The sequence below is a fragment of the Podarcis bocagei genome (assembly GCF_964188305.1).
Source record: "Podarcis bocagei genome assembly, chromosome: 3".
Taxonomy (NCBI): domain Eukaryota; kingdom Metazoa; phylum Chordata; class Lepidosauria; order Squamata; family Lacertidae; genus Podarcis; species Podarcis bocagei.
Genome location: NC_138127.1, coordinates 43,102,156 through 43,217,417, shown reverse-complemented (window position 1 = coordinate 43,217,417; position 115,262 = coordinate 43,102,156). Strand labels below are relative to the sequence as shown.

Here is a 115,262-nt window from a genome sequence, read left to right as displayed (position 1 = left end):
CAGCGAACGGAATATTTCAGTAGTCTAAGCAAGAGGTAGTCAGGGTGTGGTGGACCAAAGTTTTTGCCTAGTAGTGCACAGAGAGGAAGGGCCATAATCCTGCAGTACTGTAAAGGGGAAAGTAACATGTCTAGGGACTGGGCGCGAGAGGCAAAAGAGAAAGGGGCGAAACCCTGTGCCTGCCTGCCCAACAGAATGAGCAGGTAACATTGCCATGGATTGGGCAAATGAGCAAAAAGAGAAAGAACAAAAGACAAGCTCTCTTTGTTTACTGTTGCATTTCTACCCCGTTCTCTTTCTTCGTCACCAAAATTGCTATGAGTGGAAAAGGAGATTAAGACCCCAGTTCCCCTGCCTACTTGGAAATAAATCCCATTAAACTCAGTTGAATTCGTTTCTTAATAAATGGGTCATAGGACTGCACTTCACAATGTGGAAGGGCTGCTTACCGGACCTTGCAAGATGTTGAATACGAATCCTATGTGTGGAGGGTACACAGGATTCCTTCGTTTCCAATGGCTTTGGATTCATTAAGCATCTTCACTAGTGAGTAGGGCAGACACACAGGGGACAAGGTGAAAATAATCATATATGCAGATAGGTTGGATGTGATATGGAGCACTGCCACTTGGACACACAGCATCCAAGCGACAATGTTTTTCCAAATAGTTTCAAAGTGGTTCAGAGTTCAGCGCGAGGAATGTGCAATCCCTTTGTCATTTGTACCAGCTACTCTCTTGCCTACTATTACACATTGCCAAATTCCAGAACTAGTGCCTTCTTGCTCCAAATGTAGCAAATGCCTACTGTGTCACTAGCAGTTTGATAAAGGCAATTTCTGGGGAAATCCAACATTTAGAAGTTTGAGTGGAAACATCAATAATTATCCCTCTGAAGTATTATAGATCAAATATGGCAAGCTAGCTTTTAGTGCTCTTAGCTCTGTCACCTTTGACTATTAAGTCTGGAGGGGGAGAGAAATTTCACGTCAAACATATGAATGCATAAATTCCTTTATTGAAAATGTTGCGATAGCACTGCATTACATATATTAAATATCCATAGTTTTCTGAAGGGTCACAGAATCTTGAGAGGACAACACTGTTTCGAATATAGAACACAAACTTTAGATATGCTCTGACAAGTACAATATAATGAAATGAACTGTGTATAACAGTAGTGAAATACGTCCATTATTTTTAAAAAACCCTTTTGCTTACAACCTGCAAGTGTCTCGTCCTTGTTAAAACCGTCTTTCAAGGTTCCCTGGAATGTCTCCAAAGTATTATGCTAATATGTAATGGTGAAAATCTGTCAGAGTAGAACTGATGGTAAGAAGAGTGAAAAGTGTAGGCTGCAGGTGTTAACAAAATGCCCTAAAGCGGTTTTGTACATGAAGGCTATTACTTCTGTGTAGAGAATTATGTGCCTACCACATGTGATGTTTTCTATCTGCAGCAAGCCCAAATTGTTAGTGTGCAGCACTACGCACTCCAAAGCAGACATGTGTGTGTCTGCCCCATGTCACTTGTGTACGGAGTTTCCTACACAGAAGCAATATACAGTATATGTGAAGGAAATTACTCTTTGTAATCTGGATCGGGTTGACCAGGCCATATAGCACAAGATGGATGGTCCCAGTTATTTCCAAGTCATTTGGAAGCAATGCCATCATGAGCAGGGGAAGACCTGGTTAATATGTAAGGATGCAACCTAGGTTGACACAGGTGGCCTTGTGAAGGCATCCTAAAGGGTGACAAGCATAGTGTATTGACTGATACTTTTTCAGGAGCATAGGAAGTACCGTTTGGTTTTTTTTTTAAATACCCCTTCTCTCATGTTGACTTTATTTGCTTTTTTAAAAGGCTTATCAAGGGCTCCCAAAAGTTAGGAGAATGCCAGCATTTCAGGAAGGAATAGCACTGTCTTTTCATATCTTCCTTTTCCTAACAAAATATTTTTTAGAAGTGGCAAATAACCAAAAATGGTTTCCAGTTTCAATTAACTGGCAGCACTTAGTCTTTCTTACTGAATTTGGGCCCAGTGCTCTCAAGTACTGCTTCATTACGCCATTAAAAATAATAATAAGCGGGGGGGGGGGGGGAAGTGACTGCTTAAAATGCCACTGTTTCAAAAGGTATTTCTTTATTGTTAAGCCTCTTAAAAAGAAGATCTGTCTCCAGCACGCGACCAGACAGCTGTGTTTGATAATGGAAACTGACAATGCACTGCTTTCCAACAATCCAAAGTAATGTATTCTGCCCAAAAACAAGATTCCTAAAATAATAAGAACAAAGCAACAACGAAGTCTTTTACAAAAATTTAAAAAACCAGCAAAGTATAAAAAATACCTAAGAAATGAAATGATTCATCACCACCACTTAAGACATTTACTTCAGTCAATAAATCTTCCTAGCAAATTGTGAAATTAAAATATTAAAAGAAAAAACATGCCTACATTTCATAAAAATGTACTATACAAACAATAAATACTTTCCTTTAAAAATGCTCCCTTTAAGTGCTGTATACTGATTTGAAAGACTAACCCCCTTTCTCATGGAAACCATCACTATACGCAGTAGAATTTGCTAACCCAACTTTTACTTCTTTTTGGTTTTCATGTAAGCAGAATAAAAATACACATGGAATGTACTATACAGGTCTATGTTTTTCCACCAGTATTCTTTCACAGTTACAAAAAATAATGAGACTGCTTTAAACAAACTTGTATATCGCAAATGCCTTCCATAAACATCTTGCATCCATGCTGTAAGATCACCGGCAGGGCAGAAATACGACATAAACGAGGTCATTTTTTAAAATGCAATTAAGTCTTTCCACTTTTTGACCTAAAATCTTCTTGTGCAGCCAGGCTGTGACCAGATTTCACGGGCAGGAGAAGCATGTTCTATTGTGAGGCAGTCTACATTCCAATATTCAACATCCACTGAGTGCTCAGTAAACTTTTTAAGGCAGCATGTACATCACTCAAATGTCCATACTTCCACATCTTGTATGACAAAGTCTTCTTTTTTGGATAAGATATCATTATTGAATGTGCTGCAACAATTGCTCCGACCATGATATAAATCAGCATCTAGCCATAAACCAAACCTGCCACTGCAAGGAGAAGAAAATTAGCTGAAAACTTTGTTTTATTCAGTTTTGATTTATTAAAAATGATGACACAAGTTGCCCAATTTAACTTTCTGTTTCTTTCAGCTAGAGGGTTAAACATTTGCTTAGCCTTCTTCCCATGAAGTCAACACGACTTAAAAACCTTTGGTTGAATCTTGTCTGCTGGTTTTTGCCCCGAAGCAGACAGGAGAGGATTGTTGCTTTTTAAAAAAGGAACATGGCAATATAGCCTTTTTCCAGATACAGTCATACCTTGGGTTGCGAACGTGATCAGTGCAGGAGGCACGTCCACAACCCACAGCGCCGCGTCTGCGCACGCGCGTGAGGCAATTCGCTGCTTCTGCGCATGCGTAAAGCCGATTTAGTGCTTCTGCACATGCGCCGAAACCTGGACGTAACCCGTTCCGGTACTTCCAGGTTTGGTGCGGTCCGTAACCCAAAAACGCGCAACCAGCAGCATTCGCAACCCGAGGTATGACTATATATGGAACCTGGATATAGGCTTCTGCACATGTTGTGTGCATGGTTCTTCTGACCTCAATGGACTGGGGCAAAAACTCATGTGGTTCTTTTATTTACTGTCCTGGATTATTTAACTGAAATAAATACCGCATTTTTCGCTCCATAGGACGCACAGGACCATAGGACGCACTGGACCATAGCAGGGGGAGAACAGGAAAAAAACATTCTCCCCCTTTCTGCTCAGCGCCCCTTCAGCGAAGCGGCAGGAGAAACGGAGTCCCTTCCATTTTTCCTCCCGCTTCGCTGAAGGGGCGCTGTGCAGAGAGGGAAAACTGTGCAGCGCCTCTCCAGCGAAGCAAAGCCTGGAGAGCAAGAGGGATCAGTGTGCATCGACCCCTCTCACTCTCCAGGCTTCAGGCAGCTATCCGCAAGCCTTCGGAGCGCAGGGGGAAGCCTTCGTAGCGCAAGGGGGAAAAGTGCGTCTTATAGAGCAAAAGATACGGTAATTAAAGGCTGCAATTCAGTGACAGAGCACCTGCTTTGAATGCAGAAAGTTCTGGGTTCAACCCCTGGCATCTCTAGGTGAAGCTGGGAGAGACCCACCTGAAACCCTGGAGAGCTGCTGCCAATCTGTGCAGACAATACTGAACCAGATGAACAAAGTGTCTTAACTTTGCATAAGGCAGCTTCCTATATTCCTTTGCCCACAAGTCAGTGCAGCTATGTGCGCAAGAGCCATGCACGCGTTCAGAGATTTTGTTCACGTCAAGTTCTGATGGTTGAAGAGATTAACCCATTCTTAAACCAAATAGCAGTTTTTGCCCTGTCAGTAAAGGAAGAGGTTGCCCATAGAGGATTTTCAACAATATGATTAATAAAGAAACTTATTCAACTTACTCTCCACCACCAAGTTCTAGGGAAGTTACATCTCCGTTGATAAAGTAGGTGTTTTCTCCACTCCACTTAAAGACCTAAGGGAGAAGAGTAGAATATCATAGTTATTCATCACAGTTGCTTGTAGCTGTGGCAGAATGACAGTAAGCACTTGTTAGGGGGGAGAAGTGCAAGAGACACATGGTTTGTGTCAAAAATTCACCATCTTTGCCTTTGATGGAATAAGGGCCTGCTCCTGCTCAGAATAAGAGAACAAGGGAGGCGTTCATGGTGAGTTCTGGCATCTCTTTTTCTAGAAAAACAGCACTGCTCAAGACTTTTTAGGTAGAAACATTTTCAATCCTTGAGAAGCATGTTAAAAAAATGCCATGTTAAAAAAATGTGGCCTCTGTCAGAAAATGCAACCTTTCCTATTTATTTTATGTGGTTCTTCCTCCAAGAAGCCCAGACTTACATAGGATCCGCTCACATCCAGACACCAACAAAGCTGAAGCTTGTTCAGCTGTGCCAATACAACAGCATCAGTATATTTAAGCCCTTTCATTGGTGTGTTTAATAATGCATTCAGAAATGCACCTTTGAGCTTTGGTACAAGTCTCAGCATCATTTCGCATAAACAAGCATATGGTGTAAGAAAAGTGTTAGGACTATCCTCAGTGCACCTTACCTTGAAAAGAGGATCAAATGTGTATAGGAAAGTTTCTCCAGTGCCATAATAGTGATCACTGAAGTGGAACGGATGCGTTGCATAAGCCCCAAAAACCTGCCGAAACAAAATTACTATTATATTGGAAGATACTTCCACATTTAAAGGCATTCAAAAACATTTCAAACAAGGTTACTGTTGTTTTTACTTACTTAACCAACCTATGAAAAGTAAACATCAATGAAAATTTTCATATCCCTTAAGCGTTGGTCATTTATTCTGTATTTATATACAGAAAAAATTTATAAAAAATTTATAATATGTTTCAATGATTTCATTGCATGCACAATGGTTTGTAATGAGTTGGCAGTTTATAAATATTTGTAAATAAATATGACTGCAGTTCAGAAATGGATAAGGAGACATAGATGCCTGCATTCTGCTGAATTATCAGGAGGTGAAAGCTCAAACATCTGAAGCATGCACACATAGAAATAGCCCCAATAAAAGGTACAGAGAGGTTCTATCAGTCCTCTCACACCTATCTTAGTGTCAGTTTTGAATACACAGATTGGCTTTTAATACCATCCTTCCGGACATTCTTATCAAAAAGCTGATGGAACTAGACCTTTCTTCTACCATCTGTGACTGGATTAAAGACTTTCTGAGGGATCGGACACAAACAGTGAGGACTGGGCCTGATACATCTACCTCCCTGAAGCTCAGCACTGGCACCCCCCAGGGATGTGTGCTGAGTCCCTACCTGTACTCGCTCTATACATATGACTGTATTTCATCTGATCCATCTACTGCAGTTACTAAGTTTGCAGATGATACTACCATAATGGGTCTAATTGCAGGTGGAGATGAATCAGCGTACAGAGGGGAGGTTCAAAAAGTATCTACATGGTGCCTAGAGAATAACTTGCACCTAAATATTAGCAAGACAAAGGAGATGGTATTGGACAAAGGAGATGGTATTGGAGAGTCTCTTCCTTTACCGTATTTTTCGCCCCATAAGACGCACTTTTTCCCCTCCAAAAATGAAGGGGAAATCGGGGTGCGTCTTATGGGGCGAATGCCTGCAAGCCTCGCGCGCCCGGCAGGAGGTCCCACCGGGTGCGCGAGGCTTGGGGCGGCAGCCTGTCGCCCGAAGCACGGGGAGCCCTCCGGAGGGCTCCCCCTGCTTCGGGCGAGTGTCTGCAAGCCTCGCGCACCCGGCAGGAGGTCCCACCGGGTGCGCGAGGCTTGGGGCGGCAGCCTGTCGCCCGAAGCACGGGGAGCCCTCCGGAGGGCTTCCCCTGCTTCGGGCGAGTGTCAGCAAGCCTCGCGCTCCCAGCAGGAGGTCCCACCGGGTGCGCGAGGCTTGGGGCGGCAGCCTGTCGCCCGAAGCACGGGGAGCCCTCCGGAGGGCTCCCCCTGCTTCGGGCGAGAGTCTGCAAGCCTCGCGCACCCGGCAGGAGGTCCCACCGGGTGCGCGAGGCTTGGGGCGGCAGCCTGTGCTTCGGGCTCCCCGTGCCTCGGGCTCCCCGTGCTTCGGACTGCTTGCGCGCACGCAGAAGCTTGGGGCGCGCTGAGCTCAGCACGCCCCAAGCTCCTGGTGTAGCACAGCGATCCGCTAGCCCTGGGAGAGCCCCGCGGCTCTCCCAAGGCTAGCGGACTGCTTGCGCACACCTAGAAGCTTGGGGCGCGCTGAGCTCAGCACGCCCCAAGCTCCTGGTGTAGCACAGCGATCCGCTAGCCCTGGGAGAGCCCCGCGGCTCTCCCAAGGCTAGCGGACTGCTTGCGCGCACCTAGAAGCTTGGGGCGCGCTGAGCTCAGCACGCCCCAAGCTCCTGGTGTAGCGCAGCGATCCGCTAGCCCTGGGAGAGCCCCGCGGCTCTCCCAAGGCTAGCGGACTGCTTGCGCGCACGCAGAAGCTTGGGGCGCGCTGAGCTCAGCACGCCCCAAGCTTCTGGTGTAGCGCAGGGGTCCGCTAGCCCTGGGAGAGCCCCGCGGCTCTCCCAGGGCTAGCGGACTGCTTGCGCGCACGCAGAAGCTTGGGGCGCGCTGAGCTCGGCACGCCCCAAGCTTCTGGTGTAGCGCAGGGGTCCGCTAGCCCTGGGAGAGCCCCGCGGCTCTCCCAAGGCTAGCGGACTGCTTGCGCGCACGCACAAGCTTGGGGCGCGCTGAGCTCAGCACGCCCCAAGCTCCTGGTGTAGCGCAGCGATCCGCTAGCCCTAGGAGAGCCCCACGGCTCTCCCAGGGCTAGCGGACTGCTTGCCGGCACGCAGAAGCTTGGGGCGCGCTGACCTCAGCTCGCCCCAAGCTTCTGGATTAGCGCAGGGGTCCGCTAGCCCTGGGAGAGGCGCCCGGCTCTCCCACGCTAGCAGAGACCTTGCCGGCACGCAGAAGCTTGGGGCGCGCTGAGCTCCGCACGCCCCAAGCTCCTGGTGTAGCGCAGCGCACCTGGGGGGGAAATAAAATTTTTTTCCTTTATTTCCCCCCCAAAAAACTAGGTGCATCTTATGGGCCGGTGCGTCTTATGGGGCGAAAAATACGGTAAATTCCTGGGAGTTTACCTTAGTGAAGACCTTACTTGGAAAAATAATATAACTCAAGTGGTTAGGAAGGCCCAACAGAGACTCTATTTCTTCAGGGTCTTGTGAAAGAACAATGTTAAACAACAATTGATGACCTCCTTCTACCGAGCCACAATAGAAAGTGTCCTCTCATATTGTATCACAGGGTGGTACGTTGGCTTGACAGCCACGGACAGAAAGTCTTTACAGAGGGGGGTGAACACAGCACATGATATCAAGGGTTGTCCCCTGAGCCCGCTAGATGACATCGCAAGGGATCGATGCCTTAGGAGAGCGAGAAAAATTCTCAGGGATGATTCACACCCCGGCCAGCACCTCTTTAATCTTCTACGCTCAGGCAGGAAATATAGAAGTATAATCAGTCATACCAACAGGCTAAAAACCAGTTTCTATCTGTGGGCTGTTAGGCTGCTGAACGGAAAATAATATAGTGCAACTGACTTTCGGGGTTGATGTGTTGTGCGATAAGCACACAGAGTGTAATAAGATTGAGTGTTTGTATGGGGGGGGCTTGGTTAATTTCATTGTACACAGTTTGTACATTGACAGTAAAGATGGTATTATTATTATTATTATTATTATTATTATTATTATTATTATTATTATTATCTCTTTTCTTGTGCAAAAGTTACAAGTATTCTAAGTTGCTCCTCCATCTAAACCCCTAGCAAAATCCAATCCAATGTAGCATGAGCAGATGTCCACTAGGGCAACAGGGTTTCCATTCCAGCCCCTGTATGCCCCAAAATTGCTCTTGAGAGCTAGAGAACCTTTCAGAGCAGTTTCTGGGGTGCAGGCTGGAGGATAAGAAACCAGAAATCCCATTGAAAAGTGGGGCACAAGTAGGCAGACATAATTAGATCTCAACCATTTTAAGACAGAAGAACAATGGCATCAATAAACTTGTGCTTTTTATGCCAATGTAATCTAAAAACGAACACGAAGCAAAAGTACTTTTCACACTATGAAGGACTCGAATAACTTGAAGCCAGAAGACAGAGATCAATTGTGCTTTTTGTTAACACAAGACTTATTTTAAGCTACACTCCTACTGAAATACTTGGAAACAAGAGGGAAAACAAAACACAATTAAACAGGATTTGTTGTGGTGCCTAACCTGATTGTCCATGTCTTTGATGACAAGCAGGACAGGGCTATCAAGAGATGCCGATTTACGATACAGTGTTTTCAAGCTGGTTCCATGTTCTTGTGTGCTGTAGACTAGCCTCCAGGGATATCCCTGAACCCTTGCTGGCAGGCACTGGGCAAGCTAGAAGATAAAAGAAAGCATTGTAGTTAGTGTAAAATGCAACTGATGTGGCACTAGAAATTTCATTCTGTCCTGTATGAGAACTGAACAGTTCAACCTATAATCAGAGCTGTACCTCTGTACAATGAGGTGCATGAACAAGCTCCATAGGACGGGGCTCCCTGATTCCCATTTATAAAGCATCAAAAATTAATATGCATTGCACACAATTAAGAAGAGTTTGGATTTGAAGAAGAGTTTGGATTTGATATCCTGCTTTATCACTACCCGAAGGAGTCTCAAAGCGGCTAACATTCTTCTTTCTTTCCCTTCCTCCCCCACAACAAACACCCTGTGAGGTGCGTGGGGCTGAGAGACTTCAGAGAAGTGTGACTAGCCGAAGGTCACCCAGCAGCTGCATGTGGAGGAGCGGAGACGCGAACCCGGTTCTCCAGATTATGAGTCTACCCCTCTTAACCACTACACCACACAAAACATGTTCTGATTTTATATATATATATAAACACACACACATATATACACACACATACATTCTCCCCTTTATAAATTTTACCTGTTCTATATGCATATTTTCTAAGAGCACACTCTGGTTTTTTAAGACAGGCAAAGCATCTTCATCTTCTTCACTGCATCGATCATCTTCTTCACAATAGCTGCAAATGCTCTTTCGCCGTTTTGCCTCTTCTACAGTAATAATCTAAAAAGGGTTTTAAAAAGAGATATATATTTTTTAAAAAAGTCTGATAATAGTTTTATTCCATAATGCTAGATCAGTGGTACTCAGATGTTTTTATAAGAGAGAAAGTGAAACAGCACAGGGAAGGCTAGGGAAGCAGAAGAACCATCTAGTCATACCTTTTGGGGGGTATACTATGTGCATCTTGAAACTTACTTATTTGATTGATGCAGTACACAGTGTGTGAAAAGAAATGTTCTATAAAAGAGCAAACTAATGCCCAGGTAACAATGGCACAGCTCTATCTCATTCAGAACAGGTTTACCTAGTCACGGGCGAAAATTAGTCAAACAAAATTGTGAGGGAAACACAGTAAAGGGCTGCTTTTAGCACCAGCTATTCCCCCCACCCCACCCTTTCTTTGGAGCAACTAAGTTTGTAAACAGTACCACAAACTAAATATCTTTCACTAAAATGTGCAAGAATTAAAATACTTAACTTTGGCTGGGATTGTGCTCTTACTTTTTAAAATGGGAGGATAAAAGGGGAGGCCCAAAATAAGAATGTGTGGCTGGTATTCCATTAATAGTGCTAGGGGAATGTGATTTCTCATATCTGTTCCACAGCATTCAGGGAACCTGGAGAGGGGGAGGAGAGGGGGAGAACATTCTGCTGTGCAAGGAGAAATCCTTGTGCTGATGGAACAAGTGATTAATCCCTATATTGAATACAACCCTATGCCCCCAATCCAGGCACCCTGAAGGGCTCACAAACCAAGGAACAATTCTCTTGTGTTTGCTGTGATCTGTACAAGGGGACTCTTCCGGATTATCTAGCCAACAATAGTCAAATACTGTTAACTGCATGGCAACTGACTGGCCTTATAACTAAGCCTAGAGGACTCTTTTGACCCTAACCTGTAAGATCCATTCAGCAATGGAAGAAGTTGCCTTATTTAACATGTATGGTAAGGAATTGTTCTGTAACGGGCAGAGAGTTCTTAGATAGTATGATATTATAATGCGGAGGAGTTTGCTCTCTGGCTTTTATCCATGCCACCACATTATTCCAACCACATGGCCTCTCATAGAATCACATCAGATATGACTAATCTAATAGCTAAAGGGGTTGTTTTATGGTAATGGACATCCATATATATTGATCTAATTTGTTCGCTACATTATATTTGACTGTCAAAGAAAGAGGACAGTGTAAAATAAACATGGACATTTATTGGCTTATGGTCAAATTAGGTCATCGTATTTGAAATGTTTTCCATTACAGCTCCTATGCTGTGACCCTCCAACTTCTACTACCATTGTAAAAACGAGGGAAATGTTTTTAAAGGATTTACTATTTAGATAGCTTTTTGTTTGATGGAAACCTGTAATATACTTTTATTTATTTTATTTTATTTCATTAATTTTTTGTCATGTTTCAGAATAAAAGCCTGCTCGAGGTAGTTCAGTCATAAAAGCATTAAACATTAGAACAACTGCAAAACACATACCCCAATCTAAATTAAACCTAATCCACAACTTAATGTGATTTAACACCTCATATATGCTATTTGTCCTTCAGAGGAGTGTGTCTGCCTTTTTCAAGTCCAGGAAGGAAGAGCTCAGGGACAGCTTATGGAAATACTCGAACTGATTAATTAAAATCTCAAGGTACAATACTGAAAACAAGATAAAAACAATGAACAGAAAAACAGAAGATAGAAGAGCCAGTATGTTTCCCAAATTGGGAACAAAATGTTGACTATGTGCACCTGCAATTGAGATGCAAAATATGCATTTTATTTGCATGTGAAGAGGCAGTTGCATACACATTGACGGACAGGATTAAAAACAAACAGCAACAGCAGAAACTCCTTTTACAGCTCTTTTAGTGCCGTAATCCTATACACAGAGAATAAGTGCAACTCAATAGTACGTACTTCAGAGTAGGCATATGTACCAAGATGAGAAATCACAATTTCAACAGAAATGCATTCTACAACAAGGGCAACAACATGATCTCACACCATGTGCAGCACTGCATTTGTCATGCATATAAAAAATGATATGCAACGTATCTTAACTGCAACTACATTTCAATATGGTCTATGATGAGAACAGTTTTATTAACCAGGAAACAGCACTCCCATTCTGAACGTTCTGTGTTGAGAATTGGCAAACAAAAGAACTAAAAGACAACAACTTTCCTTTTAACCTACCTTCACGAAGGGCTCCTGGTCAGGCTTGGCACAGAATATTATTTGAAAATTCACAGCCGTTTCCTTTTGTCTGTCTCTTATGATTTTCATTTTTTTATTACCTTCTGATTTCTCACCGCAAGTGAAGCTCCTGTCTCTACTGCTAACTCTGAAACAAGCTGCTTTCTAAACTGCCTTATATACCAGACTTACTTTCGTTTTCTCTAGAACGAGCCCAAGGGCAGCCTGGCAACAGATTCAACGCAAAAAGACTTTATTGTAAATAGGGTATGAGTCAGATAGCAGCAGCAGTCCATTTTCAGATTAGGTTTTGCAACAACTTTTACTTTTATTGCCATTTCCATGCACTACCTCAACATAAATTTACAGTGGCTCCAAGATTTCACAAGAGAAGGCTCTCTTACCTATTCCCAAAAAATTGCAGCAATCCCAGGATTCTCTTGTACACTCTTTATCACCTGTCAATGCACTTTTCCTCTAAACCCAACTGATCAAACATCCACTGATCAGCATTAGATAAGGGACATCACTTCCTAATAGCTGCAGTGTCCTTTCTTGATTTCACTTATCTCCAGCCATCTCAAGGAACGCTTCTCTCTTAAGTAAGGCTGTCATAATAACATTTTTAAAAGGTAAAGGGACCCCTGACATTTAAGTCCAGTCGCAGACGACTCTGGTGTTGCGGCGCTCATCTCGCTTTACAGGCCAAGGGAGCCATTTGTCCGCAGACAGTTTTTCTGGGTCATGTGGCCAGCATGACTAAGCCGCTTCTGGCGCAATGCAACACCGAAACCAGAGCAGCACATGGAAACGCTGTTTACCTTCCTGCCGGAGCGGTACCTATTTAGCTACAGTGGTACCTCAGGTTACATATGCTTCAGGTTACATACGTTTCAGGTTACAGACTCCGCTAACCCAGAAATAGTACCTCAGGTTAAGAACTTGACTTCAGGATGAGAACAGAAATCGTGCTCCAGCGGCGCAGCAGCAGTGGGAGGCCACATTAGCTAAAGTGGTACCTCAGGTTAAGAATAGTTTCAGGTTAAGAACGGACCTCAGGAACGAATTCCTGGGTTCAGGAAACTATATGTCTATCAAGGGACCATGCTAATAATGGCCAGAATATGTAGAAAAGAATATGGGAGTCTTCCCAAAATAAGCTTCAGGCCACTCCAGATCATACACCCACATATCTAGGATCCCGTCTTCTGTGTGATGGCAAATACCGTAATTGCTTCAACTGATTTCTCTGTTTGGTCTCAATATGCAGTCAAGCCTCCCTCTACTATGCCACCACAGGTCATATGTACCCACAACCTGAGAAAAGTGGGTGGCATTCAACTAAATACAGGTAGGTAGCCGTGTTGGTCTGCCGTAGTCAAAACAAAATTAAAAAATTCCTTCCAGTAGCACCTTAGAGACCAACTACCGTACGTTTGTTATTGGTATGAGCTTTTGCTTGTTTTTTCCTGTAAGACCAATTGCAGTTGTTAACAGTCGTCAACCATTCCCACCACCCTTCTGAGTAAATACCCCTCCCCAACCTCTCACACTATATATATATATATATATATATATATATATATATATATATATATATGGGTCTGGTGACTTCTGTTTCAGTGTATCCGAAGAAGTGTGCAGGCACACGAAAGCTCATACCAATAACAAATTTAGTTGGTCTCTAAGGTGCTACTGGAAGGAATTCAACTAAATAGTTCCACTAGTGCACTGATTACTGCTAGCTGATGGAATTTCTTCCCTCTTTTCCTCCCACATGTTTTCTGCACTATCCCCAATCTGCTCTGAAGGGATGGGGGAATTCTCAGAATAGATTTCATTGGGGGAGGGAAGGGGGCAAATGTTCTATTGTGCAAGGAAGAATCCTTGCCCTGACTGTTCCACTTAGTGCTACGCTGAACACATCCCTATGTCACTTGCAGTTTCTTTAACTAGTTTGTTCTCTTTTTTATCGGAGATTGTTTTTAAAAAATGCAAGTGAAGATTTTTTTAAAAAAAACCTGTTTTTAAAGTTCAAAACTGATTTAAGATGAATGAAATCAAATCCAATTAAAACAGTTTAAACCCATCTTTCTTTAAACTTATCACTGTGCAATTGATATTAAATCAGCATATATAATATAATCATTTAGGCTCCCTGTCCTGGGTCACAATTTGGAGTAGCCCAAATTTTCCATTACCTCATTTATGAGTATTGAGGTGATTTAGAAAATTACTGTGCATCTCAAAAGAGATAGTCTCCTAGTCATAGAGGTGTGATACTTATAAGAATATAAACTGCCAACTCATAAAAATATCAAGGTAGTATACAGTAAAATCATTAAAACATATTGTATGTAGTAGACCAAGCTTATTTTGGAGTTCAGGGGTATATAAACTCTTGTTTCTTTTTATGCTTTCTGACTGAGTTGTGAACTTTCAACACAAGGAAGAACTTGAAATTGGTAACCAATGTCAGCACTGAGCTCAGAAAGTGGAAGGGCACATGGTAAACATCTGTGTGCTCTCACTGCTAGTCTCTATCTCTTTTGCATGCGGCAACTTGAATGGCCCAGCCAATACATCATGCATTGCTGCCACTCACAGTTTCCAGTGCTTGATTAAATCCCTGTAACAATTAACACTTTTCCAGGTATGCCCAGACAAAGCTAGCCCCTCCCATTTTTTGGAAACAGGTAAACTGCTTTCTGGAGTTTAGGGTAAAACAGCACCTCAGAGGAGCACACACACTGGATAAACGGATAGCCTACTGTAGATTTTACTTATTTTAAACTAATGTTTATGGCAGTGAATTAATTTTATAATGAATGATTTTAGAGTGTTGTTTGTGTTGTACTTTTGTACTGTTTTATTGTTGTTAGCTGCCCTGAGCCCGGCTTCGGCTGGGGAGGGCGGGATATAAATAAAATTTATTATTATTATTATTAGTTTATTATTAGTTATCTTATAGTTTTATATCATCCAAATCAGTTTAATTTTCTGCTCTAAGTCAGAGGAAAGGAAGGACACACATCTTAGTGGCCCGCTGACAGGAAATCAGCAGCGGGATGGATACCTGCCTACCTGTAGCAACTTGAATGGCCTTTATCCTGCCTTTTGCTTTCCAGCCTTGATTCATATCCTGTAACAATTAACAGTTTCCCAGGTATTCCTAGACAAAGCTTGTCCCTCCCATTATTTGGCAACAGCTAAGCTGCTTCTGGCAGTTTATGCTAAAAGAGCAAGTCTGAACCTATTGACTTTTTTAAAAAATGTAAAAGTTTACGATTATCACACACCTTTATATCAATAGCCACCCTCAGCTTCCAGTCAGAGGAATATAAAAACATTTATATTAATGAAATTAAAGGAAATAATAAGGTTCTTTGAAATTTTTTAAGCAGCCCTGTAAAGATTGTGTGTGTGTGTGTGTGTGTGTGTGTGTGTGTGTGTGTGTGTCTATATTTTTTATAGACAAATCTTTAACTCACCCTACAAATCCTTTGATTTGTGTGAATTTAAAGTATCTGTCTACAAAAATTAATGGCAGTAATAAAGTGTGTATCTGATCTAGACAATTTTGTTAAACACAAGAAACTTTGCTTCAAGATTAAATAATAAATATTTAATCATATAATTGTGTAACTGTTGCTCTGGGCTCCTTTGGGGGAAAGGGCAAGATATAAATTTAATACACAAACAAAATGAAGAGTTTTGCAGGGATGCCAACAAGAACAAGAAGAAATTATACTAACAACTCATAGAAAGATTGTTTCTGTAGTGGACAAATTATTTGACCATGAATGAGCCTCACAAGGTTGCTATGAAGATAAAACTGCATGCCCTGAGCTCCTAGGAATAGGGATAAGATAAGACATGGGACTGATTAAATGTTTGGGATTTATTTTGCACAAGTGAACCTGAATATATTTGACTGAAATATATTTTGCTAGAATTCATAGTCTTTGTGTTGTATCCAGTTGTATCTCTTTCCCTTGTAGCATATTTTATATAAGTATAAAGTTTTAAATCTATCAATGTTTAATTGTATTTTCCAGTTTTTAGCCATTCTGGTTTTTGTCTGTAAACTGCCTTCAGTCCCATTAGGGGAAAAGGCGAGGTACAAATTATTAATAATAGTAATAACAGGGAATTTATGTCTGGTTTCAGGAGCACTCACTTGCCAGGAAATATGAGAGGAAACAGGCCTCGAAATGGCTACTGAAAAATCAGAGTGGAGTGTATATGTATATAATGAACTTATTAGTACTACAAAAGAAAAATATTCTATAGAAAAATGGAGTATTTTCATATTATACTGGAACCCAAATGTATAAAATACAGTAATTCATTTTATTATATTTGGAGTAATTTTTAAAAATTGTAATAATATGTTTACGTATTTGTTGATGTATTTATTTGTTGATTTTGGAATTATTAAGTTGAATAAATAATAAATACATTTTTCTTGTCACAAATGCATGTAGTTCTTTATTTGAACTCTACAGTTAACCTGCGATATTCAGTATAAAACTAACATAGGAGTGTATTATCCATTTATTCATTGTAGCCGAGTCCATGAAAAGCAGAATTTGTACTTTGTAACACATGGTCCAACCATGCATGCAACCATGAGGACTATGAACTTACTTTAGAAGAGGCCAACGACAGGTTACAATCAGTAGGAATAAATCTCCTTGGCAGCCAGATGTGTTGTTATAGATCAATCCTGCCATGGAGTTTCAAATACTTCTGATTTGAAAACAGATACCACTCACCTCCCAGCTTTTTGTTGAGGGTTCACTGAAGAAGTTGTCTATCATGTCAAGCTCCTCCTTTTCCACCACAACAAAGCCCTGTTCTTTAGCATCTTTGCCATACACATCTGGTGACCACTGTACAAAGAAGGTATACAGGTGATCGACCCTGTGAAGTGAAAGCAAAAAGATAGGGGCTGAGCATTCCAAAACCCTTCGTGGGAGGCAGATTCACTAACAGTAAAACTCTGTGCACATCTTCTCAAAGGTAAGCCCAAATCAGTTAAGTAGAACTTACTCCTAGGCAAGTGTAAAATACTAACACCACTTGCCAACTACCTAAATGAAGCTTTTTTGAACATGTTCAGTGAATGTGGCAGCAGCTCTTGATTTTGACCAAATATTTGGTGAGAACTGGACTGAACCTCAGGCTTACACTTTCTCCCTACTCCTACCTCACAGAACACCCAAACTGCAAAATACTGCAGTTATTCAACGTTGAATCTCTCTTATCCCTCGATTTTGAAGCAGCTTTGCATTCAGTATACGGATTCAAGGGTATTCCTGCATTCAGAGAGCAAAGGAAACAAACCATCCTTTGAAGCTGCAATTATCAAGTGATAAACATATATGAAAATAAAAACTCATCAAGAGATAATGGGCCACTCTGGCTGAGACCAAAGGCCCAGCTCATCCAGTATTTTGTTCTTCCAACGGCCAGCCAGCTTGTGATCCGCAGCCTGAGTTTTGGTTTTCCATGAGAAACAGAGGGAAGGCAGGTGCAATTTTATCTAATCTTTCTGCAACCACTTCCTACCAATCCACAGTGCACTACCCATGATGGAGTTATTCCACTGGGGCGGGGGGAATCCCTCTAGAAATGCAAGTGACTCACTTAATGTCTTTCCACATGATGTTTCACTGTTTCATTTTGTGTCACTGTAGCCTTTCCCAGCCTTGTGAGCGCCAAACAGTTTGGACTACAGTTTCCATCAGTCCCAGCCAACATTGCCAATGGTCAGTAATTCTTGGAACCTGGAGCCCCAAACAACTGGAGGGCAGCAGAATGGGGAAGACTGTTCGCAAAATGTATATACCACTTGATTTTTTTTGGGGGGATACCCCAAAAAAAATCTCAAAGTGGTTTACAAAAAGGATAAAACAAGAAAATCAAGCAAAAACTACATACGAAAGTTAAAATACTAAAACAGATTAAAATTACCTCAACTTCCTAAGTACCTGTTTCCATAACAGATCAACTTGCCTGTTTCCAAAGTGATATATTAAGTAACTAATTTCTAGAGAACCAGACAGAAACATAAACCTGCTGAGGGAAAGGCAATCACTTAGTTAAAGACTATCAAATCGTAAACATTTTACTGCATGTAAATTCTGGTAGCTAACTATTAATCTTGTCACGGTTCTTAGATAAAAAGATAAACCATACAAATCACTTCCATATACACATTGAAGGCAAGAGTTTCAAGCCCTTGTAAGCAAATCCTTCCGGCATATTTTCAAGCAATTGTTTTGGTAATCAAGCATAAGACAATTTCAAGAAACACATATACAGCACTGATATATTTCTGTAAGATACCAATTTGGAGCAAACAGTATATTACCATTATTCTATCCCACCCTTCTTCCCAAAGGATCCCAGGATAGCAAACTACAAAAACAAGAAAAATGATACAGTTATTGTTGTTTCCTCAAATATCCTCACAAATAAGTAATTTCAAGGTTCCAGGAACCAACATACTTCTGCCACCACGTGCCTGAGTAAACAACGATTTTTAAATTCCTCCTGAATGATAAGAATGAAGGAGGGAGACACAAACACTGTGTACCAGGGAAGGCATTCCATAAACAGGGAATTACTGCACAGAAGGCCCTATCATGGGTATGAGGAAGCTCGGTAGCACTCAGTTGCAGCACCACCAACAGGACCTTCCCTGCTGATAGCCCACGTAAAAACATCACTGCTGTCTTAATTTCAGGGATTCTCAGCTCACTTTCTTTGAGTCTAGCTTGTCAACTGGTTAAAGGATTAAAGCAGGGATGTCCAACAGGTCGATCATGATCTACTGGTAGATCACCGTGAGGTTTTGGTAGATCGTGGTCGATCTCTGGCTCCCTTTCCTTAACATCACTAAAACTGACTCCTGCCCTGTCCCCTCGCCCCGCCCTCCACTGTTGTTTGATCTATGGAAGGTAAGACAGAGCTTTCTCTGTACTGCTGTTTTCATCCAGAGAGATCTTTTTGTGAGTGACTTCACCCCTTTATCCCTTGCCTTTAAACCTGCCTCAAAAAGCTTTTCTATTTCCTAAAAAAAGCTCAACTGAACCCCCCAAAACGGGGGTTTTTAATTCTGAAAGTAGATCACAGTCACTTTGAGAGTTGGCTACCCCTGGATTAAAGCAACCATGAATAAGTTGCAGCCTAATAAGTGGGTCTAATTAGTCATTTGGTGCCAGGTGATTGACAGGTGGGTGGACCCAGGCACCTGTCAATGTAGCCTGCAGAAGATTGGCTGATTTTGAATTTGGCCCTGCCCCCGCAAGTAGTTCCCCACCCCCAGCTTAAAGTATTTTGATTTGTAGACAAAGGCTAGTTGCCAAATTTGCAAACAGGGAATACACAAAGAAACTAGGGGAGAACCTGACAGTGCTGAGTTTCTGGAAGAGGGCGGGAAGAAGGTAGAGAACTGGTCAAGAATATATTTTGTACAAATTTTGCACTGGGTGCAGAAAATTCTCTACCTGTGGTGCTTCCATCTACAGCTGTGAGTGCTGTAGATGTGTTAAGTGCAAACTTAAATGCCCAGTTCTCCTCATTCCAAACAATCTTACTGAATGGCATCATTCTACAAGTCACACCAGCGGGCAGGCATGAGATGTGGCTCTCACTCTTTATTACCAAAGCTTAACTTACCATCACCATGTTATCTTGATCAAAGGCTTTAAGGTCTGAAATGCTAAACACGTAAAGCCCACGCCAGTCAAAACAAGTGAGTGACCTTGTTTGCCAGCCTTTCACAGTCACTCCAACTCTTCTAAAACAAAGCTTTATTTGTACACAAATAAGTTTGACCAGGTGGTCTTATGGGTAACTTACAAAGGACGCAGTCCCTGCTCAGAGAAACAAAAACTCTGTTTTGGCCACCACTGCACCTAGAAGGTGGTTGTTAGAAATGCAGCATAACAGTTGCACAGAGCAATGTCAGGACTGGGGGACTGACGAATAATATTTATATAGTTACTGGCTGCATATAGATTTATATAGTTACTGGCTGCAGAAGGGTAGGTGCAGGGCCAGATTTAGGTCTGATGAAGCCCTAAGCTACTGAAGGTAATGGGGCCCTTTATATGTCCAGCTGTCCTTTGTCAACAACAAACTGTCGCTGTTTTTTGTGTTGAATATATGCTATATGGTAATTTATGGACCTAATAGGCATCTAAAACCATTTGCACATAACAAATAGGAGCCTACACAACACAAAACATGGTTGCTGTATGTAGGTTTTATTTTATTTGTTTTTTATCTTATACCTATTTTGGAAATGTACACCCAGGTTTTTTTTCTTTAAATTTTTTGGGGGTCCCCAAGAAAGTGGGGCGCTAAGCTATAGCTTGTTCAGCTTATACATAAATCCAGCATTGGATAGGTGGGAGAAGAGCTAACATACTGCTTTATCTTTCATGAAAAAAGTTATTTTGTTCTCCTCTGCATTATACTACCACTCCCGCACTGCCAAAATATCAGAAATAACTTTAAGGTCCCTCCCTTCTTCAAAACTAAGGCTGGTACTATTCAAATGTTGTTGGAGTTGAACTGCCATCATTCACAGCCAGCATTGCCGGTGATCAGGGTGATGGAAGTTGCTGCCCAGCTACTTCTGAAAGGCTACATGTTCCCCACCTTTGCAAACAAAAAAACTCTGTTTTGTGTGTGCACACAAACTTCCTTTTGAAAAAGAAACACCATGCCAGGCTATGACCCGTAGTCCTTGATTCCAATGCGTTCCCAACTATATCAATCCTTACAGAGCAGTGTTTAAAATTGTTGTTGTTGTTTAGTCATTTAGTCGTGTCCGACTCTTCGTGACTCCATGGACCAGAGCACGCCAGGCACTCCTGTCTTCCACCGCCTCCTGCAGTTTGGGCAAACTCATGCTGGTAGCTTCGAGAACACTATCCAACCATCTCGTCCTCTGTCGTCCCCTTCTCCTTGTGCCCTCAATTTTTTCCAGCATCAGGGTCTTTTCCAGGGAGTCTTCTCTTCTCATGAGGTGGCCAAAGTATTGGAACCTCAGCTTCAGGATCTGTCCTTCCAGTGAGCACTCAGGGCTGATTTCCTTAAGAATGGATAGGTTTGTAATTCAAAAGCATCAATTTTTTGGCGATCAGACTTCTTTATGGTCCAGCTCTCACTTCCATACATAACTACTGGGAAAACCATAGCTTTAACTATACGGACCTTTGTTGGCAAGGTGATGTCTGGATTCACCTAATGAACTTCCAATTGCACAATGGACTTCCCTGTGTCTCTCGAAATTGACTCAGAACATCCAGAACAACATGAAGCAGGACAAAATGGTCATTCCATCTGGCATATTGAAATGCCTGAAAGATGGCACGTTTGTAATAGGAACCATGTACTCTTCCCTAAATTGTTTCATTCCAATATTGTACCGGGGTGTGTGTGCTCTCTGGTGGGAGTGGGCAACTTTAATCGTAGCTGGAGAGAGAAGAATTCAATCTCTCCTTCCTTCATGCTGCAGTCCTGATCCAGATCAGGGCCCATCCTTACTCCTGAGTAAATGAAACACATATGCAGACTTGCATAATTACTGCTATGTATTCTTCGACTCAAATCACTCACCACGTTATTGGCTCAGTGTTTTGGTGCACAAGCAGAAGCAAGCAGAGGACTCTAGTGAAAGGCTGCTTTGTTTTCACAGCATCTTTTCACACATGTATTAAATGCATAGCACAGGATACAGACGGAGGGGATTAGATGTGCTTCACCACTGATATTTTAAAGGATGTAAAAACGAGTAATTTAAATTGTCAACTGATCTCTGAAGTAAGTGCTATGCCATTAAGACCATGTACCATTACTCAGTACCCCCTCTCTAATATTACCTTAACCATAACATTCTGCAGCAGGGGCTGCTTTGCAATTTGCCAGTGCTTTATAAGCACTGGTAACTCTCTCTAGTCATCACTGCTTTTAACTCACTGGCAAATGGAAAGCAGGCACTACTGCAGAGGTTTATAGATACAAACTACTAGCCTATTATTCTTCAAACATAACAAGCACATGCAAAAGTAACACAGCATATTTATACTTATACATCCTATGCCCTTTAAAAATGTGGGGTTTTTGGGGGGAGGGGGTTATTGGGTTGTTTTTAATCTGATTATGTATTTTGTGGTTTTATATTTTGATTTTATTCTGTGAACTGCCCTGAGACCTGAGGGAGGTATATAAATTCAATAAATAAATAATATACTTACCCCCTAGAACTGTTGAAATTCCCCATTGCAAGATACACAATGAAGGGCTTTCAGTAAGCTGGCTAGATGCAGTGGTACAACTGGGTCAACATAAAGATTCATGCAGAGCAAAGAAGGACCCTTATAAAGCATACCTCCCTAATGATTATTGCTTCTAGAGTTTCGTGCCAAAGATAAGGGCTCCTCCTATTTCACAATCACAAAGGCAACAGTGGCCAAAGTCACTGATTAACCGGTTACATTGTCTACGCTGACAAAGTAAGATATGCTTTGGGAGAGAGCGCTTGCTGCATGTCCAAAGTCACATAGGAGACAGACGTGTCCAGCAGAAGACGCCAAGAACTGCAGCTGTGGCACATTGTACCTTATTGCAAAGGCAGTCATGCAGATGGGCTGCATGATCCACCAACAAGCTTATCAGCTACATGACCTCGTTTCCAGGATGGATGGCATTGCTAGTCTGTTGTGGTAAGAACAGCCAAGAGTCTTGTAGTACTTTAAACACATCTATATATAAACTTGCAAGGAACTGAATCCATCATTTCATCAAATGGTTTCATTTTGTTCTTGGAACTTTTAAGAATGCTGTTATGGGTCATGCTTCAATATCAAGAGATGTGTTAACGTAAATAAAATGCAACACAGCTCTTAATAATAAAACATCACCTTGGAACAATTCTAAGAACTCAAATGAAATATCCGACACACACACACACACACACACACACACACACACACACACACACAGGAGCTGCAGCTGTGTTACATTTTAAATACTCTTGCTACTAATAGAGTCACTCCATTAGTTCACTCTTCATCTTGGGAAAAAGTCTAGAGTGCTTCCTTCCTCAGACTTAATCTGCTTTCCGCCAAGTCTTTTCTGGACTATTATTCCCCTTAAACTATTTTTGCCACCCATTTATTTTAGGCTTTCCCCTATTCATTCTTGATGAAGCTGTTTGAAGGCAGGGGAGAAAAAGGGAGTTTTTTATATATATAGTGGCTGCCAGGGAGGGGATTTTTTTTATCAGGACCATTGTGCAAAGAGACAGGAAATACCATCATTTCCTCTACCATGACTGTTGTGATAAAAACCACCCTCCTCCCCCACTAGCCCACAAAGCTGTTCTGGAGAGAAACTTCCATTAGGTCTTCTCCATGTGCACCTTGGGGTTTCTTGTATACATATAAAAAAGAAGTTCAGCTGACATCATCGCAAGTGACACATGCAGCTTTGAATCTAGTTTGGCCTCTGTTACTTGAAATTCTGTGAACATCAGTTGTTGCTTTTAACTCAATTTTTAAGCGAGAAATCCAAACCCCAGATCTGCTAGGATAGGCGTAATTATGCTGGCAAACCTTTTAAAGGTTTGTTTTCCCTCTGTCAGGCAGCAAGAGCTACAGAGTTTGTAATGGGGTTTGTGATACTTATCACTAATCACATCACACAGTTACCAGCCAGGCTGTGTTATCACATTCCACAAAGCAATAAGAATAAGCTGAATGTGCCTTGGACAGAAGAAAACACCACGTATCTGCAGGGACAAACCACCCTGTTCGGTTCCATTTGCATGATGTTGGCAACAAAACAACAACAAGGATATCTGGAAAATGAAAGGCTTCTCTAACAGAAGCACTAATCACACAGCTGGTGGGCAAGAAATGTAGTTCTTATAAACTCTGGAATGGTCCTGAAAAGTGACAGCTTACCTTTCTCGTGGAACAGCAAACCAGTACTCCGGTTGCTTTCTTCTTTTATTATATTGCTGAGCCATTGTGGAGCTTTGAGAAGTAAAGGACTTCCTCATAGGCTTGCCCACTTTGATGCACAGAAACATCGGAGGGGACTTGCTTTTCTCTTCCTTTGAAGGAAGCATATCTGCATCCAAAAGACCACAGAGTTAGAACATAGCAAATGGAGCACAGTGGCCAGGCCTGCAGCACAACTTAGCCTTTATCAAGGAGTGACTTAAGAAATGCAGAATACGGTTTTGAATTTATTATATTTAAATGTATATTCTGTGAACATTCTATACTGACTGCCCTTCAGTGTATTTCAACTGCTTTTAATACTGTATTTTAAAATTATTGCAACGCACCCTGCAACATCATGGTGAAGGTCTGGCAGGAAATTATTAGGCTTATTATTCTCAGCTTACATAAAAATATATATAAATTGCAGCCGGTTTTCCTCCAAGACTAACTTAAGGGAATCAACAAAAATACTTTGCAGAAAGAAAAGAAAAAACAACTTATGAAATAACTTCGATACTTTGACCTGCAGAAAAAGAAGTTCAAGTGGATTTTAATGTAGCCCCTACTATTAAGAAAATTCAATTTTTTGACACATTCCCACTTCTCAACTATATTCAAGTCATAAGAAAGAAAGAAAAACCCAAGAGTATTCCACTTCTCTAGAAACAACTGCAGAAAGAGATTAGAATCAAGAGCAGACTCGTTAATTTTTTGTAGGACATAACTGTGCTGTTAAGCAATCTGTAATGAAAACAAGGTTGAAGAGAACTATTGGAAACTGAAAGAGAATTTCTGTCCTTCATTAACATAGGGTGCTACAGTGACACTATGGCAAGCAGGCCTACCTTCAATGGGCACTTGGATTCTCTGCAGCAGCCAGAGTCTGATTTCAGACTTATTATCTAGCTGAGATGGCAATGAAGAGGTTATTGATCCTTCATGGTCCTTCTTCTCTGCTGTTGCGCCAACTTCTGGCGATGCCTCTTTCCTTCCATTAGAACACAAATCTGGCCCTTCTCTTTTGCCTTTCACAAATTTATTGGCTTGGGAATGTGAAGAGCTAAGGGTGAGGTCTATGCCTCCTGGTATACTGTTCCCCTCTTCCTTGACGTTAGCCTTACATAAGTCATCAGTAGTCTGTGGCTCATCCTTATCTTTACTGAGGTAAAATTCAATAAGTTTGTCTTTATTCAGCTCCTTGTTTGCATCCAGAGTTGTTTCCACCTTATTTGTTGGTGAACTACCCCCCTTGTTTATTTCAGGCACCACATCTAGCTTCTCACAGGACTCTAAATCAAGGACATCTTTAAGAACTTCATGCTTTGTCCCTGATTGGTCATAATTTTCTTTATTTGTTGCTTGCAACCAAATTTCCTTTCTCATTTTAGAGTCATTGGGAACACCAACTGTTCCAACATCTGTGCTCTTTACTTTGCTATCAGTCTGTGATGAAGTCTCTTCCAATTCAATAAAACCATCTTCTTCCAGAAGGGAATTATCTTTGGATAGGTCCAGACTAACACTCTCTACAGAATGTTCCGTGGTACATTCCAAAGCCACCCTTTTTGAAGGCTCGGGAGTGCTGGAGTCCCTTTGTGTTTCCTCCGACTTGGAGGTCACCAAGGAAGAACTTTCAGGAGGTTTAAGTTCAAGATCTCTAGACTTCTCCTTCTCCGTGGGCTTTATTGGTGTGGAATTCAGGGTGACAAAGTTGTCCGCTTTGGGCTTCTTCTTCTCCTTGTTTATGGATTTAAATTTGCTGAAAGGGTTGATATCCTTCTCAGAAGCAAGGTCTTCCCACTCACCAGGCCTGTACAAAGGACAAAGATCCTTTGGAATGTCGCTGTCAGGAAAGATGGTGGATGCATATGGAATGTTAAAATGGAGAACAAAATGAAAACAAAATGAAAACTCAATAAATACTAAAATAAATAAACAAAACAAATGGCAAAAAGGAGCTTTCAACTAAAATACACCAAAGCAACATTGAAATAATTTGAAACAAACCAATTTTGCTTCTCGCAAAATAAAATGCAAGCCAACTGAAATAAGTAATTATGGAGTTGAAAGAATTGGTATAACAAAATATTTGTATTTTGAAGTTCATGTTGTGAAAGTGGAGAGATGGATGTATCATTAGGTACTCTGCAGGTATTTTTAAGGCTGAGGGGACAAAAGACAAGACCCAGCCTGAGTCTTCAAGTTACTACAAAAGGAGCAACAGAATGACTATAAACTGTATAATTTCTTTTCTGTGACGGTTTTCAGGCCACTGATAGCAAACAAATCCCATCTCATCAGCTGAGACTGATACAAAAGACTAGAAGCAGACTTAAGAAATCCAAGCTCAAAAACATGAGAAGGCCTCAGAAATCATAAGATCTACACTTCTATTATTTTCAAGGGTCTTGAAATTTTCCTTCTCTCAGCTGACAGCCTTTGAATGAGCCAAGATTCATGCTCTCAAGCTTTTCTCAGCAATCACAAATACATTTTTTTTGAAAAGAGAGTTTTTTAACTAGTTCAGCAAACTGCCCAACCTTGCTTCAAATAAATAAACTGAAGCCTGTGCATACGTATAAGCTCTCATTTTCTCATCCAGTATACAGAGATTAATAGCGAATAACTTCAAGCCACTGGAAGAATCCCTGTATTTGCAAAGTGATTTCACAACTCCAGCGCTTCTCACTACTGGAGTAAATGTTCAGTTAAGACATGAAGATCCCTCTCATTACCTATGTGGTCATTATATGTGATGATATGAATTATGCAATTGCAGCTGTACCTGTAAAGTAGCTGTATAGCATTATTACCATTAATACAACCATAGGAAGAGATTCAAGGACATTAGTACTAACTGTCTTCAGAGGAAGATCCTACATATATCTACTCCTATACAGATCAGTCTACATCATTTAATATGCCAATAATTTGGAGCTCACAGCAGTGAAATATCTAAGCATTATCCTTTAATTAATGTTGTGGGACATTATGCTGAAAAACCCATTCAAATAAAGAAACTAGCCTGACTAGATCCTTGACACTTAATTTCATTTCCCAGTTCCTTTTCCCACCCCACCCCCTTTTCACTGAATCTGTGCTTCTTAATTCAAAAATTAAGATTTGAGGCCAGTTTACATGTCAAGAACAAGAAGGAGGTCCTGTCATCTGGACAGCCCAGGACCTCCATACACACTACATGCTTGCTTGCATGTGGTATTTTCTGGGCAGCAATGTATAGACAAGCTGTGGAGGGCTTTCCTCCCTCCACAAAGAGGGTCACTGTATACAGCCTCGCCACTTAAAAAAATGTGTGACCTGGGCCTAGTCTATATCACCATTCCTAATGAATGCAGAACTATTCTGCATCTCCCTTCCCTCCCACCCTCATTAGCTGTTTTGCTCCTCAATTTCTTCAAAGTTCTCCTTTCACTTCCCACTGGTTGTCCTCCACATCCCACTGGTTACATTCAAACATGGTCAACAAAGAATACTTCTTACGATGGCAGGGCATCTTTAATCTTCATGTGAGAGATATCGTTGTAGAGTGCAATTGAAACAACCTCATCCATGGGGCAAATGAGCCCGTACTCTTCACAGCCATTCTCAATTACCAGAGGGTCTGATTTGTGAGGATCAAACATGATGGTGTTGGGAGTGACTATCATGACCCCTCCTACCACACCCTTAAAATAAAAATAAATGTATTAGAACATCAGATTTTCAAGACATGTTGTCCCTTATGTTCCCTCTCCCAAATTCTTTATACACCCCTCATTGTCGTTCCCCCACCCCGCCCTTGCAATCATGTTTTCTACCAAAGTGCTCACTCTGAACAGACAACAGGTCAATACCCGACTGATACCAAGCAGTGATAAGGATTCCAAGTGCTCAAAACACATCTATCTTCAGCAGACAAGGCCAGGGTTATAAAAGGGGATCAAGGTATTTAAATTTTATCCTTAGCTGCAATGAAATGGGAGCGACAGCTTGTTAATTAACTAGAGTCAAAATATTAGAATTCACGAGTCAAGCAAAAACCATTCTTCTCTGATCTTGGCTGCTTCCATGAACCTATCAAAGCTAGCAGGCCTCCTTTCTCATGTTAGCATGACTTCATTTCTTATGCTGATAATTCCCAACAGGAGACTTGGATGGCTATAGCACACTGAAGGCAAAATGGCAAATGGCTCTGCCTTAGAGCTTAGGTACATGTAATAGGCATACTCATGAAATAAAAGATTTGGAACACTGAAGGAGGTGAATTTGCAGCAGGCACACAATTGGTAGAAAGACAGTGTAGTACTCCTTCCCTTCCTATGAGGCTTCTCTGTTCCAAATTACCTGCTCTTGCAGCTGCTGTCACCTAGTAAAAGCTGCTGCTAGACCCTAGCTATGTTTCTATGTGCATAATGTGTAGTTTGCTATTGAATCTTATGTGCCCAGAACCCCAAGCACACTCACAAGAACCATCTACAAAACAGCCCATTTTAGACTGTGGTCAGCCTACTTAGTAAAGCTAATTTTCAAATGCAAATAGATTTGTAGACAATAGAGATTAACAGTTCCAACATCTGCACACCTTATGATACTCTAATTGTTATTTGCCTATCACACCCCCACCCCCACACACCCCTGTTGCAAAATAAATCACCAAAGCCTTCTACCTTGCCATCTGTGAAGTATCGACAGTTCATTTTCAAAAACTTGACAACAACTGGCTCATCTTCCTCTGAGGTGGAAGACAGGACTCTTTGGATTGGTCTGCAAACCCTTCTTGCTAAGTCAGCATCCTTGAATGATAAAGGTTTTTTTAAAAATAAAAAAACCAACAGACATTTGTGCACCACAGTTCCTTGTGCAGGTGGGTGAGGCCACCACAGATTTCCCATTGTTTGCTTGTTTCTAGCGACATGAAGAAAACCAGCCGTTCAAGCAGAGAGCCATGGCAAGCAAACAATGGAATATGTGGCAAATAGCCATGGAACTACTATCAAGTGACCCTTATGACATGCAAAGTGTTCCCATGTCTATTGCAAATATGATAAGCAATTTTACACTTTTCAAGGAAATCAAGAGCCATAATATCAAAAGATAGTATATACACTTAACTGACTAGACAGTACTTTCTAAACAACAGAGTCTGTATAACGTCTTACTGGAAAAAATCTTGTGCAACCTTAAACTCTAACTAATTTATTGTGGCATAAGTTTTTGTGGACCAGAGCCCACTCCCTGAAAGCCTATGCCAGAAAAAAAGGATTAAGATGCTTCTTGGCTAAAACTGACTCTAACATGAAAGTCTTACCGGAAGTTTATCATACTCTGCATCTGATGAGGAAGGTGAAACAGTAGCTCCAGGGCTTGAAGAAGCTAGTTTCGCAGCAGCAGAAAGAGGCTCACTATCTGGCACATACAGAACCTAGGCCAACCCCCCACAAAAGAAACAAGATTATTACAACAACATACACTGTGAAGACAACCGATTTACAGAGCATTATTTTAAAGCACCAAGCTACACACACACACACACACACACACACACACACACACAACTATTAGCTTCTTGAATTTTGTCCCTCTCTCATTGCAGGATAGTGACAATCCTGACTTTCATTCCTGACTTAACACAACCAACTAGTGAAGTGATTATGCACCTATAAATGTGTTTAAAATCACCTTAAATTTTATACATATACATATATATTATATATATATATATATACACACACACACACACACACACACACACACACAATATTTACAGTGCAATCCTATACATACCCTCTCAGAAGTAAACACTGTTAATTCAATGCAGTTTACTCCCAGGTAAAGGGGTATAGGATTGCAGCCTTAAGCACATATAACTGGTACAGGATTTCAGCCCAGTGCAGAAGTTATCACAGGTCTGCCTGCACAGATACATGCAAAGGGTCCCAGGTTCAGTTTCAGGCATCCCCAGATGTGTCCGGGAAACACTCTTACCTGAAACCACAGACAACTTCCAAGCAGTATAGGAAATGCTCTGCTAGTTGGACATATGATCTGAGCATATAAAGTTGTGTTCTTATAAAACCAGTGTTCTTTTGCATGCAGACAGCAGGGAGGGGCTGTGCCTCTCACCTGACTTCTCACCGGCTGCATAACGGCTGCATACCAGGAGGCAGCAGCAAGGTTGGTGTGGTGCAAACTCGCCAGCACGTGCAACAGACTGGCTCCACCAGCATGTCTGCACTGTGTCAACTTTATTGCTGCGTCACCCCTTCCTTTATTGCTGCGTCACTTTATGCAGCAGCAGCACAGCTCCACCATGCTATCCACCACTGTGCCCGGTGCATGTGGCTCTGAAGCCACTGCATGCCTACAATCACTTACGAGGGCATGGTGTCATTTCCATTGTTCTAGTTATTTCAAAATGATACTAGAAGAGCCTTCTTTAACTAGTACAGATCACATCTTTTAGAAAATTGGATTTAATCACAACCCGGTTACCTGGCCCGGAACAATTGTGTGTGTGAAGAGCCTGTTGAGTTCCACAAGTTTATTTGGAGTGATGTTAAACTTCAGAGCTATGCTGTTCAGAGTATCTTGGCTTCCAGCCTGAGGGAGGGAAGATAGAAAGATTAAAATATTTTTGCACTGTCCTCGATCATGCCTGTTTAAAAACAACAAATATAAAACCTAAATTTAAGAAGACCATTTCCTCGATGCAGGGGGAAATAACCAAAGTATGTAGCACTTCAAAAACCACCACACATTTCTAAGTAGGCTCTAGTCACAAAACAAAGTAGATTCTGGCGCACAAAAGCTTCTGCTGTAATAAATTATTCGCCTTTAAAATGCAATGGGACGTGCACTTATTTTTTGCTGCAAGAATTACTGACGGTAGAGGAATGGCAGACAAAGATGATGGACTATGCAGAATTAGCAAAGCTGATGGGGAAAATCCAAAAGCAGAGTGAACAAGCGTTCCAGAGAGAGTGGAGTAAATTTATTCAATATATAGACAATCATTGTAAACACATAAAGACACTAGCCGGGCTGCATTAAATCTTGCAATGTTTATTAAGAGGAACTTTTCTACAAATATGCTTAAAAACTAATATAATATTAAGAAAAATGTAGAATTGTGATGATATAAATGTGTGGAAATATGAGGTAGTTATATAAAAACCAGATAATAATAATAATAATAATAATAATTTTTTATTTATACCCCGCCCTCCCCAGCCAAGGCCGGGCTCAGAGCGGCTTACAAGCAATAATAAAAACAAGATGAGTGATTACAACTTAAAAACAAAAATAAAATACAACATGTGTGCAACACTACAGAATAAAGTGGATTTATTAGCTACAAATTACCCAGTCTCTCTTACATGAGAATGCTCATGGCTTAAAGTGGATTCAAAGTTTTTGTTAATCTAACTCCCATTCAAACCCAGAGCCCTAACTTTTCTTGTATGGATTCTCTGGTGCTTGCATTTGACCTCTGGGAGCAGCCAAGATCAATCAAGCCTGCCGACACATAAAAGTATCTTATCTTTGCAATACACGTGAGGCTTGTGGAAAATACTCCCATCTTTTGAATCTGGACTGGAGGGAGAATTTAACTGAAGGAACCTAAGTGAAAACAAACACTCATATACAACCGATCAATAGGATTGGCCCACTTGGGTCTCTGTTTATAGCTAGTTAAGTCAATCCTTTATTGGCTTTACAAGATAAGAGGAAGTTGTATCCAGAGCAAACTTGTTTTCTAACCATTGTACATAATCCACTGAACCACAGCATGTGTACTAGAGCTTGAGCATGTAACAGCGTCTTGTACTTTTCACCCCATTCCTTCTTCTTGCTAATCTATTAATTTAGAAGCTTCTTTAGAACAGACCCTGGAGCTTTGTGGACAATGAAAACATCGATTCTAGGTGCAGTGGTGATTTTTTAATAAAAAGACAAATCTGATTGCTAGAGATACAAAGGCTCCAACAGCCACCACCTACTCACCTACTTGACCAAAGTCAAGGCTAGACCTACCCCACAAGGAGGCTAGTAGGCACAATTCCCACCTTCCCCACACTCCGTGAGTCTGTAGCCAAGATTATATGTGTAGAAAGCCTTGACATGAAGGGAGATTCTCAAAGGCCAAGTACTCGTGCAGAAGGACGGTACACACACAGAACCGCTTTGAGCATGTGATGAATGTGCAGGCAGATGGGTGTGCGACCATCAAGCACACGGGATGCTGGATTAGCCTGAATAGTTCCACAACACCTTCACAGGTTCCTTTAACATGTTTGGGGTGAGGACTGTCAGAACTCTTCTATCATTAGGAAAGAGACTGAAAATAAAACCAACCAGCATCCTAACAAATGTATACGGAAGTCATATTTGAATTACTGTGTTCAGTTCTGGCCATCACAGCTTAAAAAAAGAAAAGGAAAAGAAAAGGCAAGCATGGAAAATGGCAACCAAAAAAGATCAAAACTAAAATGAAGCATATGGAACTAGTTTAGCATGATGCACAAACCAGGCCGCTTTCTCCTCCGCTAGTCCACTTGGTAGAAGGAATCCCCGCCCCCCTTTCTTTTCTTTCTACTGGACTGCAAAGGGAAAGGATTCCATACTGAGCACAGATAAGGGACTTCCCCCTCTTCCACAGGCAACATGGAAACTACTTGAAGCAGGGTAGAAAAAAATGTTTGCAGGCTAATGACTTTTTGCAATGCTATTGGGAGGGGGGCACACAGTCGTACGATTTGTTGATAGCTATGGTTCATGATAGCTAAAAGGAACCTCCAGGATTCAGAAATAGCATACCAATTACCAGAGAAGGGAGGGGAGGCTGTTGAGTTCAAGATACGCATTATTACTACTACTTTTATTATTTACTATGTATGTGAATCAGATACAGGATATATTAAAAGTTATTTATACTGTGCAGCATCTGTGCAGCAGTGTCTGGGCAGAAATCGGTAAAATGTCCAAACTCTGCCAAAAAAAGCTCAACAACTTTTCTGTCCGGATTTTCACTGTTTGAAATATGGCAACCCTACTATAATTTTCCCCTTCTCCCAAAGAAGAGAAATAACTTCACTCTAAGATGCAGCACACAACAGCAGCTTTCAAAGGCCAAAGTATGTAGGGCAACTGCATTATTCTGAGTGGGGAAACTGACGCTAGGCTACAGATTCTGCTTTAGGGATATTTATGAAACTTATTTCCCGGTATGTATATACCTATTGTACAGATTTAGTGAGATTTCCACGAGCCAATCAGGAACGTTTGGGCAGAACAAGCAACTTTATGAAAATTGGGTTTCTGGTTCACATCTAGGAAAAGACATATGCCATGTTATAAGTGACACAGTCCTCTATTTCAGGGGTCACCCAACTTTCTGGACCAGTGACCACACCGGGAATTCTGAGACTGTGCATGGGGTGCCCTAGCTTTGCTCTTATTATTGCAAAACTACTATTGCATATCACTTTGAATTTTAATATATGTGCTGCTGAAGCGAGCACTATAGCATATCACTTTGAAATGAAATAGTGCCTGCCGTTGCTTGCATGCTCAGTGAGGCAGGTAGCTGCAGCAGTGAGGACAACCCTGTGCTGGGCAGGTGGCTTCAGGGATTGGCACTGGGACTGTGCCCCCTACTTGGGCATAGGCCTTGGAAGATGCCCAGTGATTCTAACCCCTGCTGCTGGGCCTGGATCCATCCCCTGCCCTATTGCTTGATTTGAGAGGCACTCCTCTCACATTTTGTTCTTCAGAACAGTTACTTGAAATGTGGTTATGTTTAAGAGGGGGTACTCAGTATAGGTAAGACTGAGCTAGTGCATGTAGGAACCAGGCCGGAAGAGGAAACAACCTCTTGTATATTGTGGATATTTAGTGAGACCTTTAGTGGATAGATACCATTGGTGGTACTAGTGGAGACACAGGTGGCTCCTGCCCGGTTATACTCAGGAAAAGGATCACTTCCTCTTGTGAATAGGATAAAAACAACAATGTAGAGGAATTGCATAGCATGGGGAAATAGAATGGGCATACCACTTCCAAAAATATTCATGCAATAGATTCTGAGCAGCTACTCTTACCGTGTATTCTATTGTACCATGTGGCTTCTGAGAGACCATTTTCTTTTCTTTCTTCTCATTGGTTTTGGTTTGATTGTCCTCTGAAAGAGAAACCCCGAGACCGATTACCTAAAATGTGAACAACTTTCAAATCACTAATTGGTAAATATAAGCAAAATAATATTAAACCAGGTTTGTCTCGGCCAAACATGAAAACTGGTGATTAACGAATCATAAATAATAATTTTATTATTTATACCACACCCATCTGGATGGCTTACAACATATATAAAAACATTATAAAACCTCAAATATTAAAAACTTTTCGATACAGGGCTGCCTGTCACAGAAAAGCTAGTAATGCTTGAGTGTTGCATTAAGTAAGGGAAGTACAGTATCACTGATCTTTTATTGGTAGGCTGGTAGCCACAAGTGAGTTATGCCCTAAGCTAAGGTGGGTCACCAACATTTTCTTATCTGTTTGTGTTTTTAGCAAGAAGAAAGAGGAAGAAAAACAGGCATGCTGTATATGGTAAAGAATTAAAAGTGGGTCAACGGTTGCAAGTTGAGGCTAAATGTGGGTGTTACGTGAGGAAAAGTTGAAATACACTGTGACAAATGTTAACGGCAAAAAACCCCGCCACTATCTACCTGAGGTGTACACAGCGTGCCTAAGGGCTTGGACAAAGTTGAGATCATGACAGGACAAATCACTCAGGCATTTGCAATATCAACAAGAATTGTGCGTTCTGCTGATGTCACAACTGCCTATGTGTGCTCTTTCCAGTCATCTAAGATTTTTATGGTTGGGGCTACTGGGCTCAGCAGGACTCCGCAGAAGACCTTGTATGGGCATTAGTCTTTTGCAAGATCAGAAAACAAAACTTATTTCGAAAGGATATCCTTTGTGTTCTGCTAGATGCTTTTGTTGAGGACACACATAAGTGGTTAATTGTACAAAACTGAAGCTTGAAACTGTCAGGCCATATTCACACATAAGCAGTAAAGGCACCTCTGCTACTAACAGAACTAAAACATTCTAACATTGCCTGCATTAAACAAAGTTGTACATCAGAATAGCCCTATTATTTTTATTTCTAGAACCACCCTTCAGCTGATGATTGCGGGGCAGCACGGCAATACATAAAATCTTCCACTAAAAGAAGCACAAATGAAACCAAATGCAGCCTTGAAACATCATAAAATATATTAATATCACCTCCAAAGTTCTAAGTGTCAGATAGACCCTTGTTATCTCTGCTTCTTCCAAATGCTAAATGACTGAACCAGTGCATCTTTAGATGGGAGGCAAAAAGAAAATATTGAGGGGGGTCAGGAAAACAAAATGGGGAATGATGGGTCCATCTAGCCTACAAATCCTCTGAATGGCAGCAACTTTTGAGGGTCTTCTTGGGCCTTTTCCAGACATCCAGCATCTCTTTAACTGGAGATGCCAAGGATTGAACACACAAAACTATGGCTGTTTCTCCCACTTTGAATATCCCACACAGGATCTGGTATATCTGCTACGAGAACCTACCTAAGGGCCAAACAAATTATTTTTAAAAATGTCTATCCCAGGATAAACATTATGTAGGGTAGTATATAAATGTCTTAAGCAAAGAAGCAAGCATTTCTTTGAAGGTTCTTTCTTTCTTTTTAACCAACACCAGCCTCTGAGGTTAGAAATTTCAGTTGAAAAGGAGCAGATAAAGGGGGCCAGGCAGGAAGAAAGCAGCTGTTTAACTCTTTCTCTTCCAACCATTTTGAAGCTCAGATTCTTCCTGCCCAACTTGCTTTTTACTTTGTAGAGGGGAAATACAGGGCTGTATATTTTCTTCCTTGGTGGAAACAAACAAACAAACAAACCAGCATGAGATGGGAGATTTGAAGTGAAAAACCTGCTAGAAGGGAAAGGTATGAGGCCAATTTATCTTTCTTTCTCCACGGACACACACCTCCAACTAAAATCAACTTCAGAGTCAATTTTTCATATATATATTTTTATAAAGAAAACATCAGAGAGAAGATACATGTGCCTGTGTTTAATGTGCAATCCATCAGAATTACTATATGAATTTTTAACAATAAAGCATTGAGGTTCAATAAGAGTTGCTTCAGCATTATATTTACCATGGGAGTTGAGACTCAAGCTAGCTGCCCAATGATGGTTGCTTAATGTCTTAAAACACTTTAAAAAAATAAATAAACATTAAATGTACATTTCTAGGTGATTGTCATTATCACATGTACACACATAGTAGCAGATATGTCATGTTTTCTGTGGGAGAGCTGTAGATGTAAAAAGCTGTAATGAAAAATATGGTTAGGTATCCTCAGATAGCTCTGAAAGCCCATTCACCTTGTCTAGTTTCCCAAGTTCTATTCTCCCTGAGCCCCACTCCTCCTCCATGTGTGATAACCATCAGCAGACAGGAATCAGTGGTTTGCATACCTAACAACAGGTAAGGCTGCCTGTAATCCACACACCAGGAAAAATGCTTTGGGGCTGAAAAGCTGTGCATAACCTTTAGGAACTTCTTCTTTGCCATCTCACTGTGATCAATGGCCACAGCTTCTGGCAGAGACTCACAGCTGTCCCCGGTTGCAGAACTGTAGCCTGAAGATGGCAAGCCCTCCTCCCATTCCACGTTGATTATTCTCCCCGGGAGTTTACAGGCGGCAGGGACAGCAGCAGCAGCTTGGCAGGCCTTCCCGGGCACTTCCGGCAAACAGCTCTTGCAGAATCCTCCTGGATGGTGGGCACAGCAACACTCGACCGCAAACATCTTCAAGCGCAGGAATGCCAACAAGTAACCTAAATCATGTGTCCAAAAGTCCTGAGCTTCCCCTTTTACAACTTTCTTTTTTAAAAAAAAAAAGCAAGGGAAAGGTTCTTTGCCACGCCTCTGCTAAATCAGCCTCGCTGGACTTGAAAGCAAGCAAGGCTGACAGAGAACGGAAAATAAGCCACAGCAAAATCACTCAGAATACAAATTGGCCAGTTTCCCCCCACTCAGAGAAAATGAGAATCTAATAGTGCCATTACTTGTGTGTGTTTGCGCGTGTGCACACACACACACACACTCTCAAACACACAAAATCCCCATCTTTTTCAAAGCCTCTGCTAAGGAAGTGGCTGAGGAAGGGGCTTGTCCAAGTCTGTGGAATCCAGCTCTGAGGAAAGGGAAGCAGATTAGTGTAATTCAGCATACTCCACCCCTCAGCTGAAATATGAGCACAGTCCCCTTGTAGCAAAGGGAACAGGAGGATCCCAAGGCACAGAGAGGGCACGTAGTGTGCTGAGTTTTCACAAGCAGGGCTTACACTGATTTTGGTATCTCTCACAACTTGATCGTAATTAGATTTATATAGAAATTTCCACAGCTGGTAACTTTACAAGCGTTTTGCATTCCCACCGTATGTAAGGCGAATGTAAAACATGTACAGAGGACTAGCTAACACATTGGGAAGATGGGCATGGAATGTTGGGGGGTTGTTTAACACAGGGGTGGCAAAGCTCCAGTTTGGAGGCCTGGTCCTGTGCCCTCCCCCACCCAGCAAATTTTCCTGGACTTTCAATAAGATCCCATCAATTTTGACAGTGGTGGTGAAAATGAAATGAAGTGAAGGGGAGCAGGCACAGCACTGGGTGTTGCTGGGTGGTGTCGAATGCTCTGTTGAGGATGCAAATCACCCTCTCCCCAGAAATCTTAACAATCATCTGATGAGTGTAGAGGTAGAAATATCCTCTCTAACATGATCTGCAAGGATCAGCTGAGTAAGGTGTATGTGTGGGGTCACATACACCACTGTCTCTTTGGCCAAAAAAAGTCTAGCCCCACCCCCCACCCCTGGTTTAGTGTTATGAAGATAAACCACAGTGAGTCTCAGACTCACACACTTTTCCTTTCTCCTCCTCCAGGATGGTCATGAGATTACAGTGTTACCTCGGGGTGCAAATGGCATCCGTTCCGGAGCCCCATTCACATCCTGAATGGAACGTAAGGTGCAATGGCGCTTCTGCGCGTGGGTGGGTCACATTTTGCCACTTCCGCGCATGCGCGTGACGTCATTTTGAGCGCCTGCGCGAGCGGCGAAACCCGGAAGTAATGCGCTCCGTTACTTCCAGGTTGCCACGGAGCACAACCCAAAAGCGCTCAACCTGAAGCACATTCAACCTGAGGTATGACTGTATCTTTATAGTCACACACAATATTTAACAAGTTAGACCAATAGTCCATCAAATCCAGAACTCTCTTCATTGCCCTGGTGAGCACTAGCTCTTCAGGATTCTCAGGCAAAAATCGTCACAAGATTTATTAATTGAGATGTTTTCGGACTGAATCATGACCTCATACCATCAAAACTTTGGGCTCCACCACAGAGCTACAGCTCCTCCTAAGCATCAGTTACCAGCTTTCTGACTTTTACATACAATCTAACATATTTGTTAACAAATATTGAATAGACAAGCGTTATTTATTCGGATAGTCAGGAAGTGTATTTACAACCTGGAAATAGGTTGAAAATTTTGATCTCATGCCAAAAAACAACGCAGCCCCAATCACCACAGGGATGACTAGAGGGGGAAAGATTTGAATGCCACTACAATGCTAGCTTTGAATTTATTTGTTTTTACTTGTTAGAGCAGCAGGTTTGTGGTTACTGATTTACAATGTTACGCCTTTAAACTTTGCCCCTTTGGTGGAAAGAACTGTGTGAGGAAACAAGGCAATAGCTTATAAAGATGACATTGAAGGAAGCTACAACATAATTGTTAACTAGAAAAGCTGAATCCAACTTAGGTTTTTGGTTTGCCAGCCCAGCCAGTTGAGGCTCTAAAATGGACCATCATAAAAAATAATAGCAAAGGAATAAACCCACCACTGTGCCCTCAGAAGATGGCCACAAATCAGACATTTCAGCCAAGTTCAAATTGTGGTGTACTTGTTCTGTACCCAGTGTTTGAAGCTATTGGTTCCTAATGAGAAGCAATATAACCAGACCTTCAGTATCCAGCTACGTCACTGGCAATTGGAACAACTTCCGTAAACACAACAGAACTGCCCCTCTGTCTCCTCCCACTGCACATGGCCCAAATCTGCTTCAGGGAGCAATTTTCAGGTTGCAGGGCACAATAGGAGTATTACGTTTTAAAACCTGGCATCATACTACCATTTGATGGAAGCCTTAACTCTTACCAGGTATGTCTGTAACTCTACATAGATGTGTAGGTAAAAGTAAACACACTATGTTTTCACATACCTTCCCCCATCCCAAATACAGCCTTCAGTCCTGTATTACCTATTGCCCCAGTGGACCTCCCAACTCTGAGAAGCATATTTGGGGCAACCATGGAATGCAGCAGTGCATAATGGAGAATAGAGAAAAATGTGGTGTTGGCACCACCTTGTGAAAACAGAAACGCTTTCTGCTTGCATAAAGCCACTACAGGATGCAACTCAGAGACTGGTTAAAACCCGTATCAACCAGCATCAAATATGGAGCAGGGACAAACAACATTGCACCCATCAAATGTTATGGACTATAGCTCCCCAGGTTGGGGAGACTGGGAGTTGCACTTCAAAATTTCTGGAAGGCACCACATTAGCTACCCCTGCTCTGGGGTATACCATCAAACAATATTTGGGGGGTTTTCCTATATCAACAGGTATTTTGTATTGCTTTAGTGGCAAAAATGAAACAGGTGATTTTGTAAAAATGCACACACAGATATCTATTATTTCTCTAATGCTCCAATTCAAATTTAAAGTGGCATCAGAACCTTCATTATCAGACTGCTGGAGAAAGGCACAACCATGGGATCTCTAGCAATGGAAGAAGCTAATGGTCCCTTTTCAAGGTTGCTAAGAAGGCTGAAATTGCACTGTTGCCATGTAAATGCTAAACAGATTCATTATGCTAGCAAAATGTTTTATGGCTCTCCTGGATAGCTGTCTTACAAGCTCCACTCCAGTTATTTGGAATCTTTCCCAACTTCACAGGCAGACATTATCCTTGTAGTGTCCTGCCAAATGATGGAGTCATTTTTGCAGATTCTGTTTACTCTTTAGACGGTTAATGGGCCATCATAAAAGTTACTTGGGTTGGGCAACACATGCCGTTCTTCATATTCTTCCCAACAAGGAAAAGCTAGAGCAGTGGGGCATTTTTACCTTGCGGGGGGGGGGGGAGGAATAATAAACTGTATAATGAAGATTGAGACAGATACTTGCTACTCAAGAGTCTTTTACTAAAACTGATTAGCAGTAGTCAAAACAAAAAAAAATCCTTCCTGTAGCACCTTAAAGACCAACTAAGTTAGTTCTTGGTATAAGCTTTCGTGTGCATGCACACTTCTTCAGATACTGAAGAAGTATTTGTATCTGAAGAAGTGTGCATGCACACGAAAGCTTATACAGTGGTACCTCGCAAGACGAATGCCTCGCAAGACAAAAAACTCGCTAGACGAAAGGTTTTTTCGGCCGCGATTTGCCTCGCAAGACGAATTTCCCTATGGGCTTGCTTCGCAAGACGAAAACGTCTTGCGACTTTGTTAAGCCGTTTAAACCGTGCTTCGCAAGACGGAAAATTCGCTAGACGGCAAAAATTGCGGAACGAATTAATTTCGTCTTGCGGGGCACCACTGTACCAAGAACTAACTTAGTTGGTCTTTAAGGTGCTACAGGAAGGAATTTTTTTTTGTTTTGACTATGGCAGACCAACACGGCTACCTATCTGTAACTGATTAGCAGTAGATTGGGGATAGACAAAAGTACCGTATTTTTCGCTCTATAAGACGCACCAGACCACAAGACGCACCTAGTTTTTGGAGGAGGAGAACAAGAAAAAAAATATCTGAATCTCAGAAGCCAGAACAGCAAGAGGGATCGCTGCGCAGTGAAAGCAGCAATCCCTCTTGCTGTTCTGGTTTCTGGGATAGCTGTACAGCCTGCATTCGCTCCATAAGACGCACACACGTTTCCCCTTACTTTTTAGGAGGGGAAAAGTGAGTCTTATAGAGCAAAAAATACGGTAAGTGCTTTTTCACAGAATGCACAGTTAAATCATGGAATTCACAGCTGCGGGATTTGGCAATTGCTATCCACTTTAAATGCTTCAGAGAGGAATTAGATAAGATTATGGTCCGTCAATGGTTAATTAGTCATGGTGGCTATAGGATCTTACGTGTTCAGAGACAATATAGAACTGAATACAGCTGGTTAAAGAGGCAACAGCAGAAGAAAGACTTTTCTCCATGACCTGCTTACTTAGTGATCTTCCCAGGGTATCTGGTTGACCATTGTAGGAAGAAGGATAAGATATGATCTTAGTGGGATTATTATTATGTTCTTAAGTCTTAAAAGACGTGTGTGTGTGTGTGTGTGTGTGTGTGCGCGCACACACACATTCAAAAACCTCCACACTGCTAACTAACTATTTCAATAGTGCTATATTTCACTTGGTTAAAAGATATTTTATACTAAAAATAGAAGGTTTTCAACAAAATGAAAAACTGCTAAGAAGCAGAGAGATTAGGTGAATTCCTTGTGGCTAGGAATCCTTTCATTCCACTATGCTTTATCTTCCCCAGTCTAGCTGGAACCAACCTCCACTTACAAGGTGCCAGATTGGAGACAGGTGCCCATTCTGAAGGTAAAAGCCAACCCATTCATCCACTACATTCAAATACGTAAAAAGATATTTTATTTTGATGCTAAGAAACTTCTGTCATTTCTAATACATAGAATCTGTGCTTGCAGATGGACTTCACACACTTAACCAGTCCTGCCAAGACTCAGCAATGTTACAGAATCCAAATGGGAGCTTATAAAACTAAAACATGTTTATATATTCCATATTGACTTACAGAAGGTTACTGAAAGTATAGCAGCAATATAATGAGAAGAAAAAACACAACACCACAGACTGTTACACTTTAAAAGTACTTAAAAGATTTCAAAGAGGTAATACAGTATTTGCCTTAAACTCACCAATACTATAGTATCGCTTAAGATCTGTGCGCCTAATATCCTTTGGCTGACTGCTTTTCTTCTTCTTTTTCTCCAAGTCCTCCTTTTCCCCAGACTTTTTGCCGTTTTCTTGAGAGCCATTGGTCTGCACCAGAACAGCTTTACTTCCATCATCTCTTCCAGCCTGAGTGCTACCTGTGGGGATCCCACAAGCATTTGAGGAGGCTGCCTCTGAATTTTGCTTAGCTAGCCTCTTCTTCTTCAAACTAGAAAAAAAGAAACACAATAAAGCAATATAGACAATAAGCTAATTTGCAGAAATCTCATTGGCTAACCATTGATCATTATAATTTTATGTACCTTGATCCTGCTAAATTGCAATGATCAGAATAACAATTCTTTATTTATCTAATTTAGCATACCCTCCAACATTTCTCTGATGAAATTCCATAATAATAATTTTACTATTTACACCCCTGTGATTATCTTAGACCTGCACCAGAGCAGTAAAAGGAACAATACATATGACATTTTCAATTCTGTCTACTGCTTCTGCCCCTTGGTGCTGATGTTATTAATGTTATTTCTGTTGTCTGATCTTTGACCGTAATAGAATGACTGATTGATCGATCAATTGAATACATCACATAAATATTCAGTGAAAGTGACAGTGTGACTTTATTAACCTAGACTTCTGCAAACTACTTCTACATTTTACATTGAGTAAATATATATTAGCATATAAATAACGTAAATATACTTAAACTGGTTTTTAATTGATAAAAATGCACGTGGTGCCTTGTTCCTAAAATAACGAAGGCCTAAAATAATCACAGGCCAAAACACATTGGGCTTTTTCTTTTTACAAATAAAATCCCACTTGTGGCTAAACTTGAGGTTTTATCTCTCTCGCTTTTTGAACGTACTTTACATGGCAAAGTAGTCTTCATTTCAGCAGGTTATGTGCTGCTGCAACATGCCATCTTATCACGCTGCTCGGGTAACATCAGGAGTTTGCGTGCAAGTGTGAGGATCTCCATGTCCTTCCCATGCCAACGTCACTTGACCAAGAAACTGAGAAACTGCTGGGATAGGAGGAGCAGTGGCAAGGTGACTCCTCCCACGTGAGCTTGGATGTATGACGTTACTGGAGCAACACGGGACCAGTTTCTGATGGAAGCAAAGCCGGCTCCAGCCCATATGAGCCTAAATAAGGTTCTATGTTAATCCCCATCTCAAACAATACTACACTGATTAATATATTTGGCCAGCATCTATTCGTTATGTCATCGTCTAAACTTATAATTTCACAGTCAGCTGCCCAGGCTTTATTATTAGCTTTGTTTTCACATAAACATGTCATTCATTCAAGGTTATCTAAATCAGTGCCCTCTAATACATGTTTGTTCTGAGGCTCTTATAAACATCTACAAAAAGAGAGAGATCTGAACGACTCCATTGATGTATGAAGAATAACCTTTTCTTTCAAAAGTGAGATCTAATATTTCCCCCTATTTCTGTACTACATCTTCATTAATTATGTTATTGTTTTTAATTATAGTGGTAAGTCACCTTGAGCCAAAGAGAGAGTAGGAAACGGAAGGGCTGAAGTGGAATGGCACAGTACATGCTTTGAATGCCCAAAGGACCCAGGTTCAAACCCAAGTATCTCTAGAAAGGGCTGAAAAAGGGTCCTGTTTTGAGTTTCTGGAGAGCTACTCTGCTGTCGTAACTATATTGGGTAGAGGAAGGGAAGAAGAAATTTGGAGACTCAAGTCAGGCCAGCAATGAGTAGAGCCAACTAATTCTACTTTCATAGAATTGTAGAGCTGGAAGGGACCCAAAGGTATATATGCTTCTGTAATGGCCTATCACCAGGGAAAGAGGCTAAGGATGCAGAGTGAAACTGCTCTCTGGGCCAGCCGCAGATGACACTACTAACTACTATCAGCACAAGAGGAGCCTAGTGTGCTGGGACCTCTACAATCCAAGAATGCTGCCTTGCCCCTCCATCCATGCACAAGACAGAGGTTTCAGTAGGCTTGGTGGAACCCCAAGTTTAGAAGCACACAAAAACTTTGCAAAAACGTTGGGGCCCTCAGAGTAACTGAGTAAGAGCTGTCCATGGTCCTGCAACTTCTGACCAGACCCCTCTTGCCGCTTTCTGCGTGGGATCATATGGTACAACTTTGGGAATACAGACACACCTTCAGGAACCCTGCCATTACTAGGCACTGTCAGGAGCTAGCAGTCCTTAACAGGATAAAGAATCGAGGCAACCTACTCCAACTGCAGCTCAGGAGTACAACATCTGCTATCCATGCAGATGGTCTCAGGCTCAATCCTTGTCATCTCCAAATAGGGCTGGGTAAGAGCCCTGTCTGAAGAGATGGAGAGCCACTGCCAGGAATTGCTGAGCTAGATGGATGGATGTCTGACTGACTCAGTTTAAGGTTGGCTCCTATGCGCCAAATATGTGTAACTCCTTCTTAGGTTATTCAACCTGGTGACAACAAAACGTTGTAAAGTGGTTTTTACTTTGCAAAAAGTGCAAAAACTAGCCCCCAAATATGCCAGGTGTTCTATAAAATTTATTAGGAAGTAAGCCTGAAGGGGAGAAAAGAGTTTTATAGTATACAACTAAGAGGAACTACCTTGCTATTCTCATCCATAATTGCCCACTGAAGTCCCTTGTCCCAAAATAGGGCACCTTGCAGAATGAAAACAGGTAAGTCAAACCTGTTCCATGCACACACAAAAGGAACAAATGTTTTTAAACCATATGCTTAGCATCCGGCTTTTGAAGGCCAGAGCAAGTGGATCCTTGCTATGCAACGTTTTCAAAATGTTTTTTTCTTTCCCTTTCATTTTAACACAACAGTCTCCTACTTTGGAGGTCTTTAAGCAGAGGCTTGACAACCATATGTCAGGAGTGCTCTGATGGTGTTTCCTGCTTGGCAGGGGGTTGGACTCGATGGCCCTTGTGGTCTCTTCCAACTCTATGATTCTATGATTCTACCAAGAAACTGGCTTTCCCCTACAAGAGAAAATCAACACTATCAGAGGCTAAAGCTACACAGAAAGAGAGCACAGACAAAACAGACAGGGTTTCCCTCCCATTTATGAAACTGTTTATTTCAAGTAACTAGTAGAGATTATCCTGTTGTTTGTTTATTGAACTCAAAGGGAGCAATTGGAATAATCATTGTTGTGGTTTAGCTTTTGGGATCTGCCCCCCTTTTCCTTACAAAACTCAGAGCAGATTTTTTTTGGGGGGGGGGAGGTGCTGGGGAGGAAGACGAGAAGTTCCTCTGCACAAGTTGAAGTCCTTGTACTAATGGGACAACTTCACTGGATAGTCTATAGTTTCCAAGTCAGGAGAAGTAATAGTTCCCCTTTACAGTGGTACCTCAGGTTACATATGCTTCAGGTTACAGACTCTGCTAACCCAGAAATAGTACCTCGGGTTAAGAACTTTGCTTCAGGATGAGAACAGAAATTGTGCTCTGGTGGCGGAGCGGCAGCAGGAGGCCCCATTAGCTAAAGTGGTACCTTCAGTTAAGAACAGTTTCAGGTTAAGAACGGACCTCCGGAACGAATTAAGTACTTAACCCGAGGTACCACTGTATTTCCCTTTATTCATTCGTAGAACAATTTCCAGTTCTAAATGCCACACTTTAAGAAGGAAATACAAACTGGAACAAGTTCAAAGGAGGGCAATTAAGATGGTCAGGGGTATGAAAATGAAGAATGAAAGGTTGCAGGAACTGGGCATGCTTAGCCTGGATAAGAGAAGACTGAGGGGGGACTTGACAGCAGTCTTCAAATACCTGAGGGACACAGAAGATGGCAAATAATACTTGTTATCTACTGCCTCTGAACACAGCTAGATCTAAGTTACAGAAGAGCAGAGATTTTGACTGAGCATTAGAAGAAACTTCTTGGTGCTAAGAGCAACTTGACAATGGAACCAATAATTCAGTAAGGGTGGGAGGCTCTCCCTTGCTGGAGATCTTCAAGCAGAAGCTGGACTGCTATCTCTTGGTTGTGATCTCTATCTCTGAATATCCTGCAGTGAGCTAGAGTCTGGGTCAATGGCCTACAACACTCCTCCCCCCCCCCCATGACAACAGTTCTGAGTATACACATTGTCCTTGCTTGCTCACTAGACTAGGCCACAGCCTCAGAATCCTTGCCACAGGCTCTTTCGAAACAGATCAATTACCCCACAGTTTTAACCGTGATCTGAAATTTCACCAGGAGGGAGAAAACAAGAGTGTCTGGCAGATAAAACTATTTACAGTATGCAGACATTGTGCTTACAAAACCAATTATTATTTCAGTCTACAGCAAAGGCAAAAAAGAAACAGGGGAAAGGGAGGGGACACCCAATTATGAGCAAAACTAAAGCACACAGATACCTTGCAGGGGCAACAATAAAAACATTCCAGAGAGAGAAGGGTTCTGTTTGTCTAGAAAATATACTCTATTTTTAAACAAAAAATGACTCCATATTTTTAAATTGAAAATGAGGTGCATATAATGTCCAAAGATATACAGTGGTACCTCGGGTTACATACGCTTCAGGTTACAGACTCCACTAACCCAGAAATAGTGCTTCAGGTTAAGAACTTTGCTTCAGGATAGGAACAGAAATCGTGCTCCGGCGGCGCAGCGGCAGCAGGAGGCCCCATTAGCTAAAGTGGTGCTTCAGGTTAAGAACAGTTTCAGGTTAAGAACAGACCTCCAGAATGAATTAAGTACTTAACCCAAGGTACCACTATACTCTCAAACACAAGAAACACATAAGAATGCATTTTAGACCCAGAGCAGATCTGTGGGTACATTTTTCATATCAAAATATGTGGTGCGCTTGTACAGACTGGTGACTTTTTCTGAGCCGTGCCTAAGGTTGTTACAGGAAATAGTAGGAATCAAAGATTTTGGTTGTGCTTTTGTGTAGGGAAACACTTCATGTTTTTTTAAAAAAACTAGCTGTTTCAAAACCAAGGTTTCCAAAATAGGAAACAGCTTCCATGAGCAAGGAGCAAAAAAATCTGTCATTCAGGCATAAAAATAAGTCTGAAACTAGCTTAGAGGGGAAAACCTAATACAACTCACCTACACCTAAACAAAGCATGGGGGGGGGCAGTGAGCCACAGAGAGAAAGGAAACTGCTGCTGAATTGGCCAAGGGGGTTGTTTATTCACAAAATGTACAGCACAGCAACTCTCGACTATAAGGGTCTGTTTGGTGGCAGTTCCCAGTTTGTGGAATTTGAAATTATCAGCTATGATTAGTTTTAGATGTTTCTATTTTACTTTAATTATATTGTTTCAACACTATTGTGTTTGCCACCCTGGACTCCCCTGAGAGAAAGGTTAGGATGTAAATTTATTAAATAAAACAAACAAAAACATGGCAAGACACATTCGGTGCTGGGCATCACCACTTGTTCTGCCTTCACAGGATTACAGGATCGTGACAAGATTAGGCTCACCATGCTGACTGAGCCAATAATAACCAAACCTGCTCAGAGTTGCCAGAGAGCAATATTAAGTACTCAACACACCAAAACTGACTGCCTGTTTTCAAAATAAATAAATAAATAAATAAATACATACATACATTTTATTTGTACCCTGCCCATCCAGCTGGGTTTCCCCAGCCACTCTGGGCGGCTCCCAACAGAACATTATTAATAATAACAAAAAAAGCGATAAAACATCAAACATTAAAAACTTCCCTAAAAAGGGCTGCCTTCAGGTGTCTTCTAAAAGTCAGATAAGTTGTTTATTTCCTTGACATCTGATGGGAGGGTGCCACCACCAAGAAGGCCCTCTGCCTGGCTCCCTGTAGCTTCACTTCTCGCAGTGAGGGAACCGCCAGAAGGCCCTTGGAGCTGGACCTCAGTGTCCAGGCTGAACGATGGAAGTGGAGATGCTAGCTTCACCCTAGTGCCTTGCCTTACTGGAATCAGTAGTATTATGGAGCAAGGTGTTGAGAGGGATGGCCTGGGAGAGGATTGGCCAGAGAGGCCTGTAGGAGTGCTTTGGCCCCTAAGTCTGAGTTTGCTTTTATAGAGTGTCTATCACTGGCAACATGCTAAATATTTCTCTAGGAATATGGTTTCTTCAGAATGAGTGTTCCCCAATTCACAGCATTTGATCACTTCTGTGGGTATTTCAAAAAATAATAATGGGGGGGGGGGGACAACCCTGGAAATCTTAACAACTTTGCTGCCTTTCAATTCACAAATTATTTCATGACCTTCAAATGCACTTCTTTTTCTTCCAAAAAGGTGTCATAACAGCACGTTTGCACAGTTAAATAATCCTTAAAAGATCTACCGCACTTTAACTACAGTTTACATTCCACCGTGGCGATCTGGTTTTGTTACATCGAGGAGTGTGTTTATAATTCACCTACAATAAACACAGAATGAAGAGCAGAGATGGCACAGAACCACCACAGCAGCTTTTTGCTGATGCTACAGCAGATTTAAAACAAAAACAAAACTGTATGTTTAAAGGAACAAAAACAGATTCCCCCCCTTTCACTTTTCAACCAAGAAAGCTGTATAATTTGATCATAGCAAGTTAAATATACCTATTATTTAAAATGAAGGTCAACTTCCTAACAAAAGACTTTAGGCTTTGATGGGAAGTAAAATTCAAAAGCCATGGCTCAAGTATAACAAACCTGTGTTAAAGTTAATAAAAATGTTTATTTTTATATACCATGGTAAAAAAAATAAAAATGAAATGTTGCCATTCACACATGCAGCACAATCCTATGCATATTTACTAAGAAAACTACACTGACTGCAATGTAACTTATTCCCGAGTACCAATGCACTGGATAGTAGCCAATAAGCTGTAGGTAGCTAAGTCTAATTACTAATTTTAATTCCCAGATATTTTATTTTAGTAGTCTGCAGAGGTGCATGAAATACCAGTGTTATTAGTCATTTCTGTTTCAAGTTAATATTCTTCCTTTTATGAACACTGACGTGTGCTGTACTCAGAAACCTTCCTTGCAGCATTAGGGGTCAAGGACCCCCAGGCTTTCAGATGTTGTGGTACTACAAGTCCCATCAGCTCCAGCCAGGGATGATGGGAGCAGTAATCCAGCAACCTCTGGAAGGCCACAGATTCCCCACCCTTGCACTACATTCTTGGTGGAAAAGACTTGTGACTTGCAGCCTGGTTCCACCAGGGTTAAACAGGTTAGGCAGGAAGCAGATCCCTAACGTCCAGATTCAACATACAGTAGCAATAAAATAAAAAGATTCAAAGCAGTTTGAAATTAGTTGCACTCTGGGGGCTCTAACTTGTACGTGTCACAGAAGTGTGGATACTCAGAGACAACAAAGAAAAAGAAAGCAAAGCGTAACTCACATAGCAAGTAGAAAAATGCCGTCAGAGTATTTGCCCTAGATTAAAACGTTACGACCGACAGAGGGGAAAGTCCACAGTTGCATTTTGAAACAACGGAAAGAGCAGCAAGTAGCTTACCGGGCAAAATAGCCTTGTCTTCGTTCTTTTTTCTCTTCCTTGATCTCCATTGTAAACAAATAGTAAAAAGTGTAAGGTGAAGTGGCTGAGCTTCTGAACTTCCAGTTAGTGTCTCATGTTCACACACGATCCATGCAGTTATCACTGAGGAAGGGGAAAAGAGGAAGCTCAGAAATTAACATGTCGACAACACCTGATTTGCTGCTGCTTTTTTTTGGAAGACTTACAGTGCATAGTCCCACAGCACGGTAAATTAAACCAGTGAAAGCACTGTCACATGACAAAGCTTATTGTACCAAAAACAAAAGAAAAGAAAAACAATAGTCATGGCTCAATACACTGCATGGGGAACACAAGGTTCCTTAAAATAGAAACACAAATAGGGAAACACAAGTTGCACATGGGATTTTATTTGTGTGCATATATGTGTCAAATAAAAACAGAAGTCTGACATCAACGTTACTGAACTGCCTTTAAAACCACTTCACAAAGAATTCATTCACCATCTAACTGCAATTATTTTAATGCACTGTGCTGCAGTTCTATCAACAGGTTAAACATCTCTGTCTATATATCCACAAAAGACAAGAAACCTGGAAAGAATGAACAACCTGAGTGCTGTTTGTTTGCTTCTGTTGTTGTTTTTTTAATGCTCAGAAAGAAACACACACACACAAAGACAGAACATTCAAGGCATCTGAACTAAAACAAAACACAAATTTGAGGGGGGTTCACTTGTGGTAGAAAATAGATCTGGCAATTTGCATCTTCGTTTCACAGAGCGTGCACCGTTTTCCCACATAGCACTGTTAGTGCAAATAATCTGCAGTCTGTCTAAATCACAGAGGTCCAACACACAACCCCAAGGCTGCATTTGGCCCTTGATGCCATTTGCGTGGCCTTGGAACCAGCCAAACCAAGGTTGTCCAATACAATCACTACATTGCTTTTTAAAAAAAATAATAATCCGGAAAGCATTTTACAATTGAGCCTTCTATTTTTATTGTGGGCCACATAATATATATTTCTTGACTTTCACTTAGAATAGTAGCCAGTATGATTATAACTGTGGATATTCCAATACTCTCCTCAATATTTTCACGCTGTGTTTAAAAGGTAGAAGGTAAAGGACCCCTGGACAGTTAACTTCAGTCAAAGGTGACTATGGGGTTGCAGCGCTCATCTCGCTTCAGGCTGAGGGAGTTGGCGTTTGTTCACGTACAGCTAAACTGCTTCTGGTGCGATGGAAGCCAGAGCACACGGAAACACCATTTACCTTCCTGCCACACTGGTACCTATTTATCTACTTGCACTAGTGTGCTTTCAAACTGCTAAGTTGGCAGAAGCTGGGACAGAGCAACAGGAGCTTACACCATCGTACAGATTCGAACTGATAACCTTCTGGTCTGCAAGCCAAAAAGGCTCAGTGGTTTAGACCACAGCACCACCCATTCCCAATTATACTGTGTACTGTGTTTTTAATCATTATACAGTGGTACCTCTGGATGCGAACGGGATACGTTCCGGAGCCCCGTTTGCATCCTGAAGCGAACGCAACCCGTGTCTGAATGTGCGCGGGTCACGATTCACCACTTCCGCGCATGCGCGTGATGTCATTTTGAGCGTCTGCGCATGTGGTGAAACCCGGAAGTAACGCGTTCCGTTACTTCCGCGTTGCTGCAGAGCGCAACCCAAAAATGCTCAACCCAAAGCTACTTCAACCCAGGGTATGACTGTAGTGCCTTTATTTTTAGTTGTTTGGAAGATTAATCTGAAAAGTTGGTAAAAAAAATTTAGAAAAATAATACAGTACCATTAGAACTCTCTGTAGAATAAAAATAATGTCCTGAAAGGGCTAACCTCTTCAAAACTGGAGAACTATTCTAATAAACAAAAGCACTAAGTATATCTTCAAAGTTTCACTGGAAGGAAGTCAGATCACTCCCATGTACTCTAAAGAAAAAGAAACAATAATCAAAGGTGGGAGGAGACAGTTTGGAGAAGGCATTAGTAATCTTCCTGCAACCATAAATTAAGTTTACCATATCTAGTGTTCCTCTTTTCTTTCCCCACTTCTTTTTTTTTAATTTCCTAGTCCGCTCTCTGAAAAGAACAACAAGTAGGAGTCAAAGGGATGACTACCGAACTTTTAAGATAGATACAATAAAATACACATCACTTTCCACAATTGCTGTATTACTACCACTGAAACTAATTGGTCAACATTTACTTCAGAATCAAGAGATAACCAAGAACTGCTTTTGTGCCAAAACAGGCCAGGATTCTCAACCTCTTTGCTGTATTCAACCTAGAGACAGCTTTTCCTCAACAGCATACCACTGCTGAATGATTGACAAGGTTTCCTGCATACTCTTTAGAACTAATGTGGTTCAGGGTGATGACTATACAGTTTTGAGCAGGGGTTGGCAACGTGCGGCCCAAGAAGCCTGTTTTACCACCCCACGAACTGCCCCCGAACTGAGCCACCCACTCAGTGAGTCCCACCCGCGCTGCGCTAAACAAGTGCCACCAAAAATCGCATCTGCGCATGTCCAGACACTGAAAATTGCTTCTGTGCAGGTGTGATTTTCGGCGTCTGGGCACGCACAGAAGCAATTTCCGGAGCCGCGGACATGCGCAGACGCAATTTCCGGGGCCATGAGTCCGGCCCACGGACGATCTCCGTAGGAGTGATCCAGCCCATGGCTGGTTAACCTTGCCGACCCCTGGTTTTGAGTATATGTAGATGTTGTAAACAAAAATCTGTTAACAAATTGTAGGAACATTTGCCAGAAGCTGTATTCAAACTATTTGTCCTCAGGGAATCCAACACATTGGGCACAAAATATCTGCTCACCAATGAGGATTCTGGTACATGGTCCAGCTTTTGGGAAATGTTATCTTCAGCAAAGGTGGCTATCCTGAGGTCCTCTATGTTACTACACTGGAGCTCCCATCAGTCCTAATGATTACTCATGCTGGCCAGGGCTGATGGGAGTCCAAAACTACTTGGAAGGCCACAGGTTAGCCACACCTGCCCGACACAAACAAGAATGAGCCCATGTGGATGACCATGGAAAGATCATTAATAGTGGCACAAGGGCATCCTGTCTGCAGGGATGGAGGAAGGGGGGGTGCGGTGGGAGCGGATGCCCTGGGAGTCACCACTGAGGGGGTGACAAAATGGCGGGCAGCACTCACCGGGAGTGATGCAGTGGCTTGGGCTCCCGCAGGCTCCACAATGCCCCAAACCGTCCGTCCACAGCCTATCCCTCAGCTGCAGGGCAGCTGAGTGGGAGGAGGCAGGCAGACTCCTTGGAGGCCCCGCAGAGCGTCCTGGCCCAGCTGGCCCGGCCCCTGGGCACAGGGCATGTGGGCCACCCCAGGCGCCCAATCGGCTTGCTCCGCCGCTGCCTGTCTGCCATTATTGACCTTCTCAACAAGAAGAACCTGAGGAAAACTAGGGCTTCACACACCACAATACAAAAACCATGGATATGGAAAAGTGTGGAAATAAATTGAATGAATAAATATAAATGCTTTTACTAACACAAGTTTAACCTTTCAATTCCATTTCTGCAAATTCAATAGCAGGCTGCACTGAATAGCATTAATACACACCATCCACAGTATTTTGCCCAATCAGTTTAGGCATAACATCAGTTTCCAGCTAACAATGCCATCTCACTAGCTTTAATCAGAGTCTGCAATTTAAGAACAACACTACAGTTGTGAAAGACTGAAACAGCAGCAGAAGCGCTACAACCAGTAGAAATCGGAGTAAGCCACCACTTACTTTGTTGTTTCTTCAAGCAAAATGCAGTCACCACAAATAAGACTCAAAGTTCATGAGAAACTGCCTGCCTAATTAGTGAGCGCAAAGTTAAAATAAAATGGATGTACCATGGGCCAATATATGGAGAGTTCACAAGCAACCTGAAGAAAAGACAGGGAAAGTGTTGGCCACAGTGACATACTTGAGGTAATTCATCCATGAATTTAAGGGATGCTCTGGGAAACCACAAACAGATTCCTATCTAAGGCGGTCATAGGCAACAAGAGGAATTGTTGAATGCTTGTTTTTACTTGTGGCTAAAGAGAATTTCTTGAAGTTTGCCAGCTCAGTGGCTTCTCCAATGGCTTTAACCTCAAAACCAAGCTACAGAGATCAAGAAATCATATCTTCTATTTTCCGCAAGGTGAGTGGGGAAGGGGGAAGCCTTCTTTTGCATATACTAATTTACTTCAGTGTGTGCACACATTTCAGGTACATGATCCTTGCCTACTCTCAAGGCTGAATTAAAAGAGAAACAGATAGCTTTAGGGGGGTCGTGGATTCAAATTTAATAGATTATATCAATGTAGAAATCACCATGCTTGCTTCTATTTACCTCACAATTCTATGCATATCTATTCAGAAGCAAGTCCCACAGGGTTCAATAGAGCAGTGTTTTTCAACCTTTTTTGGGCAAAGGCACACTTGTTTCATGAAAAAAATCACGAGGCACACTACCACAGAGCCCCGCTGCTCTCTATGGGGAATCGGATGAGAGCGGACTGCCTGTCCGCTCTCATCCAATCCCATCCGATCTGATCCCCACCCAGGACGGATGGAAAATAGGGTGGACACAGTCCGGCGCCCGCCTAGTGGTCGAAAATTAGACATTTTTTTTTTTAATAAAAAAAAATCTTTCGAATTTTTCAATTTTTCCCACGGCACACCAGGCAACATCTCGTGGCACACTAGTGTGCCGCGGAACAGTGGTTGAAAAACACTGCAATAGAGCTTACTCTCATGTCAGTGGGTATAGGATTACTAGCCTTATTTACCGTATTTTTCGCCCTTAGGACGCACTTTTTCCCCTCCAAAAATGAAGGGGAAATGTGTGTGCGTCCTATGGGGCGAATGCAGGCTTTCGCTGAAGCCTGGAGAGAGAGACGGGTCGGTGCGCAAGTCTTGCAAGCCCGGAGGGATGTCCCGCGGGCTCGCAAGGCTTGTGGGCAGTAGCCAAAATAAAATAAAAGGGGAAAAAGTACCATATTGTTGACATCCATGTCACCTCAGAGAAGAAAAGAATGCATTGAAGGTCACTGGCACTTGTACTCTTTCCTCATGAAGCTAGTGAACCATCTTCAAAGGTAGACCCTCAATTTAACACACTGCAGCAATCTAAGCAGGTTACCATAGAAGGGATAGCCGTAGCCCAATTATCCCAGATCCAGGAGCAGCTGCCTTCAACAAATCAGTCATAATTGGTAAAAGACACTCGATGCCACAAAAGACCACATGGGCTTCTACTGCCAAAGCTGGATGTGGAATAACCCTGAAGTTGGTTTTTCAGGGAAAGTGCAACTTCATTAAGAACTCGTTGAATACTAACACACCTGGAAAGGAACGGAAGAAGCATCCAAACATATCATCTTCTTTTCAAGATAATGGAAGCACATACATTTTACCACCAGTCGAACACGTGAAGGTATAAAGGTTATGCACTGCCAAAAACCCTGGCTTCTAAGGTAAGGTACACATGAACCAGTACACAGCCCCTTCACAGCCACATCTCTCCACCCTTTGCACAAGCAGCTGAACAGAATATAAAATGTTAAGCCACAATTCCCAAGGCAATTCCCTGGATGCAGCAGAGAGCTCTGGCTTAATTGAAGCCAGGATTTTCCACCAAAATATGACAAGAGGAGGATAGAGATGGGATAACACTTGCTCCTAGACTCATAGTGTTATCCCATCTCCCTCCTAGTCTTGCCATGTTTTAGTGGGAAGATTCTGGCTTTAATGGTTTGTGAACCAAGGAATGGTGATCTGAACTGGGCGAATATGACCACAGCTAAATGTCACAGCCAACTTGTGGCTACCTCTATCCCCAGTAATGTTCAGAAAGGGTTTGTTCTGGCAAGGAATGCCATCACTGGACTGTTTCTATACCTGCAGCAGCCAATTACTTTTTTTTCATTTCCCACATTTCAGAAATAAGAGGAATAAGATGGGGAAACTTGAAACATGTCGAATTATGCATTCTGGCTCACTTATTTTTAGTCCACCTGGGGCCCCTTTTGCTTAAGGGCAGGCCATAAATATATGAAATAAATAAAAAAGGATAGAAAAGAGAAGGAAATATTGAACCCAAGCTTTTGGAAGCAGCCACAAACTAAATGCAGATGTACAGTTCTGGCTCAATAAATTGAAATAGTAAGTAGGGAAGAAAGAAAGATAGCTTTAAAAAGTGGAACCAAGTATTAAAGGTTTGGGAAACACTTTTTAAGTCTGCACGTAAATGAGTAAAGAAAAAAATCCTGCTGTTATCTTCACTGAGTGACCTCAGACCTACTGTAATGTTGTTTTAAAAACACATTTGCACATTATGTTTATTATACACACACAAGCCGGAAAAGAAGGGGTGCGCTATTCAAACAGAAACTCATAAGATACTAATATGAAACTAATAAGATGCAGGCTGCAAGTATTTCCAAGACTGGTTTTGTAGCCTTCTAGTCAATTTAAGAGAATGAGCAGCACCCTCTTGTGGATCCACTGCAAGTTCACATAATGGTTTTAATGTTAAAGAAAGTGAAACATAAAGGATGTACCGTATTTTTCGCCCTATAGGACGCACTTTTTCCCCTCCAAAAATGAAGGGGAAATGTGTGTGCGTCCTATGGGGCGAATGCAGGCTTTCGCTGAAGCCTGGAAAGCGAGAGGGGTCGGTGCGCACCGACCCCTCTCGCTCTCCAGGCTTCAGGAGAGCCGCAGCGCCAGCCCCACAAGGTCGGGGGACAGCGGGAAGGCGGAACGCCGCCATCCCGCTGTCTCCCGATGTGGTTTGGAGGCTGACCACAGGGAGACGCGTGCTTCTCCCCGCCGCCAGCCCTGCAAGCTCCGGGGACAGCTGGGAGGCGCAGCGCATCTTCCCGCTGTCCCCGGACCTGGTCTGCAGGCGGGCGGCGGGGAGAAGAGCGCTTCTCCCCGCTGCCGGCCCCACAAGCGCCGGGGGGGGGGGAAATATTTTTTTTTCTTTATTTCCCCCCCAAAAAACTTGGTGCGTCCTATGGGCCGGTGTGTCCTATGGGGCGAAAAATACGGTAAATGTTTCTAAAAAGTTCACCCTGATTTTGGTAAAGTTACTGGATTCAGTGGGTGTAAGAGTCCCTTTCAAGTCACCTCTGTCATGTTTCTCCCACACACAAAGGATGGCTAAGAATGTGGACATCCCAGATTATACACAGTCAAAAATAAGTACAGGATTCTACTGCAAGGAAAACCCAAATATATCTAATACCTCATTTTCTTAAAACAAGAAGATTTGATCCCCTGTACTCAGTGGAATTTTTGCACATGATGCTAGGATTTAAATCAGGGGTAGGCAACCTAAGGCCTGGGTGCCGGATGCGACCCAATCGCCTTCTCAATCTGGCCCATGGACGGTCCGGGAATCAGCGTGTTTTTACATGAGTAGAATGTGTGCTTTTATCTAAAATGCATCTCTGGCTTATTTGTGGGGAATAGGAATGCGTTCATTTTCTTTCTTCAAAATATAATCCGGCCCACCACATGGTCTGAGGGATGGTAGACCGGCCTAAGGCTGAAAAAGGTTGCTGACCCCTGATTTAAATGGTATTTGCTTGCAACAAACCCCTACTGAACTCAGCAAAACGTACTTCTGAGTAAGCACATATATGATGGATGGGGAAGAAAACCTTTTAAGAGGAGATGCATCACTGCATGACTTGTAAATGCCATTAATGTGGACAGAAAACAGAAGAGAGCTATTTTTCAGGTCAAACATACATTTTAGCCATCGTAGTCTTCAAAATTACAGATGCTTGAAAACTAATTTAAAAACATTTGAGAGACAGCCGGGGGGGGGGGGGAGGGGAGAGTCAAAAGAGGTAGCCACCATATGTTGCAATGTATTATTATGCGTGCCAAAAAAGAGGGGGAAGAGAACCTGGAAACAACTACTATGGTAACTTAGCAATGCAGAGAATGCTATTTTTTGTACAGAGGCAGGCAGCTAAACCCTCCACAGATTATCCACATTATAAAGCCAAAGTTAAGGTTTCTATAGCAACTTTAATTCCAACACACTGCGCACAGTGTACTAATGCACAGCATGAAGGGTAAAACATATATATATATGCGCAACTTGAGAAAATTCAAGATCTCTACATCAACATTCAGTTTCCATTTTCTGAGTTCATGCAGAATCACTGTACTAATCGGAGGCTTCCGGCAATTATTTTCCTTCTGTTCCATGAGTGCACCCTCAGTATTTTTTAATATGCATCGGTTACTTCTGGTAATCACCTAACCATCATGATATATTCACAATCAAAATGATTCCACAATGAAAAGGGTAGAATCTTTCACTCTTCTAATGCATATTACAGTATATGTAAATTTGAGATTCTAATCCCCTTGGAGGTTTTTGAGTACAGAAGTAGCAGTTATTCTATCTAAAACAATTAATCATTTATTAGAGAAAGCATGATTTTATGCATGCTGCATATGCTCCCACATCTAGGAGGTTGTTCCTTATATTAGTTGCAAACACAGGAATTAACTTTTTTCAGACCACAAGCAATTTGACCGGGCATACATATTTCCCCTTCCCTCTTTCTCTTTCAAGGAGGTTACAAGTTTCTGTTTTCACATGAAACCGTCCATACATATTTCCCCTTCCCTCTTTCTCTTCCAAGGAAGGTTACAAGTTTCTGTTTTCACATGAAACCGGGCATACATATTTCCCCTTCCCTCTTTCTCTTCCAAGGAAGGTTACAAGTTTCTGTTTTCACACGAAATCGGGGTGGTAAGCCTGCTGCTGGATTACAGCTCCCTTCAGCCCCATCTAGAATGGCCAATAGTCAGGGATGATGGGAATTGTAGTCCAGCAATATCCAGAAGGCCATAGGTTCCCTATCCCTGCCAATCTCACCAGGATATCAAACCATGGTTTGTTCCAGGTTTTAACTAAGCAGTTATAACACACCATGGTTCACCAAGTTTGCCCATAACAGGGACCTTTACTGTGTTAGACAGTGGTACGTCAGGTTACATACGCTTCAGGTTACAGACTCCACTAACCCAGAAATATTACCTCGGGTTAAGAACTTTGCTTCAGGATGAGAACAGAAATCATGCAGCAGCGGCGCAGCGGCAGCAGGAGGTCCCATTAGCTAAAGTGGTGCTTCAGGTTAAGAACAGTTTCAGGTTAAGAACAGACCTCCAGAACGAATTAAGTACTTAACCCGAGGTACCACTGTAAAGTGAAAGGTGACATGTTCACTCTCCTCTTTATGTGCATGATGGAAGAGAGAAGGGAGAAGCAGAGCCCCTTGATCAATGCAACTCGTTTCCAAACATCAAAGCCATGGCTAAGTTCACTGTCCAAAGTAGGTCCTTGTGCACTCCTTTCAGTCCATTGATCCCATAAATTATTCTGTTATCAGTCCAAAAGACACATTTTCCTAAGCAAAAGGGGGGGGGCATTTCAACTTACGGAGGATTTGTATGCAATTCCATGATTCAAGTAAATATTATAAATCAAACTGGCAAAGAATCAGTTAATTAAGGAGATTCAACATAAACCAGAAGAGCAGCACTCATTTCTTATTACATAATCGTAAGTGAGGAACTTAAGTTTATAATGCATGTAGGAAGAGACTCCCCACACACTGCCACATTTATTAAAATCTATCAGCTGTCTGGTAGTCACAAATGCCCTTAGCCTGCAGCACCTACTATCTTTCTAGCACATGGGAATTGTTCATGTAGAATAAAGAGAAGGCCTTGAAAAAAACTTGCCCCTTTGCCACCTGTTATAACAAATGGATATCACAAAATTCTTTGAGTTCCTTGTAGCGACAGCACCTTGCAGACCACGAGTCTCTATCTTCAGCATGTAAACAAGGCCTTGGTTACCTTCCAGATTAATCAAAGTACAATTGAATTCCACAACAGATAGCATTGTAGACTAACCTTGTTTCCTACAGCAGGAACAACTTTATTGACCAGTTAAATGAACTCCATTTGACTCACCACCAGTCTTTCTTCATTGAACTCACCAGCAAGCATGTAGTCACTGGCCACCAAGCAGTGTCAGAGTGATGTATTCATTGCCTAGACACATCCCCAAAATTTCCCCCCAGAAACAGACAGAAACTCACATATCACATACACCAAGCTATTTAATAGCTGGAAAGGAAGGGGCGTTTTTCTTGTTATGCTTTTAAAACCTCAGCTTTTGAAAATAGTAAGAAATTTCCAATGTGCTTTTGCCCCTAGCCCATGGGATTTCAAAGAGAAGCTTGCAAGATGCGACTCTAGTAAGTTAATGTTTTAGTTCTCAAGAAGCTGTAATGATCACACTCACTTTAATCATCTGCACTTCTGAAATCAGCAGCCAAGGAGAGTAATGGAAAAGGGGGCCCGATTGGCATTTGTACAGTAGCTAGTACTTTAGCTTCCAGGCACTCAAGCCATTAGTATGATTCATTTCAACTACAGAAAGCACTTTAAAAACTGCCCACAGTAATGAAGCATCAAGCAAGCAGTTGCCAACAATAGATGCCAGCATTTCCAACTTAAATCACATTGGCTTTAAGCCAGAGATAGCCGTACCCAATGAAGTGTTATGCGTGACTAGTAATGTGTGAGTAACAGCAACATGCAAGTGGTCTCAGTCTGCAGGCTATATGAATTCCTATCTGCACTACATCCTATCAGAAGGCATGCCATCTATGCATGGAACTGGTTCGCACGTTACAACGGACGGTGGTTTTTAAGTCTTACTGTGGGAAGACCCACACCATACATTTAAAGCACATGACCCACCTCGCCCCCCCCAAAAAAAATCATGGTAACTGTAGCTTTCCCCTCACATTACAATTCCCAATACTCTTAACAAACGACAGTTCCTTTATGAGAAGGCATGCACTTTATATGTGCAAAATGCTAATAATGCACGCTCCTGTCTCTGAAACCAGGAGCAACAAACCACAAGCCTGGGCTTAGTGCTGTTGCACCCCTTCCTGGATGAGTTGGCCACATTCAATTACTAGATCACAGTCTTGTTGAAGCTACCTTTTAAAAAAGCATCATAAATGTCAGCTGGTGGCTAGACTGACCTCTGGAGCCCCTAAATTCTAGCAACACTTGTTTCCAGGTCATTGTCAGCTGCAAATGCACATTCTGGCCTCTAAAGAACGAAGTGGTATATGGCCAGGATATCTAAAATATGGTTTTCTCCCATATGATTCTCCAGCTGCATTCAGCATCTGAAACCCAACACCTTCAGAGATAAGGTTGGTTGGTACACAGTAGCATCCAATCACTTTTGTGTTTGTTAGGGCAACTTTACCAGCACATGCAGGGAATACACAGGGCCTATTTTGGCATTAATTGGGTCCCAAGAGGGAGAATGCTGTTTTGTTCAGCTTATTCCGTCCATGAAGGCAATTATTGTAAAGGACAGACACAACTTGATCTTGCTGTTCCTTGCACCACACATTGCTGTTGCAATGCATCTTGTTTGGCAGAAATCCATCTTGGCCCAGTGTTCCTTCAGGATAAGCCAGAAACAAGCAAGTACAAACCAAGGACTTGGTGACAGTGTACGCCTCACACTCACCACGTAGGGACCATTTGAAAGCACCACCATAGCTCTACACTGCAGCAGAAGCGTTTAGAGGAGCTTATTCTCATGAATGTTGGCATTGCATAGCACAGGCATCCCCAGGCTCAGCACTCCAGCTGTTTTGGGACTACAATTCCCATCATCCCTGACCACTGGTCCTGTTAGCTAGGGATGTTGGGGAGTTGTAGTCCCAAAACAGCTGGAGGGCCGAGTTTGGGGATGCCTGGCATAGCATCTCTACACTACTTCCACATGTCATCAAAGGACATTGCACAAGCATGGAGGCAGACTCCCGTATGATGACAGTATGGAGGCTCATGCAATGACCATCTTATGATGGCCATGTGGGAAGTCAGTCCTTCATTACAATCTCAACATGGGCCCTGGGAATGGCAGTTTACTCCTCACAGAGCTATAATCCCCAGCACCCTTAACAAACTACACTTCCCAGGGTGAGGTGGGAGGGAATGCACTTCAAATGTATGAGGTGAATTCATTTCAAGAAAAACAAACCAGGATATTAGTTTGCCCACCATACTACCATTTTTGAAGATTTCAACACAAACATAAAATACAACAGATGATGTGTGGGACAGAAGCAGAATGTCAGTGACTACAAAAATTAAATGGCACTGCTTTAAAAACATCAAAACATTGTTGTCTAAAGAGTCAAGGGTGGGCAGATCTGAAGTGGTTTTTGGTACAGATAAACCTATCGCTGCTTGCTTCAATTGTCACCACAAAAGCTAAAACTGTATTGGAGGGGAAAACAATACACAAATTGGAGTTAATATATAATTATGTAGCCACCAATAGCTTTATCATCCATACATATATCTAGTCCCCTTTCAAAGCTGTCCAAGTTGGTAACCATCACATCTTGTGGTAGAAAATCCCAATGTTAACTGATTTCAAGAGGCATTAAGCTAAATACATAGTAGGAATGGATCCTCTCAACCCCAGCTAGAGCAACCAATGGAAGTTGTAAGCAAACAATGTCTGGAAGGCCAGAGATTAGCCACCCCAGCAGATTAACCTTATGCTGAATATATGTCTTAGCTCTAAGTCAGGCGTAAGGGGCCACGGGTTTGAACAGGATATTCTCTTTATTTTTATATACAAGCTATTATTCTTTTTGCTCAGCATATCTAGAAAGTTCCTTGAGCACACAGAAGCCATTACTGTACTTTGTATCTAGACAGCCCTATCTGGCTGCCAAACAGATAAGAATGGGACAAAATTCAAAATAAGAAGAAAAAAATGGTATCACTAATGGCAATGCATTCAATCACTGCCTTAAACCACACTGCATTGTCCCTTTTTTTAAAAAAAGGTTTAATTAGCTTTCAATTCTTTGTTAAGTACCTTCTAGGTCGAGCACTTCTACTACATAAAGTATTCAAGCAGCTTTTAGAATAAGAATATATGGCATGATCAAAGCTGCCGCCTAAGAATGTGAGAGCAGCCCTGTTGGATCAATTCACAGAGTCTAGCATTCTTTTCCCAACAGTAGTGTTGGCCAGCCAGATGCCTCTGAGACACTCACAAGGCAGTAAGCGATATTGCTCCCCAGTAACTGGTACCGATACTGCCTATGAACCTGGAAATCCCCTATTGCCACCATGACTAAGAGCCACTGACGGACCCACCCTCTACAAATGTGTCCAAGGTCTTTTAAAGCCATCCAAGAACTGCTTCCTTTCATCTGCCCTGAATTTTCTGCCAATCAGTTTCATCGGTTGAATCGGAGTTCTACTATTGCGTGAGAGAGAACCTTCTCAATGCCCCTTCCCCACACACTACACAAGTTTAAGATAACTATTAGGTTCTTCCCCCAGTCACATTTTTCTTAACTAAAAAACCCCAGCCACTGCAACCTTACCTCATAGTCAAAGTGCCCCTGGGTACCCTTTTCTGTTCCTGTTTTTGAGATGGACAAACCAAAACTAAACACAGCATTTCAAGTGTAGCCAGACCAGAGATTTAATGGGAGTGCCATACTGACTGGTAGTTTTTCTATTTGATCCCTTTCCTAATCACCCTCACAAACCTGCCACACACTAGGTCAATGATTTCAATGAGCTACCCTCCATAATCCCAAGCTCTCTTTCCTGACAAGTCACCATCAGTTTCAGACCTTTCTATGTATATGTGAAGTTAGGTTTATGCAGCACAAACATGCATTACATTATTCTTATTTACACTGCACTCTATACGCCCATTGAGTTAGTTTGCCAAGCTCCTTCTGAAACTGCACAATCTGCTTGGTTTTCACTACCCACACTAATTTGGTGCCACGTACAAACCTGGTCACCACACTGCTCACCCCTAACCATAAATGAACAAGTTTAAAATCACAGATCTTTTGAGATTAGATCTTTTTCCACCCTCCTTCTTACTCTTCTTCTTCCTACTCTGTCTTTCCTAGTCCTTTTATTATTGTTATTTATTAAATTTGTTGGTCAATATTTCTTGCCCCAGTCAACTCAATAAGACTTAAAAGCAAACAAACAAACAAACCCCATACGGTGGTACCCTGGTTTACGAACTTAATCCATTCCGGAAGTCCGTTCTTAAACCAAGGTGTGCTTTCCCATAGCAGCAGGGGACTCACTTTACAAATGGAACACACTCAACAGGAAGTGAAACATGTTCTGCTTCCAAGGCAAAGTTCACAAACCAAAACAGCTACTTTCGGGTTTGCAGCATTCTTAATCCAAGTTGTTCATAAACTAAGCTGTTCTTAAACCAAGGCACCACTGTATAGAGACATTAAAATCAGTGAGGGAAATACATTTAAAACATAATAGAGTTATTTATTAATCCCTAAATCATGGTTAAGTATTGACCAGACTGCAGACCAGGGTGTGAAATCAAAGTTTCAATTGAGTTTGCAAAACATGTTTAAGCAACCCATATGCACCAAGCAAGCCACAGTGAAGGTTATTCTCTGGCCTCTTTAGCCTGTCTGCTGGAAGGTGCTTAATTTGCCTCTCTTTATAAAGCGCCCACTGGTGTTTATATGCCACCCAGAAAATTAAAATGTTGTTTCACTGTATTTTGGACCGTAACTGGGATCATCAAGACAAACTATGGTTAAAACTAACTGGGATTGCTTTTACTTACTTATTTATAAAAGTATTTCCATACTGCCATTTTCATAAAACAGCAGGGTGGTGTACAACATTAAAATATAAAGCATCCTGAAAAACAATACAGATAAGCATTAAAATGACATGCTAATAAAAAAATATTAATCTGCTACAGAGGCCTGTTGGCATAAAAAGGTCTTCAAGAGATGCTTCAAAGTCAAAAGTGAGGATGCAATCCTGTACAAGTCTATTTAGAAATAAGTGATGGCATTCAATGGGTCTTACTCCCAGGTAAGTAGGTATAGAATTTACCATGTCAAACACATACTTAATTCTTCGCTACATCTTTACGGAAGTCTTCCACATTCAAAGCTTTGGGTAAAGTTTCCATTTTGACTTCTATGCTCACATTTGTGTGCTTCCTTAAATGACTTTTGACGGTTCAGTTTGTAACCTGACCTGGTGTCATCCTTTCTACAAACATTGATTTAGAAAGCTGCAAATATTTGCTCATGCATTACACTAGGAAGACCCTTTTCAAAACTGCTGTTAAAGGTTGTTCAAGCATATACACACACTATTTCAAGCACTGTTTCAGAATCAATTAGCTGTCAGATATTTACCATTTTAAATTAAAATCCGTTGCTCATTACAAAAGCTAGTGTAACAAAGACACCGTAAATGCAGTACAAAAATAACACCCACAACATACATATGTAATTGTGTATGTTTACTCAAAATGTAATGGTTGTCAAAATCAAATGAAGTCCAATTTAAATAACAAAATGCTATGCCAAAGGGTACCAGAGAATCTATTTTCTTTTTTAATTCTAGTAGGCCACCATGACAAACTCTGTAACTGGATATCAAACTTTACTGTCATAACATATTTTTACAACTAATGAAAGCAAATGTATGTTTTATTTTACTTTTTTGGGGGGGAAACTTAAGTACTCTTTACTAAATCAGAACTAAACTGTATGTCAATTAACTTCCATTGTGTTCCTTTTCCCTTGCTTATCTATTAACATATATCATGATAAAGGTTATGTAACAACTCATGCCATCCTGTTTTTAAATTCAGGTAACAATAAGGTATTATCCTAGCCTAAACATTACATGTGTTATCAACAAAGCAGTTCTTATGCACCTTTACCACAGTGTAAGTCCTGACTATCAAGCAAGCAAACATACACACACAACTGCACAGATCAACCAGCAAACAGGGTTTACCAGTTCTGAAATAGCAGGGATAAAGAAAGAAGGGATAAACATTTTTAACTATTGGGCATTTCTTATTCTCCATTGCTCTATTTTCTTCTTCCACTTAAATAAATGCAAAATAAATGCTACCAGCAGGGGCGTAGCTAGCTGCTCTGGCACCCGGAGTGGTGGAGGTGGGGCAAGCTGCCCACAGGGGTGCTGTGGTGATCCGCGCACGGGGGGCAGGCACTGCACGGGGGCGCCACAGTGATCCGCCCAGGGGGGCAGGGCAGCGAGCTGACCACGGAGTTCGCCTGGCAGACGCAAGCCCCAGGCTGCCATTTCAGGCAAAGTGGGGCCTCAAGCCACCGCGTCACTCCCAGGAGAGGCGCATGGCTCAAGCACACTGCAGGCCAGGCCCTGTGGTAAGTGCTGCCCCCCGCGGTGTGCCATTTTGTCACCCCCTCAGGGATGACACCCGGAGTGAATGGCATCCCCCCCCCTTCCTACGCCCCTTGCTACCAGTAAAGTTAGAAGAATATTTTAAAAATTCCTTCCTTTCTTGTTCTGAAGTGTGCCTACTCATAGATTTTAAGTGTCTACCCCCTAAGGTAGCGACCTGTCATATCTGTTTTGTGTAAAATGCCATGGGCATAGTTGGTGTTATTTAAATGAACAAAGCGAAACAAAACTTTTTTTATTTACATGCTTAATATCTCTTAACACAACACTTCTCAAATCTCAAAGCTGCACCTTGTTTTTGTCCAGTCTATGTCCAAGGCCTGTGATGCACTGTATGCTAATATCCCCTCCCATTTTTTAATATAATAAATCTTTAGAAGTCAGGAAATCGTAAACAACCTGATTATGAGAATTCCAAAAATAGTCCATTTCCTTCTTTCAAAGTATGTTTTACCTGTAAGTGGCTAGCTAAGAGAATTGTTTCCCCTTGTAAATTACAGATGATTTGAAGTTCTGCTGAACAAGCTTAAATATTAGCTATACACCTCTCTCTGTACCTTCAGGCATGAACGCATCACTGCAGTGGATTCTTACCCACATTGCTGAGCATATTTTTTAAAGCCCATTTTCATAAGCAATTCCTCCAAGCGTATGTGAACCAGGGTCACAAACATCACTCCTAGACCTCCACCTCAGTTCACCAAGCGAGAGATATTCTGGCTGGCTGTGTAGCTAAAGAAACATACTCTTCCATGTGAGAAACCGTAATAAAGTCGGGAGGGAAGGCAACTGCATGATATATTTAAGATCACCGACTTGCAACAACAACAACAGCAACGTGGGTGGGCGCCTGCAACAAACCTTTTCGACTGCGCGTTAACTTCGCACGTTGCTGTAGGCAGGGACTATTTGCAAAGCAAGGGAATCCATCATCCTAACCCTTTCAACGCCCCCGTGGAGACAGGATTCGTCGCTTGAAAAGCGATTTCGGGAGGAAAAAAGCGAGGAAGTGAGCGCCGGAGCCACACCCACCTCCTGGACCTGCATCTCGGAGCCGGGCAGCCCTTTGGCAAGCGCCTGCCGGGCAAGGCGGAGAAAAACAAGCTTTTGCAGCGGGAGGCAGCCAAGCGCAGGCGTTTCCTCCCCCCCTCGCCTCATCCGCCCGCCTCCTCAAATGCTGATCAGAGAGCTGGTGGGAGGTTCAAAAACACACACACAAACACACACACATTTTTTTTTCTTGCAAAGAGGGAGCCTGTTTCTCTCCACCCCGCCCCCAACTCCCCATCAACATGCCCATCCCCTTGATGCGCACCAGCATTTGATGTTTTCCAAAAGGCGCACAGCTGGGCGCTGCGGCGGCGGAGGTTGTAGCTTCTCCGGTATCCACCTCCGGAAGGTGTGCGGCAGTCTCCACGGGCCCCCTAGGCAGATTCTCCCTCGAGGATGCCCAGCTGAGATCCCCTCATTCTTCTACCCAGGAAGGGGCGCGTAGTAGACCAAAGCATCAGGAGACTGGCTGGCGGAGGGAAGGAGCTGCTGCTGCAGCGACAGCCGCCGAAAGAAGAAAGCCGCGCTTGCCAAGATCCACCCTCGCGCGCCGCTGCGGCTCAGCCGGCCGTCCGGGGCGCGCAGCTGCCTGAGGCCGCCCGCCGGCCTTGCAAGGGCTGCAGCAGCAGTCGCCGCAACGGCGGTAGCGGCAACAGCAGCATGCTTCCCCCGGCAGAAACAGGCACAAGCCGCCGCCCCTCTGTGCCCTGCGCGCACCCGCACGGCGACGCACACCCTCCCTCCCACTCTAGCTCGCTCCTTTCCCCACCGCCAGCTGAGCCCGGCAAATCTCCTCAGAGCCCGCCTCGGCCTCTCCCTTCCTCCCTCGCAGCCGGGCCCCGGCTCCGCCCACGTCGGAGCGGGGCGACCCCGCGGGGAAATGCGTAGAATCCCACAAGAAGCGGAGAAAGGGGAGGCAGAGGGTGCAGTCATTTCCTCGTGACGTGCTCCACTCTCTCTTCTCGCCCAGAATCAGTTCCTCCTCCTCCCCAATACCGTATCTGGCAAAAACACGTCCATTCCTAATGATATTTATTAATCTGTCATTCTCTGGACGGTGCCGTGTACACACAAGTCTGTGAGCATGCGTGGAGCGTCCACATCTTATTAAACCGGGTTTGGGGTCGTTTTCCCTCCAGTGCTTCTCCAAGCAAAAAGTTCTACTATAATCACAGGGAGCTCTTGGCCAGTGGCCCCCCAACATGGCCTTGTTTGAAATGTGTGTGCTTTTTTCAAGCCCAAGGCCTTTTGCTGCCTGAGGGCAGGCTGGGGGGAAATGCCTTCTCCCAGAGGCAAGGTGTATAATACCCACATTATGTTGGCATTGGAGATAGACTATGCTGCAAATGCCTCTCCTTGTGAGTAAAAATACCACAATAATCTAGTAGTTTAACACCTAAAAGCAGCCACTTTTAGACAGCTTCCTTAGTCTGTCAAATGGTAGAGCCAGCTCATATGCTGCCATTTACCTGCCTTCAACAACTTGTGTTTCTGAGCACCAGGAGCAAGGAAGCAGTCCCCCACCCACCCAGAAAATGCTCATGACTATTGTCCATGCTGGCTGGGCTTGATGGCTGTTGGACTTGGGCAACATTCTGAAGGACCCTGGTTTCCCCACCCTTAGTTTAAACAAATAAGAGAGGAAGAGGGCTAACCTTCTGACTCTTTGCTTCAAGGGCTAGGCCCGCACCCACCAAAGTGTCATATCCCAAAACTAAGAAGCCCTTTGCCCCTCCTTGTGAATATTCCATAATATGCTTGTGCTTGCTCAGTTGTGAATAAGAAGGGTATTATCTGCGTTTTTCCTGACAGACTCCATTCGTTTCATTCCAGTGCAAGAGTTCAGTGTGTAGCTTTTTGCATAACTGCATCATTAGCTTGCACTTCTACCTGTTCAACTATTGAAGGCACAAGAGCTTCAAGCAGAAAAAAAATGTAAGGGAAATCATTTAAAAGCATTTTTTTGAGAACTGAGTTATTGCCCCTGAAAAGTGGATTTTCCCATCATGGGTTGTGACATCTCGTTTTCTTCTTGACAATGCACTTTGGGTTCTGTTGCAACTGCAGCACACAACTCCCCCCGCTTCACAACTCAGCCAAGATGATGGTTAGTATTTCAGTAGTCAGAAGGGGCATGGTGTTGGCCTGTTTATGGGAGATTTTGAGAAGGTAGGCAGGGAAAACAGGAAGATTTCCCAGAACTTGCCTCCTATCTCCCCTCAGCATCTCAGCCATTTAGCACGCTCCTCATGTTAGATCATATCTCAAAAAAAGGACAAACTACAAAGCAGGCACTGGTGGAAGAACAAGGTGATCAGATGCAAACAGTGTCCCTGTACCTTTAACAGTAGAGAACATTTTAAATTTGGGCAGGTGCAGTTTGTCATTCATGGGTAAAAAAGGCTGCGCCTGCTGATATTATGCCTTCTGCATACCTGTGATAAGTCCAGAAGTCTTGTGCACCTCAACCCTGGGCCTCCTTATGGAAACATTGTTAGTACCTTACAAGCCTAAGTGTGTTGTATATCCATATTTCTCAGTTGGATGTCAGCTTTTCCTATTCCTCCTGTGCTCACAGTGCCTCACCACTTATCTCCAGCAGCCAGAAAAAACTTTATCTGCTCAATTTCTATTTTCCAGGCTGCCCTTAAAGGCACAAGAACAAGAGACATTAACGATATGGCAAACCAAATCCAGAGGGGTAAGGCTTCGAGTTGTTTTTAAGAAAACCCAGGGAGACACACATATCTGTATTTGCTTTATAATTCAGTGGGAGTAAACATGCATATGGGATTAGGCCGTGATACTATTTTGCTACATTTTTCTTCCAGTTTGAGGTACCTAAAAGAAGCCTACCTTAACATTGTGGCTGTCAGAGTATATGAAACTGTTCAGTACCAGTAACTCAAAGAGTGACATCAATAACCCAAAGAGCTACAATTTGGCTTTGGATCATTTTTGCTTCTTTACGAACCCATATATACCCTGCTGACTTGCTACAGAGCTACTGCAATTCTAATCATGTCTACTATGATATATATTCAAGGGGACCTACTCCCAGGTAAATGGACGATACCGTAGACTAACAACCCAATCCTAACCATGTCTGTTCAAAAGTAAGTTCTACTGAGTCCAGTCGGGCTTAATCCTAGTTAAGTGTGGTTAGGATTGCATTTTATAGAGTTTTGCAAATTTGCACTGTAACTTTAACGAAGGAATTCTGTGGTTAGGGGTAAAGCAGTGAGCTGGGCACACTAGTGCAAAGGATGTTCTTCCAGAACTAGAAATGCTAGTAGAGGTGATGCTTGCATGTTTACATTTAATTAATTCATAGTTTAGTTTTTGTTTGCTAAATGTCATAAATCAATTCTAATCTAAAATGTACTTTACTATGTTATTGCTTTGATACTGTAAACCAACAACTGATGTAAGTAAAAGCAATCATGTATTTACATTTAATTTCACTTCCTGAAGTATTTATGTCACAGCTTTTATAGTGATCCTTCTATTATTTTGATATAATCATTTGTCTGATTCACAAATAGGTCTGCATGGCTGTTATTAACAGTCCCTTTACCTCTCCATTATATAGGATACGTACATCATCACAATAATTCAGTAAATAAATTGGAAAACTGAATATGTACAACTTCATAAACGAGATAGGAGTGGACATGTTACAGTAGCTGCACTTAGATAAATGTGAAATAAGTTCCAATAAGAGATTTCACTGATATGAAAGAGCCACTCTTGTTTGGTATAAATTGCAATTACCATGCTCATTATTTCTATGGAATGTATAATTTAGCTATTGACTTTGGTCCAAGGTCTAGTGGTTAGGATTTGGTCCTCTCATTCTGCAGCCTGGGTTTGATTCCCAGCCAGGGAACAATTGAATTGGTCTAAATTTAAATTCCTCTTTTAAAAATGTCATGTGGCACCAAAAATAACAAAGTGTCTTACATAAATCAGACGAAGATACCGTTTTTCAGCTCCCTGGTGGTCTAGTGGTTAGGATTCGGCGCTCTCACCGCCGCGGCCCGGGTTCGATTCCCGGTCAGGGAAGTTGTGTTTTTTCAAAAGTTTCATTTCGCTTCCCGTATTACTTTGAGGTTTTCTTCTTAATTAGTTCCCAGAGTGGTTTCACCCGCTCTGAGCAGAACTCACACCTGCAATATGGGTGCTGTGATTTCAGTATTTTAGGGTTTTATGATTTGGTGCTTTACTGCTTTAATTTCAGGCTGCTATGCTGTCCATGCTTTTTCTTAAATTCTATTGATGTCAGTCGAGCATATTCCCAGGTGAACGGTGTTAAGATTGCAGTCTTAATTGGTTCCGTTATGACCTATCATTGCAAACAGTTTTGAGAACACGGTTCTGCTAAAACTCAGCGTGCAAATTTTAACGACCACAAAACCCCCTCAGATTTGCAGTACTGTATATTGCTTTAAAGTTGTCTGTCAATAGTCTCGTAGTTTAGAAAACTTTTATATAATGTGCGAATGAATCCTCCTCCTTGGGACCTGTTAAATTTAAGAATAGTTAATTCTCGTCCCACCCGGAAATCTAGTTGTGTACTAACAAGAAAGTAGAAGTGTGTGAAAGTGGCCTTTCTTGCACAGGGCTTGATAATCGCCTGCTTTATCAAATGAGTGATACACAGAGGTGTCGGTGAGAAGAAAGCTGGGCTGTGACAAAATGTTGACCTGTCAGGTAGTACAGCTTGATCCGTTGTGGATTTTCTGGGTTCAGATGCCATTGGTCGAGTGCAGCAGAAACTATCTTTAGTCGTAACTACCTTCTTGCGCGCATTAAACCTCTATAATCCTGAAGTTGGGATCCTACGTTTTCGTATAACTGCATGATAGGCAGAAATCGAGCAGCTTAACAGCACTCCTGGCACGCGCCCACTCACCGTAAACAACAACATCCCATCCCATTGAGTTCATCAATGACACTTTATCCCAAGTAAGTGTAGGGGAAGTACAGGCTAAATCATCCTTCAGACCCAAATAGGGGTGCTTAGGTGAAGGCAAGCTCCATCTGCTGGGTTCGTCTGTCAGAAGTACTGCTAGGTGATGGTGACTTTTTTTTTTAACCAGCTGTAACTGTGCAGTGCAAAGTGAGCTCAGAGACCCCTTGGACCCTGCTCTGTTATGCTACAGCAATAACGCATTCAGCTCCTCACCTTCATGATTTATTGTTCGAGATCCTTGTCTCGAAGGTTCAACGACACGGCGATGCGAGCATTCAGACAGTGCTGTGCAATTTAATACGTGTCCCAGCCCCAGTCTGCAGCTCCGCAGCTCTTTATAAAGGCAAAAAGAGAAAGGACTTTGTGTAATTATTCTCCCCACCCCCAAAATCAATTGCATCGAAATCCAGCAGATCGGCCTGAATAGAGGAATCGAATCGAACTGGTGGAGAAAGATGCCCTGATGATCTACTGTGATGCAAAGAAACAAGCAAAGTTAACGCGAAGGAAAAAATCCTCAAAATATATTTCGCATATATGTCTTGCTGATCGTGGTTATACTGGTAACGATAAAGATAGAGGAGGTCTTTGTTTATTACAGTCTTCTCTTCAATTCTATCCTTTAAAGGATTCCTTTATTCCAGAGAGAGAAAGATTGAGATCCAGGAGCCGGTTGCCTAACAACGCAACTGCAGCAACGCGCCCTATTCCTAAAATTGGACGTGCAAGTTTTTCAATAGATGCAAGGAAGAAACAGCGATGGGCAGCCCGGGGACTGGAGAAGCCCTTTTCTCGGGCTCCATCCTCCGGGCACGAGGAGGCGCTCAAACAGAAAGAAGTCGAGGCTCTGCGAAGGAAGAGTCTCGTCCTCCTGCGCTGAGAAACCGCAGAGGCGAAGAAGGGAAGAGCCGCAAAATCAGGAGAGGGGCTTAGGGTGGTTTTGACGGCATCCCTGCGCAAGCTGCCCTGTGTGCAAGTTCGTGGCGGCGCACAAGTGCCTGCGTACAACTGAGAACTGGGTTTGGGCCAGGAGGGTTTGGGGTTTGCCTGCTTCCGAGGGATTCTCTGTGTGTGGACATTTTACTGGGAACCCAAGTCCAGCTTCAGCTTTGATCTGCAGCGATGTCACTGTTTCAGAGCTGTCCTCTCTCACGCACATCACCTTATCTGCAAATCTCGATTGTGTTTGTGGGTTGGGAGCCTTTATGAGCACCAGGTTTGGCAGATTTTATTATGGCCGCATAATTTTATTGATGCCGTACTAAATATTTTTGTTTTTGCGTTGCCACAATCACCTGCTGCTTTTTATCGTTTTTTTCTTTTGCAGTTACAAACTCATGCTGGAGTTATGTAGGTTTGACACGTGTTGAGAATGTTTAAAGAGTAAACAAAAAAAATGTTTTGGGGAGGCTAGGGGTGAACAGTCACTGCTCTTTGAAATTTGAATTTCTTCTTATTTCTATGAGCCGTCGCTCTGCCCCGTAGGATATTTTGAAAAATGTATTCCATGGTGAATCCGGAAGTATACGGCGCAGACAATGAATACGTTACTCTACACTTTTATCTCTGTGTTGAGAACTCAACAAAACACGGGCCGGACAAAGAGAACGTATTTACGCCCATTCTCGCGATAGCCGAGAACTTGGCAAACTGGCTAGAAGAGCGACCTATTCTTTGTCAGATGCTGACAAAAGCAGCCTAGCCTGCTGCGCTGAGGAGGCGGAGCCAGCGTCAACGTTCGGTTGCAAAGCAGGGCACTAAATAGGAACCGTTTTAAGGTGCGGGAGCAGAAAGTCATGCTGATAGGTCATTTAACATCAAGAGGCGGGGTGACATTTATAGGCGGAATTTATGCAGATTAAGGGAAGGTAAACCAATGGAATACTTTCTCATAAAGAAGCAGACAAGCGTATTCCACAGCTCCCTGGTGGTCTAGTGGTTAGGATTCGGCGCTCTCACCGCCGCGGCCCGGGTTCGATTCCCGGTCAGGGAAGTTGCTTTTATTGTCGTTACGGTAGTTTTGATGTCATGTTGTTCAACGAGGATCCGAGATGGAAGCAAATGTTCTTTTTCACTCCGCATATTTGCAATTTTTTTGCATTCAGTCTGTGGATGAACTTACCACTTAATCAAAGTACTATTCAACTTCGTAGCTTGCATCCCTATTTCTGCGTGGTAACAGAAATGCAGTACTCCAAAGCCTCAACAACTTCTATGTTTTTACCAGTAGTAGTTGTAATTATTATGTTTTTATTTTTTTAAATATTTTTATTAAATATTTTCATAGTTTTACAAAAGTACAAGCATTATCTCTTTTTTCAGGTTGTGATTGCTACAGATCAGTTGCATTTGTTGTGAGATATTGGTGTTACATGCAGTAAAAAGTCTGGAAGAAAAAGAGGGGGAAGAGGGGTGGGTACATTCTTTTATGTACTTAGTGTCAATGTGGGGTTTAGTATCAGAGTCACTTGGGTAGTTTCTCTTTCTATTTGCTTGTTATATTTCCTGACCTGAGCTCTTTAAAGAAAGGGTAGGATGCAAATGTCGTAGTAATGATAATACTAATACTAATAATACTACTAATAATAAATACTGTCTACTCTGACTGTTAGTGGTTCCCCAGGCCTTGGGAAGAGAAGCTTCTCTTCCATTCTTCAAAATATTTTGCAGCATTCCAAAAGGCATTTGGTCTACTGTTGCTTAGCATAAATACAGAAGTATCCCACAAGGGGGCATGCTAGTCCCATGACCAAACTTTCACTTGGGCCTAAAAGAAATTTCTATGTTTGTTTTAAATGTAGTGATGTGACTTAAAACCTGTGTGCACAAATGAAAAAGCAGCTGTCCAAGCTATTTCTTTGTAGGAAATTGCGAGACTCCTACGCGTCATGTGTGTGCACGCTTTTGGTTAATAATTCTTCCGTACCAGGAATGCTTTTCGTTGAATGAAGTGGTCCTGAGGTGCCTTCCTCCTAGCTGACAAGAAGACTCTACTTTTAAAGAAAACCATCTTTTTTATAAATAATAGACGGGAGGACTCGTAGCTCCATTGTGTGGTCCATGTGTTACATGAAGATCCCCAGTTAAAATGATCAGAAGCCTTAGAAAGTGGCTTTCTTGAGCACAGGACAAGCGGAAATTTCACACTTGTTCAAATGTTGAGATGCTGTTCTCTAACCAAAGAAATACATATGTTAAGCAAAAGTATTCATGTTAATGAAAATAATGTGCAAAATTTGCAAAAATATTCAACAACTTTGTACAAAAATGCATGCATTGAGGGGAGGTTGCCTGAAAATTTGTACACATCTTTTAAAAAAAAGTGGGAAAATTGAACTTAAGACTGTAAAAAATGAGAAACTGAAGGTTCATCCATCCCTTGCAGAAACTCAAGACTTCTGTGTTGTTGCTTTGTTAACAGAATTCTGAATCAAAAAATGTTTTCCTCCAGCTCCCACTGAAACAGTTTGGAATTCTAATAGCTTGTTGCCACCTTCAGGAAAAATATCAGGTAACTCTTTTACACATCTCATATATTATAAATCACTTTGGGATGCCTCAGGGAAAGCAATGCATCAATACAAGAAGAAAACAAAATGTTCTGTACAGCTAATATGTCCACTTAGATCTGTAGGCTGTTTGCAGTGAACACTCTCGTGTTAATTCAGCGTCTTAGGGGGCCCTCGCTCACAAGCAAGCACTATTGTGAAAAGGGGCTTCTGTGTTTGCCCCATATAACCTGTCCCCGTCCGGTCTATGAAGGAACAATGGCTACATGCATTGGCCTCTTTCTGCACTGGTACTGAATGCACATCTGCTGGGGGCAACTCCAATAGGTGCACTGGCATGACTTGCACGTGTAACCTTGCTATTTCCCCATTGTGTGAGGGCACTGTAGTATACAAAACACATGTAATACAGGAGAGTGCCTATGCAAAAGGCTAGCTGGCAAGAATTTGCCTCCTGAGCTTCTAGGAAGCCACTATCTCCCATGTTTCCAGAACATCTGGCACGGAATATGGGTTCTCAGCATGGTAGCTATGCTACAGCCCTGTATCAAGGATAAAGATTGCTTCATGTGCTAAGCTTTTTCTCTGGCTGTGTGTACACATGAAAGATGGAACTGAAAATCAATAATACTGTAGTCTGTATATTATGGGCAAACATTGGGCAAGATCCAGCTGGCATTAAGTTTCGTAAGTCCCATTGTGTGTTTTTTGGTTTTTCCCCACTTAGGCTTAAATCTCTCTTCCTAGAATCAATGAGACATAACAGTGCTTAACTTCTGGTTGGCTCATACTCAGTATTAGTAAATATTATGTGCACAAATACGGCAACATTTTCATTCTCTTTACATCTGTGAAGTCTTTGGCACAGAGCAGAATGGTCGGCACAGCGAGAAAGACTGCCTGGGAAGCAGGCTTTACATATTTCTGCTAAATTATTTCTATTTGTATGTGTGTGTGTGTGGCTTTTGCTTATAATTCTGCTACTGCTTTTGGGCATCCTTGGCTTTTGACGGTCACATCAAAAGAGTTGTTGTGGCGTGAGAACTGGTCAGTATTGAGCCAGATAATGCCTGGATTTATTACTGAGGTCGGTTCCCATGATTGTCAGTGGGCAGCAGGCACTGACTGTCGTAATCCTCATTCTCTTAGAAAAGCACATTGTGGTTGAATAGTGATTTACTAATGTGACTCATTCTTGTAGGTTTACCAGGTCCTGAAGGAAGACAAAGTGGCACTTAAAGGAGTAGCCAAATATGTTTTTCCTTCGTTATTACTGGCCACAGTATTTTATCTGTGCAGATCAGTGTTTGTGGCTTAATCCAATAAATATATTTGCATCGGATTTGCTTGAGAGCCTTGTAATTTCTTTGCCCCTCCTTCTTAAAAGAAGCTAGGTAAAGGGAATATTTGGCATCTATTTTTAAAAGCATCATGATGCTGAATTGTTTCTCAGTGTCTTAATAAAGCTGTTCTTAAGCTTAGCATTTGAAGTAAATTGTTTGCATAACATTACATGGTTTAAACAGGATCTAAAAGGTTTAGAACATTTCTGGATTTTATCCCTTTCTCTTTTGTTATGATAGTGCTGTACAGAAAAAAATATATAGTTTTGACCATTTTATCCTACACAGCACATCACTACAGCCAAACCAGTTCTGTAATGACATAGCACTACACTGGAATAACACTTACGTCCCTTTGAGCTACTATATTGTCATTCCCATGCAAACCCCATTGCTTTGCTCCCTGACAGCAACATGGGCACAAGCTGTAGGAAAAGCAGGTTTTATTTGAAAGGGCTCAACTCATTCCTGCTTTGTTAATTCAGCATCTTATTACAGTACAAGTCCTATCCAGCCCTAGCATGCAAGCAAATCTTTTCACTAGCATTTTCTAGCTGACATGCTCACACTTCATTCTCTGCTGACATATGCTCACTTTCAGTTCAGGCACTATCCTCTAGATATTGGACCACAACTCGCATAATTCTTGCCCACTGGCCATGCTGGCTGGGGCTGATGGGAACTGAAATCAAGTGACATCAGCAGGGCCACAGGTTCCCCAACTCTGGTCTACAGTGGTACCTTGGGTTACAGATGCTTCAGGTTACAGACTCCGCTAACCCAGAAATAGTACCTCAGGTTAAGAACTTTGCTTCAGGATGAGAACAGAAATTGTTCTCCAGCGGCGCGGCGGCAGCAGGAGGACCCATTAGCTAAAGTGGTACCGCAGGTTAAGAACAGTTTCAGGTTAAGAACGGACCTCCAGAACGAATTAAGTTCTTAACCCAAGGTACCACTGTACAGGCTTCAGCCTGAGTACCTTTGAATGGGGCAGAATCTGAACCATAGTTCAGAAGTGTATATCTGAAGTTATAGCTTAAACTGTATTGCTGTATTCCAAGTAAAACGCAAGAGATGGAATCAATGAAATACCGTGTGAGATAAACACAAAATATAGTGCCTAGTTTTACTTTTAAAAACCCTGTTCTGTTATGTGAAGGCCATCTAGGAGAAGTGCAGAACTGATGTTCTTGGCCCTCCCAGATAATTTATTAACTGAGCTAAGCAGCAGAGTGCCAATCTAGGACAGGAACTGTGTGCTCACTTTGTTGTGGATTGTTCATGTTGGGGCCAATGGGGTAACCATTTTGTTTTCCGTGTCTTTGCAAACTGCCAAGGAGACAGCAGGGACCCTCTAAGGAGGGTCCTTAGAACTGCAACACAGACAATATCTTTTAATCTGCTTGTTCACGTGCTAATATAAAATGTGAATATTTCAAGTAGGGATTGGGAGGTGGGAGTCAGAGAGAAATTGGGTTTAAAGTTTGCATTTAAAGACAAGCCTCACTTTCTGAAATAGCTGAAACCAAGACACAGCCGTCGATCAAAATTCACACTTAGCAATTCAGTTCTCCAACCAAATATTGTGCACAAAAATGCATGCGTTCATGAAAATAATGTACAAAAATGCATCATACTAGGGGAAACAGCTTTTCAGAAATCCATTCAAAAATGTGTATAGTAGGAGAAATTTGCACTGAGGCACTGATGAATTTTCATGAGGACTTTTTAAAAAAATGCAAACTGATGTGGAAATGTACCGTATATAAAAAACCTAAGACAGGGAAAATGAGAAAGGCCATTCCTAACTGCTAGCCATCTTTTTTGTTTTATCCTAGGTTCCCCTTTTGGAAACTAAAACCACTGAGGACTGGGGACAATAGCTGCAGTTTTCTATCTTTCTTATTTATCATGTATCACCAAATACTTTGAACCAATATAAGGCCAGCCTAGATGTTACGTGTCTGGTTGTACCTCATGTGCTTGGTTTTCATTAATTAAATAGCAGCCATGGGGGCAGAGCATGAAGGGGAGTTGATTTCTCCCTGGAGGAAAACTAACAGGTAGCTTGTGGTAGCTTGTGTCCTGGGGGTAAGTAGAAGTCATTGGGGAAGCATGGGGCACAGTCAGCACTGTAGCAGGATTAACCGGCTTGATGCCCTCTCCATCCTGCAGCCCCCATTCTGGATCAGCTCCCCTGCAACTGCTATTTAACCAACAAATGCTAAGCATACAAAGGACCAGTCATGTGCAGAACATTGTGTCTAGCTCAGCCTTCCAAAGTCACTCTTAGGTTTGGACATTCAACTGTAGATGTTTTCAGTAACATGATGTCCCCAAACATGGGGTACAATCAAGTTATGCAGAAACTGAGAGACCACATTGCACACTCAAAAGTTGTAGAATAGGTTAGTACTGTGCATGTGCACAAGCACACACAGACCAGAAAGTGCAAGAAGTTTCTCCATCTAGGCTGATCTGAACTTCTACCTCACAGACAGACCTTTCACTTCCAGCGGGCACACCAAAACAAACCAGAAGTCAGTCAAAAAAAGACTTCATTTAATTAGTGATACTTAAAGACTTTTGCATAGAAAAAAAAGGTTAACAAAATAATGCACAATTTTCCCACCCCACCCCTGACTAGGAACAGTATTTTTAAAACAAATATTTTAAAAGTATATTTTGCATAATGTTTAACATTCTCACTGCTTATTGCTTTCTCCACACAGCAGAGAAATGAAGTGCATAATAATACATGCTGTGCTTTTATTTAACTTGCTTCCCCGACCCACCCCCAACAACAAACTTTCTAGCTCTTGAGTCAATGAATTAAAATACTTGTTATTTCATGTTGCTGCAATAAAATAAAAAAAAAGCAAAGCATTTTTGTAGCACTGCTTGTCTGGGTAGTAAGAACATAACTTAAACTCCCAACACTTTTGTTTGGGTTGAGAACTGAACCAATACAAAAACACTGGCAACGGAGAAAGACAACCCAAAGGATCCTGTTGCCTGCATTACAGCTACTCATTCATGCCAATTCCCAACAGCTGACTATGAAGAGGACTTGCATCCCATCTGGAGGATGCAGTATTTTCGCTTGCAAAGGGAATCAAATAAGTCAGATTTATCCTGGTGTTCACACATGTACATGTAACACACTTGGCTATAATTTTATGCCACCTAGTGCCAGGATGCTTGAAGTCTTGCAAGACCAAGCACTGGAAAGATCAGTGCTTTTGTCAATATCATGCATGTCACCATTTGACAAGTCTGCACAAAGAAAGTGAATTAGATCAGATTAAATTTAGTGCATACATCCTCAGTTATCTGCTTGGTATTCCATAGTTTGTAATCCTGCACAGTTAGCTGGCTTAGATCCCACTCATGTCAAGGGAATACAGCCTTAGGGTATACATTTTGTTCAAGAATGGTATCCCTGTGCTGGATCTCTGTACTCTTCTCTCCAGCATTATTTTCATACTTGGACTTTTATTATTTGCCTTGTAAAGAAAAACACATACACGTGCACACCCACACCCACACCCCACACACATTTGGAAGAGGTCAGGCACTTGCGCATTTTAAACTTAGCGTTCATCTTTCAGGTAGGCTTCTTTAGCTATAAACCCAGCGCCCCTTTAACAAATAAAAATGCATGGCAAGAGGATTAATTCTACACTCTATACATTTCTCAGGAAATGCCTAAAGGGGAGTCATCGTTCTTGAAGATCATTGTGGTCCAGTCTGTTGAACAAGAAAGACCTCCTATTCATTTTGACCAATATTAAGGCAGAATACGTCTTACTATTTCTCTCCCGTCTTCTGGGAATCCAAAGGGCTACTTGACCTGTTAACAGTCTTTGTGTGAAAGACTTCCTATTGCAACTGTAAAATGCCCCAGGAAGGCTTGCGTAGATTTTTTTAGAAAGCTCCAACTTCAGTCCCCCAGGGTCGGTAGGGTTTACTGCTTCCGTTCCCACTGGCTTGCTGCGGGCTGGCAGATGCTGATACGGACAGCGGTGGGCTGATTGCTGTTGCAGCTGCCACTGCGGCCGCTGCACTAGGTGGCAGCATTGGGAATGCCCCAGCAAAAGAGAGTGGAAAGCTCTGAGCTGCCGCTGCCGCTGCAGCATGTACGGTGGCCGAGAGCGAGAGGAGAGAGGTAGAAAGTGGCGGGACGCAGGGAGCAACGCTGCCGGCAGAGGGCACTCTAAGCGTAGAATCGGCATGCGCAAAAGTGGCCGTGAGCAGAGCAGATCCATGGGGAGGCACTTCTGATGCTGTCGAGAGTCTGCATGGGGAGATGTCAGAAGTGTGGAGTCCATTCTGCTGCAGTAAAGCTGCAGGGAGATGGTGGAAAGCTGCCGCCCAGTGGTGAGGATGCAAAGGGTGGTGGTGATGTGCCATGGTGGAGGTCATTGCTGCAGCTTCCCTCTGAGAAGCACATGAACTGAGATGAGAGACTAGTCTAACTCTTAGAGGGTCAGATGTGTCCAGTCCTTCCACTGAACTCAGGTATCTTGCAACTTCAGTTAAGCATTCTCGAAACCCAATGCTAATGAAATCCATGGCGAGAGCATGAGCGTCAAAGTAACCTGGAACACAGAAAGCAAGAAATGAATTTAGCGACCCAATGGGATTTCTTTGTTTTTTTCTTTTCTTTTGGTCTTTCTTGAAATGGCAGTTCTATAATATTCTAGCTCAGGGGTCAACAAACCTTTTCAGCTGGGGGCCAGTCCACTATCCCTCAGACCTTGTGGGGGGGCAGACTATATTTTTTGGGGGGGAAATGAACAAATTCCTATGCTCCACAAATAACCCAGAGATGCATTTTAAATAAAAAGACACATTCTACTCATGTAAAAACATGCTGATTCCTGGACCATCCACAGGCCGGATTTAGAAGGCGATTGGGCCGGATCCGGCTTCCGGGCCTTAGTTTGCCTACCCATAGAATCATAGAATCATAGAGTTGGAAGAGACCACAAGGGCCATCGAGTCCAACCCCCTGCCAAGCAGGAAACACCATCAGAGCACTCCTGACATATGGTTGTCAAGCCTCTGCTTAAAGACCTCCAAAGTAGGAGACTCCACCACACTCCTTGGCAGCAAATTCCACTGTCGAACAGCTCTTACTGTCAGGAAGTTCTTCCTAATGTTTAGGTGGAATCTTCTTTCTTGTAGTTTGGATCCATTGCTCCGTGTCCGCTTCTCTGGAGCAGCAGAAAACAACCTTTCTCCCTCCTCTATGTGACATCCTTTTATATATTTGAACATGGCTATCATATCACCCCTTAACCTCCTCTTCTCCAGGCTAAACATGCCCAGCTCCCTTAGCCGTTCCTCATAAGGCATCGTTTCCAGGCCTTTGACCATTTTGGTTGCCCTCCTCTGGACACGTTCCAGTTTGTCAGTGTCCTTCTTGAATTGTGGTGCCCAGAACTGGACACAGTACTCCAGGTGTGGTCTGACCAGAGCAGAATACAGTGGCACTATTACTTCCCTTGATCTAGATGCTATACTCCTATTGATGCAGCCCAGAATTGCATTGGCTTTTTTAGCTGCCGCGTCACACTGTTGGCTCATGTCAAGTTTGTGGTCAACCAAGACTCCTAGATCCTTTTCACATGTACTGCTCTCAAGCCAGGTGTCACCCATCTTGTATTTGTGCCTCTCATTTTTTTTGCCCAAGTGCAATACTTTACATTTCTCCCTGTTAAAATTCATTTTGTTTGTTTTTGCCCAGTTCTCTAATCTGTCAAGGTCGTTTTGAAGTGTGATCCTGTCCTCTGGGGTGTTAGCCACCCCTCCCAGTTTGGTGTCATCTGCAAATTTGATCAGGATGCCCTTGAGTCCATCATCCAAGTCGTTGATAAAGATGTTAAATAAGACCGGGCCCAAGACAGAACCCTGTGGCACCCCACTAGTCACTCTTCTCCAGGATGAAGAGGAACCATTGATGAGCACCCTTTGGGTTCGGTCTGTCAGCCAGTTACAAATCCACTGAGTGGTAGCAGAGTCAAGACCGCATTTTACCAGCTTCTTTACAAGAATATCATGGGGCACCTTGTCAAATGCCTTACTGAAATCAAGGTAGGCTATATCCACTGTGTTCCCTTCATCTACCAGGCTTGTAATTCTGTCAAAAAATGAGATCAGGTTAGTCTGACATGACTTATTTTTCAGAAATCCATGCTGACTATTGGTGATCACAGCATTCCTTTCTAGGTGCTCACAGACTGTTTGCTTAATGATCTGCTCCAGAATCTTCCCTGCTATTGATGTCAGACTGACTGGGCGGTAATTATTTGGGTCCTCTCTTTTCCCCTTTTTGAAAATAGGGACAACATTTGCCCTCCTCCAGTCTGCCGGGACTTCGCCTGTTCTCCAGGATTTCTCGAAGATGACTGCCAGTGGTTCTGAGATCACATCTGCCAGTTCTTTTAATACTCTTGGATGCAGTTCATCTGGCCCTGGAGACTTGAATACATCTAAACTAGCCAAATATTCTTGTACTGTCTCCTTAGTTATTCTGGGCTGTGTTTCCTTTGCTGAATCATTTGCTCCAAATTCTTCAGGTCGGGCATTGTTTTCTTTATCGGAGAAGACTGAGGCAAAGAAGGCATTGAGGAGTTCAGCCCTTTCTGTGTCCCCTGTTTGCATTTCACCATCTTCTCCTCTGAGTGACCCCACTGTTTCTTTGTTCTTCCTTTTGCTACGAACATACCCATAAAAGCCTTTTTTGTTGCTTTTAACCTCTCTAGCAAGCCTGAGTTCATTCTGTGCTTTAGCTTTTCTGACCCATGATCTAGCTCTTTCTCTTTAAGGCTCCCAGAACATTTTTTCCAAACGGCTTTTGTATTATGCATATGCTCACTGATGGAACTGAAATGTGCTAAAGTCAACGTGCAACCAGACATTAGTGAGAAAGAATTAAGACCATCAGTGTCTGAGACTCTTCAAACACAAACACACACACACACACACACACACACACACACACATTTTGAACAATAGGAAAAGGATTAAAAAGACTAAACTTCCAATGCAAGATTTTCAACCATATTGCTGAACAATGCCTGTGTATGTCACATACATAGGCACATAATAATTAGCCTTTGAAATCCTGTTCCTTTTACAGTGATATTTAAATACAATATTTGCAATATTTCAATATTGTGGATTTGCTCCTCCATACAACTGGTGCTTGCCATTATTATTATTTTAACAAAAAAACCAAGGTCTTCTCTGGGTGGGTGAAACAAAGAGCATCTCATTCTATTAAAGCTGTCGAGGACCCAGAATGCAGCAGCTTTATAAAGGGGTGAATCCTGCATTAGGAATCATTAGGAAAGGGACAGATAAGAAAACTGTCCATATTATAATGCCTTTATACCAAATTATTTTGCAAGACCAAATTTGAAATAAAATGTACAACTCTGGTCAGATAGTCTCAAAAAGGATATTGTAAAGCTTTTGAGGCCCATGACACAATTGCATTGTATTTTAGAGGAGTGCAGCTTGGGAATGTCAATCATGGTGAAGGACTACTAGTAATGTGAGTATTTAAGACCATGTGTGTATTAGTAGGAACAGGAAGACACATTACCAGTAGTTAATGAAAGATAACCATTTATCTTTCCAAAGGAAAAAGTGGCTGTTGTCCCACTGATCAAATTCACAAATATTCCCTCTTCAAACAAACATTCCTAGCATCATTTTTGAAAATACCAGTTCTTAAGGTTCAGCAACCTCCCAAATTCTTTTTAAAATCAAGTACAGTGGTACCTCGGGTTACATACGCTTCAGGTTACCTACGCTTCAGGTTACAGACTCCGCTAACCCAGAAATAGTGCTTCAGGTTAAGAACTTTGCTTCAGGATGAGAAGAGAAATCGTGCTCTGGCGGCACAGCAGCAGGAGGAGGCCCCATTAACTAAAGTGGTGCTTCAGGTTAAGAACAGTTTCAGGTTAAGTACGGACCTCCGGAACGAATTAAGTACTTAACCCGAGGTACCACTGTACAGCACAGAAGGAGTTTGTTTTGCACACATATTAAGTCGTGCAAATTGTTACAAGGATACTAAGAACGTATCTTTTATTTGATGTGCAGTACTTTGGTCTCCAGAGACAATCTGAAATAGTGTAGCAGGGGGAACTGGCAAGAAAGGAGGGCGATAGTTGTTAATGTTCCAACAACCTCTACGTGAAATACAGTTGTACCTTCGTTCTCAAATTTAATCCATTCCAGGAGTCCATTCAACTTCAGAAATGGTTCAACAACCAAGGCGTGGCTTCCTGCAGCTAATCGGAAGCCATGCCAGACGTTCAGCTTTCGAAAAACATTTGAAAACCGGAACAATCACTTCCGGTTTTCGATCGTTTGGGAGCCGAAACATTCAAGTTTAAAGGTGTTTGACTTCTGAGGTATGACTGTAGGGTGGTGGGTGGGGGGCATGCAAATGGTGCCTCAACTGGGAGAACGTGACGTCTGCCTGGCCCATTCCCCTAATAAAGAATTGCGCTGACAGGCAGGCACGCCCCCCCAACCCCAGGCGACTCCCTAGAGGGATAATGACTCATGACAACATGGTATGGGAATAAAATTGGCCACAGCTTTACTTAAGATTCAGATGTAGGGAGACCTTGGCTTAGGCATTGGGCGTTTATCCCTCCTAGTCCCCAGCCTGGGATCTGGGGAACATCAGGGTTATCCAAAATGTGTGGGGATTGGGCTGGCTCTGAAAAACGTATGTTTAAGCAGAGAGCCCGCCCCCCATTTTGCCACAACGTAGGGGAGACCACTGACAACCTATCGGCGTATGGCCAATGACTCCCCTCAAAACAACCCCTTTAATGGGGAACCCGGGGATCGCTGCCGCAGTGGGGGCATGGGTCACCGCTTCATGCCCCCCCCCCATTTAGGGAAGATAGACTAAAGGATTCCGCCCAAGGCCTGAAACTGCCAAAGTTGTGCCGTTTTGCTACGGGGAAGGCAAAATCTGCCAATTCAGGGAAATCCCTTCCTTTCCAGTCCTTTAACAGCAACCAATGATGTAGCAGCGCCCACATACCTGTGGAGAAGAGGTTAACCTGCAAAAGAAGGCATAACTAAGGGAGGGCAGGGTGGAGCCGAATGAGGACTCCCAGGTAAGTTCCACCCTCTATTGTGTGGGCAGGGAGGTCCCACCCTACCTGGCCAACTCCCCTGGCAATGCCCCCCCTTGCCGGGATTGGTTAACTGTCTGAGGTTAGGCGGGAACCTCCTGGTATCCTGCGTGGGAGGGGGCAAAGCCAGGTTATATTTTAAGGAGCTGCGTAGGGTCGGGGGGGGGGCTGCGTGCAACCACGCAAAAAACACCCATTTGATGTGGGGAGTGGTCATTCCCATCTTAATACTAATGCTCATGTTAATGCTAATGTGTTTATACCAGGGATGGGGAACTGGTGGCCCTCCAGATGTTGGGCTCCCAACTCTCATCAACCCCAGCCAGTATGGCCAATTGTCAGGGATAATGGGGTTCCCTAACCTTGATTTATTACAGGAATGGGGAATAAATGAAACAACAACTGCTACTATTGAAGAAGAAGAAGAGGACAACGTCGTTGGTGGCCTTCCAGTTGTGGATGTAGTGCAACTCCTATCACCCCGGCCATGAACCACACTGAACAGAGCTGATATCCAACAATATCTAGAGGGCCGAAGTTATTCATCTCCAGTTTATACAAGGCTTGAGGATGCTCAAAACCCTTCACATACATTTGCACAGGAATTCAGACAGTCATACTGTAAGGCATACTTCCAACTGGAGAATGGGACTGAATATGAGATACAGTGGGTTGGGTAAGGCCACCAGTGAATGGGAAATACTGTGGAAAGATCTGAGTTACACAGTTTCCAGCACTAAAGTCCCAAATATTACATATTTACCAGTGTTCAAAACTTCCTATTCACTTTATCAATTTCAATTTACAAAACAACAAAAATAAAGTAACCCATAAAAATATTTTAAATTAACTTTCTAGGCTTCCAGATGTTTGGCTTCTGAATTTCTAGTGTGCAGTGCAACTAGATTTTCAAAAATTCTCTAAAGCAAAGCAGCTTGCTTTTCTTTTTTTTCAAAAAATGAGATAAGAAAAGAGACATTATTCTCTTCGAAAGCCACATTCCCAATTCCACATCGCAAACATGCAGACACACAAAATAAGCACTGATTGTGGATAGTTCTTTTTCTAGTGGTATTGGGTTTCCTCTTAACAATCCAACAGAAGATCCAAGCTTAGATGCTGTCCTGGTGAATGAATGGCACAGCCTAATTTTGCATGGAAAACATTCTTTCTAGAACAAAGGGCAATACATAAACAATAAGGAAAGTTTCCTCTGGATCCACTTCCCGTGGTATAGCAGCTGCATAATGAATTTTAACTTTGGTTTTTCATGCAGCACAATTGTTGCCGCAGCCCTCCTTGTTTATGTTTGGATGTTTGGGGTATTTGTTTTGTCTCCCTTGTGCCGATTTCAGTGCTCTTTGGAAACCCCAAACAAATCTCTGACTGGGCTGCCTGTGAATGAAGCCTTTACTCTCCCACAGTGTTATGAAAGCAAACACAAGCCCAGGGTCAAGTGGTTCCTTTGTCCCCGTAGTTCTTTCCCACGAGTTCAACCCTGCCTTTAGCATTGATTTCCAGTCCTTTAATCTAGAACTGCCTATCCCAGCTTGTCAAAGGGAGCGTTTGCTGAGATTTCCCCCTGCTAATATTAGAAACAGTACAAAAATCAATTCCTTACCTTTCCCGCCTGTCGCCTGGAGCATCTTCAAATGATCCACTGTCATTTGCAGGATTTCTGCTTTTTCTAATTTGGCAGATCCCTTTGAGATAAGAGGCACAAACAATAAAAGCTTAAAAGTATTGCATGCTTTGATTTGGTATACCCTCTTTTGAGCTCCATCTTATGGTTTCAATTTTCCCAACCATTAGAGCATTCTCAGTTTAATTCTTCTACCCAGCATCTGTATCCCACACTTTATTTTTGCACACAAGTACTATATTACAGTTTCTAGAGTGGCATAAACTGAACACACATTTTCTATGAAGCACAGAGTAGTGCAAACAAGGAAAACATGTATAGTAGATATACACATTCACAACTTTCAAAGCAGCATTTAAAAAATCTGTATTATTATTTATTAATTTTACACATTGCCTTTCCCCACCAGAACCGGGACTCAAGTAAGCTTACACAAATTAAAAGAAGCCTGAATAAAACACAGAAAGCTAAAAGCTAAAAAAAAAGTTTAAAAGTAATTGAACTTTAATAATCAAATTAAAACAATGGGGGGGACCTATTAAAATACAGATACTAAAAACAGCACAGCACTATTAAAAACCCTTTCCTTAAAAGCCGTCAGTTCCCAAAGGCCTACTGGAATAAAATAGTCTTCACCTGCTGGCAAAAAGAAAACAAAGAGGGAGCCAGTCTAGCCCCACTAGAGATGGAGTGCCAAAGTCTGGGAGCCACCACCAAGAAGGCCCTCTCCTATGTCCCAATAGATGTGCCCGTGAGGGTGGTCGGACTGAGAGAAGGGCCTCCAGATCTTAGAGCCAGGGCAGGTTTGTATGGGAAAATACAGTTCTTCAGGTAGCCTGGGAATAAGACACACAGGACTTATAACCAGCACTTTGAATTGTGTCTGGAACAGACCAGTGGAGCTGTTGGAACAAGGAAGTTGTATGCTTCCTATAAGCAGCTCTGGCCAACAGCTTGGCTGCAGTCAGGGCTGAATCCAGGAACACACCCAAACTGCGAAACAGAATCTTCAGGGGGAGTGTTACTCATCCAGCACAGGCTGAAACCCAGTTCCGTTCTGCCTTCCAAATGACCAAGAGCACCTCTGTGTTGTCTGGGTTGCATTTCAATTTGTTCACCCTCATCCATCTAGTCCAGGGGTGTCAAACTCAAATTAATCGGGGGCCGCATCAGCAGTTTGGTCACCCTCAAAGGGCCGGTTGTATCTGTAGGACTATGTGTGAATGCATGTAAAGTGGAGGTTTCCTGTGTAGAACGGCCGGCGCCGTTAGAGGGCAGACGTTCTCTGGCTTGTAGGCTGCCGTGCATGCGCTGAAGAGGCGGCTTTCTTGTGCCAAAAAAAAAGAAGAAGCGAGAATAAAAGGTCAAGGCCCTCGGGCCTTGTGTTTGACACCCGTGATCCAGTCCATTAGTGATGGCAGACACTGGCTTAGAACCGATACAGCTTCCTTGGATTTAGGTGGAAAGGAGGAACAGAACTAGGTTTCATCAGCACACTGGTGACACAAAACCCCAAAAAAACCTCTGGATGACCTCTCCCAGAGGTTTCATTGTAAATGTTGAATAGCGTGGGGGACAGAACAGAACCCCGAGGCACTCCACAGGCAAATGGGCAAGGCATCAAACAAGAGCCCCCTACCACAACTTTCTGGGGCTGGATCTACACATGTCAAAGAAGCAATTCAGTTAAACGCGTTGTAAACTCATATGGGGAAATCTGGTAGGGAAAGACGGGTCTCCACAGCGCCACCTGGTGTCACAGTGTTTCTTTACCAAATTACAGTAATGGACCCCCTGTAAAACAGTGCCCCCAAGTCCCATCCCAGCAAGGTGGCCCAGAAGGATACCATGGTTAAGCTGCTGAAAGGACCAGCAAAACCAACAACAGGGACACACTCCCCCTGTCCAATTCCCAGCATAAGCCATCCACCAAGATGACAAAGACGGTATCTGTCCTACAACCAGACCTGAAACCAGATTGAAATGGACCTAGATAATCTCAGTAAGAAAAGGTGCAAAGATCCACACCAGATCTGAAAGGCAAAGAAAACCTCAGAGTTGCACAATGAGTTTTGTGCAGGACAATGTCCCAGTGAATTGTGCCTAATGAATGGGACAGCCGTAATGCCTAACAAGTTTATGCTTTACAGCTAAGGAAAAATATACCGTACTTGGTTTTAATACAAATTTTGTTCAGTTAATTATATATTTTTATTTTTAAAAAGCATTTGTTTACAAATCAGGAATTCAGGAGAGGGGTGGTATCTTTATCCCTGTACTTACTAAAAGGCTACCCACATTGACCCATCTTAGCGAAACTAGACATTCTTGTTCAAACCTATTCCTAGTCTTCACTTGGATAAAGAAGAGCATAGCTTCTCATTGAAAATCTAAACCCAATTCTGTGGAATGGATTCCCAAAAACAACCTATGAGACTTGGTTCATCTTTAAAATGGAAAAGTGAAACACACATGGTCCACATGAACAGGGGCCTCCCACCCAGGCATCCAACAAAGTGTCCTTCATCATTAAAGCTCATTGGAGCATGTTAGTCTTTAAATGTGCCACAAGAGTCTTTGATAATATTTAAATCAAAGGGGAGGAAGAACATGTTTTAGCAATACATATACTTCAATATTCATCTTGCAAAAAATCTCAAAAACTTTTTTTTAAATGCCAAGCTGCTCTAAGGGTTAAGTTGCAGTAGGCATGTTGATGACATCATGTTATGAATGATGCCAGATAAGATGCCCATCTTCTGGGGTCATAAAATCATTTTCTTAATTTTACTCTCACGGAAGAAAAAACCCTTTCTCCATTTCAACAGGAACCATACCCAAAACTTTCAGAACTGCCCTTATCTGCCCTTTCCCTTTCGGAAGCTTTGGGTGGGATTTAAGTAAGTTGTTGCATGTGTGAAACAAGATCCACTCTGATGGTGGAGCCTCCTCCCATCTCTTCTTTCCTGTGCCCCCTAAATCTTGGGAAAATCCCAGAATCGGTTTAGTGGCACATATGGGGGGGGGGGGAGTCCCATTGCATGAGCTTGTTCTCATGCTCATTCCCCACTTAGAGCAACATTGAATTCCACCTGTTATTTTCCAGTGCCACCAAAATGAAACACTTGAGTTATATAAGAAAGCACCAAGCTACATCCAATGCTGGCAGAGGCCAGCTTGTTTAGACTCCAGTCTGCCTCAATCACATAAAAAGCAAAGGAGTGGGGCAGCCCAATTTATATAGTAAAAGGGGTCAGTGGATCAGTGGAAGGGACTTGAACTATTCTAGGGCCTGCTGCTTATCTCCCCACAGCCTCCCTCCCCCATGTCACTTTATCCATCTTGAGCTCATTTCTGACATATGAAGCCAGCTGGCAGGAAAGTAATCTTGGAAAGGGGGGGTTAATTGTGGGAGGGATGGGGGTTCAGCACCCCCTACTCATACGTCCCTTTTATTCTCCCATGTGATTAGGTGTAAAATCATGGGTCTACCCCTACAGTGTGCAGTTATGTTCAGAGCTCCATCCGAGACTTGCTATGGCCATCCCAGTTCTATCAAGGCAAAGACAACCTACGTTTCATCTTGCATTACCTCAAAGCACATTGCTTTTCAATAGCACCTATTCACACATTCAGCTGCGAGTCAAGCCATCGAGTGCTGTGCTTGAACATGAGAAGTCCAAGTCTGTGCATCTTACTGAGCAACCAACTTCTAAAAGTCACTTTCTCTCTCAGCCTAACTAACTCCCAGTATGGTCCTCAGAATAAATGAGCAAATAACTGTGAAGCAATCTGTGCACTCAAAATTGCTCAGGCTCCGCAACACTCTGATCCCTAAAAGTCCATTATCTTTGCTGCTGGAACTCCATACACAATTTAAATATTCTTCAATAAATGTCTAAGACTGCTATAGGCCTTCAAATGTAAAGCTTGTGATTTCTGCTTAGCGACTCAATGATTTATTTATTTTTGTTGGAAGCACCCTCTGGTTTCTGCCATCAGCCAAGGGACCAAGGGCCAATGGAAGGTGGCACTCTTGGCCTCCCAGAAAGGGCATCATGGCAAAGGGAATTGCAGCATAGCCCAATCCATTCTCCATTGAAGGAGAAATTGCAAAGAGCTTGCTTCCCTATGAGGAAGAACCCTCTGATCCAACAGGGGAACCAAAAAGAAACATGCGCTGGCCCAGGGTACAAGCTTGTGTGTGCGCAAGTGTTGTATTGTAAGACAATCAGTCAATTGAAAGACTGGGGTATGTCTTAAAAAAAAAAGTTTAAGCAGAAATGGTCATCTTTCCCTTTGAAGAGCCAACTGAATGTATCTATATATAGCAGTCATAGAAGTCTGCTGAAGAACATTCATCAGTATCTTCAGTTGCACCAGTAAAGAGAATGGATGTGTAGCTTTTCTCAGGATGACTTGGATTACAACAAACCTGAATACTAATGCTTTTTTTCTCTTTTTTTTAAAAAGGCCATTTGATCAAGACTAGACAGCAACGATAACACGTGGCCTGGCAGACTGTATAAAAGTTTATTCCGATGGCCCTTTCCCCGTATTATTTATTATTTTTATAAATGTAATAAGCCTTGGCATTTTTAGATTTTATATGACCCGGGTTATCTCAGATTGCTTTGCTTTGCTTTTCCTTCCCCCGTCCTTATCTTTCCCCTGTATTACAACTTGTACTTTCCTCAGTGCTAATCTTTTCCATTGACCCAACACAAACATTTTTAGCAAGAGCTGAGTAATAGCTGCCCGATGCTGGGTAATTTCCAGGAGCTTTAGAAGCCTTTATAATGTTTGTGGTTTTCAAGAAGTAAACAATGCAATGGGACAATCAACTGTTGTCCCTTGTCCCACTTTCTCTGACTAGCTCAGGACAACTCCATGTTCCCATGCTGCCAAAGTCTGCTGAGCTTTGCAAGTTGCCAAAGGTATAGTGTGGGTAGCAGGAATGGTGTTTTGCCTGCTCATAGTCATCCCCCCCGCCCCATCTGCTTGTACCTGCATTAAAGGCCTAGTCTATGCATAGTATATACCATCTACTCCACCATATATAAAACACATCAACTTTCCCTTCAGTGAGATATGAGAAGGAGTTGCAAGAATAGGGAGATCTACATATGGCCTAAAATAAAAGTGCTTGTTTTCTTCCAATGTGGGATAGCTCCCTTAATAGAACATTTCATGACCATTGAGGGGGAAAGTAGTGTTGGGAATCAAAACTGGAGATGTAATACTTCCAGAAAATTTGAAGCCACGGGGAAGAGGTTTTCCCCCCAGTTTGGGTAAATATATATACGTGTGGAATATTTTACAAATATATAGGGTGTGTGTGCTTTCAACCATTAACAGTTTGAAAGTCACTTTGTTACCTTAGGAACATAAAATGTATTATGGTTTGCCATAAAATTATCATGTCTAGTTTATTATAAAGTACAGTTTATTCAGACAATAATCCCAAATTGACTCAGATTTAAGAAAATGGGGGGGAGAGATGTATCTGTGTATAAGGCGCCCCTTAATTTTTGACATTATTTTTAAGGGAAAAACCTAGTCTTATACACAAAAAATACTGTACTTTTTAAAAGAAAATGTTTACAAACTGAGCTACAAGCTGCTGAACTGTAAGGAACCTGACCTGTAAGAAATTTCTTTGACTATGCCAGTTTATGAGGAGCAGGCCAAAAAGAATAAAAACAAAAGAAAACACCAACATTATTAAAACAAGAAAAATATTACATCTCCTCCAGTCCTCCTGTGTCAAGCAGACATAAAGCACTAATTTCCATAAAAAGAAATGAGGGAAAAAGCAGGGGGATAATCAAGACTCAATGAATGTACATGAAATTTAATTAGCTCTGCTTTCTCAGCTATTGCTTTCAGTTTCTACTTCTTCCAATTCTTCATATTTGTCATCACTATAGTTATCATGGCCCTAAGGGTTGCCCAGTTTGAACTGACCTTCTCTATCCTTTCACAAAGGCGGCCCTGAAACCTTCTTCCATCCCTAGTGCCAATGGCAGCGCCCCCTAGAGGCAGAAATACATCTTCCTCTTTCACTTGAGAGCTGCACTAAGGACTCTCTTGTCCTCTTGTGTACAGGAATTGTAATCATCTGACACTGTTACATAGTCTCACATGAAAGTGTTCCTGTTAACAATAGTATTTTTGTTTGTCGTCCATTTTTTTTGTTTTGTTTATTCCAAAAACAACCACAGTCAGATGGGTGGGGTGAAAATTATAAAATTATTATAATATTATTGTCTTGTTATTCCAGACTAAGTGGTATGAACCTGAACCATGTAGTTTCAATTTTTGAAGGATGGAGAATAATTCCTCAAATACATAAACAAACATTCTCTCAAGAGTTTCAAAGTTAACTCGTGTAAGTTGATTTCGTACAGGTTTCATTGTGTTACATAGCATGATACTCATCTCACGCTTTCTTCCGTGCAAGCAATCCATTCCAGAGCCTACGTTCAAAATACTTACCACATAGAAAATGCATTGTATTCCCTTAGATTTCAATGACTCTGCTCCACACTGAGGTCGTAATCCTATGAGCACTCATCAGGGAATAAATCCCATTTAACTCAGTGGGACCTACTTCCAAGTAGACATTTATGTACAGGATTCCACTGTAAATCATAATGATTGCAATTTCGAGGCTGCAATTACATCTCCCAATTTTGGACCTATTGCATCTTCAGCACCAAGAGAAGCACCTTTCTGCAGTCTTCCCTCCCAAAGTCAAGGCATCACAACTGGTTACGTGTCAGTAATGAGATGCTAAAAACCCTCCAAACTTTTGTTATTGTTGAAGGGGCTTAATCGAGAGGTTCTGTTTTCATATTTAGAAATTATCCAAATACAACACTTGTGTTCCTCCAACTCTTATAAGCTGGTGACTGAAATGATTTAATTTTTCTCCTGTGCATGCAACACAACTTCACATCACCTTGAATAATTCCACAGAAGAGTAAGGTTCCTTTCATCCCATATAGTTCTATGATTCTACAAAGTCAGTGGAAATCTTTTGAAGTACGTTACGCTTAGCAATATTGACGAAACCTATTTGTGCTGTTCTCAGGAATCACAAATTTACATTTAAGAAAGGGGTTCTGCACAACATGTTTCACTTTTTTTTGCGAAAGCAAGATAAAAACATCCAAAATAAATAAAACACTATATAGAAAGATCTGCAATTACAATGAGTGTGCCGACACATTACATCAGGACATGTCGAACACAAAAGTTTTGGCTGGGACAATTCTGCAAGAAGAATGCTAATTTTATTTTTTAATAGATTAATTGTATAAACCAGCCTGGGATCTTCATAGATGTTGGGCAGCTTAAGAATGGAATAAATAACTTTTTTATATATAGGAAATAATTTTTATTCACCCTTCCTGATGTGATCACCCTGCAAAAACTTTCATTTAAAAAACTGTATTCCAACTTGGACCATTTTAAAGAGCTGCAGCACTAGCAACAACTGTTATATCTGAACAGCTTCTTTTTAAGAATTTAAATATTTATTTGAGAGAGTTTATTAAATAGCCAGCTTATTAAGGATCTGAAACAATCAGATTCTTTTACTAATTAAATTTAGAATTAAATAAGAAAAGTATCAGAAAGGAGAGGGATGAGAATACAATGCTGTTAAAAGATTTATGCAGGAGGGTATTTGACATGTGTGGGTTTTTTTAAAAAACTGTAAGGAATAAAGCACTTTTAAAAACAGCAAAACAAAACCACTACTGGAATGCATAGAAAGAACAGAGACAACACGAACACTATTGCCCTTAAGGGAACAGCAAACCAGAGAATGGAAATGTTTTTCAGCCTTGTGGAGAATTTTGCTTTTAATAGTTTTGCCACAACAAAGCATTTTATTGAAGTGCCTGCTCTGTGCCAGATCAGAACACATCCAGCCTTATTTTTAATGAGCTTTATGAAAGACCCAACATGACCAGATGAGTTGAGATACAGAATATTTATGCTTACTTGTTTTTCAAATGCTGTTGGCACAAGCCTCCTCAGTTCGGATAAACTGTTATTTATGCGATCACGGCGCCTTTTTTCTATGATCTATTGCCAAAACAAAGCAATAAATTGATATAAAAGTTAAGGTGCATAGAAGGTAAAAACAGCAGAAACAAATGCAATTGTTACATTAAAAATATAAAGGAAACCCTTACCCCTCTTCGCTTTTTCCTGGCCATGATCTGAGATGTTGTCGTAGGCGAATTTGATCGGATCACTGAACTGGCACTGTGCCTGAGGAACAGTTGAAAAGGCATGTCAGGTACAGCATCCTATTGTGTTGTTTGTTGCAGAGGTCTAAACAGAGCCAGCTCAAGACATTTTTCCGCCCGAGGCGAAGGAAAAGGTGGTGTCTTCTGCCAACACACACACAGAAGCCAATTCGACTGGAAGTTGAATCTTACTCCAATTACAAAATCTAACTTTACAAATGTTGAAAATGAAGGACAATTATTCCTAAGCAAGTATTGTATTACTCTGTCCTGTTTTGTACAACTTTTTTGTTTTCAGCTGTACTGGCAAAAGGACAGTCTCTTCCACACTTGAGGGCAGCAGGCTAGCGTAGGGGTGTCAGGGCAAGCCACATGGAACTCACAGCTGTCTTCTCCCCGTACCTCAGCATCTGCCACCTGAGGCGGCTGCCTCACTTTGCCTCATCATAGGGCCAGCCCTGGGTCTAATGCCTCCCTCCTCCCACCAACACGAGGGCTATGTAATTTATATCGTAAACCGCCCTGTGATCCTCAGATGAAGGACAGTATAGAAATTTTAAAAATAGGAATTATAATAACTTGAGGTTCTCTATATACTGTTGGACAGCCAACTCTCATTGGCCCCAATCAGGTTGGTCAATGGTTAAGAGATGGTGGGTCCAACAACATTTAAAAAGGCACGGGTTCCCCATTCCTGTTTCAAGTGCTCAGTAAAATATGGAAGCAGGCAGAAGAAAACTTTCACTACCACTCTTCAGCCCCATCACACCATCCCCTTTAGTTTTGCTCACCAAGAAGTTCATTTAAAAAATAAAAAGAGTCCTCCCAAAATATTCCACGGTCCTGAGTTCACCCTGACTGGGTGACCTCAGTACCGGCAAATATGTAAAATATTCATTATATATGATTTCAAATGTATTAACCATGTACTCAAAAGAACTACTGATTAAGTGTCTAATATTGAGCACCCTCAAGCCCACTGCTTCCAATACAGCAGAAATAAATACTTGATGCAAAAAGGACTTGCCTCTGACTTGCCTATGTTTAGCAGAAATTACTTTATCAAGCAAAAGATATAGAAGCAGCAGTCTGAAAAGGATTAGGCTCACTTCCATGTATTTTGCCGAGCACACACACAAGAAATATTCACAGCTGATGCAGGGCGCATGTATTTTGACTAAACTCACATCTGTGTACAAAAAACAACATTAACCAAAAAATGGTCATCACTTGGAAATACAAATATTACACCGAGATCAATGAGATTTTCTAACTACGCATGTTGTATTATAAAACGCTTCATATTCTAACAAACTTGATTAGGATGCTTGGGTTTTTCTTTGTTTGAAAAGCAGAGTGCCCAGCCATCAACAAAACTATCAGGCACTTCTGTTGTGCAATCTCCATTCACCTCAGAAGGATAACCTCAATTACAGCCCCTTTTAGTTGACAGTCACTTGAACCACTAGACCAGGCATAGGCAAACTCGGCCCTCCAGATGTTTTGGGACTACAACTCCCATAATCCCTAACCACTGGTCCTGTTAGCTAGGGATGATGGGAGTTGTAGTCCCAAAACATCTGGAGGGCTTAGTTTGACTGCACTAGCCTGCTTTGAATCTAAGGCAGTCCATCAATTATCCTCATCTGTCAATCACATTGCTTTAGATAATTCCAGATTAAATATTTTAAAATTCTTGAGACAATCCAGTCAGAGTTAAATAGTTGTATGTCCCACTGATTACTACGTAAGCCATTTTTTACTTCATTCTGAATAGATTGTTTCCTTTTCTTTTATAACAACCAGTTGCAATTGCATATGACATATATATCATCTGGACCTCAACGAAGAGGAAACTTTTTTTTTACTGACAGCCCGTATATTTAGGTGATCCTTTCTGACATACTACAGGCCCTAGAACCTAAATTTAGCATGCAAACACCTGTTAGTATTTCCTCCTCTGCATTTATCCAGCTACATTTTTTGGCTTCACTCAGATAACGACATTAATTGGAATTAAATTTTCTCTGTTGACTTCTACGATACTACCCCAGAGTAAGTGACTTGTGGCATACCACTACTGTAATTGGATTTAAGGTTTAAAACTTACACAATATTTCCATGAAATTCAGATGTAATTGTCCAGCTAATCTACACTAACCATCTTGATTGGGATTGAGACCGAACTACTACAGCCAGGGCGTTGTTGTTTTTTCAGCTGAAGCTCACAGGAGCTCAGTTCTAGCATCTCTCAGGTGAACACGGTGGAAGTTCATGGTGAGCTGCAGTATCTCTTTTGCTAGAAAAAAATTGCACTGTGTACAGCCTATATAAATCCAACTGGCTAACATTAAATACTACTACTGTGTAGATACCCTGAAACAGGTTAATTTAAAATGGATTATAAAAAGCAATTGGATTTATTGCATCATGTGGATAATGCCTCTTTAAACTCCCAAATCATGACATGTCTGAGTAAACCCAGGAGTACAGCATTTTAAAAGACAAAGGGAATCAATGACTGAAACAGTAATTTTACTGCTATCTTTTTACAGCATCTCTGTTAACAAAATTCTATCAAAAACTACCGCAGTGTGCAGGCAATCAACCCCCCCCCCCTTTTTTAGTCCCACTGGGCAATATCCAAGGAAGTCATATTCTGAGGGAACCCATTAAAATCAATGGACATGTTACTGAGTAAGACTAGGACTGGATACTACCAAGTTTTCAATGAGAGATTTAAGCATGCCACTGATATAATTGGGAGTTAAACATGTCTAACTCTGGCTGAACTTTGTTTTAGCTCTGCATTGTTTCATGAAATTAAATAGTAAGGGCAGCCTAAAAATTAGGCACAAATTGTGTTTATTAACAGAGCACTTAGAAAGTAAGTCCCCTACTGAGTAGGTGCCACTAACTGCGAGGTAAGTAGAGCTAGAATTGCAGTGTTACTTATTCAGTTGTTTTCTACTTTCTTCACAAACCAACGCCACTGCCTCTATATTGAGACTTGGTAAAATTCAAATTTATTTAGCTGATTAATCAACTAATATAATTCAGTTGGTTGACAGCCCTCTTATGAAAATATCTTGTTTTGCTTTGATAGCAAGCACCCTTTCTTCAAACACTCTCACCACAAACATCTCAAGGCCTTGAGGACTGTTACACAAGCAGATGTAATGAAGCATACCTTGTTCTACTTATCTCAACAATGCTCCAGCTCCACCTATTATTCTGAAGCAACTGTGCCCCCCCCATTTGATTTCTATAGCATTCTAATCAATCTCTCTTCTTTTCTAGGTTTCATCCATACTGCTGTTTAATGTGAATAGCCTGGTAGCTCCATTAATTATTCCTTGCCCATAAGAAAATCTCTTCTAAATCAATGCCTCCCACACTTTCTCCTCTATTAATCCAGATGTTTGAAGTATCCCTTGTTATGAGAAAATCCAGATTGATGGGAAAGAAAGTGTGGGAAGGCAGTGATCTGCAGAACTGAAGAATTTATGGAGGTATAGGAAACTTAGTTAAACAACAGTAGGTATGACTGAGACCTTAACTCATTTCCACCCCATCCTTACTAGCAGGCAAACCCAGGTCATTTGCTAGGAGGTGATTTATACTGGATTTGCCTTCTTTTCTGACAATGACCTACAACAGTACACACCTAGAAAGATTCTAGTAACACAGGATTAGTATTATAAGACTGGTTCAGGTATTTCAAGGGATGCCTCCCACCCCAATTCTAGTCTTGCAAGCGGCTGCAGCTACACTTTACACAGAATCTACTAGTTCAGTACTGCTACTACTCAACACATGCTAATTGTCAACAGCCTACAGGACACAAAATGTGATACTCCATTCCCCACACTCCCCTTTTTGCTTAACATCTAGCACTAAAGAACAGTTCCAAAAGATGTATATTGACCAAGACTATATGGCTGACTGTGATAAAAGTACAGTACTCTGCTACTGTTGCTATGTTTTTTCCCCTGCCCAGACAAACTTAAGGTACGCTCTTACATATATCCCCAAGAGAATTTTTTACAACCGAGGATGCCAGTGAGTGAAGGGGAAAGTAGATAGCTGGGTGAAAGAAGTGTGACGTCCGAGTAGGGTAGAAAATAGACCCCCTACTTTCTATTAGAACCTAACAAAATGGGGTGCCATTCATCAGGGCAGGACTTCAGAAGCCCGTCAACAAAATGAGTAAGTAGCAGGGCCACAAAGCTTAATAGGGCTGCCTTGCCACGTTTTTGAAGCAAATTGTCTAATACATATTAAAAGTGAAACAGGACTCTTACCCTGCTCCCTTCCACAAAACCATCAAAACCAGATCTAAAATTGCTTAACTGCCCCTCTGATGCCAGAATATTCAGCACTGCACAGAAGTCAAAAAGGGGCACCAAGAAACAATGGTCCCACACGGGTGGGGGTGCCTTTGATCTGGCTCCCCATCCTCCTCTTCCACCCCCTCCCACAGAAAAAGAGGAGGCACGGTCCAGATTTTTTGTTCTTGTTGCAAATAAAAAAAAAAACCCGGAACGAACAAACTTCGTCCTTACCCAGAGTAATTATTTTCACTCCCCACGTCTATAGTCTCGTCCATATCGCTGTCTGAGGTAGTTTCCTCACAAGGCCGCTTCATTGTGGCCCAAGGAAAGAGTCCAGCTTCCAAATCAGTAGATAAACAAGGAGAACTCAGGTCTGCGGTTTCCCTTTTTGGACAGTGACTCCGGATTAAAGCCCGCCTATCCCTCCCCAGCCGGCGCCAGCGAACTGAATGGATTTCTGAAGCTCTTTCCCACGCTGCAGCTCAGCCTCGAGCACAAGAGCCCGCCCACAGGAGGGGCGAAGCCACGCCCCTCCTCCTCCGGCTGAGCCCTCTGGATTGGGGCAGCGGAGGAGTGAGTGACAGGCCTCCTTCCCCGGCGCTTCTGCCCGCTTCTTCATTGGCTGAAGCGCGGCAGCGGTCCCGGCGCCAAACACTCCTGGGCGTCTTGGAAGCGTGGGAAAGCCCGGAGCACCTCGAGCGCGCAAGGGAGACGGGGAGGAAAGAGGGCGGGAGGGTGGCTGGAGCTGGCCGGGAGACACCTTCAGCTCTGCGGAGCTGGGCTGCAGCGCGGGGATAGCTCGGGCAGGAACTGATCAAAGCGTGTGTTTCTGCTAGGTGGCTTCGCAGCCAGCGAAGCAAGCCACAGACTGCAAAAGGGATTCATAAAACCCACATAAACAAGCGCAGATGCATGCGTGAATAATGTCAGTCCGGGCACGCAGCGTTTACACTTCTCAAATCTGACCCAACACTGGAAAAAGTTCCATACGAAAAAAAAGTTTGACGGGTGGAAATAATTTGCACCGACGTATATACTGCAGGAGAATACACAAAAAAGCTTTAGGGAAAGATCCGGGTGGAGGGGGCGAGCTTTGTCTTATTCATAAAACAAAGGGAGAAACTATGAAGAAGGACTGCTTGTAGGGGAGACAACTTTTTGGTCGTCTTAGGGTACAGTCTACGGATGAGGAAGAAGGATTTTTGTCAACAGGCGTAGGATTTCCCCCTTAGGTATCGCTCTCTTCCCACACTTCTGCAAGGAGAACCAAGCGCGCGGGCGTCTCTTTCTCCTTTGCAGACAGAAAGCGGAGAGTGGGAAGAGAGTTACAGATAGGTAGCCGTGTTGGTCTGCCATAGTCAAAATAAAAAATAAAAAAATTCCTTCCAGTAGCACCTTAAAGACCAACTAAGTTAGTTCTTGGTATGACCTTTCGTGTGCATGCACACTTCTTCAGATACTTCTTCAGTGGGAAGAGAGGTCACTTTAGGAATAATTAACAGCGGCACTTACAGGGTTCTTAAAAAAAATGTTTCAAATATGCTTTAGGATGTCTTTATCGCTTTATCACTTGTTTGCCATCCTGGGCTCTTTTGGAATGGTTCTAGAAGGTAGGAATCAAAAATAGCTGAGCAAATTGAACATCTGGAAATTTTCTTGCAGCTTGAGATATAACATGTAACACCATAAAGACACACTTTAGAAGAAAAGTCCTTGCACAGCATCAGAGGCCGCATTCTGCTTACAAAGATGCTTGTGGCCTATTAAAAGGAGGGAGCCACAACAAACTCGGCAGGCAGCGTTTGCTTTAGTTTGACAGAGTATTTAAACTAGGGCTCCCCCTCCTATTTGTTGGCGTATGTGATTTTGAGTGTGTCCTCTGGCCATGAACGTCTACAGCCTGCAGGATTTTTTCAGGGGAAAGGAAAAGTTGGTTTCTTATCTCCCTCCACAATAATAAATAAATAAATTAGTGACTGTACTCTTTGCTTCCTACCTCAGGTTCTACAAATGCCAGAACCTTCCTTTTAAAAAGAAAAGAAAGCTGGGATCCTTGGGATTAGGGTTCATGGAAGTGGGGGTTTCATTGCTTCTCACTGTATATCTCTGTTGGCAGTGTTTCTTATGGGAACCTGTTCTGTCTTCCAGTTCACAAGGCAACTGAGTGAAATGTAGTTGGAGCAGGGCCGGCTCAAGACAAAATGGCACCTCCCTTCCGCCATGGAAGAAGTGGAGGAGTGAAGATCGATACCAGGAACAAAGGCACTGGCAGAATCAAGATCTACATTGGGATCCATTGGCCTTGTGGATTCTGCCGCCTGAGGCAGTCACCTCACCTTGTCTCATGATTGGGCCGACCATGGATTGGAGGCAGAATTGGAATGGAAGAGGGTGGGAAATATTGGATTACCACTATATTTACATCTTGTTGCGTTTACAGCTTCAAATAATAGCAACATCAATACAGGTCAACTAACACAGTGTAGTCCTATACATGATGGAATTCAGTGGGCCTTATTTCAGACTCAAATAAATAAACCCAAAGGGATTTATTCCAGCACATTAAGGCTTCAGTGCACTCTCAACTCTTCACATAGACATTATAGGAGCATTTCGTGGATTAGAGATTTTTAGACTTCTGGCTCCTTTGTGCCTAACTCATTGACATGGTGTGATAGAATATAATAAGATGAAGGCAAACGTTAAAGAAAAAGGCAGTGAAGTGGGGAGTGTGAAAAAGAACCGAGGAAGAAAAGTGCAAGAAGAGGCAGGAACGACGGGAGAAGGGAGGGAAAAGGCCGCGCGATGGACACAGAATGGAGGGGGGACGGGCCTTTACAATGAATGTCAAACGCAGAGACTCGAGGAGAAAGGAGGAGGCAGGCGGGCACAGAGGCGAAAGAGGAGCGGGTGGAGGGCAAGGGCTGCCTTTGGTCGCCCGCCCGTGCTGCTGGCGGCGGCGGGGCGGCCTCCCCGTGTGAACAGAAACCCGACCCGTTTCAGCTCGGATGACTTTTGAAATGCAACCTGCCTCGCGCTGTCCCCCGGCCTGTCTGTCATCCGCCAGGCCTCTCCCCGCAAGGGCGGTGCCCTTTCCCCCACGGTCTCCTGCGCGCCCGACCAGGCCCCGTCCACCCCCAGCAGAGGAAAGGGACGCTGGGTGCTCTCGGAGGCGCTGCGCGGCCACATAACAAGAAGCCCGCAGACCTGAGCAAGAACAGGGTGTTATAGTTGGGAGCGTGAAGGCAGAGGAGGAACAGCAGCAACTGGATTTTGGCGACCATCCTAAATGGAAATGCGTCCAGCGACGCTTGCAGACCAGCGGACATAAAACCAAGCCGCTGTTCGTGCCCTTCACTCTCTGAACACCTAGTCCTAGACAGAAGCCACTTGGGAGAGGAAAAGGGTTAGGCCTTCTTTGTCTTTTCTCCTTTTCTGTTTCTCTCTCTTCCCTGCCCCTTCAGTGCCAAGATAATTCTTGGCCCCCCTTCAAAATCCCCCAGAATTAAATACAGATACAGTGGTGCCTCGCAAGACGAAATTAATTCGTTCCGCAATTCTCTTCGTCTTGCGGGTTTTTCGTCTTGCGATGCACGGTTTCCCATAGGAATGCATTGAAAATCAATTAATGCGTTCCTAGGGAAACCACCTTCAGGCCAGGTCCGGGGACAGTCTGTCCCCGGACCTCTTCTGAAGGCTGGGGGGGGGGACAAGGGCTTTTCATCCCACCCCCAGCATTTTAAAAAACCCTGGGACAGCGGAGGAGATCCGCTGTCCGGGGGATCTTAAAATGCTGGCGGGCGGCATTTTAAAATCGCCCCGGACAGCGGAGGACTTCTCCGCTGTCCGGGGCGATTTAAAAGCCCCTGGGAAGGCAGGCAGGGGGGAGCAAAGACTTTCGCCCCCTGCCCGCCTTCAGAAGGTGTTCCCACCCCCCCCGGCCCGGCTTCGCAGCAGCGCTACGAAGCCCGGCAGCTGGGGCAGCTGTTCCCGCGCCCCTCCCCCCTTCGGAACATCGTTCCGAAGTGGGGCGGCTGGGGCAGCTGTTCCCGCCCCACCTCCCCCCTTCGGAACATCGTTCCGAAGTGGGGCGGCTGGGGCAGCTGTTCCCGCCCCACCTCCCCACTTCGGAACAGCGTTCGGAAGTGGGGCGGATGGGGCAGCTGTTCCCGCCCCACCTCCCCCCTTCGGAACATCGTTCCGAAGTGGGGCGGCTGGGGCAGCTGTTCCCGCCCCACCTCCCCCCTTCGGAACAGCGTTCCGAAGTGGGGCGGCTGGGGCAGCTGTTCCCGCCCCACCTCCCCCCTTCGGAACAGCGTTCCGAAGTGGGGCGGCTGGGGCAGCTGTTCCCGCCTCACCTCCCCCCTTCGGAACATCGTTCCGAAGTGGGGCGGCTGGGGCAGCTGTTCCCGCCCCCCCTCCCCCCTTCGGAACATCGTTCCGAAGTGGGGCGGATGGGGCAGCTGTTCCCGCCCCACCTCCCCACTTCGGAACAGCGTTCCGAAGTGGGGCGGCTGGGGCAGCTGTTCCCGCCAGCCCTCCCCCCTTCGGAACATCGTTCCAAAGTGGGGCGGCTGGGGCAGCTGTTCCCGCCCCCCCTCCCCACTTCGGAACAGCGTTCCGAAGTGGGGCGGCTGGGGCAGCTGTTCCCGCCCCCCCTCCCCCTTCGGAACATCGTTCCGAAGTGGGGCGGATGGGGCAGCTGTTCCCGCCCCACCTCCCCCCTTCGGAACAGCGTTCCGAAGTGGGGCGGATGGGGCGGCTGTTCCCGCCCCACCTCCCCCCTTCGGAACAGCGTTCCGAAGTGGGGCGGCTGGGGCGGCTGTTCCCGCCCCACCTCCCCCCTTCGGAACATCGTTCCGAAGTGGGGCGGCTGGGGCGGCTGTTCCCGCCCCACCTCCCCCCTTCGGAACATCGTTCCGAAGTGGGGCGGCTGGGGCGGCTGTTCCCGCCCCACCTCCCCCCTTCGGAACATCGTTCCGAAGTGGGGCGGCTGGGGCGGCTGTTCCCGCCCCACCTCCCCCCTTCGGAACATCGTTCCGAAGTGGGGCGGCTGGGGCGGCTGTTCCCGCCCCACCTCCCCCCTTCGGAACATCGTTCCGAAGTGGGGCGGCTGGGGCGGCTGTTCCCGCCCCACCTCCCCCCTTCGGAACATCGTTCCGAAGGGGGGCGGCTGGGGCGGCTGTTCCCGCCCCACCTCCCCCCTTCGGAACATCGTTCCGAAGTGGGGCGGCTGGGGCGGCTGTTCCCGCCCCCCCTCCCCCCTTCGGAACATCGTTCCGAAGGGGGGCGGCTGGGGCGGCTGTTCCCGCCCCCCCTCCCCCCTTCGGAACATCGTTCCGAAGGGGGGCGGCTGGGGCGGCTGTTCCCGCCCCCCCCCTCCCCACTTCGGAACATCGTTCCGAAGTGGGGCGGCTGGGGCAGATGTTCCCGCCCCCCGCTTCGGAACAGCGTTTTAAAATGCTGGGGGTCGGCAGCGAACGCTCCCGACCCCCAGCATTTTAAAACCTCCCCGGGACAGAGACTTCTCTGCTGTCCCTTGGAGATTTTAAAATGCTGGGGGTCGGCAGCGAACGCTTCGCTCCCGCCCGCCAGCATTTTAAGATCGCCCGGGGCAGGCGGGGGGAAGGCAGGCGGGGGGGGGAGCAAAGACTTTTGCCCCCCGCCGGCCTTCAGAAGAGGTCCTCTTCTGAAGGCCGGCTGTGGGCGAAAGTCTTTGCTCCCGACCGCCAGCATTTCCCTATGGGCTTTCGTCTTGCGATGCAAGCCCATAGGGAAATTCGTCTTGCGAAGCGCCTCCAAAACAGAAAACCCTTTCGTCTTGCGGGTTTTCCGTCTTGCGAGGCATTCGTCTTGCGGGGTACCACTGTAAAACGTTTAGAAGGAAATTAGGAAACATCCCCGTTTTCTTCGCAGGAATATGAAATACCTAGGTTTCTCATGAACTCTGAAGTTTGTGCTTCTTCCCGACAAAAGGATAGCAATGAGAACTTTTTGCGAAGGCACTTTCAGGCTCCAGGCCGAACGTTCATGTTCGTGTTTTCTAAGTAAGCATCTGGGGGCCGCTTGCTTATTTATTTTCCTGCATTTCATGTCTCCCCCCCTTCCAACACGGGACCCAAGGCAGCGTATTCGGGGCTCCCGTGTAGTGACCCATCCGCGAACTGACCGATCTCAGACCTGCAGATCTCCAGCAGGGCGGCCCCCGGAGGCTAGCGTGCCTTTAGGCCGCGCCACGAGACGACGTTCAAATCAGTCTCGCGAAGCTTATTGGGCCCTGCTTTGGCCTTTCAGGGATGTGAGAGAGTGCGGGTTAACCGCACACGCGCCTTCCCGGGCCCCTTAGAGGATGCGGGGCGGGGGGGGGAATACAAAAATTATGCAACTAATAAATGATGGCACGGTATATCAGATATGTTCGGCTTTGGAAAAAGGGGCGCAAATATTCCGCCTCTCCTGCTCCATACTTGCGTGCTCTTAAAATGCTGGGACTTTAAAGAGTCGTAATGGCGGGTTATGGGCGTAGCTTAGCCGAAGTTGCAATGCCTCCAAGCGACCCAAGAACGTTAAGAAGAGCCTGCTCAGGCCTCTGACCCATCTAGTCCAGCATCCTGTTGTCACGGTGACCAACCTGATATCAGTGGGAAGGCCCGCAAGCAGGATGTGAAGCGCGCAACAGCACTCTGGCCTCCTGCGGCTCTACTTAGAAGTAAGCCCTACGTTCACTGGCCTTCTCAAGCAAGCGTGCAGAGAATTGCTGCAGGCTTGAGACGCTTCGCCTTGGGCGCCCCGGGGCGTGTGTGTCCGGTATGGTTAGGTGCAGTGCAGACCACGGGGGCGACTTTTCGAAGGGCTTTTCGGATAGGTTAGCGGTGGCCATTTCCTGCCAATCAACAGAGAGCGTCGGGCAGGCAGAGCGCGCTCGCGCCGGGCGCCTGCTCTTTTGGCGCCCGCTGAGGCAAAAGAAGCGCTTAGGTTGGTTCCACGTTCGGCCCCTTTGCAAGAGCTTTCCTGTCGCGTTCTGGTTTCTCTTGCCAGAGGTACTGCCGTGGAGGCGCGAGAACTTAACATGATATGCCATAGGTTTAAAAGGAAAAGGTATATGCACACCGTGCTCTATCGTGTACACATAGGTGAAAAATTGTAAAGGGAGAAACGCCCCGCGACAAATGTGTGTGTTAAACGCCAGGCACTGATGTATGGTTAGGGAAAGTGGAGGAGGATTGGACGTGCAAATTAGAAAGTGGTGTGTGCGTGCGCGGTTGGTTGCGCGTGCAAGTTGTTACTGGGAAAAGACAGTGTGTGAAATGAATTAAAAGTTCCTAAAAATTGAGTGCAATAAATTAAAAGCGAGAGACGGTGGGTATGTGCATCAAATAGGTTACAAAACACAGCCTTACCAGTCCCCTTTTTTCACCAGCGCCCGAGGGCTGTGTAATTATATATAGTGACATGTTGCATGTTGCTCTTTCATGTGGCTGTTGTTACTGCGTAAAGGAACTGGGGGATTTCATGCCTCATTGCCTCTGCAGGGACATCCTTCTCATGCCCATGTTTGCAGAGTTACTAAAAACTGCACGGCTACTCAGACACAACAAAAGCAACAGCTCTCCTTCCCCCCTCAGCAAAAACAAGCAGGAGTTCTCAGGGATTTGTTTTTTTAAAAACACATTCCCCACAATGGACTGATTTAAGAACTAGACACCCGCGCGCACACAAAGCCTCTCTCTCTCTCTCTCTCTCTCTCTCTCTCTCTCTCTCTCCTGAAAGGAGTATGTTGTGGGAGCTATACTTTAGTCAGAAAGCAGTCCAGAATTCTGGAATTAAAAAAAATATCAAAATGTAAATGGTCACCATTTCACTTTTGTTTCTCAGTATATATATTAAAATGGTTTGGGATTTTTTTTAGAAAGTAACATTAGGCATGATTCTAATGGTTATTTAAATTAAGTATTAAATCTTAACTATATTAGATTTTATTATTTCCATATTGCTGCTTCTGTTGTTTATTGATGAATAAATAAATATGATACAATCGCAACTATCCTAACTCCAGTACATGAAGTCTACTGTTAGTTGCCTCTTTTAGATTTAAAGACACCCATGGTATATCGGGGGAGGGGGAGATCGGAATTTACATTACACTTTTTATATAGTTCTAAGAAGATGTGTATAGGATTGTAGTATGTAACAGTAATGTCCCTGAATATTTGATTGCATTTGTTGAGAAGCAAACTGTCTTGAATTTACAAACTCCACCAAACATTTCAGCACTAGATTTTATCAATTTGTTTATGATTCAAGGGTTCCTCACTTTTTCCTAGCATAGTCTGATGAGTTCAGGAGTTATGCACAGTTAATCTAAGGCTGAAATCCTAAGCATTCTTACTTGGAATAAAATATTTCTTACTTGGAAGTGAAATAAATGGGGATTGCTTCTGAACAAATATTGCTAGGACTGAGTTATGACCCATGTAAGATTGTTGTAGCCTAAACATATCTGCTTGGAAGCTGGGATAAACAACAACTGCTTCCAAATAGCTATATTTGGCTTTAGATTCCAAGAAAATTAATGGAAACTACGTGTGCTTAGGATTAAAGTGGCCGCCAAATTTCATAACTTGTCCAGAAACCAAAATACTTGGATTTAAGCCACGTTACATCCATATTTTAAACACTTACATGGGTAGAATTCAAGGTGGGAGATGATGTGGGGAGGGGTAATGGCAAGCTTTTGAAGGGGTAAGCCAGTTTGACATGTGTGAGCTTTCTTTAAACAGGGAGTCAAACCATTACATTTTCTTGTTTGGCCACAGTTCATATTCAGTTATAAATGTGACTGAACTATTGTACTGAATTCCAGATAAAGCCCAAAAATGTTCATGGCAGGTCTAATTTCTGAAACTTATTTAGTTAATGGGAGATAGTACTGTTGCCTTGATTAATTTTCTAAATCATTTCTCCTACAATATTTTATTAAATAATTGAAGGAGTTAACTTCTTTAAAATATATATTTTTGGATATGTGTTATACCACTGAGTTATGCCATCTAAAGTTATACTTCAGCTGTTGTTGAAGTAGTAAACTTTGAGGGCAAGTCCAGAATCCTTCTTAGGGATTATCTATTATTAATTTATTCATTTCATCCATTTATATACTGCTTAATCACTAGAGTTTCTGAGAAATTGTAGTTAGTTATGTAGAGAAATTATTATTATTATTATTTTATGGAAAAGTCATTCTGAAGTGATACATAAAGCCCAAACACAAGTTTAGTACCTCAATCGGAAGAAAACCTGAGTCTTGTTTAAGTCTTGCTTGACTGAGTCTTGCTTGACTAAGAAGCTACGCGTTGAGCGCCCGTTGCTCGGTCCCTGCGCCTGCCAACCTAGCAGTTCGAAAGCACGTCAAAGTGCAAGTAGATAAATAGGTACGGCTCCGGCAGGAAGGTAAATGGCATTTCTGTGCACTGCTCTGTTTCGCCAGAAGCGACTTAGTCATGCTGGCCACATGACCTGGAAGCTGTACGCCGGCTCCCTCGGCCAGTAAAGCAAGATGAGTGCCACAACCCCAGATTCGGCTACAACTGGACCTAATGGTCAGGGGTCCCTTTATCTTTACCTTTAAGAAGCTATGCACAAAATTAGCAAATAAGAAAAAGGCAGTTCATAACTGTGTATTACACATATATGCATATTCTGAGTTGATAAAAGATCTAGCGCTAGGGGTTCCAACAAGGGGTAGTGGAGTCTCTGCTTGGGACAGGTGTTGTCTGAATAAGAAGTGTCAGGCTGTCCCTCAGTAGATAGGGAAACTCCAATGATCCTACTTCTCCTCCTTGAGGATTTAATTGGGTCTGATTGAGATATGAGTACTGGTAGAGCCTGACATTTTGTCTGTACAGTGAACATTGGCATGGTATCTACAGTTGATCTGTGGCTTAAAGGAGATAGGAACCAGCACAATAACGGGAATAACCAACATTCCATTTTGCAAACAGAATTTTAAAACCTTCATTGTCTGCTTCCACAACCAAGTCAGTGGCCAGCTTGCTATCAAAAGGCCCATGGTTGTATCCAGTGTTAGTCCTACTCAAAAGCAGGTCCATGGAAATTGATAGGCATTAGGTCTGTCCATTTCAATGGGTCAATAAGTATAACTTAGTTTGATACAGCCCTCAGAAAGTAAAACAAACCTCCATGCATATATGTGTGATATTATTATTATTATTATTATTATTATTATTATTATTATTATTATTATTATTATTATTAGAATTTGCATACCACCCTATACCTGGAGGTCTCAAATCTGTAATTGATTAGATTAACAAAAACCCCACAGAGGAAGAAGTGCCAAGGAGGTGAACTGAAGATGATAGTCATGTGAAGAACCCATAAAGTAGCAGTTGGCATGATGCTTAATTGACCAATATCAAACACTATCAGATGACGATATGACTACAATGGTGCTTTAAAAAAATCGACCTGTTGTCTACTTAACACAACTGCCTTTAAAAATTGACTTTAAAAAAAGCCTTTTCCTTGTCCTGTGACAAATAGCAGCTTAGAGATTCTCATTGGAGGGTGTCGTTTGGGTATGCAAAGTGTTGCAAAATCTCTTCCTGCACAGCATATTCCTATTTCTTATCACACATCTGTGCCTGCTATTTAGTAAAGGAAAAATAAAGCATTCGATCACACATAATTGCATTTACCAAGCCTAGTTTGTCCCTGAGTTGGCAGATTTTTAAAAGTATGTCCCTTTCCATTTATGGCTCTGAAATTAAACATCTGAAGGGAATGGGGAAAATATTTAACAGATACTGGAGGATTGTGTGCATTGGAACTACAGGATAGGAGGAAATATGGTGAGGATTCAGGTACCAGTTGGCTTCTTAAAAAATTCAGTATGATTATGTCTTAGCTCAGTTTTGAATTAGGCTTTAAATATGTACTGGGGGTAGTGTTTTGAATTGCAGCTGTTGCAATAGTTAATTGTATTTATTTAGTATACAAAGCCCCCCTGGTTAGACAAAAATGGAAATCCCTTTCTTCTTTGATTACTTTGTATAGTCACATTGGATACTTCACTTAAATATGTTGAATGAGGATGGAAAGCTAGCGGGGAGATGACAGCATTGATTTAGAATGTGTCCTTCATACTTAATTATTTCAAATACCAACACAGCAGTGGTTATATTAGTATCTGTACCACTGACTATTCCCAAACAAGCAAATAAACAAAACTCCGGTGAAATAATTAGGATGAAAAACAAGCTTTTGTGGAGTTCTGCCAGAAAAATGAACCAATTCCCTCCCCCCAAGCCTTTCCTTCTTTAAATATAATAAAACAAAACAGCATGGAAATGAAGAGTGTCACAGTTCTGAATCAAAATCAGATCCCTAAACTGAAGTTTAAATACTGCTCTCCCAAGTCACTTTAAATACATTTTTCTGTCTATCTCTTCTCCCCACAGCCCAGACTCACTAAAACTATGTTTGTTTGATAGCTAACAGTACTGCCTTTGCTTTTGGGGGTGGGCGGTGGGTGGGCTGCATATGTCTTTTATATCAAAATTATATTGGCAATTCTTATTCATCACTATGAGCTCAATAATCTATGTGTAGTTCATATCAATGAATTACATCACCTTTTCGGAAAATACTATTAGAACATTCACAGTAGCTGTTGGTCAGGCCCTATACTGTAAATAGTCATACTGTAGTTCATGACGGATCCTGTATATTTTTATTTACTTTCTCATTTCAAAAGAAATGCTGGAATGATTGTGGGACCCTGTGCAGTCACAAGAAGTAAGACTCATGATCTTGTGAATTAACAAAGGAAAAAGCCAGAATAAATTATGGCACACTTTACCCCACAGCTATGGGGATTGGTGATGGTAAAAATAGTTGAAATACAAAATTTGATATTCTGTTATCTAAATACTGTGGTTAGATATACTATGAAAGTGCTAGTTGACATCCACACATTGCTCAACTTATTTATCATTATTTATTTATCAAATATACACTTTAGTGTAAATAAGACAATGTATCAGTTAATCTTGAATTCTCACTATCCAAACAGTTTTTATATCCCTATCCAAACAGGGATACTAGTAGCTAACAGAACCAGACTAGTCATGAAACAAAGTGTTTTGGCAAGGGTTACACTTTCCTCCCTTGGAGCAAATCAGTTATATGATTAGTGTCAATTGTACATTGAAGTAAATTAGGTGGCCATTTCACTGAAGCAAGGAAGCTTCTCATAACTGGTTAATCACAGCAAAATGAAAGGTTTACTGGAAATCAAATACGCAGGCTTAAATGGTTGGCGGCCACATTGAAATCACTGATTCTCCTTAACATGAAGTTTTCCGACCCTTGCTGTATAATACAGAAAAAAGCATGTTTGCACAATATGTACAGTAAGACATGAGCAATCTGTCAGTTTCTGAGGGATACATATTTTATGCTACTTCAAATTGACCATCACATTTTGTATTGTTGTTTGATGTACCATGATAAATTTGCATGTCATGAAAATCTCCAGGTTTACTTCAGCCTCCTTCCTCTCCACTTATCGTTTGATGATTTACTGTCATCCATGTTAAATCAGTTTATTGCACAATATTCCTGCCTGGAGGTCCTCTGACTTTTTATCCCATCCTCCTGCACCAAATTCAGGATCCCTTTGAACCTTCTCTTATGCTTTCCTCACAGACACCCATCAGAGAATAATAGCATTGTTATTCTATTGCAGAGTGTCTCAGGATCAGTTCACAGGCCACATCTTCCATCTCTAGGATGCCACAATATCTGTATTGTCTGTATTGTCATGATGCAGTGATTTGCTGAACTCTTCAGGAAAAGTGAGCTTGGTAATTGCGTATGGCCTTGATTAATCCAGTGTCAAGACCACACCAGTGATAATATTTTACATTACTTGTCCCTTCTCATAGATGTTTATAGCCAGTCATTTTGTTGGTGAGAATTATGGATTTTACTCCTCCATGGTCCAGATGACAAATGGCCTGTTATTTATGCTTCTGCTAAGAGTATTCATGCCATAGTTAACATACAGATGGCCATCACCTTGTGCTGTCTTACCATTTGTACCAAAGGACTGACTATTTGAGGATTCAGTTGCATCATAAACAAATAGCCTTTAATGCCCTTTCATAATATCCAGTATTTTTTTTAATGTTGGGTATTTAAAAAATCTAAAATGGGGGATATATTCCAAATGACATAGCTTTTCCAACTTTGATGGAAACAGCATTTAAGGCCATTGTGCTCCAGTCCTGGTGAAGCTAACTAAGGAATAGCTCCACATCATTTCAACATGGCATTTTTCTTTTCATGAGACATTCTGTTGGCTTGATCTATTCTAAAATGATGTTATTCTTTTCCTCCTAAGCCTGATCTGAGCAACGTGTGACCTGCCAGTCCAAATGCAGTCCACCAACCCCACTGCGAGAAATGAAGTTACAGGGAACCAGGCAGAGGGCTTTCTTGGTAGTGGCACCCACCCTGTGGAGTGCCCGCCCATCAGATTTCAAACAGATAAACAGCTGCACAACTTTCTGAAGACATTTGAAGGCAGCCCTGTATTGGGAAGTTTTAAATGTTTGGTGTCTTGCTGCATTTTTATTATGTTGGAAGCCATCCAGAGTGGCTGCGGCAGCCCAGTCAAATGGGCTGGGTATAGGTTAATCATCATCATATGCCAAACACTTGACCGCTTCTGGTTTCTGCTGTCTCAGGCAGGCAGCAAAACCAAGGAGTTTATCAAGTCCCCAAAGTGTTGCTACAGATAGATATTTGGTAGTTTGCATTTCACTTGACAGGTCAATGGTTCCACAGTCCCTTTTAATTACTGACTTATCTCTGCAATGATTTGCCCAGGAAGTAATACAAACAGTGACAGGCTGAGATAGTTGTAGTGTTTATGGCAGATCAATTTATTGATCCAGACCATGATTCCAGAATGCTCTGGGCTAAGTGTCCACCTCAGGAGTTACAGTAGGGTAGCAGACAGGAAAACAGGGAATTATGGATGGAAGAACAACAGTCTTTCAGTAACTGAGCAATGAAGGGGCTCTAAAATGAGCCTGTTCATCTTATAAGCATTGCCTGAGTCCAGATTCTAATTTCTAAGAGTCCCAGGCATCTGAACACAACAATAGGATGCATGCAAAAATGGAGCAGAACAACATTTGGCACATAGAAAGACTATGTATACAGTAATCTGCTGTTTCTATGCCTATGTTTTGTTTTGTTTTAAATCTGCACCATTACCTTATATTCTGTTACTGGAAATGCATAATTCTGTTACATATAAATTTTGCAAACTAAGCGCATGTCTATGCATTTCCTTAGACCAGGGGTCTGCAACCTTTAAGACAAAAAGAGCCACTTGGACCCGTTTCCAAAGAAAAAAAATCTGGGAGCCGCAAAACTCGTCATTATAAAAATAACTTTTTTGTCACTTTTTTATTATTTCTTTGTTTGACCCCTCAGAATTACTCCTCCTCATAGAAATAAACGTTAAATTAACAAGTTACCTTTGTGTGTGTGTGTGTGTGTGTGTGTGTGTGTTCTTCACTCCCCTTCAAAACAGTGACCAGCGTACATGCCCCTTACAATGTAGCGGGCGGGCAGGCGGGCGGGAAGGTGACGTCGGGACAGTGCGTGACTAATGCACGCACCGCCCCCATGTGACGTCACAGCCAGTACAGCCCCCCCCCACAATGGGGAGTGTCGGGGCGCACAATGCGCCTCCTTCCCTCGCTAGTATCCGCCCCAGAGCCGCATCAAAGGTGTAAAAGAGCCACATGCGGCTCCGGAGCCGTGGGTTGCAGACCCCTGCCTTAGACTGTATACTTTTTTCTACTTCTGCTCACTGTAGAAAGAAGGAAGGAGCTATGAAATCTTGTTCACCAACAATTCATCAGTCATTTCCAACACACTTTTAAAGTGGCCCTGCTTTTAGAACTATATACACTTTTTTGGATGTATACTGTTTTTAAATGAAGTTGCCAGAATGTTGACATTTGCAGCCAAAACTC

At 42.7% G+C, this 115,262-nt stretch overlaps 2 protein-coding genes and 1 long non-coding RNA gene across 8 annotated transcripts; 1 reads left to right on the top strand and 2 right to left on the bottom strand.

The window, feature by feature from the left end:
* Positions 1-2,128: 2,128 nt before the first annotated feature.
* Positions 2,129-67,730, bottom strand: NCOA7 (nuclear receptor coactivator 7). 3 transcript variants are annotated; one of them, XM_081187640.1, is made up of 16 exons: positions 67,211-67,730; positions 49,491-49,634; positions 41,995-42,239; positions 34,019-34,098; positions 30,411-30,518; positions 29,227-29,340; positions 28,586-28,711; positions 27,420-27,604; positions 24,764-25,761; positions 23,874-24,042; positions 16,665-16,812; positions 9,546-9,689; positions 8,840-8,992; positions 5,162-5,257; positions 4,498-4,571; positions 2,129-3,120 (listed from the first exon to the last, which is right to left on the bottom strand). In XM_081187640.1, exons 2-16 carry the CDS (start codon positions 49,538-49,540, stop codon positions 2,985-2,987), a joined length of 2,826 nt encoding a protein of 941 aa, XP_081043766.1. In that variant the 5' UTR covers positions 49,541-49,634; positions 67,211-67,730; the 3' UTR covers positions 2,129-2,984. The 3 variants fall into 3 exon arrangements, with proteins under 3 accessions (XP_081043766.1, XP_081043767.1, XP_081043768.1); XM_081187641.1 differs by having other exon boundaries at positions 24,764-25,728; XM_081187642.1 differs by lacking the exons at positions 16,665-16,812; positions 23,874-24,042; positions 24,764-25,761; ... (6 more) ...; positions 49,491-49,634; positions 67,211-67,730 and adding an exon at positions 11,887-12,425.
* A 5,574-nt stretch (positions 67,731-73,304) lies between these two features.
* On the top strand, positions 73,305-76,771 carry LOC308583217. Its single transcript, XR_014006131.1, has 3 exons — positions 73,305-74,332; positions 75,342-75,431; positions 76,631-76,771. It is a non-coding gene; the product is annotated as an uncharacterized lncRNA (long non-coding RNA).
* A 2,542-nt stretch (positions 76,772-79,313) lies between these two features.
* HEY2 (hes related family bHLH transcription factor with YRPW motif 2) lies at positions 79,314-106,879 on the bottom strand. 4 transcript variants are annotated; one of them, XM_081187767.1, is made up of 5 exons: positions 106,780-106,879; positions 95,795-95,873; positions 95,601-95,684; positions 87,567-87,648; positions 79,314-81,373 (listed from the first exon to the last, which is right to left on the bottom strand). In XM_081187767.1, the coding sequence occupies exons 2-5, from the start codon at positions 95,816-95,818 to the stop codon at positions 80,700-80,702; spliced, it is 864 nt and encodes a 287-aa protein (XP_081043893.1). In that variant the 5' UTR covers positions 95,819-95,873; positions 106,780-106,879; the 3' UTR covers positions 79,314-80,699. The 4 variants fall into 4 exon arrangements, with proteins under 4 accessions (XP_081043893.1, XP_081043891.1, XP_081043892.1 ...); XM_081187765.1 differs by lacking the exon at positions 106,780-106,879 and adding an exon at positions 106,115-106,283; XM_081187766.1 differs by lacking the exon at positions 106,780-106,879 and adding an exon at positions 100,417-100,796.
* Between the last annotated feature and the right edge of the window lie 8,383 nt (positions 106,880-115,262).

Excerpts from the sequence above, each read along its gene's own strand:
- NCOA7 (XM_081187640.1), bottom strand. The coding sequence starts at position 49,540 with ATGGAGATCAAGGAAGAGAAAAAAGAACGAAGACAAGGCTATTTTGCC. Across the intron at positions 30,519-34,018 it reads ATGGTACAATAGAATACACG|GCTGGAAGCCAAGATACTCT; the intron begins GTAAGAGTAGCT and ends TCCCTCCCTCAG. Across the intron at positions 16,813-23,873 it reads TTTGCTGTTCCACGAGAAAG|GGTCGATCACCTGTATACCT; the intron begins GTAAGCTGTCAC and ends TTCACTTCACAG.
- HEY2 (XM_081187765.1), bottom strand. The coding sequence starts at position 106,278 with ATGAAATGCAGGAAAATAAATAAGCAAGCGGCCCCCAGATGCTTACTT. Across the intron at positions 95,874-106,114 it reads AGAGTTCATGAGAAACCTAG|GCACAGTGCCAGTTCAGTGA; the intron begins GTATTTCATATT and ends ACTGTTCCTCAG. Across the intron at positions 95,685-95,794 it reads CCAGGAAAAAGCGAAGAGGG|ATCATAGAAAAAAGGCGCCG; the intron begins GTAAGGGTTTCC and ends TTTTGGCAATAG.